General features: G+C 37.4%; 1 protein-coding gene across 1 annotated transcript; it reads left to right on the top strand.

Annotated features, from left to right (window-relative positions):
- Positions 1-57,277: 57,277 nt before the first annotated feature.
- Hcrtr2 (hypocretin receptor 2) lies at positions 57,278-143,712 on the top strand. Its single transcript, XM_027411401.1, has 8 exons — positions 57,278-57,500; positions 116,857-117,035; positions 119,862-120,105; positions 126,151-126,266; positions 135,149-135,369; positions 138,559-138,680; positions 141,165-141,387; positions 143,658-143,712. The coding sequence occupies exons 1-8, from the start codon at positions 57,278-57,280 to the stop codon at positions 143,710-143,712; spliced, it is 1,383 nt and encodes a 460-aa protein (XP_027267202.1).
- The last annotated feature ends 467 nt before the right edge of the window (positions 143,713-144,179 follow it).

The following is a 144,179-nucleotide window of genomic DNA, read 5'->3' as shown; positions in this document are numbered from 1 at the left end:
TGTTTGTTTGCTTCTTTTTGCTATTTCTCTTGTCATTTGGTATGCAATCTATACCAGGATAAATTTGGTCAGTGCATTTAACACACAAAAATGGCCCAATGAACACTGACACACTTTTTAAAGCATGACTAATTTTGACTTTATAAGGTAGCCCTTTCTGATTCACATAGATTTGTCAGGTATGTTTAGAAGGTTCAGTTACTTATTTGTCTTGATTTTGAGAAATCAAAGCACCAACAGTTAAAATGCTACTTTCAGGTGGACACTGTACTTGTATGTGCATCTGGGATGAGGGGTAAGGGGAGATAAAAACTGTTTCTGCTTCATCAAGGATAATGTTAATAGCTTCCCTTTAAGCCATATACTGATTTGTAGTATTACCACAGATTGGAAGTCCACCCTATGCTCTTTTGGGGACTTGATAGGATTGCACTGCTGTCTGTGTACTACAACTTTTTCATCTCCTGAGCATTTATTTATCACACTCTTTTTGGCTGGATAGATTGAGTTACTGGTAGCTTTTTGACTCCTGGGACCTTTCAAAATTCTGAAAGCCTGTGGTGATTCCATCTTGTGCCTTGATTCCATCTTGACTTAAAGGTTAGAGAGTTCAAGCTTGTTTTCACTCTTTCAAGGTCAATCAACAGGACATTTGGCCTACAGTGTAGTTGTTGTATGCCTTCCCTAGATAACAGGATGTTTGACTAAAGGTGCAATTGCTAGATGGATGTTTTACTCCTCAATACAGCATGTTAGTCTTAAGACACAGCTATTAGATATTTTGAGTGTTCTTTGTATCATGAAAAAGAAGTCTTTTGCCTTCCCCTTTGGTTTGGAGTATAAAAGGACTTTGAAAAATAAACTTAGGGTTGATTCAGTATTCACTGGAAAGCCCTCCTGACTCTATCCTGTATCTCTGTAATTTCTTTAGTATCTTTAATTTTCTACTTGCCGTTTCTCAATCCACACTCCTCCTTTCAAGCACGGACTGAACTAGTCAGGCAGGAACCGACAGAAAACAATATCACATGAGCCACGCCACACTTATTTATTAGACTCTCAGCACTATCTACTATCAAACAAATATCCCCATGTCTTCATTGTGAGGTGTCCTGCTGTAGGCATTATTCACTTACAAGTTCTTTAGGGCTTTGTCTTTATTATTTCAAAATGACTATAGCCAGCCACTTTTGTAACCCTATGCCAGACATTTCAAATAATAAATTATCCAGACCTTACAGATGAAGAAGCATCTATTCATCTATTTCATCCAGATCTTCATTGTCAGGGAATCTAATTGTCTTCAACACATATCTTTTCGGATGAAGGCTTTATAATGAAGTTCATTGGCAAACAAAGAAAAGAAGCCATAGATTCACACCATACTAATGACAATGAACAGCAATTTAGGTGAGGGAAGGAAGTTGAAAAGGGGCTTGGGGTTTTAGCTAATGTTTTCAATTTCAATATAGTCTTATTTATTTTCAATCTAGGATTAGTGTTATGTTTTTAAATGGATAATCTGTTTTTAGTTTTTCTCTATTTTAGTGAACCGGGGTATGAAAATGTGTGATATATGTTTGTGTGTAGACTGGAACATAGTTTTATGCAGTCTTGATGGTCTAAAGTAGAGTGTATCAGATTTGGTTAAAGAAGAAAAAGGAAAGAAAGGAAAATGAATGGATAATATTTTCATATGTTAGAAGAGGATTGAAAAATATAGATGGATATTAATGAAACAAATGTAAAAGAACACAGTACAATTTAAATTGCAAAATAAGAGAACAAGGACACTACACATACACACACATGAGAGGAAGAAAGAGAGAGCACAAGAACAAAAATTAGATTACTAACAAGAAATTTTCAGGTTTTCACAATGGAGAGACAATGAAAATAGTTTGAATATGATGACTCAAGGCATACAATTGTCTCAATTGTTGAAGAAGCTAAATTAAAGAGAGTGCATAATATCGCTGGGCCGTGGTGGTGCACGCCTTTAATCCCAGCACTCGGGAGGCAGAGGCAGACAGATCTCTGTGAGTTCGAGACCAGCCTGGTCTACAAGAGCTGGTTCCAGGACAGCCTCCAAAGCCACAGAGAAACCCTGTCTTAAAAAAAAAACTAAAAAATAAAAATAAATAAAGGGAATACATAGTTCTCTCTGGATACAGCTTCCATTAAAAAAAATGTGTGTGTTTTTGCTTGTTAAAAAACTGACTATTTTACAATGTTCAGGATTAAAAACAGGGACTGAAAGGTGTTAAACATTCAGTGTATTCATGAACTACATCTCTAGCTCACATAGAATCTTTAAATTAGAGCTGTATGCTCTTCCATTCCTCAAGGTTAATGTAAGCTGTTAATAAAGGCATCCTAGTTCCTACATGATGATAAGACGAGACATAATTCTTGTTTTTTGGCTGATGTTCAAATAAATTTCTAAAATACTTGCATCATGATATTTACCATCAAAGGTGTCAGAGCTAAAATGGCACATAGGCAATTTTTACAATATTTCTTGCTAAATGAAGGATATCCATAGTTTGAAACCTTGGAAGTAAATAAAAATATGTAACCTTTGTCAATCTGTCAGATTATTAGATAAGATTTATGCTTCAGAGATACATTTAATTAATTGCTTCCTAAGAAGCCAAGTGCTCACTTTGTTTGGGTACATGTAAAGATTTCAGTGTAGTTTCATGAATGTGCCCATTTAGCATAGTTTGGTATGTTGTAATCTGAAAGCCTCTAATATAATAAAGTTACAAATTACAATAGGGCTGCAGAATACCATTCCATCACTTCAACAAACCACTGAAACTTGAAGCTTCTTTCTGAAGTAGGTGCTGAGACCCTCACTGGGCAATGGGTGCAAAATGAGAGACTATGGAGTGCTCAGAGATGATTGCAGAAGAGAGAGTGGAAAGAATATGTAAGTCAGAGGCAGTGGACAGCTACAAGCAAAAACTGTTTTCTAAACACAACAAGGCAGCTGTATATATAAGGACTCATGGTGTGACAGCATGCACAAAACCTTTGCCAGCCCAGTACATACAAAATCGCAACATGGAGAGGGGAGGTGGACACAAAGTTTCACACCTGTCCGAGAAGCTGTCAGCTATCGGCAGCTAACAGCTGCCGGGGAAAGGGAGAGTCAGTTTTCATTAAGGGTGTGACTCATCATTGGCTGATCATGATCCAACGGAAGGCAACATAGCCTAGAGTAAATGGGTAGAACAAACAATACTTGATTTCTCCTCCTCCTCTTCCTTCTGCTTCTTCTTCCTCTTCCTTGTCCTCCTCCTCCTTCTTTTTCTCCTTCTCTTCTTTTCTTCTCCCCTTTCTCCTTCTTCCTTTAAAGGAAGAGGGAATGAAATTCCATGGGTAGAAAATAGAGGTGAAATTGAAAGGAGCTAGCGAAGGGGATTAGATGTTCAAAATAGACTGTGTGAAATTCTCGAAGCACTAACAAAACCTTGAAACAATAACAAAAGACCCTGCAAATCATACAGTACATTGTCTGCCATACATCTTTTGTGGTAGAGCACCCCCCTTGATGTAGGGGTGACAAGGCAGGTTCAGGGCTTAACTGACCTGGGATTACATAATATCTGCAACATCATATCATAGAATGAAAATATGTTATATACATGTATGAGAATGTCAAAATGAAATCCAAGAATACACACTAATAAAAACATATATTAAAGCATCCAGAAAACAAAGATTTGACTCTTTTAAAATGAGTGATTTAGCATTAATTACAAGTTATTAAATAATATTATTTCTGGGTCAGTGATATGACTTAATGGATATGAATGCTTGTTGCTAAGCTTAACAACCCTAGTTTGATCACTAACACCCAAACATGGAAGGAGAAAAGAGATTCCTACAAGTTGTCCTCTGACCCCCTCATGAATATCATGGTGTATATGAGTAAAGAGATACACAAAAGTAAATGAACCAATGTAAAGTATTAAATTATTATTTTGATGAAGTCAAAAGGAAGCAGAATATTAGTATGCAGAGGTACTCGCTGAGTGCCCCTTCTTGTGTAAATGATGCTAGATGGAAATTGCATAATATATTTGAGATGAGCTTTAGGGAAATGGTGAGTGCTTTAATATTAAATATTTTTGACATCACATAAAAGCAATTATGACAAATGCTAATTACTAGCCAACAAAAATAGTGTGGAAGGAAAATAGCAGGTGCATGATTTTTCCTTTTTTTAATTTTATTTTCTGTGAACTTAGCACATGAGCGCTGTATCTGTATTACTTCCTCCTCTCCCCTCTTCAACTACCTTATGGGTCCATTCCAACCAAGTTCATAGTCATTTTTTAGTTTTAATAGTAATTATTATATATACATATATTAACTCGCATATGTACAACTTACTGAGTCCATTTAGCATTGTTCATATGAACTTGTGCCCAGGCTGAGCCCTTGGCATTGGACATCCTTGAAGGAAGCTCTGCCCTGGAGAAAACTAATTCTTACCTTCTTAGCAGGTGGCCCTTGGGGTTACTTTTGAGTATTATTTTTATTATTTTGTGTGAATGAGTGTTTTCCTCACATGCATGCTTTGCACCACATGTATGCAGCTCCCTTGGAGGCCAGAGGAGTGTTGGATGCCCTGGGGATCAAGCCCAGGATGCTGGGGATCAAACCCAGGTCCTCTGTAAGAACAATAAGTGCTCTTAGCCACTGAGCCATCTTTTTGACCCCTGCTGGAGCTATGTTTAAGGACACTGATCTCATTCACAAGTGATCTGAATAGTTCCTGGTGATCTGGCCCTTGTACTATTATACTGGAGATTATGCTTCAGCATATGCTCTCTCTCTCTCTCTCTCTCTCTCTCTCTCTCTCTCTCTCTTTATTTAGAAACAATCATTTTACAAATCAATCTCCTTATTCCCTCTCCCTCCCATCCTCCCATGCCCCCTACCAACCCCCCAACTCCCCAATGACAGTGGGGCCTTCCATGGAGTATCATCAAAGTCTGTCACATCATTTGAGGGGAGGGTCTAAGCCCTCCTGTGTGTATCTGGGCTGAAATAGTATCCCTCCATAGGGAATGGGCTCCCAAAATCCATTTGTGCACTGGGAATAAATACTGGTTCCATTGTTAGAGGTCCTATAGCCTGGCCAGGCCTCCTAATTGGCATCCACATTCAGAGGTTTTGGTTCATTCCAATGCTGGTTCTCCAGGTTTACAACTGGGGTCCCTGTGCTCTCACTCGGTCAGGTCAGCTGGTTCTTTAGGTTTCTCCAGCATGGTGTTGGCTGCTTTGCTCCTCCACCTCTACAACTGGATTCCAGGAGTATGGCTCAGTGCTTAGCTATGGGTGCCTTCTTCTGCTTCCATCAGCTACTAGATAAAGGCTGTTAAGGGGGCCTGGTTTGGTCCTTTGTTGGTTCCTCAGTTGTTGGATTTGTGTCTATGAGTCCCTACTTGCTCAGGTCAGCTGTTTCTACAGGTTTTCCCAGTGTGGTCTTGACCCCTTTGTTGGTCAATCCTCCCTCTCTGAAACTGGATTCCAGGAGTTGGGTTCAGTGCTTAGCTGTGGATCTCTGCTTCTGCTTCCATCAGCTACTGGATGAAGGCTCTAGGATGGCATTTAAGGTAGTCATCATTCTCATTATAGGGGAAGGGCATTTAAGGTAGCCTCTCCACTATTGCTTAGGATCCTAGTTGGGGTCATCCTTGTACAATTCCCTAGCGCCAGATTTCTCGTGAAACCTGTACTGGCTCCCTCTATTGATGTGTCTCTTTCCTTGTTCTCCTCTATTCTTCTCCCCACTCAATCTTCCTGATCCCTTATATTCTCCTCCACCCTCCTCTTCTCCCCTCCTCTTTTTCCTATCTCCCTCCCATCTCCCCTCATGCTTCCAATTTCTTCAAGGGCTCTTGTCTTTTCCACTTACTGGGGGACCATGTATGTCTCTCTTACGGTCCTCCTTGATTCCTCGCTTCTCTGGAGGTATGGATTGTTAATTGGTAATCTTTTTCTCTATGTCTAATACCCATATATGAGTGAGTACATAACATGTTTGTTTTTCTGTGCCTGGGTTACCTCACTCAGGATGGTTTCTTCTAGTTCCATCCATTTGCCTGCGAATTTCAAGATTCCATTGTTTTTTTGTTTTTTTCCACTGAGTGGTACTCCATTGTGTAAATGTACCACATTTTCTCTATCCATTCTTTGGTTAAGGGGTATCTAGGTTGCTTCCAAGTTCTGGCTATCACAAATAATGTTGCTATGAACACAGGTGAACAGATGTCCTTGTATGAATGTGTATCCTTTGGGTATATGCCTAAGAGTTGAATTGCTGGCTCTTGAGGTAAAATGGTTCCCATTTTATGGAGAAATGACCATACTGATTTCCAAAGTGGCTGTGCAAATGTGCACTCCCACCAGCAATGGAGAAGCGTTCTCCTTTCTCCACATCCTCTCCAGCATAAACTGTCATTGGTGTTTTTAATTTTAGGCATTTTAAATGGGTGCTAGATGGCATCTCAGAGTTGTTTTGATTTGCATTTCCCTGATGGTCAAGGATGGTCAGTTTCTTAAGTGTCTTTCAGCCATTTTAGATTCCTCTAATGAGAATTCTCTGTTTAGTTCTGTATCCCACTTTTTAAATGATTTATTTGGTGTTTTGGTGACTAGCTTCTTGAGTTTATTGTATGCGTTGGGGATCAGCCTCTGTCTGAAGTGGGGTTGGTGAAGATCTTTTCCCATTCTGTGGGCTGCCATTTTGTCTTGTTGACTGTGTCTTTTGCCTTACAGGAGCTTCTCAGTTTCAGGAGGTCCCATTTATTAATTGTCAATCTCAGTGTCTGTGCTACTGGAGTTATGTTCAGGAAGTGTTCTCCTATTCCAATTCATTCAATGGTCCTTCCTACTTTCTCTTCTAAGAGGTTCGGTGTGCCTTAAATTATGTTGAAGTCTTTGATCCATTTGGATTAAGTTTTGTGCATGGCAATAGACATGGATCTATCTGCAATCTTCTACATGTCCACATCCAGTTATGCTGGCACCATTCAACATACACATTTTTAAAGAAACAAATTCTTAAAGTAGTGTTACGGTAGAAAATAGAGATTGGAAGGAAAAGAAGATGATTGAAAATTCATTTACTACTACTAAATCCGCGAGTGTGGGGGATCTTTCCAACTTCTGGTAACTTCTCCAATTTCTTTTTTCAAAATCTTGAAGTACTTGTCATACAGGTCTTTCACTTGCTTGGTTAGTTACCCTATTGTTTGTGGCTATTGTGAAGGGTATTCCTTTCCCTGATTTCTTTCTTCACCCTGTTATCTTGTGTATTTAAGAGGGCTACTGAGTTTTTAACCTATTTTTTATTCCAGCACTTCAATAAAAGGTGTTTATCAAAAAAAAGAAAGAGAATTTATTTGCATTGAAACTATATGGAGATAGATGTGCTGTACACAAAATTTTGAATATTAGATGATGCAACTTAGGGAAGACCAAATAACATAAAATGAAATGCTTTTAGGAACTAGTCAAGTCCAGGGAAGTATGGCAAGGTGGGGAAAGGAAGGGCTTAGTGCTCACTAGCTCCACCCACTGGGGACTGGAGTTACCAGGTGACCTTATTTGCCAACATAAAGAGAAAAGTCAGAAATCCTTTTGATTTGAATGTGGTAAGTAAGTCAATCTTGAAATAAGGTTAATTCTGCTTGTTTGGAAAAAGTCACTTCTATACATTCTGCATAATTTGTAGGGAAAGAGCTAATGATGCCAGGAACAGGGAACAGGACTTTTTTCTTACAATTTGAGGCATTGCTGTTCCTTAGCAGTTCTTGGTCTTGATGGGACTCAGTGAGCTCCTATTTTACAGACTAAGAATGCAAGAACAAAGGAAGACAACCCCATTTGCATGCTTTTTCTCCTGTCTTTTGATGTTCTAAATGTGTCTCGCTTTTGAGTGGTTTTTCAGGGCTTTTGTGTACAATCTCAGATGGACTATATTACATAACTAAGATACTGATCTTTTTCATGTCTGGCACAAAAATCAGGAAAATCTGTGATATGCATGCCTTGCCTTGATCTGTTGTATACAGCTAGATGCTCCATAATTGTCTGGAAATGCAAATCCACTGGGGGTGAGGGGTGGCACTTTGTAGAAGTGGAAACAAAAGAAGCATATCCTGTGGGGTAGATTTTTATTGATTAAGCAAATATTTGATTTTATAAGAAGGAGAATCAAAAGGCTATGTGGGGTCTGTATTGAAAGGCATGCTTTCTTACTGTGTTGAGAGTTAATATGGAAACTGCTCCCCTAAGGGAATAGATAAACCTTTGTGATCACAGAATACTCTCCCTGAGAGATAAGTGTGTCAATTAATGTTTCCATTAGACTTTCTTTAAACCATGTTTCACTTTTGTATTAAGCTCTGACTGTACCCTTATCTCCATGTTGTTCCCCAATTTTATCATGGGCCAAAGTGGAGGCAAGCCACAGTAACATCATGTCTGCAAGAGTGTTCTTAGTCCCTCTAGCAAGAAGTGCTATACTGTCCAGAAGAACATATATCCCCCAAAATGTCCTTGAAGGATCATTTCATCATAGAACTTGTGATAATTTGTAAAAAACAAAAAACAAAAAAAACTCTAAAATGGAGCAACTACTGCCTAAACTATTTAACATGAAAACAGAAAGGCTTTCTTCCCATATTGTTAGCTACAATGTAAGGTTTTTCAGGAATTTTTAGTAGTTAGAGCCCAAACTTCAGGGTTCAAATTTACCTTCAACATTTTCCATTTGGGAAAATCCATCTATACCTTTTGGAAAGAAAGAGTGTCATATATATGATATACATATGCATGACGATCCTATCAATGCCTCAGGTGAAAATAATACCACATAATAGGTTTTGCTTTGAAGTTTCTGTACAGTGCCTGTGCAGAACAGTCAGCTCACCTTGTATGCAGTATTAAGTGCCTCCCCAATATTGGGCAATAGTTCATGCACTTGAGAGAATTTACTGAATCACATAGCACATGCAGCTGCTTGTGATTGCCTAGTATTTGTCTTGGTGTTATAGGACATGAAGAATTCTAATGCATATAAAGTCATGGAAACAAACTATGTGTTTCATGGTTTCAAAAATGTGACATACTTGTCACAGAGGCTGCAGCGCTGCATTTTGAAAAGGTGGGGGCAATCAACAGCCTCAATCTGTATTGAGAGTTGAGCCACGCATGCTTGACAAAAGACAATATGCCTGTTGGAGCTGCCTCTGGGAAATCCCAACCCAAGTATATCTTTCATGTTATATGATGATTTATTTTGGGCTTATACATGGATTAACACACAAGCTACTTATAAGAAAGATGGTTCTAAAGTTTCTGTTTCATTCCTTCTTTTCCACCTTCAATCTTTCTGTTCTTCCCTATTAGACATTGAACCCAGGACTCAAGTCTACCACCACTGTGCTTTATCCCTTGACCACTATTTACTTTTTATTTTGAAGAGGCTTTACACTATAGCTCAGATTGGCCTTGAATTTGTTATTCTCCTGTCCCAGACCCATAATGTGCCCCCACCAAGCCCAGTTCTAATGTGCCTTCATCCTCATTGGGGGTTATTTTGTCAAATGAAGCTTATGTAAAACACAAAGATTATTATAATGTCTATGTGTTAATGGAAATAGTTTTGAAAAACACCCCCATTGAATCGGCCAGCTGTGGACTATTTTGCATACTTAAAATGCATGCTGTTACCCACTTCATATGGCTCTTGTCTCTTTATAACAAACATTTTTCCCCCATGGCAACATAATAACTCAACCTTGAGTTTCACAGCTCTTAACAGTACCTCCCTCAGCCAATGCATCAGAGGAGAGGAAGCACAAGGTCAGTGTGGATAGGATTAGAAAGATCAAGTACCTGTAGAAACCTCTCCTTTTCGATAAATGAAAGCACAGAAAAGTGAATAGAATAATGGGGGGGCATTTCTCTTGAAATGGCAGCTTTTCAACATTCAAGGTATATATTTAATCCATTCATTGTGTATTTTTCCTGCTTATTTAAAGATGAATTCAGCAAATATTTGTTGAGTAACCACCACACTTGAAAAATCATCCCAAGGGCTGAGTCAGAAGATGTATGGGGGATGTTAGTCATTAAGCAGCTAACATTTTGTAAGTTCTGTTTTCTTATGCACCATCATGAACACATCAAGTCAGCTCCAACAAAACTCAGCTTTAAACCCAGCCCAGCCACTGCCAATGCATAGACAGTTCTTGATCTCCTTCCCACTGTCCTCACTCAAGTCAGTGGTGTGCATGGGTACATTTTTTTTTTTTTACAAAGTAATGCTTTTGTTTTCATCTCAAATGTATATGACCTTATCTGTAAATCAAAGAATCATCAAAGAACATTCTGTTCAGCAAGCTTTCTCCTTCCAAGGATCACAAAGTGCCCACAAATGGTTTGTTTATTCATACTTGTTTTGAGATTAGATGTTTGGTTGTGTATACAAATTTTTGCATTTATTTTTCAAAATCTATACCCCTAATTACTGGATAATAAATAAAATTATATTCTTAATTTAAAATGAAAATTAGCTTTCATACAAAGATGCTCACATTACAAAGGGTCTGCAATACAAAGGGAACATCCTTCTACTCTTATCTCCTGTTCTTTGATCTCCAAAACAATTAGCTTTCTTGTTTCCAAAATAATTTATACCCACAAGAACTTAAGACATCTTTCTCTCCACTGCTCTCCATGCAAACATAAATAGACATATACCTAAACTCCATGAGTATATCCTTCTCCTTTTACCTACTTACCTCTTCCTTATTCTTATTACTTTCATCACAACACATTTACAGAGACACAATTTAAAGGGATTCTTAGATATGAGTACATAGCAGGAAAGAGAGTTTGGCAGAGTATTTGCTTTGCTGTAGGTTTCTCACTCAAGACACGTAGTTCTCTATACACATAGATTTTAGAGTGAATGGAACCAATGTCTTAAATGCATGTCAGGATCTGTGTATGGAGAAATATAATAGCCATTGAAGTATTTCAGAATTCTTCTAGATGACTTTCAGGCTTAAAGCCTTCCTGTTTTAAGTTATTCATTATAATTTCAGTAGGAAATACTTAAAGTAATTTTGTTTAAGCTGTAAATGCTCAGAAACTTTGATATAACACTTGAAAATAAGGACCCATGTTAGCAGTATGTTCATGGGGATGAGAGGTAAAACCAAATGTAATTGCACTTAAACATATTTCAGGATGGGAGTGGATTTATTCAGAAGGCAAGATTTATATTGATTCCCTGATAAACTTATTTTATACTTTGACAAACAAAACAGCAATCTAGTTCTGAGCATTCTCGGTACTCTTTCAGGAAGCTGTACACCCTCCTTTTCCCACTCACTGACAGCATTAGTCAGCTCGCCATTGCTAACAGTACTCCCTCCTCCACAGTTCCCTGCCTGCCTGCAGCTACCAGACACAGCCCAGGTGACAACATGAATTATCCAAACATTTAAATGCAGCTCAGATTTCCCCCTCTCTATACTGACAACACTCAACTACTTAGAACAAAAAGAGGAGATTAACATTGAAGAGGTATATTCTTTCTGTTGTCCATAACAGAGTATTTTTAAAGTATTAATGTATTTTCTCATTCCTTTCAGAAGTTAAAGTGATAATTCCACAAGGAAAACATCTCAGTCCACTGACAGCACACTTCTGTCTTCAGTCTTTGGCCTGGACTGATGCAGCTGGTTGTCTAATACAGAAACATGAGTATTTTCTGGAGGGACTGAGAGATGCCCACTCTGTCGGAACACAGAGTGCAACAGTCAAAGTTGATGGTTAATAGCAAGAAGTTGAGGGCAAGTGAGTCTTTGCTTCCAAAGCCCTAATTTACCAGTGACAGCTCTTTGCTTTTGGAAGATGCCCAGGCATAATTACAAATGAGCAAGTCAAAGTCTTAGGAGGTTAGGCAAGAGTCAGATAGGAACATGGGTGACAGTACTCTAACAGTGTTAGTGAAACTCTGTTAGTGAAACATATACTATGTATATGTACATACATAGTACCAGACATAGTCTTCAAAATGTAAGAAACATTTTTGGTGCTGCAGTCTTTACCCAGTGACTTTTGTTAAATGTAAAGAAACTGGCACATCAACATAGTTGCTATGAAAAACACTGAGACACTGGCCATTCCTTAAATTTTAAATGATAGTAGATGAATAACAAATAGATGAAACATAAGCAATACATAAATATCATGCTAAAATATTGCTACAGATTTGTATTTAAATATATCAATTGTGTTTTATATTACTCTCTTTCTTTTAGGTTTTTATTGATTTCTTCTGTAAGACATATATAAATCATGTATGTATAAGTTGCTTCAAATTCCTCAGTATGTTTCCACAGAGCTTCACAATGCCTCAAAATTCAAGAATTTTAATCAGAATTCAGTATTTAAACTGGGCAGTGATTATATTGTGTTAAGATTTGTTTCAGTTTTGGAAAATAGCAACACATTTGTTTTAATGTGGTTAAAAAAAAATAAAAGTTTGCTTATACCAAAGAGAAATGGAATTCTTTGTAATGTAAGAAACATTAGATCTTTCCTGCAGGATCTCAGTTCAGTTTAGATGTATTTCCCATTGTCAGACAATGAAACAGAGTTTTTCAGAGTTCATCATGTTTAAATTATTAATTTGGGGCATAGATGATGATAAGACTTTAGATTTCATTAAGTCAGCTGACTATCATATATACATATATGCACATGTATATACATATGTATACATATATATATATATGTGCAGTAGTTGAAGCTCAATCATAGAGTATCTGATTAGTTTTAACAAAACCAAGGATTCAATCTCTAGTATACATAGGCAATGGACATTAAAACTGAAAGATTAAAATATTCCTAGGAAGAAAGAGTGAAGGAGGGGGCAATTTGAGGGAGGGGATGAAAAATGAAAATTGCTTTGGGGCTCTTTTCTCTGCTCACTCAGCACTTCCCTTTTCTTTGTAAACAAGCTAGTTCTACCCCAAGCCCTCCTTGGAAGGTGTAGCTTTCCCTTCATCTCTTCTCCTGGCAGCAGACAGGGTTTTGGCTAATCTGTACTATGATTTTTTTCTCTTATTGTCTACTAAAATTCTCCCTGAGAACAGGGGGGAAAGTAGGAGAAGAAAAGGAGAAAACCTAGGTGTATGCAGAAGAGGAAAGGAAAGAAATAAGGAAGAGGAGAAAACAACCACGGACACTCAATTACAATTGAAAACATGTCTCCCTGAAATAACAGGGATATAACTGATTTAAAAGCAACTCACCAGGCTGGGGAAACCCACAGAAACAGCTGACCTGGACAAGGGGAAGCTCATGGACCCCAGACTGACAGCTGGGACAGAACCAGCATAAGAATGAACCAGGCACCCTGAACGTGGGTGTCAGTTAGGAGACCTGGGCAGTCTATGGGGCCTCTGGTAATGGATCAATATTTATCCCTAGTGTAGGAATGGACATTGGGAGCCTATTCCCCATAGAGGGATACGCTCTCAGCCTAGACATATGAGGGAGGGCCTAGGCCCTGCCCCAAATGATATGACAGACATTAAAGATCCCCGATGCAAGGCCTCACCCTCCCTAGGGAGCAGAAAGACGATGGGATGGGGGTCTGTGGGAGGCAGGGGAGAAGGGGTGGGAGAGGGGAACTGGGATTGATATATAAAATAAGGTTGTTTCTAATTTAAATAAAAAATAAAAAAGTAAAAAAAAATCATCTAATGATGCATTCAGGTAGACCTGGACACATGCTTCTGATGGATTATATTAAAAAGTTAATTATTATGAATAGGATTGTAAAGAGTGAAAAAAATCAAACTCATATTCTAGTGGCTGCTTCCTATTCAGGAGCTGCCACTCGGTGGCATTCTCTGAGAGGGTCTAAGAGTCTCAGTGATATGAGGTCCTAGTGCTTAGGTTGTTTCACAAACTATTGAGAACGATAATTGCATAAAAAGGGAGACTGAGATTGTAGGCCACAGAGAGCAGATTCCCATCAGAGCTGAATTATTTCCTTTCTCAACAGATATTGTGCTTTAAATAAAGCATCACACAGACAGACTGGAACATCTGTCTACAGTTAAATATAAATGATAGACTCAAGCAGAATACATTTACAATATGAGGTCAACTCATCAAATAACTTCATTAAACATATAGAGAATGGCTGCTCATGATTATTTTCTTAACTTGGGCATTGCTTAGACAATGTTTAGAATTTAGATCTAAGAAGTAAAAATTTCAAAGATAATCAAGTAGCAGAAACATGTTTATTACTTACGTACAAAATGATACTCTTATGAAGCACTCTGAGAATATTTTGCTGCATTTGCTATTTAGCACAGTTCTCAGTGACAAATAGGTGGTAACAGTATCGTAGCTGTCAGTCATCTTTCCCCACAAGAAAAAAAATGTTCAAAGAGACTGTGGTGCTGAATCTGGAATTGTGAACAAGGGATCACTGTCAGAGGTCGTGACCCTCACTCGGATCAGTCATAATTGTTCTAACCTCTCTCTTTTTCACATGGATTATCTGCTGTATTCTTTGTACAGAAATGGAGTCCTGCAGAACCTTAACCCATGCTCATGGCTTTCTGGGTGCTGATTTAATAGAGTACAATTGTCTTCAAGAGCTACAGAAAATCCCACAAAACAATAGAGATTCATATGTCACACAATCTGTGAGTCCAAACCACCCACCTCTTTTCTGAGTTTGATGCTAAAACCCTCATTTCTAAAAACATCTAAGGTTTTCATAAGATTTTCTTCAACAACTCTGGTCTTTCTGTTTTTCTTTTGACATGACAATTTGTTTCTCAGCTCCAACCTTAAAACAAACAAACAAACGAAAAACAGAAAGAAATGTGTTCCTCGGTAAGCTATTGACTACTGCTTTGTTCATATTACTCATGCAATTTAATCATATACCCTACTTTTGACCATATTCTTTCATTTGTCAAATATTCTCCCAAGTCCAAACATAGCCCCTAAATTATTTCATTTACATCACAAAAATCTAGCTGATCCTCTTACCACAGTAATCTCAAAATCACAATGTTCTAAATTAAAATTTCTCACCAAATTATTCCATCATCTATAAACTTACCCCCATGAGTAAGATAACTATAAAACCTTGTTTATTCAACTATACCTAAAATAAACAAATTTGAAACATTAAGAGTAGTTAAATAATCAAGGCACATTAGTTGTTTATTGCTGAAAAATCAGACAAAAGCAACTTAATGAAAGAAGGGATACATACCTTTGGCTCACAATTCCAAGGTGCAGCCCATGGCAGGAAAGCCGTTAGGCCTGAGGCAGCTGTCCACACCACATGCACAGTTGGGAAGCAGGGAGAAGTGAGCACTGCTGCTCAGCTCCCTTTCCCTTTTCATTCAGTACCAGACTCCAGCCCATGGAAATGTGCTAGAGTGAATCTTCCCACTTCAACTTACCTAATCCAGAAAACTCCTCATGGACATTCCCAAGGATTAGTTTCCATGGTGATTCTGAATGCCATGAAGTAGTCAATCAAGATTAAACATTATACTAGGTTTGGTGGCATTACAGCTAAAGATACCAAGACAGAAGAATCATGAGTTAGATGTCAACCTGGGCTTCATAGTTAAGTTCCAGAGACATAGGAGAAAGCTAATGGGATGGGGTAATGATAGTGATTGCCTCTATAATTTGTTTTTCCATTAAAGCTGCTGACCTACAAATCACTCATTTTTTTCACTATCCATATACTGTCTCCTAAATGATTTTTGGCCCATCCTTTCCTATTATGATGATCTTTCCCCAGCTGCAGTCTAGACAACAGGAATGTCTTCTATTTGGATTCCCTATTTCTAGTCGTGTTTGCTCTGAAATCCAGTACTGGGCTTTGGTTGATGTGTCTAATCTAAAATACAAATTGACCATGCATCTCTTCATCTGATGTTATTTAATTGTTTTACTCCTTTTGCAAGATGTTGTTCGAAATCCTGTGCCATTTGACTATGAGAGTTAACTCACTAATTTCTATTCATATTTACTCATGCGTTCTCCATGGAATTGCACTCCAACATATCTTTCTTTCATTTCTCCCTACTAAATTTTCAGAACTCATTTTCTATATCACATGGATTGGACTTCCTCAAGCAAATTACTCCCTCTCTTTTGTTGGGAGCTCAAAGGTCCTTGTACCCACAGATCACTATAGAGACCAGAAATGTGAAGCACACAGGATTGTCTCTTCAAAGGGGAGAGCAAATAAGCTGTTTTTCCACCCAAAAGCTGGAAATTAAAGGTGATTGTAGCCTGATGATCTGGGTTTATCTGTTGGTACAGTCCATATCAAGCTTCCACAACCAGGACAGGATGTGGCTAGTAGTCTAAATTACCCTTACGCTGTCTATATAGCCAAGACCTCCCTTGAGTTCCCACATCCAGGACCAGAGGTGACTAATATCCCAAATGTCTGCTACATGATCTGTATGATGAGACCATGCCAGTTTCTTCCCTTGCCCCTGGAACTAATATAGGGAGCCTATCTCTAGTACCCATCTTCTTAGAAGAAAAGACCTGAACTTTGTGTTAAGTTTCAATGTAATTATATCTCCTTGTATACCTGGGTTTGTGTTATACCAGGAAACTTTATTCCCAAATTGTACTATGTTTAAATATGCTGGCAATAAACCACCTGGCATCAGACTCCCAAAGTTTGATCCAGCCTGTTGAAGTCAAGATGAACCGAGTTTCCATTCTCCCCTCTTCTCGGAGATTTCCTGTCTGCCATGATACCCACAGCAACCCCCACAATTAGCACTTTTATCACTGTTCCTAATGAAAGACCCCTGCCCCTTAGCCCTTTCTTTCTCAAGTTTGTCTCCTCCTCCTCCTGTCGGCGGCTCCCCCGGCGGCCTCCACTTCCCCTGCCACCCGCCACACGCCCGGCCCGAGAACGAGCACCAGGTGGGCCGGCACGAGAACGAACACCAAGTGAGCCGGCCTGGAGCCCTGCCCCTGAGCCCCCGCCCGATGAGAAACACTCCGTCCCAAGGTCTCCGCCCCCAAGGTCAGCCATCTGGACGCGGAGGGGGGGGGAATTGAGTCTGTTGTACCAGACACCAGACCTTGAGAATATGCTGGTCTGGAATGGCTCTGTGTCTCATTTGAACCATCCAATAGAAATGATTCTGTATTTCGCCTCATTTGAAAGACTCTGTGTTTCACCTCATTTGAATAACTCTGTACTGCGCCTCATTTGAATAACCCTGTATAGCGCCTCATTTACATTGACCAATGGGAATAGCTCTGTACAATGCCTCATTAGAATTATCCAATAGAATCCCTGCTTCTAGCTTGCGCCTTTTTCCCTATATAAGGACCCCTTTCCCTTGGCTCGGGGCGCTTGGCCTCACAGAAGCTAAGTCGTCCGGGTACCCGTATCTCCAATAAAGCCTCTTGCAGTTTGCATCCAAGTTCGTGGTCTCGCTGATTCCTGGGTGCGGGTCTCCTTCTACGAAAGTACCTCTTCGGGGGTCTTTCACTATTAGAAGTATTGATCAATTCTACTAACTTGTACACTTTCATCTCCAGCACAACATTACTCTAAATTATGAATATTTATATATTTTGTACATAATCTCTTCATTTGTGAATCTCAGAGGCACAAGTTCTGACTAACAGGCAGTATATGGACTTTGTTTTTAATACTTTTCAGTGTTCTTAATATGGGTAATGTCACTCCTCTGTATCCATTTGTACTATTGGAAAATAATAGACAGTTTTGCTTCTACTTGCATATAAATAGACATTTATGTGATATTGTAGTTCTTCAATTGCCTAATATTGTTATTTCCCAATACATCCATGCTACTGCAAATGAAATAACTTCAGCCTTTTTTATGGCTGGAAACATCCATTTGTGTATACATTCCACATATTCTTTATTCATCCTTCTGTTGCTGGGCACAAAGGATGGTTCCATAACTTTGCTTTTGAATAGTGTTACAATAACAATTCATGTGCAACTATCTCTTTCAGTTTTTCAAGTAAATATATAGATTCAGTATTGCTAGCTCATAGATGAATATTTTTGTTGTTTTTGAGAAATACCCATATCAAGTGTGCTATTTGATTTCTTGTTTATTTTTTAGTTGTTTGTATATTAGAGACACTACAGAAAACTAACAAGTTTTGATAAATAAAATCTTCACCACATAGATTTTTTTCTAAAAATGTGCAAAAGTGAATGAGGATGTCTATAATATAATTTGTTATAATAAAAGTCACAATAAAAACAGAGGTCAATTGTGCCTCCTGCACTTCTAAGTTCAAATAAAAATATATTCTGAAACAATAAGAAAATTAAGGCTAACAAGAAGAGTTTAGGCCTGGAAGACTGTTAAAGACTATCAGACACATGGTGCAGGTTCTAAAGATGCTCAAAATACAAAATGGTGTGGTCATTGGTCATTTATCTGTACTTCTGTTATAAGAAGTGTTTGCCATACCTGGAGAAGTTTAACAGCATAGATAATGCAAGATTAACCACAAGAACAGGGAAATAGATGGCGATGTTACAATAAAGTCAAATGAGTGAACAATCATCAATAGTGAGGAAGTTCAATATTACACCCATGCTATTATTGTCAGCACTTTCGCCTAAATTAAGGAAGGATACTGAGGTGCAATAAAAAAGTCAGAATGTCTCTGGTGCAGAACAATCCACTATTATCATTAAATTCATTGAGTAAATAGTAAAAATAAACAAAAGAATTTTGAAAGAGTGTTGTTTTATGTGTAATTAACATTGACTTTCATTAATATGTTTTAGGGTGGAAATAAATCAAAACAATAATTCTTTAAATAAAAATGAAGATCCATGATAGAATTTTTTAAGTTATATAAAAATTAGCATCTGCTTGTCATTGTGTGGAGCCTATAGCTTCAATCTTATGGAAGTTCTCTCTGAACTACAAAATACTAAAAGTAAGAAAGTAAAATTTGTAAACGTATTGGATGTTTGTGCTACCTAGTTTTATGTCAATCCTTTCAAAGCTAGCATAGATAATAACTACAGATGAAAGCCTCAAGTTCTGAGACCCACTGAGCTATAGTCCTCTTAGCTTGGTGGGATGATAATACATGGCTAATTGCCAATAGATGAAACACATTTATGTTAAATATAAAATCAAATTCCTACCAGTATATATAATGGTAGATTTTATTTTAAGCTGACTTTTTAAAAATGTTGGTGGAACATGTTTGCTATTTCCTGTCTCTTTGCTCCTGTGTTTTCACTCCCTTTGCTCATGCATTTTTATGCATACAAAATTGAAGTTAAGAAGCATGTTCTCACCACTTGCTAGCTTTCCATGTTTGCATACATTTATATTTGTTGTAAAAAGAGCATAGGTACACACACACACACACACACACACACACACACACACACACACTAGTAGTGCTTATAACACAAAGAAGGCATACAGATTGAATCAGAAATAACACATGCCCAAGTTTAAAATCTCATATCCCTCAGAAAGCATCCCTCAGTTGGTGCATAGTCATCTGCAATTCAGGAATAATTTATTGGCTATGAACCCAAGGCTAGCATCTATTTTCATCCTAGCATCTGTTGGTGATGATCAATCACTGTAGCCCTAAGAACAATAGGAGCAATATTATTTATTTTTCTGTCTGCCTTGCTATTTTCTGAATTCAAACACAGCTTACACTTTCTGAATAAAATTAACTCTTAGAGACTTAAAATGTTTCTTACTCAAACAATTCAATAATTTAAGTGAGAGAAATCGATTCAGATAGTTATAGTCTATTTAAATGTTATCTGATTTTGTGCCATTGCTTCAAACATCATAGAAAATTGGGAATTTAAAATAATTTCCTTATTCTGGAATTGTGAAATAATTTCTATTTACTCAGTTGATCTAAAGTTATTAAGTAAAAGTGTTTTTCCTCATAAAAATCCAAAACTTCTGAGAATACAAAATATTCTTATTTTCTTTTTCTTTGACTTCATACTCCTTATACAACAATCTTTGCAATGATTAAAAATATTTTAAATTATTTTTATTTTATGTGTTTCTATAAGTTATAATTAATAATTAAAATTAATATATTTGAGGGAAAACAATACACATGGACATTTAAAAGGACTACCACAATCAAGTTAATTAGCATACCTATTATCTCACAGAGTCACTACTTTAGAGTGTAGTGGAGGATAAAACAGATTTACTTTCTCCCAAATCTCAACTTATGGCAAAGCAGCTTCTTTCTCACTCATCCTGAATGGCCCCCATTTGTAGGCATGTGCCCTATTGTTCATGAGAACCCTTACTGACTGATTGACCTTCTCCATCTGGAATCTGAGGCCTCTTCAGCTGCTGAGGCAAGAAAAGTGCTCAGACGGGTCTGGTAGCAGTAAGTAAAATCCTCATCATGTCTTCTCACAACCCATTATCGAAAAACAGTCACATGAGCCAGAAGAAGGGAAATCAGATGTGAGGGAATGCTAGAACACTTCTGTCATGATGACCTTGCATCATAAGCTGAGCAGTAGAAAAACATGATGAAATAATTCCCTATAGTTAGATTTCCTAAAATTAATTTCTACCTTTTGACAGAGATGACAGAATCAAGGAATAAAAACCCTTTAGAGTATGCTAGCAGTATTTAAAGTGCTGACAGCCTGAATAGCAGCCAGCAGAATCCTTCCTTCCATGGTAAAAATTTTGGTGCATCAGAAAGAGAAAAAGGTAATGTCCTTCATGTCAAAACAGAGAGGAAGAATAAACACGGAAGCAAGCTTACTTATTAATTGTTTCCTCTAGCAGCAAAATGTTAAAGACTCCTGAGATCTAGTTTGATTCTTCAGATATGCAGAGCCATGTTTTATTCTTGTTTTTCCTAATCACAAGAACTGGGCAAAGAGAAAGCTCAATGTCATCCTGAAGTCTGGAAGTATGTGGGAGTGGGTACATAAATGATTTGAATAATGTTGCACCTTATTATCGAAGAAGCCAGCTGTAAAAACAGTGTAAAAATTAACATCTGCTTGTCATTGGAAAGGGCCTATAGTTTTCATCTTATAGAAGCCTTCTCTGAGCTACAAACTACTAAAGATAAATAAGTAAATAAAAATTGTAGCTGTTAACACAACTGTATTGTGTGGTTATGCTACCTAGTTTTATGTCAACTTGATACAAATGACAGTCATTCAAGCAGAGGGAACCTCAACTTAGAAAATGCCTACACTAGATTGGCCTGTGAGCAAACTGTAGTGAAAAAGGGCCAGCCAAAGAAACTCACTTTGGCCATTAACCAGAGCCAAAGAAATGCACCCCAACTCTGAAACCAGTGCCAAAGAAACACCTGTTAGCCCTAGAATCAGAGCCGGTGAAAGAAATATGCCCTGGCCCTGAAATCAGAGCCCAAAGGCTAAAAGGTGCCAGGAGAAAAAAAAACACACTTTGGCCCTGAAACAAGAGCCAAATCTGCCCCTGACCAACTAAGCAGAAAACCAACCAATCCCTAAGCAGGGAAAACAAACCAATCCCTGGGCAGAAAACCAGCCAGTCTCTGAGCACAAGATATAGCCAATCTAAGCTCAAGAGACTGAAATCTGACCAATCCCCACCCTGGAAATCTCCTTGGAAAAATTCTGTCCATAATAAGATTCATACAAACCCTGTACCAGTTGAGCTTGTGGCTGTCTAGCTGTCTTCTTCCACCCTGGCAGAGGCAGCCCCTCTCCTGGATTCTTCCTTCCCAATAAATCTCTTGAATGAGGTTTAGATAAAGACCTTCTTTTGCAGGAGCAGAGACAGATCTCCTAGCAGAGCAAGGGTAACACCTTCATTGGGGAAACCTTCCCCTACCAGAGTGGAGTTGTTACACGCAGGGACTGCAGCAGAACTGTAGCAACTTCTCTGGGGAAGCCCTCCTCTGCCAGAGCAGTGCTGTTATATGTGGGAATCCTTTCCCTGGAGCTGTGTTATAAGCTGCTATTCTTACTGTACCTGTGGCATACCTTGGCTCAGGCTTACCAGAATACTTTTCCATCTGAGCTGTAACACTTACACAAACCTGGAGGGCATTTTCTTGATTGATGATGATGGGAAAGAACCTAGTTCACTGTAGGCAGTGCCACTCAGGGGCAGGTGGTCCTTGGTGTTATGAGAAAGAAAGTTGAGCAAACCACAAGGAGTAAGTCAATAAACAGCATTCTTCCATGGCCTCTACATAAATTTCTGTGGCCTGTCTTCATTCCCTGATTGCCTTTTATGGTGGACAGCTCAAACAAACCTTTTTTTTTTCTCTTTAACACAATAGAAATAAAAACCCGAGGACAGCAATGTAAAGAAAATGAAAGACAAAATCATATTCTGTGAACAGTGATGTTTGGTACATGGCTTAGATGGAGGGCACTACCTTAGCTAAACTGTTGATTCACAATCAACAGTCATTCTCCAGGAACTAGCTTATTTTCTTACCATGGGGCACATCCCTGGGGCATGTCCTTGGGCACCTCCCACCTACAGTGGGATAAGTAGAGCTGTCTTGAGCTGCTTGGCCTGACTCAGGGCCCAGGGCGAGCAGAACCTTGGCTCCTTTTGCCACTTCCATTGACTCCTTGGATCTGACAGGCTCTGGATTGCAGCCACTGTCACTGATACTCCCTCAGTCACACCTCTTTGTTGTGAGAGGCCCAGGTCTAGAAGGTTCTGGACACACACACACACCCTATTACATCTCCCTCAGCCTCTTCTGGATTCTGTGGAAATCCCAGGCTAAGTGAACAATATCCATCTCTAGCATATTTTCCTGTTGAGAAAACAGCCTGCTCTAGGGAGATGACTGCCTACTCCAGGACAAACTTAGTCTTTTTATTTGGCTATTCTATCACTAATACCTTTTTGTGAACTGTTGCTCATTTTTTGGAACTATTCAAAATATCACTAGACTAGCACTTAGCTGTTTGCCATTTTTTTCCTTAGAAAGTCCAGCTGGACATGGTTCTTCCCATATGTGGTTTCAAGTGAGCCAAACAGAATTTTTTCTCCTTTATCCTTTTAAAAAAATATCCTTAAGAGTGTTTTGTAAACTGGGCATTCGTGGCACATGCCTTTAGTCCCAGCACTTGGGAGGCAGAGGCAGGTGAATTGCTGTGAGTTCGAGGCAAGCCTGGTCTACAGAGTGACTTCCAGGACATGATCCAAAGCAATACAGAAAAACCCTGTCTGGAACTCTGCCCCCCCAAATAAAAACCTTTGTATTCATTTGCTGATCTAAATCAGTTAGATCAAAACCACTAAAGCCCTTGTCTTAGTTAGGGTTCCTATTGCTATGAAGAGAAATGGTAACCACAGCAACTCTTGTAAAGGAAAACATTTAAATGGAGTGGCTTACAGTTCAGAGATTTAGTCCATTATCATCATAGTAGGGTGTGGTAGGATGCTGGCAGACATGGTGCTGGAAAAGGAACTGAGAGTTGTACATTTTGATCTACAAGCAACAGGAAGTGAACTGAAACACTGGGCATAGCTTGAGTTCAGATTTCAAAGTCCACCCCTGTAATGACACACTTCCTCCAACAAGGCAACACCTCCTAATAATGACACTCCCTTTCGGGGCCATTTTCTTTCAAACCACCACAGGCCCCAAGTTCCTAATGAATCAACTTTATAAAAATTTCTCCTGTAAATATAGTTCTTTTTGGCCTATTGATCAAGTGCGAATTCTTCTATTGTCAGTTATTTAGTAACACCCGCTTTTCCTCTGTTGTCTCCTCCCTGATATTTAAAAGAACCTTAGATGGAGATAACCAAATATTCCTAAATCTCTGATAAGCCATCCATGGGGATTGATTTCTCTCATATTGTCTCAGATTATGTTACCTTTGCCTTAAGGAGGGATGGGTAGCTATTTTGCTCAGTTTTTTCTATCCCTTCCAGCAGATCCCAAGATTTGTTTCGGTCCTAAAGGATTTGCATGTAAAGATTTCCTACATGATTGACAGGATGAAATGTAGTGCACTCAAATGAATGGAGTTTTCCTACTTGCCTTCAGCATCTAACATGAGTCTTTGGTAAACAGTGTGCTGTGTTTATGAGACTCATATGATTTTCCCTCCAGGGCTAAACTTCATCAAATAAATGCATAATTTAATGAAATAAAAGAAACTATTAATTTTTAATTGAAAATAGATTTTTGCATACAATATATTCTGATTACAGTTTCTCTTCCAACTTCTCCCAGATCCTCTCGACTCCACATACATCCAAATGCACATCCTTTCTTTTTCTCTCTCTCATTAGAATACAAACAGGCATTTAAAAAATATTAAGAAAGTAATATAAAGTAAAATATGATAAATTTAAAACAAAGAATAGGATCAAATAGGAAAAAAATAAATATAAAATGCCCAGACAAAGCAATACAAGCAAGGAACCTCCAAAAGTGCTTTGAGTTCAATTTGTGATAGCCATTTAGTTCTGGGCATGGGGTCTCTCCTTAAGGCTGGTTTGTGAGCAGTACCAACTGGGATAGCTTCTGGGTTAAAGATGGGGGCTTACGTCCACTCTCCTCATTGATGGGATTCCTTCTGGCTTAGACCTGTGGAGGTCTCTGTAAATTCAGAGTAAACTATTAATGTATTAAGTTTATATTTGTACTGCAGAAAGTATCTGATTACTAATACAAAGCAATATATCCACATTGAGAAACAGATGTTTACAGACTCTTGGTGGTTTATCATAACTTACTACATGAACTGATTGCTTCTGGAATATAACTCACACCTTTACATCTTAGTTTTAGCCCAAAATTTGCCTGTGCCATTTTAATTTCCTCAGCAGCCAAAGAGTTAGAGATTTCTGGAAAGGATGTGTATCCCAATAATCCCTCAAAGAGCTAGCCCAGTGATGAGTAGCCCCATATGAACAGACTAATATGGGCGAAAAGACCGCCTGGATCTGGCTCTTTCCTCTCAACTGGATCCACTCATTTATTTACTCATGTTTTATTCAGGCTGTATTTGTTTGCAAGATGTGCTCTTAGGAGCTAGAAATAGAGAAGAGCGGGAGACAGGGAGTGAGTATGGGTGAGACAGGGTGGGGGACTCTGAAATGTGCAAGTGTCTGTAAGGGGCTGATAGTCACAGGACCCAAACAGCTGCACAGAATGGAAATGCATCATAAGCAGATGGCAGCTGCATCCAGGAGTGTTTCAGGAAGAAGCCCAGAAGACCAAGGAAACTTTACCAGCAGAGTCCACACCTACATTCTAAAGCCCTGTCCTTATACCCACAAGGGGAACTTCTCTTTACAATGGATTAACAGACAATTACAACCAGTCAAAATGCAGCATTGTGGATCCCTGTCCCAATGGATACAGCTACAAAACAACTTGGGTCCCTAAGGCTCACGGAACATAGTTGAAGAGGAAGCAGAAAGATTGTAAGAGCCAGAGGATCCATTTTGCTGTGACACTGTGTATCCTAATAAAGTCTCACCAACATAACTGCTGAGACACAAGCTGAACAAGATCAACAATAGATATGCCAAATTGGACTGGGAAAAGACCATGAGGCCTCAACCCTACATGACAGGCAACTAAGGAATGCTGGGAATAGCAGAAAAAAATCTTCCCTAGGAACGCACACACAAGTTAGTTACCCAATAGTCAGCCCTGAAAACATACCTACAAATAACATTATAAAAATCAAGCAGGTTATATTCAAGAATATATATGTATATACATTTATGCATGTAATAACAATTAATAAAAAGAAGCTATGAATGTGGAAGAGAGCAAGGAGTCATATGGCAGCGTTTGTAGGAATGACATGGAGGGGGAAATGGTCTAATTATAATCTCAATCATGACAATAATAATAATAATAATAACAGCATAGCGGGGAGAAAAGACCTGAAGTTGAGATTCTGGTTGGTTCTGGTTAGAATAGGTAAAAATCTGGTTAATGAGGAAAGGGCCTGAAAGCTATATTCTGGCAGGCCTCACAGGTCAGAGTGGCAAAAATGGATCCTCTTTCTATTGAACTAGCTGGCCATTGGAGGTTTGGAAGCAAGAGGATGGACAGTAGGTAAATGTGTGCTTGAAAAACAACACTGTCTACAGAGTGAAGAACAGACTAGGGGACTTAGTATGCAAGCAGAACCATTAGAGATAGCTGTAACAAGCCAGAGGCCCATCTTCTTATACAGAAGACATTCAATGACTGTTACTTGTATGGAAGACTGGCATTATAAAATAATCAAAGGCTGGAAAGTCCCATTTTTATAGGACTAAACTTTGTGTCTGTTTGGTTATGTTTACTGTTCCTTAATGAAGTTGACAAGTTCCCCAAACAAAGTCTTTGTTCTACTTTTCAGTAAAACACAGTAGTGGCTGGCGTCCCCTCCACATGTAATCCTGCAGGATCAAAGGAAACAATGTGCAATAACAGCACTGTGTAAACCAGAAATTTCAAAGCACCGTGTTGTAAGGTGCCAGGCATTATTACCAACAATATTGGACCTGATTTCATTTTCAGCTAAATCTTCTTATTTTCTCTATATTGGTCAAAGAAAAACAAGCCACAAGCTGAACCACAGGAAATCTTATTACTTAGTCCCCCAACTAAAGTAGGTAGAATCTAATGATCATTTCATATTTTTTTCCATTTGAAAAACATCTTTCTTTGAAACTCAGAAGGTACAAAATTGACCAATTTTGAAATACAAACAGCTGTTGAGATAACTTTTTTAAATGTTTTCTCTGAAAAGTCAACCTTTATTTTGAAAGCTGGGGAAGTTTATTTGACCATATGGAGCATTACAGTGGTATCTCCAAACTTTCACATCCCTACCTAAATAATACAGACAGTGCCTGAGGACTCATACTGAGGTTAACCTCTGACCTTCATACACAAGGAGCACACACTACACACTGCACAGTCTATGAAAAGCTTAACATTACTTTGTGGTCAGAGACAAGGCTACAAAAGTATTAACCTATGTCTTTCAACTTTAAGTCCAAACTTCTCTTATTGAGTCATAGTTACCTACAAAAGTAATAGAGCCTCATAAATGTTATTTATTTTCTTGGATACAGATCTGTGTGGTCAGCATTTTAAAGCTTTAATATATAAGCTCACATAAATAGTTGACAGAAAAACATTTTTCCTTGTTTTTGCTGCACAGTACTTCAAGATTTTAAGTTAGCATTTTTGGAATTTTCTTAAGATTTCTTTAATTTGTGTGTGTGATTGCTTTGCCTGATTGCATGTTTATGCACCATGTGCATGTTTGGTGCCTGCAAAGGTCAGCAGAAGGCATCAGATGCCCTAGAACTAGAGTTGCATGTAGGTGCTGGGAACTAACACTGATCCTCAGCGAGAACAAGTACTCCTAACTGCTGAGCACTGAATTTACCCTCTTTTAATTAAAGATACTGCACTGGTTCCAATACCTACACAAAGCTGGAATAATAGTGTTACCACAACTCAAAGGCATTCATATTATTTTTATTCCAAGAGACAGCCAATAACCAAGTTTATTAAAATGATCAGTCTGAAGAATGAATATGTCAGGGTGTGGAAATAATAATTTTGAGATGTGCTATGTATACTGTAAATATTTATTATTCTCATTGGTTAATTAAAAAGCTGACTGATTGGTAGCCAGACAGGAAGTTAGGCAGGAAAGCCAAACTGAGAATGATAGGGAAAAGGAGGGCAGTTAGAGGACTTGCCAGCCAGACACAGAGGAAGCAAGAAATAAATGTGCCTTTCTAATAAAGGTAACATCATATGACAGAGCATAAATAAGGAAAATGGGTGTAGTTAAAATGTAAGAGCTAGTTAGTAATAAGCCTGAGTTGTCAGCTAAGCATTTATAAGTAATAGTAAGTCTCCATGTAGGTTATTTGGGACTGGTCGTTGGGTTAGGAAAGAAACATGCACCTACAGATATGTGCATTTTCTATAACACATTATAACCAAGATATTCAAACAAATAAATGAATAAAGGCAGACTATAATTGATAGATAAGGAGTTCATAGATGATTCATAAGTATATAAAGTAGATAGACAGATGATAGATATATAGATACATAGATGATGACATATATATATATATATATATATATATATAATAGATAGATGATACATAGATGATAGATAGATAGACAATGATGATGATAAAGACAGATTAAAATATCTTTAAATTATATGTAGAATGTTATGTAGAAAACTACCTTATTTCCAGAAAGGTTTACAACTGTGAAACAAAATAATGTCCTGTAATTTATAAAGTTCTGTTATTGAAATCACAGTTTGCAATATTTATCAAACCTTCCAAAGTAATATGCTAAATAACTTGGGAGATCAGCCCCCAAGCTCTTATACTCTAAACACTTGCCTTTCTCATTTAAAAACTGTCCTCCTTATTTATAATGTCTTTTATGTTAGTTCCTGAAATCAGAATAAGATGCTGCCCTCCAGTTTCTGTAATTATTTCAATAAAATAGATTCCACAGTGTCACTATTTGGATCCTATATAACACTTTTATTCCATTATTCCAGGGCCTGGTGCTGGGGTTCAATCTCTGGGCCTTTGGCATTGAGCATGCTAGCAAAGTCCTCCATCCCCCGCTCTCTTGTCTCTTTTAATGCACCACTTCCAAATGTTTCATGATAAAGTGGAATTTGCACAATAACAGAGGAACTGGCTTATTTGTAAGTGTTCTTTCCTTTACATTTGTGTTATTTGGAATTGTGGGTGTGGCCTTTGAAACCCTGCAGAATTCTAATCAAACTGAAAAACAAAATTTATTAGAGTAAGTACTATTTATTTTGGGTTGTGTGCTCTCTCATTTCTTTCCAAATGTTTGAACTTTTGCATATAATGCTATAGGGTAGGGAACAGTAAGTTCCATTTAGTACAAAAACTGAGACAGGGGAAGAGTTACACTAAGCATTACACATACACATATATCACACATGTATCTATGTGTGTCCGGTATATGTATATAACATGTATACATACATGTATATATGTCAGTTATACATCACATTTGGAAAAACTGAACTATAAAAGATATTTACTGATACTTGTCTTATCTTAGTTGTCCTGTGAAAATTGGTATGCGATGCTATATGTTCCATGACACTATTCCTGGAGAGAGTGGACAAAAAAAGGAGGAACCAATAATAAACCAATATAACCTGCCTTTGCTGGTTTTCCATGTAACAAACACCATGGCCCAAAACAACTCAGGGGACCAAGGACTTATTTGGATTGCACATATCACAAACCACCATTGTGAGAAGTCAGAATAGGAACTTGAAGCAGGAACCTGGAGGCAGAAACTGAAGCAGAGACCATGGAGGAATGATGCTTACTGGCTTGTTCTGCATTGTTCATTTCTTACACAACTTGGAACCACCTCTGTTGTAGATACTCCTTTACACAGCGTGATGATATGTCACTGTGATTGCTTTAATGAACAGCTAAATAGCCAATAGCTAGGCAGGATTTTCAGGGCAGAGAAGACACTAGGAAGAAGAAAGAGAGTCATCAGCCAGAGACAGCAGAGGCAGGAAAGCAGCATTGACAGGTCAGAATAAAGGTAATACAATCACAAGGTAAGAAGTAAATGAATAGAAATGGGTTAATTTAAGTTATAAGGGCTAGTTAGAAATAAGCCTAAGCTATCAGCCGATCTTTCATAATTAATAATAGATCTCCATGTGGTGATTTGGGAACTGGCTGGAACGACAGAAAAATCTGCCTACACACCTCCTCAGATTTGGCACCACTTATTGTGAGAGATCCGGTCCCAAATAGCAAACACAGGGGCTTAATATTACTTTAAATACTTCGCCAATAGCTCAGGCTTATTACTAACTACCTCTTACATTTTAAGTTAACCCATATTCCGTATTTACACTCTGCCATGAGGGTACCTTTATTAGCAGGTCATGTTCATATCCTGCTCCCTCTATATCTTGCTGGAAACTGCTGACTCCACCCTTCTCCCATCATCCTTAGTTTGGTTGCCCATATATACTTCATGCCTGGCTACTGGCCAATCAGCACTTTATTAAACCAATTCCAATGTCAAATCTTTACAGTGTACAAGAGGAGTATTCTACAGCAGTCCCTCTCACATTACATATTACTCAATAAAATGCAGACTACCACCACCACCCACCACCACCACCACCACCACCACCACCCACCCACCCACCCACCACCCACAGTCTTGCCTACAGGTCAATCTGATGGAGACATTTTCCCAATTGAAGTTTCCTCCTCCCAGGAGACCCTGGAATAGTTGACAAAAATAAGCACACCACCAAAGTCCAATTTGGTGAGCCAATGTATTTTATTTGAGTTATTTATAGAAACATGGGTAAGGGGTTATTGAACCAAAACAGAAATGACTCAAAGACAGCTGCATTCCCCAAACTGGCTTGAGCATGGGTGACAGCCCTTTAAAGATGGAAACCTGCAGTGCATTGCACAACCTGAAGGTGGAGCCACAGGTTGGATTTTATCCTTGGCGGGTGGTTCATTTGCTCTGAACCTGCTCCAGGCAGCTCAGACAGTCTCTGCTTTTTCTAGGCATTTCAGCTTGTCTAAAGAGTGTCATTTAGAAGTCTTTATTTCTTACATAAGCTTGGGGAGGGAGGAGTCTACTATACCTGGTCAGTTTCAGGGAATTCTTGAAGGAATTGAGATGTTTATTTCCTGAGCTTTCAGGATAGAAAGATTTACTTCTTCAAAAGCCTGTTCCCTTTGAGCATTCTGTGTCTTATCGAGCTTCCCCCTTAAAACAGCCTGTTGTTTTAACTCCTTTAATAACAATAGTGATAATAATAGCACTGTAAGTCTTAAAAAAGGTGTGTCTGTAAGATGGAAAGTTTTATTGCCCGAGGGAACTGTTACAAAACATGCTACTCAATCCCATGATGCTTCATCTCCACTGCAGCACTTTCTCAATGTCATTTGCAAAAACATTTTATCCCCTGTGCTCTGTAAATGTTTATAGCCCATGAGCTCTTAGGTTCAGGACTTCTCTCCAACAATTTCCTAAGGTTATGAGCCACTCAGCATCTATGTGCACCACTAATGTTGAGCTTTTTGATTCTGAGAGCAAAAGGATTGGTGTGTATCGCTGTCTTCTTGAGCCACAAGGGAACCATGGAAGATTTAAACTCATCAAGTTTCCTCCCTATCCAAATTTTCTGTTCTGCTGTCTTTTGAGCCTCACCTCATCATATCACCCCAAAGTCCCCAGAACATACTTGGTCTATCCCGTGCTTCATATCCTTTAAACCACTCAGCCTCTAACCTGACTTGATTTTATTGCTAATACACTTTATGTCTTTATATTCATATATGTATATTGTAAGGCTGGCCCAAGTCTCTGGCCAACAGGAAGCCAGCTCTCTCAGGGAAATAAAAGCTGACCCAAGACCACAGCATGTTATATTAACTCCCGAAACATCCAATTATCTTAATGGCTTGAGGTCCCCCTTAAAAATTTCTCTTTACGACAATTTCTTTGTTGTAACAGTTTCCTTTCTCCTTAATACTCTCCCACAACTGCTACTCTCTCAACCAAACTTGAATCATCCTGTAAAAACCCCAATTTCCTTTTGGAGCTGCGTCTCTCCCTTCTTTCAGAAACAGCTGGGCAGTTCGTACCTCAATAAAGCTTTGTTCTTTGGTCTCAGTGCAGCTCTGGTGGTCTTGCTTTCCAATAAACTTTAGACATATATAGACTATTATGATAAACACCTAATTAGCCCTCTTTGATCATTCATCCAGACCCGTTTCATTCTTCACATTGATGCTATCTTTCCAAAGCAAGTTTGGTGTTGTATGTTCTGCAGGAATAGACAATTTTATAGTGACAGCAATCTACCATTACAAAATCTTTTATCATTTGAATATTTCATACATGTATGCAAGTGTCTGATTAAATTCTCGCCTCCTTTAATCCCTTTATATTTTTGTTGATTTCTTTTTATCTACCAATTGGTACTGCCCTAATATATATTATCATGGTGTCATCACCTGACACCATGATATAGGCCACATCTCTAAAGTAAAGTGATTTCTTCCTCCTTTATGCCCTTCTGCTAGAACTGGGCTTTGGGTGACCCTTCCTGTTACATGCCAGAATGTTTACCTTGCTTATTGTGTGACAGTCTCATGTTGATGACCACAGCTGCTGAGTCCTGTGTGGAATAACTATGGGGCTCCAAGGACAACATTTTACCTGGTTCTTCCTAGCATTTTGTCTCTCATATTTTTCTGTCCCCTTGTCCATGATGCTCCATAAGTTTTGTGGGAAAAGGTTTATATAAATGTTCCAATATGGCTGAGCTCACAAAGTCACATTTTCCCCAACACTTGAACATTGCTGTGTCTCTGCATCAACCACCACCTATTGTGCTCAGAAGCTTCTCTGACCAAAGTTGAAAACATCACAAATGTGTGGATATAAACATAAATATGAATAAAACAGTTTGACTTGAACATTTAGAAAAACTGTATCAATAGGTTTGTCAAAGGTTCTGTGAGTAAAATTTCCAATTTAGTGATATATGGCAATAGAAGTGAGCCTTTGCAAAAACCTTTCTTGTAAAAGTTTTGGTGCATAATAGGTATTTCACAAATACTACAGAACTAATAATGGTTCAAATGTGGAGGATGGTGATTAGATTTGCATGGCATTGACATATTTTAATGTGTGTGTGTGTGTGTGTGTGTGTGTGTGTGTGTGTGTGTGTGTATCTAAAGGAACAATATCAACTAAGATATCTAATATAAATACAAAAGAACTTGAAAACAATACACTGGCATTAGTGTAAAATAATAATTTATTCATTTGATGACACAAATGCCCTCTTGCTATAAAATCTATATTACTGTACTGTATAAAACAGTTTGCAGACATTAATTTTCACAACATGATTTACTAAAAAAAACCTGGCAATTCAAGGTCAAAATGCTATATGGAATTTGGGGAAATGGAAGACACTTTATTGGAAAGAGGACTGAATAATTAACATCACAAATAAAGTAACTGATGTTTGATTAATAGTGTCTTTCCTTCTTAAGATTGGATTGTAACCAATTTTTTATGCCAGTGTGTTTGCCAGAATTAGTTTCTATATGTTGTTCTGCTTGGGGACTTTTTATCTTTCAGATGTCATACAATGTGATTCAAGCTTCAACATGAATATGAATTGCCTGGGGATCCCACTAATAACATAGACTCAGATTTGGTAGTCAGAGTGAGCCTCATTTTTCTGCATTTCTAGCAAGATCCCTAGTGGCTCCGATGCTTTGGAGGCCTGTACCACATATGAGATAAGGAGAGTTTAGGGCAGAGGCTCAAGTTTTGCTGTGCTCTGGAATAATCAAGGGATCTTTACAAACTACTGATGTTTTCTCAGAGTTAATTGGGTTGGGAATTTTCCTTGGCTTTGGGATTTAAAAATTGCCCAGATTTTCAAAGGAACAGATAAATTGAGGAACAATAACTTAGAGAATATTTAAAATGATTGCATAGTTATTTTCTCAAAACTGTTAATTATTTACTTTTATTGTTTGATTATAAGGATATGAATAAAATAATGTGTTTATGATTATATTTATTTTATCTGTGTATTAAGATTTTGGCAAAAATTTAAGGTATTAGTTAATTTATTATTTTTCACAAACAATGTACATACTTGATTAAAATAAATGGTATAATACAATGGCTCCATTTTACTAATGTGCAGAATGACTCTATATCAACAACATTTGGAAGGAATATCATCAATTTGCACATGCAAACACACATATGACACCCTCCACACTCTGCTTGACATGAGTGTGGGATCCTCTTGGGCCAAACATCCCACAACCCCTCCTTGGAAATTACTGGGTCTACTCAGTGAATAAAATAATGTGTTTATTATTATATTTATAGTTTATCTGTGCCCACTAAGAGATGAAAGGAGAGGAAGAGATCCCCACCTGCACCCATTCAAAGAAGGGATGGGAAGACAACAGTATACGAACACACTCAACAACAATATGACAAAACCAGTATCTAGGGACTCTATACCAGCAAGACATGAACATCCCAACACAGATGTAGCAGAAGAGAAGGACTTTACAAACAGATTTATGAAGAAGATAAATCCCTCAAAGAGGAAATAAGAAAATCCCTTAAAGAAATGGAGGGAAAAGAAAACCAAAAAATTCAAGAAATAAACAAATCTCTTAAAGAATGCAAAGAAAGCAAAGATAAAACAACAAAACAAGTGAAGGAAAGAATTCAAAAAGCTCAAGGATTGAAAACAGAAATAGAAACAAGAAAGAAAAAAAATAAAGAAAACACAGACCAAGGGAATTCTGGAAATAGAAAAGCTGGGTAAATGATCAGGAACTACAGCTGTAAGTATAACCAATAGAATACAAGAGATGGAAGAGACTATCTCAGGTGTTGAAGAATCACTAGAGAAAATACAGTCATCAACCAAAAAAAAATCTGAAGTCCAACAAATCCCTAACACAAAATATCCAGGAAATATGGGATACCTGGAAAAGACAAAACCTAAGCATAATAGGTATAGCAGAAGGTGAAGAAATACAGCTCAAGGGTACAGAAAACATATTCAACAAATCATAGAAGAAAACTTCCCCAAACTAAAGAAGGAAATGCCTATGAAAGAACAAGAAGCTTACTGAACACCAAATAGACTGGAACACAAAAATTAGTAGATTTGCCACAAAACAAATAAACACCAAATTTATAGAAAAAAGAAAAATATTAAGAACAACAAAGGAAAACTGCCAAGTAACATATGAAGTCAGACCTATCAGAATTACACCCAACTTCTCAATGAAAACTTTGAAAGCCAGACGGTCCTGGCTAGATGTTCTGCAAATGTTAAGGGAACATCAATGCCAGCCAAGACTACTATACCCAGCAAAGCTTTCAATCACTGTAGATGGAGAAAACAAAATATTCCATGAGAAAACCACATGTAAACAATACATATCCACTAATCTGGCCCCACAGAAATTACAGGAAGAAAAACTCCAACCCAAAGAAGATAACTATACTCATAAAAACATAGGCAATAGATAATCCCACTTCAACAAACACCAGAAGATAAAGCAGGGAGAATCTACAGGCAATATTATCACAACCAACAAATCCAAAACAAACAAGAATTAATATCCCTCAATGTCAATGGTCTTAACTTGCCTATAAAAAGATACAGGCTAACAGAATGGATACAAAGACAGAATGCATCCTTCTGCATGCAAAAAAACACATCTCAATGTCAAAGACAGATGTTACCTGAGAATAAAGTGTTGGGAAAAGATTTTACAATCAAAAGGACCCAAGAAACAAGCTGGTATAGCAATCCTAATATCTAACAAATAAGACTTCAAACTAAAACCAATCAAAAGAGATGAAGGTCATTTCATATTCATCACAGGAAAAGTCCATCAAGATGAAGTCTCAATTCTGAACATCTCTTCCCCTAATAGGAAGGCACCCACATTCATAAAAAGAAACAATCCTAAAGCTCAAATCAGACACAAAACATCACACACTTACAGTGGGAGACTTCAACACCCCACACTCACCACTAGACAGGACCACCAGACGGAAACTTAACAAAAAACAAAGGCACTAACAGATTAAGAGAAATCAATAGAACATTTCATTCAAATGCAAAAGAATATACCTTCTTCTCAGAGCCACCTGGAACCTTCTCTAAATGGATCACATACTGTGAAACATAGAAAACCTCAACAAATACAAAAAAAATTGGAATAACCCCCTATATCCTATCAGTTCACCATGGTTTAAAGTTAAAATTCAACAACACAAATTGCAGAAACGCTACAAACTCATGGAAATTGAACAATGTGCAATTGCACCAATCATGGATCAATGAAGAAATAAAAACTGAAATTAAAGTCTTTCTAGATTTCAATGAGAATGAAGACACAACATACCCAAATATAAGGGACATTTTCAAAGCAGTGCTAAGAGGAAAGTTCATAACACTATGTGCCCACATGAAGAAATTAGAGAATAGTCACAATAGAGAATTAACAGCACAAATGAAAGCTCTAGAACAAAAAGAATCAAACTCACCCCAGAGGAGTAGACACCAGGAAATAATCAAATTGAGGGCTGAAATCAATAAAGTAGAAACAAAGGAAACACTACAAAGAATCAATGAAACAAAGAGTTGGTTCTTCAACAAAACCAATAAGATAGACAAACTTTTAACCAAACTAACCAAATGGCAGAGAGCATGCTAATTAACGAAATCAGAATGAAAAGGGGGACCTAACAATGGACACTGAGAAAATCCAAAGAATCAAGTCATACTTTGAAAACCTTTATTCCACAAAATTTAAAGGAAATGGACAATTTTCTGGATAAATATCACTTACCAAAATTAAATCAAGAACAGATAAGCAATTTAAACAGACCTATAAACCCTAACAAAATAGAAAGCCATCCAAAATCTCTCAACCAATAAAAGCCCAGGGCCAGATGATTTCAGTGCAGAATTCTACCAGAAATTCAAAGAAATAATACCTGTACTCCTCAAACTGATCCATACAATACAAGCAGAAGGTTCACTGACAAACTCCTTTTACAGAAATACAATTACCTTGGTATACAAGCCACACAAAAATACAACTAAGAAAGAGAACTACAGACCAATATCTCTCATGAACATTGATGCAAAAATACTCAATGAAATACTCACAAATTGATTCAAAGAACGAATCAGACAAATCACACAACCATGATAAAGTAAGCATCATCTCAGGGATGCAGGGATGGTTCAGCATAAGAAAATCCATCAATGTAATCCACCACATAAACAAAATGTAAAAGGAAAATCACATGATCATCTCACAAGATGCTGAAGAAGACCTTTGACAAAATCCAACACCCCTTCATGACAAAGGTCTTGGAGATATCAGGAATAACTGGAACATACCTGAATAAAAACAATATGTAGCAAACAAACAGCCAACATCTAACTAAATGGAGAGAAACTCAATGCAATTCCTCTAAAATCAGGAACAAGACAAGGCTGTTCACTCTCTCCATATCTGTTCAAAGTTGTAGTTGAACTTTTAGCTAGAGCAATAAGACAACAAAGGGAGATCAAGGAGATACAAATTTGAAAGGAAGAAGTCAAAATTTCAATATTTGTAGATGATATGATTGTTTATATAAGAGAACCAAAAAAACTCTACCAGGGAACTCATGCAGCTGAAAACACCTTCAGCAAAGTTTCAGGATACAAGATTAACTCAAAAAAATCATTAGCTCTATTTTATAAAGACAATAAATTGATTGAGAAAGAAATCAGAGAAACATCACCTTTTACAATAGCCACAAACAACACAAAATATCTTGGAATAACACTAACCAAAGAAGTGAAAGACCTGTATAGCAAGAAATTTGAGTCTTTAAAGAAAGAAATTAAAGAATATACCAGAAAATGGAAAGGTCTCCCATGTTCTTGGATAGGTAAGATCAACATAGTAAAAATGGCAATCTTGCCAAAAGCAATCTATAGAATCAATGCAATTCCCATCAAAATCCAAGCACAATTCTTCAAAGACATTGAAAGAACAATGCTCAACATTATATGGAAAAACAAATAATCCAGGACAGCCAAAACAATCTATACAATAAAGGAACATCTGTAGGCATTACCATCCCTGACTTCAAGCACTATTTTATAGAGCAATAGTCCTGAAAACAGCTTGGTATTGGCACAATAATAGACAGGTAGACCAATGGAATAAAATTGAAAACCTTGATATTAACACACACACTTAAGAATACATGATATTTTACAAAGAAACTAAAGTTATGCAATAGAGAAAAGAAAGCATGTTCAACAAATGGTGTTGGCATACCTGGATCCTGACATGTAGAAGATTGCAGATAGATCTGAATCTATCGCCAAGCACAAAACTTAAGTCCAAATGGATCAAAGACCTCAATATAACTCCAGCCACACTGAACCTCTTAGAAGAGAAATTGGGAGGTACCCTGAAATAATTGGTACAGGAGATCACTTCCTGAATGTAACAGCAGTAGCACAGATGCTGAGATCAACAATTAATAAATGGGACCTCCTGAAACTGAGAAGCTTCTCTAAGCCAAAAGAAACAGTCACTAAGACAAAATGGCAGCCCACAGAATGGGAAAAGATCCTCACCAACCCCACAATCTGACAGAGGGCTGATTTGCAAAATATACAATGAACTCAAGAAGCCATCCACCAAAACACCAAACAATCCAATTTAAAGTGGGGCACAGAACTAAACAAAGAATTCTCAATAGAGGAATCTAAAATGGTTGAAAGACACTTAAGAAAGTGCTCAACCTTACCCATCATGGAAATGCAACTGAAAACAACTCTGAGATACCATCTTATACAGGCCAGAATGGCTAAATCAACACCACCAATGACATTCTTTGCTGGACAGAATGTGGAGAAAGAGCAACACTCCTCTATTGCTGGTGGGAGTGCAAACTAGTGAGGTCACTTTGGAAATCAATATAATGGTTTCTCAGGGAAATGGGAATCAGTCTACCTCAAGATCCAGCAGTTTCACTCTTGGGCATACCCAAAGAATGTACATTCATACAACATGGACATATGTTTAACTATGTTCATAGCAGCATTATTTGTAATAGTCATAGATACCCCTCAACCAAAGAATGGATGGAGAAAATGTGGTACATTTACACAATGGAGTATTACTCAGTGGAAAAAAAAGCAATGAAATCTTGAAATTTACAGGAAAATGCATGGAACTGGAAGACACCACCCTAAGTGAGGTAACACAATCACAGAAAGGCAAAGAGTCTACAATCCCCACCACCAGAGAAACTTGGAAACAAGGAGGACCTTAAGAGAGAAACACATGGTCCCCCAAAGAAGAGGAAAGGGACAAATACCCCTGAGAAAACTGGGAGCATGGGGTAAGAAGGAAGGGAGGTAGGAAAAAGAGAAGGGGAGAAGAAGAGGGAAGAACAAGAGGAATCAGGAAGACTGAGATAGGGGAGGAATAGGGGAGAGCAACAAAAGAAATACCTTAATAAAGGGAGTCAGTATAGGTTTAAAAAGAAATCTCGCACTAGGGAAATGTTCAGAAATCCACAAGGATGACCCCAACTACTAATCTAGGCAGTAGTGGAGAGGCTGCCTTTGATGTCCTTCCCTTATAATGAGATTGATGACTACTTTAATTGCCAGCCTAGATCCTTCTTTCAGTAGATGATGGAAGCAGAATCAGGCACCCACAGCTGAGCACTGAGTCACACTCCTGGAATACAGTTGTAAAGGGGGGAGGAGGGTTGAGCAAAGAAACCAAGACCTTGCTGGAGAAACCCACAGAAACAGTTTACCTGAACTAGTGAGAGCACAGAGGCCCCAGTCATAAAGCTGGGAAACTAGCACTGGACTGATCCAAGCCCTCTGAATGTGGGTGCCAACTAGGAGTCCTGGGAAGTCTATGGGACCTCTAACAGTGGAGACAGTATTTATCCCTAGTGCACAAATGGACTTTGGGAGCCCATTGTCTATGAAGGTATACTATTGCAGCCCAGATACAAGGAAGAGGGCCTAGGCCCTCCCCCCAAATGATGTGACAGCCTTTGATGATATCCCTGTGGAAGGCCTCACTATCCTTGGGGAATGGGTGAGGAGTGAGTTGGGGGTTCCGTGGGGAGCACAAGAGGATGTGAAGGCAAGAGAATAGGGGATTGATATGTAAAATAAAATTATTTCTAAGATAAAATTAAAAAATACAAATACATAGTTGCTATTTGATGTATTTATCATCATGGGTCAGGAATTTTAAGTGATTCACAAGTAACTCACAACTCATACCAACTTATAAAATAGGTATTGATATTTTGAAACTACCACACAAATGTATATTTGCTTCAGGTAGGTGACACAACTAGCAAGAAGACAAACTGAGACTAATGTAGGAATTGACCAGCCAATAACACTCTCCCAATGATTCATTTTGATGCTTTGTCTAACTTACTTGATGCCACCCCCTCCTAAGAGACCATCTCTTCAAATTTAGTACTTGAAGATAGTAATACATGGTTATGTGTCATAAGGAAAATGCTTGCTTTGTGCCTGCTCCAGGAGTAAGTAGCTTAGCTCTGGTGAAGATGTTTTACTGAAATCACCATGGAAATTTCAATGGAAACAAAGAATATATATTTCCAACACTGAAAGTAAACCAAGGTTTGCAATAATTGTATTAAAATAGCAAAATCCTCCAACATTATGGAACTGATCTTAGTGGTAAGTTAGTGCAGCTCTTAGACCTCATGAAAGAAGTTTCCTGTGTAACAGGTAGTGGTTATCACAGAGATTCAGACCTTGTCAAAATATTGAGAGAATTAGTGACTGGAGTTCTCAGTCACAGAAGGGATGTAGTGATAAATCTTTCCACCAGCTGCCACCACATTAAGATCCCAAGTAACACACAGAGACTTATATTAGGTACAATGCTGCTGGCCAATGACTAGGATTTCTTACTTGCTAGCTCAGTCTTAATTATCAACCATAATTACTAAACTACATATTTTATAAGACTTATCTGATCAAGGACTCTGGTAGTATGCATCCTCTCTTGTCGGGCTCACATGGCAGCTCCAGAGAAGACAGGGGGAGGAAGAGAGTGATTTCCTGCTTGTCCCTGCTTATATTCTGAGTCTGCCTGCTATGTCACTTCCTGCCTGGATTACAATACTTCTCTTTACTACATTTCCCAGAATACTCCTTGACTCCTATTCCCACCTAACTTGCTTCCCTATTGGCCAACAGTACTTTATTTATCAACCAACAAGACAAACATATACACAGAAGGACTTTCCCCATCATCTCCTCTTTTCTGTCTAAATAAAAAGAAGGGTTTTACCATTAACATAGTAAAATATATAACAAAACAGCTATCAAGTAAGAACTATAGTTACAATATTTAGTTCATTAACATTTAGCAAGATTTTAAGAAATCATCTATCCTGTCTTTGTGAGTCTAAGGTCTTATATGTAGCTTATCTTTTATAATAACTAAAGAAAACTATAACCATAGCTATCTGTCTTCTGGTCTCCAAATGGAGGCGTGGGTTCGCATCCCACTTCTTACACCAGCTAAAGTGGAATGCAATTAATGCAGATCTCAATGGAGTCAGAACTAGTTTGACAAACCGATGGTTTATTAGGAAGTACTCACACGATGGAGGCAGTCCTGTACAGCCAGGCGAGAGAGTTAACAGAGAGAGCCGCATACGTGTGACCCTTATATTTAAAGCCTTGCTACATCACTCTGACCATGCCCAAGTGTGCATGGTCAGCATCACCTGTGCCAGCCCCTATAAGCAGGCATGGTCAGAAATTCCCTCTACAAAGGGACATCTATGTCACATTTCCTCAGGGCTCAGGGATCATTGCAGGAGAGGGAAAAGAAAGATTATAAGACCCAGGAGTTGGGGAAAACTAGAGCCAAATAGTATCTTCAAAACATGGTAGGACCAGTGTACTCATACCCTCACACAGCAGCTACAGTCACCCACATAATCTCTGCTCAAAATTAAACCAGTCACCATTCTAGCATGGAGTGAGAGGAGCTCCCCCATCTGAGGAGCTACAAAGAGCTGATATCTTCTGGGGAAGGCAGAGTCAGCTTTCTTTAGATGGTAGCTCCTAATGGGTAGAACACATTCCAATGAATGACCCCACACCCAGAATATATTGATGGAACAAACTGGAGTTGATCGGTTTTTAAGTTTAAAAGAGAAAAAAACATAATTGGAATGGTAAAGCTGATAATGGATCTGGGAAGAGTTAAGGGGAGGATTTAGGGTGAACATGATAAAAATATATAGTGTATAAAATTCTCAAATAATTAATGAAATATTTATTAAAATATTACAAAATGGACAGGGTACACAGCTCAGTCCTCAAAAGCTTGCCTAGCTCAAGAGTCACCTTAATTCAATTTCCAGAAACACAGTGATGGCAAAGGTAAAACAAAAATATTTAAGAAATATTATGCTCATTCAGTTTTCTGATCTCTCTCTCTCTCTCTCTCTCTCTCTCTCTCTCTCTCTCTCAGACACATATGTTTACAGAGATGTATTTCTATATAGGAGAATTATGTATCTAAATTAGATTATATATGAATTCAATTTGGGGGGGAATACAACAACCTTCTTAAAGTAAGTTCTGGCTGAAAAAAACATAGGTCATACATTCTGGTGCACCAGAAGACAGGTCAGTGTTGAAACTGTGAAATGAAAGGTGCCACAAAAGATGATGAAGATGGTAATGATACTTGTCATCTCTGTAGCATATCTCTTCAGAAGCACTCACCTAGATATGGAGTATCAATTGCTAACTGGAAATCACAGGATGGGTGGATATCTTTGCCCTTCCATCTACTGGCTGTCAGGCAGTGACCTCCAAATCTCTCCCCTCCTCTTGTCCTCTAGGTACTTACTACAATCTTGCTTATGACAATTTTGCAGAGGTCAATGACTCAGATAGCCATTATGATGGCTGATAGGAAAGCCCACCTCTGGGGAAAAATGGAAAGCTAAACTCCTGCTCCAGTGAAATTTTTGCTGACCTTTTTTCTTCATCTTTTTTTAGTTCTCCTTACAGAAAAATCCCATCACTCTATGATGCTTCAAATCCTGTACCTAACTAGGTTGAGACTATGAACTTGAAAGTGTACGAATAGGCATCAGAGAGTGTGACACACATTTATATGAACATTTTAATGGGGGATAGATTCCATGGCATGTCATTAAATGCTATTTCTGGTAGATATATTATTTTTGTCCTTATTTTATGCTTTACCTGTGAATCTAGATAAAATTATGACATTAAAAAACTTCATCTTTGGTTAAAAACATTTACAATGATACTTACAACTTTGGAGCAAGGTTATTCCTCATCTGGTTGATCACTCTATTGCAATTATAACCAAAGAACCTCAAAGGGGAAGTTCCCATGCCACAGAGATGAGTTCAATTGATTATTAAGTTGGTTATTCCGCATAACGTCTTATGTCTGCAATTCTTTTAAATTTTGTTCTCTTTTAAACTTGGCATTTTTTATTCCTGAGAAAAGCCATGCCAATTGAAGGAGTGCTCACAAGCATCACTGTGTTTCAAAAGGCATCCTCAGAGCATCTAATGTCTAGACCAGTGTGGACACTCAATAGGCCTGAATAATGCACAGCAGGAATTTGCTCTGACATCGTGCAGCTGTGGCAATGCAATTTCAACATCTTATAACAGCAGTTGCTCAAAACTATGGGTAAGAAGTGAGATGGACAAATTGTCATTACAATTAGTATCAGCTGTACTTTCTGTTCTCTTCTTTTGATAGATCAAGAAGGACCAACTGAGGATAAGACAGAGTATCTCAACAATACCCAACAGGTTCTCTAAAGATAAACCAGGAATTAAAATTTAAAGGTGAACCTTCATTTTAGTTATTTTGTTTTTCGAGATAGGGTTTCTCTGTGTAGCTTTGGAGCTTATCCTGGTACTCACTCTGGAGATCAGGCTAGTCTCGAACTCATAGCGACCTGCCTGCCTCTGCCTCCCAAGTGCTGGGATTAAAGGCGTGCACCACCAATGTCCGGATTAAAGGTGAACCTTCTATTGCAGGTATTTTGAATGAAGTATGCCAAGCAGCATTTCTATCATTTATGGATGTCCTAATATGAACACCAATTCTATTAGCAGTTTAAAAAATAAATTCAAATATACTTTAAAATGTGGGTTTGCCTATCTTTGTTTCCTATTTAGAAATGGTCCTATCATTGAAAAAGTTAGTGTACTATTTTCAAGAAATATTGTATGCCACCTTAATAAATGAATCTGGCTTTCAGAACTCCTAGTTGAAAAAATGTTTAGAGGATTTGGTAAGTTTGCATTATTTTGGTGTTGTACTTCACTAATACTTAAATTTGTTAATTTTGAGAACGTTTTGTCAAAGATTAAAAAGAAGGGCCCGTTAATGGAGAAACCAATTGTTTCTTTTTATTTTATTTGAGTCTACTTTACAAGAATGGATATACATCTGGTATGTAAACCTGATCAAAGGCTCATAGCTGCGGAGGTCATGGGCCCTAAGAGGGGAACTTTCTTTTTCTAAGTTGACATGATATCAACCTGCCTTCTAAATGTTTGTGAGTATAGCTATAGACTAATGTTTCTCTTGGCCCCTGTCAGAGAAGCTCTGCTTTGAAGTGTGTAAGGAATAATGCAGAGACAAGTCCCTATACCTTTCCATGATTAAGCAAAGTGAAAATAATAACTTATAATCAAGTGGTATATTCAGTAAAGTTGCAACATACAAAAATCAGTGTCATCACAGAAACTACATCCAGTAAGTGATGGGAGCAAATGCAGTGACCCATAGCCAAGCATTGGGCTGAGCTCCTGCAGTTTAGCTGAGGAGAAGGAGACAGAATCATATGAGCAAGGGAGACAAGACCATGATGGGGAAACCACAGAGACACCTGACCCAACCTAGTGGGAGCTCATAGACTCTGTGATGTCAGCTGGGTCATCTACATGGGACCAAACTAGACCCTCTGAATGTGGCTTGATCTGTTTGGAGGGCCCCTGACAGTGTGATAAGGACTTATCCCAGGTGCATGGACGGCTTTTTGGAGCACATTCCCTGTGGTAAGATACCTTGCTCAGCCTTAATGCAGGGGGAAGGGGCTTGGTCCTTCCTTAACTTGGTATGCCAGAGGGGGAACCTTAACCCCTCTGAGGAATGATGGGGGTGTGTAAGGGGGTGGGAGAAAGGGGGAACTGGGGTTGGTATGTAAAATGAAAAATATTTAAATAAAAAATGTATAAGAATCTGTTGCATTTCATTGTGATAATTATAAAATTATTAGGGACCGAAATAGGAAAATTCAATTTGTAATGACATAAAACACACAAAAAATTACTTCTAGGAAATGAAAGGTTTATATAGTGAAAACTAAAATACCAATGACAGAAATGAAAGACATGCTGATGAAATTAACTAGTGTTAGCATGTTCATACTACTTTAATTTGCAGAAACTGATATGAATTACAGATACATAATTCCTATCAAAATACTAATGATTTTTTAAAAGAAATGGAAAAAAGCAAACAACACAATATGTATGTTTAAACCAATAAAATGAATCATGGCTTAGTTACTAATTTATAATGAGTTTCTCTTCATTTTATTTTTCTGAAATTGTGTTCATTGCATTTTAAGACATTTTCCCCATTTTTTTTTTTTACATTCAACACCAAACACTAAAATCAACTAATATATTTTGGTTGTTTATAATAGTTGAACTTGTATTTAAATAGTATTCTGTGTTAGCACAGAAAATAGTCAAGGATGTTTAAATTTATCCCAATTCACATCCTTATTAATAAATTAAAACTCCAGACAATTGTTTTGTTTTAATCTTCCAGGAAAAAGTTCAGCATTAAGGATAAATGTTTTATGTAAGTGTATGGTGTTTTATTTCAGAAAATACTTGTATGAATTGCCAAGGCCTAAGTGCTATTCACTGTTGAATTATGCGTGGTTGGTGGTCAGGTATTTTCAACAAGTGCCATGCCAGTGACAATTCATTCAAGCAGTAAATAAAAGGTTCTTAAGGAAGTTAATTTTTAAAACAACAGAAATGTTAATGTTATGCTATTAGAAGAGGATAGATTTACTTATTCTTATCCTTAATTTAACCAATTGGGTATTTGAGAAATGCTTATAATTTTTGAAGTGTGTGAAAATATGATATGAGTGAAAAATGATTCACTTCTGTTATTTAATACTATGTCTTAGGGTAAAATGTTATTTGTAACTTTTTAGCTGTATAACCTTGCATTACTTAGCCAAACCTTGCATCCAATTTATCCAAATTTTAGTTACTATATTCTCTTGAAAATTATGGAAATAAGCAGTAGTTTGATTATAGTGTTATAAGATAAAATAATCTAATACCTATCAAGAGCTTTGGCCTTCTTTTGTGTCTCATTTCATACACATTCTTGAAAATACAAATCTTTTATCATATTTATTATTACTAACAATAGATATTTGTAGCACAACTGGGAAGGTTGTGACTGATTTCAAAGATGCTGTGACAATGAATAAAACCAATTAATTATAATAATCCTAGTTAATGTACAGCTCTTTCCGAAACTGCTATTTGTTATTCTTCTTATGCTAATATTCCCCATAATATTACATAATTATTGTGATTTAAAGTTTACAACCATATGGAGTGATTAACCCAGAAATGAGCAATCGGCATTTCTGGATTATCAATTAACTGTTCTATATTCAAACATCCAATGAAAAGTAACATTGAAATAAAAATCATAAAACCTTTCCATGCGGCCAATGCTCTGCTGCTTCCGAAGCCAGTTAAACATGTGGCCAGAGAATGACTGAGTAGAATTTCTTATGAAGACATATACAACTACATCAGAAATTAAGAACAAATTGAATACAGCGGGACATTAAAAGATATCTATGACATGAAACAATGGGACTCATCCAAGGAAAGCAATATTGCTTAAACTCATAAAATGAACCCAAGTAACATGCCATAGTAAAAAATGAAAAGAACTCATAAGCATCTCAATGGACACATAACAGTATGACAAAATAAATACCTTTTCATGATTAAGCAACAGAAGCAACCAAAACCATTCATCAAAACTACATAATGAAAAGGGACATGGCCAAAACAACCTCAGCAATTATCACATTATGCTGTGAAACATGGAAAACAGCCCCCAACAAGATCAGGACTAAAAATCGAGGTTCACGAATTATTAGCAACATTGTTCTCGAAATTAGGCATAAAAAAGAAAATAATGTATGCATGTAGGTTTTAGAAGGGAAGGATTAAAATTAAAATTGTCACTGGGAGATGCCATAATCACACACACACAGAGTCACAGTCACACATACAGATATTATAATTAGTGAGTCCTGCAACAATGTAGGACATAAGAGCCATACAAGAACACACATATTTCTATAAACCAAAGGCTGGCCACACCTCAATCTTGCCCCACCCATGCCCTCTGCCTCTGCTTCAGGTGAGTGTGGGCTCTGCTTGGACCCAACTCACAAGATACCCCCCTTGGAACTTACTGGGTCTGCTCTGCTTGTACTGGTTCCACACTGGCAGAACGGACCACACAGAGTCTGGCCATGCCTCAGTACTGGCCCCCCATCCATCATCCACCATTCCTGGGTCAAGGAAGAAAGAAAAAAAAAAAGGATTTATTAAAGACTTCCTGGAATTCAATGAGAATGAAGACACAGCATACCCAAACATAAGGGACACTTTCAAAGCAGTGCTAAGAGGAAAGTTCATAGCACTAAGTGCCCACATGAAGAAACTGGAGAATAGTCACACTAGAGAATTAACAGCACAACTGAAAGCTCTAGAACAAAAACAATCAAATTCACCCCGGAGGAGTAGACACCAGGAAATAATCAAATTGAGGGCTGAACTCAATAAAGTATAAACTAGGAAAACAATACAAAGAATCAACGAAACAAAGACTTGGTTCTTTAAGAAAAATCAACAAGATAGACAAACCTTTATTCAAACTAACCAAAAGCCAGAGACAGCATGCTAATTAACAAAATCAGAAATGAAAGGGGGGACGTAAAAATGGACACTGAGAAAATCTAGGAAGTCATCAGCTCATACTTTGAAAACCTGTACTCAACAAAATTCAAAAATTTAAAGGAAATGGACAAATTTCTAGATATATATCACTTACCAAAATTAAGTCAAGAACAGATAAGCAATTTAAATAAACATATAACCCCTAATGAAATAGAAGCTGTCATCAAAAGTTTCCCAACCAAAAAAAAAAAAAAAAAAAAAAAAAAAAAAAAAAAAGCCCAGGGACAGATGGTTTCACTGCAGAATTCTACCAAAAACTCAAAGAAAAGTTAATACCAGTACTCATGAAACTGTTCCACACAATAGAAGAAGAAGTGGCATTGCTAAACTTCTTTTTCAGGGCTATAATTACCTTGGTACCTAAGCCACACACAAGACACATCTAGGAAATAAAAGTACAGAACAATATCTCTCATGATCATTGATGCACAAATACTCAACAAAATACTGGCATGTCAAATCCAAGAACACATCCACCATGATCAAGTAGACTTCATCTCAGGAACGTGGGGATGGTTCAACATAAGAAAATCCATGAATGTAATCCACCACATAAACAAAATGAAAAAGGGAAATCACATGGTCATCTCACTAGATCCTGAAAAAAACCTTTGACAAAATCCAACAAGCCTTCATAATAAAGGTCTTGGAGATATCAGGGATAACAGGAACATACCTAAACATAATAAAAGAAATATAACAAACCAACAGTCAACACCAAACTAAACGGAGAGAAACTCAACTCAATTCCTCTAAAATCAGGAACAAGACAAGGCTGTTCACTCTCTCCATCTCTGTTCAATGTTGTATTTGAAGTTCTAGCTAGAGCAATAAGGCAACAAAAAGGAGATCAAAAGGATACGAATTTTAAAGGAAGAAGTCAAACAACATTATTTGAAGATGATATGGTTGTTTACATAAGTGAACAAGAAAACTCCTACAGCTGATAAACACCTTCAACAAAGTGGTAGGATACAAGATTAACTCAAAAAATCAGTATCCCTACTATATATAGACAATAAGTGGGCTGAGAAAGAAATCAGAGAAACATCACCCTTTACAATAGCCACAGACAACATAAAATACCTTGGGATAATGCTAACCAAACAAGAGAAAGACTTGTATAGCAAGAACTTTAAATCTTTAAAGAAAGAAATTAAAGAAGACACCAGAAAATGAAAAGATCTCCCATGCTCTTAGATAGGTAGGATCAACATAGTAAAAATGACAATTTTGCCAAAGGCAATCTACAGGTTCAATGCACTCCCCACCATAATTTCAACACAATTCTTCACATACCTTGAAAGAACAATACTCAACCTTATATGGAAAAACAACCCAGGATAGCCAAAACAACCTGTACAATAAAGGAACATCCAGAAGCATCATCATCCCAAACTTCAAGCCCTATTATAGAGCTACAGTCCTGAAAACAGCTTGGTATTGGCACAAAAATAAACAGGTAGACAATTGGAATTGAATTGAAAACCCTGATATTAACCCACAAACCTACAAAAACCTGTTTTTGACAAAGAAGCTAGAGTTATACAATGGAAAAAAGAAAGCATCTTCAACAAATGTTGCTGGCATACCTGGATCCTGACATGTAGAAGATTGCAGATAGAACCATATCTATAGCACAAAACTTAAGTCTAAATGGATCAAAGCCCTCAACATAAATCCAGCCACATTGAACCTCTTAGAAGAGAAAGTGGGATATATCCTTAAATTAATTGGTACAGGAGACTGCTTCCTGAACACAACACCAGTAGCACTGACATTGAGATCGACAATTAATAAATGGGACCTGCTGAAACTGAGAAGTTTCTGTAAGGCAAAAGACACAGTCAACAAGACAAAACTGCAGCCCACAGATTGGGAAATATCTTCACTAACCCCACCTCAGACAGAGGGCTCATTTCCAAAATATACAATGAACTCAAAAAGCCAACCACCAAAACACCAAGCAATCCAATTAAAAAGTGGGGTACAGATCTAAATAGAAAATTCTCAACAGAGGAATATAAAATGGTTGAAAGACACTTAAGAAAGTGCTCAACATCCTTACACATCAGGGAAATGCAACTCAAAACAACTCTGAGATACCATCTTAAACCTGCCAGAATGGCTAAATCAAAAACACCTATGACAGTCTATGCTGGAGAGGATGTGGAGAAAGAGGAACACTCCTCCATTGCTGGTGGGAATGCAAACTTGTAGGACCACTTTGCAAATCAGTATGGCAGTTCTCAAGAAAATGGGAATCAGTCTACCACAAGATTCAGCATTTCCACCCTTAGGCATATTCCCAAAGAATGCACATTCATACAAAAAGGGTATATGTTCATAGCAGCGTCGTTTGTAATAGCCAGAACCTGGAAGCAATCTAGATGCCCATCAACCAAAGGATGGATGGAGAAATTGTGGTACACAATGAAATTTTTCTCAGCAGTAAAAATTTAATGAAATCTTGAAATTCACAGGCAAGTAAATGGAACTGGAAGGAAACATCACAGAAAGACCAGCATGGTATATACTCACTCATATATGGATATTAGACATAGAGCAACAAAATACCAGCCTTTAATCCACACCACCAGAGAAACTAGGAAACAATGAGGACCCCAAGAGAAAAACACATGGTACCCTCAAAAAGGGGTAGGGGACAAGAACCCTTGAGCAAATTGGGAACATGTGAGGAGAAGGGAGGGAAAAAGTGAATAGGAGAAGTGGAGAGGGAGAAGAAAAGGAGCTCCCAGAGCAACTGAGACACAGGAGGAATAAAGGTGAGCAAGAAAGGAGATACCTTGATAGAAGGAGCCAGTATAGGTTTAGAGAGAGGTCTGGTACTAAGGAAATGTTCAGGGATCCACAGGGATTACTCCAACTAAGAATCTAAGCAGTAGTGGAGAGGCTACCTTTGATGCCCTTCCTCTGTAATGAGATTGATGACTACCTTAATTGCCATCCTAGAGCCTTCATCTAGTAGCTGATTGAAGCAGAAGCAGGCACCCACAGCTAAGCACTGAACTATACTCCTGGAATCCAGTTGTAGAAAGGGAGGCATGACAAGCAAAGGAGCCAAGACAGTGCTGGAGAAACCCACAGAAACAGTTGACCTGAACTAGTGAGACCACAGGGACCTGAGTTGTAAAGATGGGGAACCAGCATTGGACCAAACCAAGCCCTCAGAATGTGGGTGCCAGCTAGGAGGCCTGGGCAGTCTATGGGACCTCTAACAGTGGAGCCAGTGTTTATCCCTAGTGCACAAATGTAATTTGGGGGTCCATTCCCTATGGATGGATACTATTGTAGCCCAGATACATGCAAAATGGTCTAGGCTCTTCCCCAAATGATGTGGCAGAGTTTGATGATGCCTTGTGGAAGGGCTCACTATCCTTGGGTAGTGGGTAGAGCCATGGTTGAGGGGAACATGGGGGAATGAGTAAATAGGGGATTGATATCTAAAATAAGATTGTTTCTAAATAAAAAAAAACAAAAAGAAAAGAAAATGAATTTCAATGTGAATAATATAAAGTATTCTAGAAGGTAATAAATTGAAAGTCCTAAATAAATTGAAAGATCCTATGTTCATACATAAGAAGAGATAGGATGGCAAAATATTGGAAATTAATCTACAAAGGTACTATCAAAACTCCCAATATTTTTTTGTTTGACATGAACTAGTATAGTCTAAATTCCATATGGAATTTTAGGGATTCATTATTAGCCAAACAGCCTTAGAAAAAAAAGCTGGCAGACTTATACTTACTTATCATAAAAATGTGTGACGACGACACAATATTTTAAAGATTGCAGTAACTGACATAAAGGTAGACATGGAATAGAATGGAGATGACAGAAATTAAAGCATATGTCTATGGTTAATTGATTTTTAACCAGGGGTGCCCACTTTCTTAAGTGGGGTATGAAAAGTCTTTTTGATAATTTGATACTGGAATAAATTGCCATGTAAACAGGGTAGTTTTGATTCTTTCCCACACCATATACAAAAATGGACCCCAAATAGATCAAATATCCAAAGAACTAGAAGTATAAAACTGTTAGAAGGATACATCTATAATTTTTCATGACCATATATTAGGCAATGATTTCTAAAACATGACACAGAAAGCAACATATTTTTTTAAAAACTGAGTTAATATCTTCATGTCTGTAGCCAAGATTTCCAGGAAGTCTCCTGATGAAATCTGATCCTTATTCATTTTGAAGAGCACTGTAATTTTTTGTTTCCTGTGGAAACAAAGGCATACCCTCTCCACCAATGCAACATATTTTTTGACTTCCATTTTGAAGCTAAAACATTTTTAAAATATATAGGTTGCTTTAATTTAGATGTTTCCATAATCCAATGTCTCTCAGTAGTTATTGTATTTTGCACACTAGCATTTTAAAAATTCAAAGTTAACCAAACACCACACATGATCCAGACACCCTGCATATTTCCCATCTTTACATGGATTATTCTTTTTATGTTATTTTATTTTTAAAGACTTTACTTATTATTTTAAACTATTTGTGACTGCCTGTATCCATTTTTTCTTTATTTAGCATCTAAGCACATTTTGAAACATACTGTGCCTTTTTAGAGGTTTTCTGTGTCTGGACTTGCTTTATGAAACACTTGCAGTGTTCTCTGACCATGTGAGACAAATCTTAAACTGCTATGTCAGCCATTGTGTGGCTTAGTTTAGTGCATGGCACTGGTGATTGGTTCTAGCCTGCAGGTAGACACAGCTGGTAGTTATGTCTCTGCACCGCCAAACAATGGCCTGCCTGTGAGACTGCAGGACTTGGAAGCCACCACTGGCTCCTCGTCAGAACTTTCCTTAGCTTTTTAAGGCCCTGTGTTTGGATATTTGAGCCCCACATTGGGCAACATATATAACTGGATTTTTCTTTGGGCTGCCAGCTCACAAAACAATAACAACAAAAAGGGGGAGATTTCTTATTTATTATAGAAGTTTGACCTTTAGCTTAGGCTTGTCCTCAGCTAGCTCTTATAACTTGAATTAACCCATTTACATTAATCTACATTCCATCACATGGTGTTAGAATCTTCCATCTTGCACCTTCTGTTTCTTCTCCATGTCTCCAGGCTTCTCCTCTGTGCCTAGATTCATCCTCCTCTTCCTTTCTCTCTCTGGACATCCTGCCTGTACCTCTTGACAAGCTATTGGCCATTCAGCATTTTATTATACCAATCACAGTAATATATCTTCACACATTGTACAAATAACCCACAACAGTCATTTCTATGAAAAAGGCATGAGGTAACAGCAGTCAATAGTGCAGGACAAGAGGCAAAAAGGAACACAAAACCTTCTTAGAGATGAGACACAATCAAAAGGGAGTGGGGCACCTTGGTTGCAAAATTTAAAGAGACCATGTGGGAAATGAGAGGCATGCTTCCTTCAAGCTACATGGCCTTCATAATGCCCAAAATCACTAGGTAGGCTTCTGTGGAAGAAAAGTCAGAAGTCTTTCCCACTTTTGGACTTTGAAATCTGCAGTAGCCTCTTGTCAGGCAAGAGGTACTTACTGGTACAGTTGTGGCAAAAATGTTAAGGGAATCACCACTTATTTCTGGTTATTCTGAGTCTCACTCCCTAAGAGTGAGTTAATATCTAATGCTGTGAACCTGGTCAAAGGCTTATGGCTGGGAAGGCCATAGGCACTGTGAGTAAATTGACTACTCTTGGTTTCCTAAACAAACACGTTATAAAACTGTCTCCATAATATTGGCATTAATAACTACAGACTGGTACAGTCTTCAAAGATGTTTCCATTTGCAGTTAACTCAATTAATATAGAGATCAATAGTCAAAATGTGGAGAACATGTGACTGTTGAATGCTCAGCCATACATGTGACACCCATATTTCCCCTCTAAGACATAGAGAACATTGGAAAGATGTAAGAGCTATATAATAGGGAGAAAACTGTGAGATGCTGTCTTTTGAACATGACATGGCCATGACACTTATGAACCCACAACAGCCTGCATAGGATTTGAACAAGACACCAGTTATTTTCCACAGCCATGCACAGCCTCTTTTCCTATAGCAGAGCTTTGCTGGCCCACCTTTTCTGTCTTTCCAAAGTAAATTGCTACACTCTTACCAATAATGGTTGCAAAGCCAAGCTTGATTCATTTTACCTTTTTGCTACTGGTTTTCCAATTTGTTTTGCTTGAAAGCCTCCATCCTTAGTCATTGGGCAACCTCCTCTTTGTCTTTAAGGAGTCAGCTAGAGGGATGTTCTGATAACAAAACCATCCACTCTGGGTTTCTGCATGCTGACTAACGTATCCCTCCATGACCTAATGGCATTGTGTGCTTATTTTCTATTCCAACAACTCAGGGACTTGAAAACCTAAACATTGACCAACCTTTACTGACTGGTCATTGCAGGTGATCTTACTCATATTTGTGACCTTTGTTTCTAGACAAATTACTGGAAACAGATTAAATACTCAGAAAAATCAACTGAAATGAATCCATAAGTTTATGTAAGCTTAGAAAACAAAGACAACAAAAATGGTTTCATTCTAGAAATAAGAAAATAGTATATGAGAAAGAAAGTGTATTCTGAGATTGTTGAGCAAGCTAAGTTAAACCATTAAGAAATAATAAAAAACCTGGTTTTGTCAGTTATTTTCCCTACCCTGACCAATTTTTAATATATTCATGTCACTAGGAGGGTCAATGGTGTCTAATAGAAATTATTCAGAATATTACAAGAGAGATTTCACTTTTGTGGAAAGTGTTAATGCAGGAATTTATATGAACAGGAAATAATATTTGTGCTGAGAAATCATATAATTTACACTGGGTTTTAGACCAAAAGCAATGAAATAATACATTTTAAAATATTATTTAAAAACAGATTCAGAGTACTTCTAGATGCAAGACAGTGTTTTGAAAATATTAATCAATTTAGAGAATTTTATGTGGCAACTTTAAAATCAGAAATAATATTGTGCCTTGACATTGCATTGATACCATTTCCTTACACACAGCAGAAAGATTTCAGAGTGGATGGTAACCTGAGAAAATGTAAAAGATGTCAGCAGGCCTAAGGAAGGAGGTCCAGTCGGCAACAGTAAGAAGGACTGAGATATTAATCATCTCACTTGTGCTTGGAAAAATGGAAAGAGCATTATAACCAGGACATTTTGGTGGAATTTTTATGGCATTGGAGTACCACAGACTTTAGCAAAAGTATCAGATAAAGCACAGACAAGAGGAAATGGAATGCTCGTCTATTGGAGATAAATCTAGGCTTGTTACAGCATAAGGCACACATTGGAATAAAGTCTTGAAGATGTTCTCACCTCTACCCCCCTGACAACTATAACACACAGACATGATTAACCACAGTAGAAGACTTTTAAATGGAAGACGAAGTATAGACAGGTTGAATGTCATACAATGACAGCTAGTGACAATGACTCAGAAATAGCAGATGGAGCCCATGTTTATAGATCATCAATAGCAAGGAACCTGCAGACGCTAACAAGCATAAATCTAATCAAAGGTCCAACACACCTTCACATTTGAAATGAATAGTGTAGGAAAGCAAGATTAAATATTAATAAATCATAGGAAGATACCAGCCCTCAACAGGTACCAGATTTTTATCAGTAGATTTGAATGAAGCCCATAGAAGGCCTGCTCCCCACTTTCACAGGTGCCAACAGTTAGGGAGGAATGGATGATTCTTTGGAAGATAATATTAGCATTTAAATGAACTTCTTAGAACTCTAACAAAATTAAATTTATACATGAATACATCATCATTTTATTAGTTCTTTTTGAGAAGTTTGTACTTATTTGATCATATTTACTCCCCTCTTCCAACTTTTCTAAGATCTACCCTACATTCCCTACATACCCATTTTTATGTTCTTATGTTTTTTAACCCATCAAGACTAATTTGAACCCAGATATTTTTGGATGCAGGGTCTTTCATTGAGGGTGGCAGACCTACCAGAGGATACACTCTTAGGAAAAAAAAAAATGACCCTCCCAGCAGCTAACAACTGCCAATAGGTCTTCAACTAGGATTGATACTTTGTATCTAGCTCTCCTCTCCATGCTGGGATTTGTTCTGGCTTAGACTTGCACAGGTCTTGTGCATGCTGTCACAGCCACTGTGAGTTCCTATGTGCAGCTGCCCTGCTGTGTCCTCAAGACACCGATTCCTTGCAGTCACCTATTGCATCTGACTCTGACTCTTGCACTCTTTCAGGCCCCTTTTCCTCAGATGATCTCGGGCTGTGGGAGGAGGGGTTGTAGTATAATATGTTCCTTTTAGGGCTTACCATCTTGCAGTCTCTTACTCTCTGCACCTTGGCCAGTTCTGGGTCTCTGCGTTAATTATCGTCTACTGCAACCAGAAGCTTCTCAGATGCGGGTTGAGCGATGCATTAATCTATTACTATAATAACTCGTTAGGAGTCAGTTTAATACTACTTTCATTTAGCAGAGTAATAGGTTCTGCTGCTTTGTTACAATTGTCCTTGAAAGTGCAAATCCATATTAAATACAACCTTCAATTAAAAATGATCCTCTCCTCACTTTTGATAAGGAATGGCAGACAGTGCCTTAGCAATCCAGCCACTGCCAACTTGGCACATGATAAACACTGCGATGATGTATTAAATATTAAAATATTTGGATGAAATGACTTTTGCACGGGCTGTTTGAGACTAGAGAGGCTCTTGATTACTTTTACATTTGCATTAAAAAGACAACTGGGACAATGGATCCTGTGTTAACCGTGTGTTGACCTCACAGACATGTCCACAGGCTTATGCATGCCAGTGTATATATTATAGAAATTGCATGTACAACGGGTGGGGGGGAGTAATAGAAAAAACGCATTGGATTCACAAAGAAGCAGCTAAGGTAATCTCTTTACCCCCCTCCACTTTTTCCTTCTTCGGCTTCATCAGTCTGTCCCTCAGCCCTGAGGAAGGCTATGGGCTGCAGACTCACTGCTGGAAGGAAGAGTGATTGAGTTGGAGCTGAGGTCAAGGTAAATCTCTGCTCCCAGTCATTGCTGCAGCCTCCCCTTCCCTTTCTCTAGCTCCTCAGCAGCTTCTCCTGGTGCAAATCCCCTGCAAAGACACCGAAGCAGCCGCTTAAGTTGCCGGGCGCAGGGCTCCGGAGGCATTGGCTCAGGAACTTTTCACGTCATTCCCGGCTCCGGAGCCCCTAGTCGCGGCGGCGCAGCCTTTCCCACCGCGGATCCCGGTGCTCATGGGGCAGGCGGAGACAAGCTTGCAGCACTGAGCAGAAGAGGACCAGTCCGTGATGTCCAGCACCAAATTGGAGGATTCCCTCCCTCGCCGCAACTGGTCATCTGCTTCAGAGCTGAATGAAACTCAAGAGCCGTTTTTAAACCCCACGGACTATGACGACGAGGAATTCCTGCGGTACCTGTGGAGGGAATACCTACACCCGAAAGAATATGAGTGGGTCCTGATCGCAGGGTACATCATCGTGTTCGTTGTGGCTCTCATCGGGAACGTCCTGGGTGAGTCTGGTTTCGGGCAACCCTCCAGAAGGGCTGTCACCTCCCCTCCGCCCAGGCTGCAAGGCTGGGAGACCCCTCCCTTCTCCTGGGGTGCAAACAAAGAGGTCGCTGCTCTTGGGTGAGGTTTCTAATTTTTTTTTTTTTTTTTTTTGGTTAAGTTTTCTGATTTTACAAACTAGGAACGCTCTGTAGCATGGTTTTTGTGTTTGTCTGCAGAGAAAAGAGGGAAACTGTTTCTGTTTGAGAACCTAGATTACCAGTGCAAGGAGAGGGACAAGGACCTCCAGGTGGATTCACTGAGTGTAGGGGAATCTAAGGCTTCTGTGCGGGTTGGGTGGGTTTACTGGGGAAAGCTTGCATCCGGAAAAGAAAAAAAAAAAAATTGATGAAGTCATAAGGCCTTCTTGAGCTCGGTACTATGCCATTTAGCAAGGAGGCTTAGGCACGGGTCAAGAAAGTGGTGACGAAGGGGCAGAGTAGAGTGGAGGCTGAGGCAGGCAGAGGAGTGCGCTCAATCACAGAAGCGGGATTAAACAGAAGCTGTGTCTAGAACAGCAGGAGGAAGGTGGAGCGTCCAAGAAAAGTGCTCCGGAGATAGTCCTCATCACTCATTCATTCATTCATTCATTCATTCGTCCGTCCGTCCGTCCAACAAACCAATACATATTCACCCCCAAAGAGTGGTTGTTACCAGTTTCAGAAACATATTTGTACCAACTGATTCCTTTTTCTTACAATGAGACTAAGCTTAATGTCAGAGTCTGCCTTGCTCTGTGTAAACACAGGTTTTCTTGCTCGCTCATTACTGTTCTCCCCACAATTTCTGAGGTATTAAGTGAAGGGGAAGGAAACTATGGGGGCTTTGGTGGTGTATTCAGTAGGTCAGGAGGGGGATCTCTTTGAAGAAACGGAGCTTCCTTCGGGAGGCAGCTACGACTTAAATTGTGAATGGAAGGGGTATGCACCTTGATGAATGGAGAACAGGAGGCTTTTCAAATGCAGAGGGCAGTGTGGAGGAAGTCTGGTGAAAATGACAGGAGGAGGCAGGCAGCCTGGAGATGGTGCTGTCTCCCCAATAAAAAAGGGGGAGAGTTGAGTGACATGAAACGGGCTGGGAAGCTGGGCAGTAAAAAACAAAGATTGTGGCTGCAATAACAGACAGTAAGGAACTCACCGGGTTCTCAACACTACGACAGCTATACTTCTCCTCCAATTCACAGTGTTGATAAGCTGGCAGGATGTGACTGAGAGGGTCTCTTTAGAGAGAATGTGAGTCATGAGACAAGAAATCTCGGAAAACTTTAGCTTGCTCCTTATTATTTCAGGATATTTTGCTCTTTTGATTTTTTTAAATATTAAAAATAAAGACCATCTTCTTAGTCCACAATGAAAGTGAATGGACACCTGAGCAGGTGTGATTCAGCCTCCCGTTATAAGAATAAGTCTTTTAATGGTTGTGTCTCTCTGGGATCCCACCTTGTCAGCTTCAGATTCAGTGATAAACAGCACTATGAGCATAGCAGCAATTACTGCATTGGTCCATACTTATTGCTAAGTGAATGATCAAAATTGAACATGCATTGAGTATCTACTTTTGTGAGACCACTTGACATATACTCTATTGCTTAAATCTTAAAATAAACCACATTAGAAGATAAAACAATGATGGCTCATTAGAGGACATGATTCAGATTCAGTCCCATCTGTTCTGACCTCAGATCCAGAGTTCTCAATTGTAATTCTACTCTAGAGCTAGAAAGCATGTAGAGAATAGATTCTCTGTTCTGGGTTGTCTGCAAAAAGCCTATTGGATGGGTTCCCTTTTCTCCCCTAGACCCATGTTCACTGCCAGTAAAGTTCCACTACCACTCACTTCACAAAACAAAACAAAACACACACACACAAAAAAAAAACCTGCTTAGGAAGGGATGTTATTGCTCTTAAATTCAAGAAAAATATTTTTTTTAAGAAAAAGCAGGAATAGCTATAAACCATCACCATTTCCCTTCCCCAGTTTCATCTCAGGTTTAGTATTTGTGATGAATGTGCTCTTCTTTGATGTATTCCAGTGCTTTGCATAGACTCTGTGATGCAGTCTTCATGGCCTGATTGCAGAGTTCCCATATATATATATATATATATATATATACATATATATATATATATATATGGGAAGAGTAACATGTCTACACAAAGGCTACTTCATAATGTCAATGAAGACAGCACTGTCCACAGCCTCAAGTCTTTTAGTACCCAGTTCCATTCAGCTTAATAGAAAGATTTACCCAAAGAATTCTAGTCTCTAGACACTGACAGTTATTTCCCTGGGGACTGAAATACACCTGAATAACACTGAAATCTTCTCTGGGTGAACTGAAGCTCATGCTTTACTGACACATTCCCTGAAAGATGGTGAGGTTTGGGTTTGACATTTAAACAAATGAGCACCACCATTACTTACAGACTTCTTGATCTTTGATGTCACTGTCAAATCTGCAAAATGGATTAGAACATGAATTACCTTTATGCTTCATGGTACAAATAGCTCTATTTGGCATATCAGGAGAAGTGACACTACTCATGTAAAATAAAGGGATGCCACGTGTATGAAGGTGACATGGCACAGTACAGGCAGCAGATGTAATTATTGACCCTCAGGTTCATACAACATGTGCACTTTCATGTAGCTGATTGCTTGGAAAATATCAACCTTGTTGAACTTACAAATGCAAGCCATTAGCTAGAAGTCCTTTCTCTGACAATGTTCTTTTGTAAAGTGATGCAGCAGAATATTGTCTAAGCATAATAGCAAAAGTCTTGATCACTCAGCCCCTTCTTTTTCCTCCTGACAACCTCTCACCATCATTATGTCCCCACTTCATTATAAGGATGCTCCTTGCAGAGATAGAAAGCAGTTTCCTGGAAACAAAAAATACAAAGTCATTCACAAAAGGTACAATTACTGTAAATGGGAGTTGATGAGTGTTTGTGTTCCAGCAGAAAGTCATATGCATGTCTAATTATGGAACTTTAAGTCCTAGGAAGCAGTAGGTGGTAAGGTTCTATATCTTATAACTAAGTCTACTCATCTACTTATTTAACTGATATATTTTGAGTAATATTTTATTATGAAATTGTTATAAGAAGGAAAATGCTTTGGAACACTAAATTAAATAAATTAGATGTAATCTTTAGTCCTTATTCCTTGATAAGAAACTGGAGGAAAGATGTTTCTACTCAAATGTTAAATGCCCATGAAAATATTCAGTTCTCTGGCTCTCTTCCTCCATGTTCAATGATCTTGTTTCACCTGGGAAATTTCAAACTTCCCTATCATTACCTCAGTATGGAAAGAAAAAACAATCCAAACAAGGGACATTCACCTAGTTGTGCTTCCTGTCGTCTGTGTGTCTGCTATCCAGTTCTGAACTATCCAACTCTTTCCTCTTCTAATTACAAAGAAGTTGATAATAGTTGCTTTTAAAAAGTCATATCACAACTAATATATAGATAATTTCCCCTGATATAAAGAGGAATGTGCAAACATTATTCTGAAATAGTAAATATGGATTAATGTCATTTTTTTGTTCTCATTGTTCCTTTACTTCCACTAGTGAAGTGCTACCTCTTGAAGTTTGTAAGCATCTTCTGCTGCCATAGCCTTTCTTGATCTGTGTATCACTTTCAGACTTCTCCTCTCACCCCATTCCTCAACAGTGTTTCTCTAAAAGAAATGAGTAAAATGGCATTGGCCACAATACTCTCCCTTCCCATATCAGATCCATACACCCATCCCCTTGGTATTGTCTGCTTACTATTGCCTTTTTGTCTTTCCATGAACATTCTTCCTATTTTTTTCTCACAGATTACACTTGTTTGCAGTATTCTTACTTGTTTGTTTGTTTATTGTAGTTTCTGTCAGTAATTGGTCTATCATGAATAATGTTCTAAATAATTATTTATAATATGTTGATTCAATAAGGTTAACTACATTGCCACTTAAGGATTTAACCAATAAGAGTTAACTCAAATTCTATTCATCAGGTGGTAGGTAATGTAGTTGCTTTCTAGAGTTAATTTTTATATCCTAGAAGTGGTACTAGCAAAGCTACAGGTCTATTCCCAGCTTGCTTTGCAGTTAGGTTGATACAGTGTGATGTTATTAGATGAGACCCAATAATCATGGGCATGCTTGTCACATTATAGTTTGGTCAAAGAATCAGGATATTGTTTTCCTTAGTTCACTTTTGTCCTACCATGGAAACTTTAGGATATACACATCAACTTACCTGACAATCAAAGATAAAGGAAGATAAAGCCAAATAAATAAATAAGAAATCTAAAAGGGTGCTTAATTTAAAAATCAAACACAATGTCTCAGGTTTCTCGGATTTTTTTCCTGATTTTATTAGGAGATCATAACTAATGTAATTAAAGAATTTTCATCATCCAGGATCTTAGTTATGCTTGAAATTTTCCCATGCTATCATTCTAGTTCACTTAGTTCTCACTGGGCTCTTCACATTCAAGACCACCCTCTGCTGATGCTGCTTCTCTAATGAAAGAGAATCCCTCTGTTGTTTGATTCAGCATTCCAGAGTTCCTTGCTCTGCTAGGGTACTATATTTGATCAGTAAAGGCTCACGGGGATGGATCAGTCAGTAACATGTGACAAGTATGATTAGTGAATATCTCCCCTTCCTTTTCTCACTGTAAAGGAAAATGCAGACCATTTATTGAATACGTGAGCCAAGCCCATGTGCTAGGCTCCCTTCACATATGTTTCAATGCCACCATACAATCCAATTAAAATGCAGAAATCAATAACCATTTTAACAAATGAGGGGGGGAAACTGCAATTTTAACTAATCTGAAATTTCAGGTATGCAGTAAGTGGCAGCTTTAAGTCTCAGATATCGATTTGTGAGTATCCATGCTCCATCTTCTAGTACTTCACATGTCCTCTTTATCATCCAAGCTTGACTGGGGAAGCATGGTGGGAGGAAGGGAGCAGACAATGGCCCAGTGCCCTCCAGAGAGCTTTCAGTACTGTCCTGGCATGTTGTCACACTGTTTCTCTGACAGACTACACTTCTTCAGCTCTGAGGATGAGCTCACTTGATAAGCCAATCAAGGTCAGGGTAAGATTACATTACAAGAGAAAGTTTCAAGGTAAAATAGGTACTGCCAAAAATGCTTTTGCCTGCTCTGGGGAGCTGACTCACTGGGGAAAAATGTTAGATAATTATGGCTAGGGATTTTTCTGTTATTGAAAGTATTGTTAGACATAATGTAAGATTAAAAAAAAAAAACCACTTAAAGCCTGATGTAATCCAGAGACCCTTTTTTCCTTTTTCTTTGTTTTTAAACAGTCATGAATTTAAAATATTAATTTTATTAAACAGATCTTAGTTGTTATTAATTTGACCATGCACATTTGATAGATACTCTAATTTGCATTAGATTCCTATTGTTAAATCTGTTGCCTCATAAAAATCTAGCTTCTCAAATTAAGTGTCTGCTTTGTTCATTATTCTCGTTTAGATATCACTATGATTGAGTCTTTGCTAATTATTTGCTTTTAATAGTAAATGCCCAGAAATCATGTTTAATATTTATAAATTATTTGTTCTTAGAAAAATCTTGCTATACTTTTGTCTTCATTACTCATCAGAATACCTTTCTGAGGTAGGTTATATTTCATTTAAAAGATTAAAGTTCTTGTAAGTCACTCTGAAAGAAAAGCATGGCACTTAGAAATACCCTGTAGGTGTTTGCTCAGAGTGAGAACAACTGCCCATTTGCTGTCATTCCAGAGGTCAAGATCAGGAGCACAGTGACAAGTTCCTAGTCTTCTGCCAAACTATCTTTGATTCCTGAATTTGTCAGTACGGTGAGAACACATTCACATTTAATCAAACTCAATAACTTGTCAGAGTAAGACAAGGATTTCAATGTCTTGCTGTGAAGTAAGAAATAACTATAAGTCTTTGAAAGACCAAAGTCTCTCCAGTCATCAGTCTTTTTCTGAAGGCAGATTAACATGAAGATTTTTGTCTTAGTTATTTTTTATTGCTAAGGCAAAATGTCGTAACCAAGGCAGCTTAAGGAAGAAAGAGTTTATCTGGGGCTTACAGTTTTAGAAAGTGAGTCCATGACCATCATGGTGAGAAACATGGCAGCAGACAGGTAAGAATAGCATGGAAGCAGGAGCTCAGAGCTTATCTCCTGATCCACAAGCCTGAGGCAGGGAATGAGAGAGATAATAGGGGTCCTGAGGAAAAGAAACCTGAAACTTCACCCCCAGTAACACACCAACAAAGCAGCACCCCCTAATCCTTCCTAAATAGTTCCACCAACTGGGCCAAGCATTCAAATATATGAGCCTGTGGAATCAGTTTTCATTTAAACCACTTACAGCTGTTATTGGAATGAATAACCAAGTCCTGCCATAATAGCAAATAAACCCCAAATTTTTGTCCACGTGGTCCCACGTAAGTTTATTATTTCTTTTTTAGATTTTTAAAACTGTTTATGTGTGTGTGCCTTTGTGGGTTTATGTGCATCACAGTGTCTGGACAGGTAGCCTGAGAGGCCAGAAGGTGACGTTAAATCCTCTGGGGCTGAAGTAACAGGCTTATGAGAAGCTTCATTCATGTGATGTCAGGAACTAAACCCCAGTCCTCTGAAAGAGCAGTATGTAATCATAATCATGGAGCCATTTCTTCAGCCCTGTGTAGATAATGTAGCAAATAATGCAGGTTAGAAAGTCTGTTACATCCAATGACTCAGTCCAAGCATCCACTGTTTGTGTGTCCTATCAACTCCTGGCATTTGTGATAACCATCTACCAAGGTAGCATCTAATACCCCTGCCTCCTGGTGTTCATACCACGTCTCCTGAATATTCACATCACCTTTGCTTGGGTCTGGGTGAAAACAGCATCCAGAAGATGAGGAAGTATGCTGTTTCAAAGATTACATTTTCAAAGATTAGAAACTTTAGCTAGAATGCATGTTTTCTTTCTTCCTCTGAAGCAAGCCTACCTGGGATGGGATTAAACTCTCCATCTACAAGATAGAGAAAATGAAGTTTGTTAACAACTTTAGCCACCACATGGTTTCTGGGAATTGAACTCGACCTCTAAAAGAGCAGCCAGTGCTCTTAGCAGTTGAACCATCTCTCCAGCCCTACTTGACTGAATTTTAATAACTCAGACTCAGAAGCAGAGTTTTTCCATCCAAAGCCCCATGTCAATATTTGGTCCCTCTGAAATACAGAATACACTTTGGTTATTTTAAGCAATTAGGTTTCAGGTAAGTAGATGTATATCCTAGTCTCCATGGTATGACAAGAGTAAATTAAGAATAAATAAATACAAAAAAAAAAACGAGATTCTTTAGCCAAAATATGATTTGACAAACGATTATTGAGCCTCATCTAATAACATCACATTGTATCAACATAATTGCCAAGGAGGCTAGGAAATGTGCATGTCTGTCACAGGAAAGGTATGATACTCAATGACATTTTAATTTGCATAAAGTCAGACTAAGGGAAATGAAAGAAATTCAGTACTCAGTGGCATAACCATAGAGTTCGCCAAAAATATTGAGAGGTTTGATGTCAATTACTGTATTAGGACTGAGGGTACAAATAAGAAATCTGAGGGGCGTGCACCCCAGTTTAAGAGACAGACATATAAACCATTTCAATATGATACAGCAAGAGCTCTGGTGGGAGAGTGTATATAAAGAAAAAGAAACCTATGAGAAATCTGGTAGGCACCCTTGCATGGTTAGGTAGAGATCCAGGGAAAGAAGACACCTAAACTGAGTTTTAATGAGTGAATTCAAGTTACCCAGGTAAAGAAAATTGGGTAAGGATGTTCTAACCAGAGAAAAAAATGTAAAATCAAAGAGACATGAAGTAACATGGACTGCAAAGAGAATGATAACAACTGGTAACTCCTGAGTAAGCCCAGGTAAGGAAAGACTGGAGAGAAGTCTAAGTTGTGCTGATGCATGAACCAAGAACAACCTGTGCGTCATACCTAAGATCCAGGAGTCTTAGTGAACGTTTCTCTCTAGGTTGGCAATGTTGTATACTTTAAAATTTCTTAAAGCAACAATAGCTTAAAAACTTTTGTTGTTCTTGTCTCATAATGAAAAACCAGCAATGATTAAAATTGTACTATCCCAGGTATGTGTGATGACTCAGTGGGTAAAAGGACCTGTCCCTGCCTCCTGCCCCAAGCCTGATGACCTCAGTTCAGTCTCTGCACCCCATGTGAGAAGAAAGAACTGACTCCCACAAGAGCTGACCTCTATGTGCACAGGGTGTCAAGTTCAACATCCATACACAAATACACATCAGCATGCACACAAGAATAAATAAACATGATGCTGTTATACAATTGTAATATTCTTCTCTAGATTTTCAAGGTGTTGAGTTTCCCAAACTCAAGGGGATATTTTTAATTATTACCAGGGTGAATGAACTAACCTTTAAGAAAGCAGAAATCCAGCACTTGACAGTAAGACCCAGTTGCTGAAAACAGCAGACACTTGTGTCATGGAGCCTGGAGAAATCAAGCTGCTGCTGACCTGGAGATTCACCCCCACTGGATAGCTTTCATAGTGACTTCATAGCAGGTAGAATTCCTGCTACTCGGGATAGAAAAAAACAAAGAGCAATCTTATCCAGCTGAGTGTTCTAGTGATGAAGTCCCACCCCTGGTAAAGGAGCTATTGCTAATTTATAGCTATAGGGAAAGAGATCTTTACAAGTGTAGGCCCTGAAAAGTTGGCCACATTCCAATACATGCTCTGACAGCCAGGAGTATATAAGCAGCACAAAATGGACTTTATGAGTTTATTAAAAAGAAATCTGAGGACACAAAATTGGGCCATTATAGAATGGGCAGTGGATCTGGAAGGAGTTGGGGGGGAGGAGTGAATAAAATCAAAATACAGTGTGTGAAATTCTCAAAGAATTTAAAAACTTTTAAGAACACAGAAAAGAGAAATACACGGGTTGTTTTTATTTATTTGGTTTTGGTGTTATGACTGGAACTTGAATCCCCACAAATGACAGAATATAAACTCTATCACTAAAAAGCTTCTCAGGCCTATTTCTGTTCTGTGTTTTAAGGAAACATACATATCAAAAGAATTGTGTTATAATTACTAAAGCAATGATTTACAGGTACCATTTAACCATTTCTCCCCAGCAGTACAAGCCCTTCTGCATTGCTTAGGGACTTATACCAGGAAACTATCTTGCTCCTCTAGGAAACTTTCAACTGAAATAGTTGAGGCTTTTTTTTTTCAAGTAAAGTACACCAAGATCTTCCTAAATAATATTCTATATTTCTGCAATATCTGAGGTTGCATAATGTGCCAAACCTTCACTTTAACTATCTTTGTTTCAAAATAATCCCTACTTGCCTTTATGAATCTACAGATACACTTGAGTTCTGTGTTCCAATTGCATGATGAGAGCTGAAACCGAATGTCACCATGACTCTAGCATCCTGTCAGGAAAGCACATCCTTACTAGAGAACAAGGTGTTTCAAGCATGCCTGTAGAGGCTTAACTTGGGAAAAACTTCACTATGTACCCGTGTCACAGTTAAATCAGACTAACTGTGAACTTTTGCTGAGCAGAAAATAGAGTAGGAGAGATAGAGGGAGGGAGGGATGGAAGGAGGGAGGGAGAGAAACTGAAGAAGTAATTAGAAACAACTCAAATGTTCAGGGCTGTAATTCCAAGCTCCTGTTAGGTGTAATTGTCACTCTACACCTAGAGAAAAAGGAAAACAAAAAAGAAAAATCATACTTCTGATGAAGAATAACCCCAATGTTGATAATTTCTGGATGACTCCAAAATTATTTTAATGAGAATAAGAGAAACAAAAATAACACTCTGACTGGCTCTGATTCTTAATTTCCTGATACAAACACACACACACACACACACACACACACACACACACACACACACACACACACACACACACACAAACCCAAGTTTCAGTTTTGTCCCAGGAAGGGTATTCTCACTAAGTCTAGCAGATATAAAACAATCAGGACAATGTTTATTGTTTATTGTTACCAGACAGTGAACTACAGTACAATCTGTAGAATTAGATTGGTGGGGTATTACACTGCCTTCATTACATAATTCTCCAACAGAGAGTTTGTAAGAGCCCAACTTAGTCCTGTAGTCATAAGTATGACAAAGCTTCCCTAGGTGTCAACATTCAGTGTTAGAGAGTTAGTGGTATGTTAGATTTCTGAGTAATTTCTCCTTCCTAAACAGTGACTAGCCTTTTCATTCTGTTCTCCATTTTTATTCTTGATACGCATATGTTAAGTCTACACAAATTGAAAGTATCCCTGGACTTTAAGGAACACTTATTATGTGTTATGTATATTTTCTTTTCGTAGTAACTGAAAGGGTCTTGAATTTTACAGTTACCATGGGCTCAGTGATCTTTAATTAAAGAGGGGAGGGAGTGGGAACTGGGATTGACATGTAAAACAATCTTGTTTCTAATTTTAAAAAAATCCGTTGGTGCCAAATAGGCATAAGATGCTCCCAATGAAGTCTCATTGTGGAAAAGCAAAGTAAAACAATGAGACAACATTGCAGTTACTAAGATGACCAGAACCCACAGTATCTACGGTACCAAATGCTGGGCAGGATCACTGAGTACCTATTCATTGGTTCTAGAGGGGATGAAGAGGGAAAGACAAAAGAAGGGGTAAGCCAGAGATGCTGTTTTCCCTCTTGGTAAAAGGACCTCTCACAATAACTTTACTTGCCAAATGTCATTAGCAACAATCGAACCCTCTAAAGATTATTGGTTTCAAGTTATAAGAGCACATATTTATCATCCAAGTAGAAACAAAAGCAGCAGAGCTTTATAGAAGACTTGGTCTTATGTAGAAGTGAGAGACAAACAGAAAACACAATGTCTTGTAGCAACATGGTGATGTTATAGGATTATTTAATTTAGAACTATTTCCTTTTCTTATTTCATTCAGCAAATATTTATTGAACACCCACAACATGCAATCTCTTTTATTACATTTTTGTAGAGGAAATAGAAAAGTTAATGAGACATGATCCTTACCTACAAGGAATTTCTAATTGTATGTTTGAGTCTAAGCTATAAATAATAGCCTGTAGAATGGCAGGTATTGAAGAGGGAAATGCTAAGTCAGAGTATATAGCATATCAGACTTAGCATACATTTCACTGAAGAGGAAATATGTAACATTTGATTTTTGACATGGGAGTATAGTTTTGAAAAGTTCTACGAGTGCAAAAACATTCCATTACAGCTGGTAAAGTAGTAAATGTACCATAGCTTGAAAATACATAATAATTTTATATAAACATTGCCAAAATATTGATTCAGAAATCCCAACAAGGCCTTGGTTTTCATATGCTTTCTGATAAATTTAGCATAACACTTCTTTTGATTCTTTGAATTGCTTCTTTTGTTGTTTTGTGGGATTTTTTTTTTCTGTTTCTTGTCTGTAGCTTTGGCTAATGGTAGATTGAAAAACAAAACTCCTGCCATTTTAATATCTCATTAAAAAAAGACTTCAAATCAAAACTAATCAGAAGAGATAGGGAAGGACACTACATACTCATCAAAGGAAAAATTCATCAAGAGAATATTGCAATTCTGAAAATTCCCTGGAGTTGTTTTTAAATGACTTTGTTCTCAAATGTGAGAGTGTTTGTGAGGAAGATAAATTTGTGGCATGGTAAGAATGAAGATATGAGAGACCTGAAACTGAGAAACCTACCCAGGATTCTTCAGGGCAATGATTATTATGGTAAAGTACACACAGCACAGCAGATGAATAGAAATAAAATGAAACACGAAAGTACTATGGAACTGGAAGTTGGCAGCTCATCAGATATGAGCTTAAAAAAAGAGAGAAAAGGAGCTAAAAAAGTACCTGATAGTTAATAGAAGGTTTTAGCCAAAGAAAGTATGGTGCTATCTTACTTTGTCTTTTCATTAAGGAGACAGGAAATCTACAGAGAAAATAAAGTGGTGGGTAGAAGAAGAAGAACCTTGGCAAAGAGTTTGAATCACCATTGCTAGAGGAATATCCACATGGTGTCATCTAGCTTCAAATGAGTTTCGCTCACCATATGCCATCAACAGTACATTCATACTCTATTTTCTTTTCCTGTGGTTGTACAGTGTATACATTTTATATCACAGACATACATTTGATTCTTACATAAGCTGAATTGTAAAAAATACATAAACTAGATAAATATGTTTATTTATTTTTAAATTATTCTTTCATTAGCAAAAAAAGTAATAGTATTCTTGTCATTTTCTTTCTTGTTTTTCAATAACATAAACTCACCAACAATTTCATGCATGTGTTCAATGCATTCTGATTACATTCACCACCTATATTCTCTTATGCTTTCCATCTCTCCTAGCCTACACGTCCACTTCCTTCTTCTATGTTATTTTGGTTTGATTTTGTGACCCACTTAGGTGAATCAAGACTGTCATATGTGCATGTGTGTGGATCTATCCACTAGAACATAGGGTTCATCAAAGACTACACCACTGAGGACAATGATACTCCTCCCAGTATCCATCAACAGTCGATAGATAGTTCTCAGAGAGTGATGTGGTCCCATAATCCCTTCCACTATCCATGACTGAATATTGAGAGGCCTAGAACAGAGAACCACAGCTGCTGTGAGTTGATAATCATAGCATCTGCCACACAAAGAAGATAGGCTTCAAATCCTTCCTTCTAATCATCTGGTTCTTATATTCTTTCTATTTCCTCCTTTGTGATGTTCACTGATTCCTGGAAAGGTGATACTGGTGTCTCATTTAGAGCTACCCACTCAACAGTGATGTATTCTCAGCTCATTGAACAGCCAAGATACTTTGCATTTGCAGACACTGTTCCAAAATGGAGCTTCTCTGATCAAGGTTGAGAGCAACCCTTATCTTAGGATGTAAATATAAATATTTAGAAGGCAGTATAAAACATGTCCATTTTACAAGATAACAATGGTAAGTTATCCCTAGTGTCTATGACCTCCCCAGTCATGAATATGTGAATTTCCAGTAACAGGCATGAAGTTTGTCTGAAGGAGCAGGGTATGGTTGGTTAAGCCCATAACGATCATATTACTGTTGTTCTAATGGGTACAACTTGCCTGGGAGGTTCATCCTGTAACACTCTAGATTAACTGATGAGTAGTATTGTTCATGACTTTTATCCCTTAGCTGTCACATAATGTTCCAAGCTTTACAAGAGCCATCGAGCAGATATGAAGCTTCCAGATCAGTTCCGGTTTGATTTCCCTATCACTTATTACAAAGGTGTGTGGTGTCTTCACCAGTAGGGTCTTATCATCTATTTTAGGTGAGCAACCAAGACCAGTGTCCATAGCCTATGCTGTTTGGAGGTTTATAGGGCATTTCTGATAACCAACTCATACAAAGGTAACTTATACCTCACATTGGGATTTTCATTTGTTCATCTGTGGCTACTGAAATTAGCATTAGCTACCCATGAAAAGTACCCACATTCAATTAAAAATAATGCTTAATTTAAAGAGATGAAGATTTCTTTTTTCTAACTGTTTCTTCTATCTTTAGGTTCAAGTTACCCCTCACACTCACCTCTTCCTTTATTCTATCCCCTGGTCTTTCCTGTTTAAAGCCTACAATCACCAACTTCCCTCAACTCTGTTTTCATTTGGAATGTGCTGTACTGTTCCCACTTTGTTTTGGGCAATTCTCCACCATACTCACTTCTCTTCTGCATTTTCTTCAGCTCCCCCTCTTGCTTATACACCTTTGCCCCCAGTATTTTCCTTTACATTTTCATTTCACATGTGTTCTATTAATCCTTTCCTGCTCCTTCCTTCACTACCCTTCTCCATATACCTGGTAGGTGTAATTGTCACTCAGCACCTAGAAGAAACACCTGTGAGGGATTATCTAGATGAAGATTAGCCTCCAAGAAAGTCCTATTGATACACTAATTATGTGGGAAGACCCACCATAATTGTAGGCAGGACCATTTCCTGGGTGGGGATCCTAGACTGCATAAAATGTAGAAGGCAAGCTGAGCACTGGCACGCATACATTAATCCACTTCGCTCTGCTCTTGAATGTGAATGGAATGTGATCAGCTCCCTGAAATTCTGTTGCTTGTTTTCCCTTCCACGATGAAGTGTGACCCAGAACTGAGAGCCAAGTAACCTTTTCTTTCATATGTTGCTTTTGTCAGGATATTTTAACAGCAACAGGAAAAATAAATAAGACATTTATTTCTGATTTCATGACCTATAACTGCACTCAACCCCCCCAATACATTTAGTACAATATTTTCCAGTTCCATTTTTTTTGGCCAAATATTTGTTCTTATAAGGCTGGATAAAGCTCCACCATGTATATATACCATTTTTTCCATTGCTCTTTCCTCTATTGGTTGCAGTTTTTTTTCTATTTGCAAATAGAGAACATAATATATATAGAAGTATAAGTATCTTTGATACAATAGAGGATCCACTGAGAATATGCCCAGGAGTGCCTGCATCAGTTTACACTACCATTAGCAGAAAATATGGGTTCCTCTTTCTTCACATTCTCACTAAGGGTTGTTTTCTTTGTGATGGGAATTCTGACTGGAGTAAAATAGACACTCATAGTAGTTATAAGGATAGTAGGCTAAGGATGTTGAATGCTTTTCAAAATATTGGCACATTGTGCAACTTCTATTAAGAGCTGTATGTTCAGGTCATTGACCCATTTGTTGATTGGCATGGTTTGGTAGGTTTAATTTTTTCAGTCCTTTATATATCTACCCTCTTTTTGGAATACATGTGACAAATATTTCCTCCCCATTCTGTCTGCTGTCTTTTTACTCTGATGGTATTTTCCTTTGCTGTGTTGGAAATTTTAAATTAAGTGGAATCCTATTTGTTAATTCTTAAGGAGTTTCCTGTATTATTTCTATTCAGGATTTTTTTTTTTACCTATCTCTATATCTTGAAGGGCTTCCCTAGCAAGTTTTCCTCTAGCAATTTCAAGTTTTAAATTAACACCTTTGATCTACTTTGAATTGATTATTGTGCAGAAAGAGAAAAAAATCTATTTAAATTCTTTTCCAAATGGTTCTCCCATTTTAACAGCACCATTTTTTTGAATAACTCATTTTTTCCAGTGTATACTTTTTACAAGTTTGTAAAATCGGGTGGTCATAGCTGTCTTGGATTACAGCTAGATCCTCTATTGTATTCCAATGGTCTACATATCTATTTATTGGCTGATCCCATGCTGTCTTTGTCACTATGATTCCATTGTATACTTTGAGGTCAGTTGCATTGCTAGCAGTGTTCTTTCCTGTTGAGAACTGCTTCTGCAATATGTGGTCTTTTGTGTTTATACATGAATTTTATGATTTTTTTCTAGTTCTGTAAAGCCATTTGAATTTTGAATGAGTTGTGCTTAATCTGTAGATTACTTTTGTAGTATAGCAATTTCCACAATACTAATCCTGTCCACCCAGGACACACAATGTCTTTCTACCATTTACCATCTACTTTGTTTTCTATTTTCAGTGTCTCAAAGTGTTTTATTGTATAGGTCTTTCACATCTTTGGATAAGGTTATTCCTGAGTATTTTTTAAAAATACTATTGTGAATGAAACTTTTTTTCCTAATTTTTTTCTCATCAAGATCATTGCTAATTTTTGTGTGGTGGTTACTGAAAGTGATTATCATATCAAAAAATTAGTAGAATCTGTGTAGTATAGAATCATGTCATCTACAAATACAGGTAGCTTGACTTCTTTCTTATTTTTTATTTCTGTTATATTTTTATTACCTTTTGCTATAGCTAACACTTTAAGCATTGGATTGAATAAAAGTGAGCAGAGCATAGTATTCTTGTCTGATTTCATATTTTAGAGAAAATTCAATTTTCTTTACATAGTATAATTTAGGCTATAGGTTTGTAGTATATATCCTATATTATGTTACCATATATTCTATCTCTTTCTGGATACACCAGGATGTTTTATCATGAGGACATACTAATTGCTGCCCAAATCTTTTTTCTATATCATTTGAGATGGTTATTTAATTTCTGCTCTTAAGTCTATTGATATATTATATTACATTTATTGACTTTCAGATGTTGAAATTACTTATGTTCCTAAGGTGAAAATAAATTGCTCATGATATATGATCTGCTTATTGTACTTGTCAATGCCATTTACAAGTATATAATTAAGAATCTTTTCTTTGTTCATCACATAAATTGATTGGTACTTCTGGCATATAACTTTTGGTTGCATTCACTTGTAAATTATCTGCCTCTTATAGGTTTTCCAGCTTCCTGAAATATAAGCTATCAGAGTATTCCTTAATGATTTTGATTTCATTGGAGTCTATTAGAGTGAATCTATTTTCATCCCCAGATGTAATATTTTGGCTCCTCATTTTGTTTTGCTTTACTTAACAAGGATTTTGTCAATCTTGTTAACCTTTGCAACATTCTGGAGTCTTTGATTAAATCAATATTTTGTTCTTTTAGTGTTTATTTCTTTATCTTTTGTCATAATACTATTTATTATTTCTATTTTCTACTGGGTTTTAATTTGGCTTCTTCTGTTTTTATTATATTTTATTCATTTAGTGTGTATATTTGTATCTGTGTATATGTGTGGGTGTATGGGTATCATAGTACCCATGTCAAGTCAGAGTACAACTTGTATAGTCAATTTTTTTCCTTCTACCATATAATGAGTTCTGGGAATCAAACTCAGGAAATCAGACTCATGCTTGGTGACATGCTGAGCCCTTCTTGGTTTTCCTATGTATATGCATTTCTTTAGACAATAGAGTTGAATTTTTCTGGTCTGTTTTTGTTTTAAAATTTTCAAACAGTATATTTTTGGTGATCTTTTTTCCCTTCCACTAACTCATCCCAGATCTCTCCTTCATATTCACCCAATTCCATATTCTTTCCCTCTCAAAATAAAAAGCAAGGACAAAAACACATCCCACAAAGAAAAAGCATGCAAGAAAAGCATAAAATAAGAACAGAAACCATACAGTCAATTTTGTGTTAGACAACAGTTCCTGAGCATGCTGCCTTACCTGAGTGTAATTGTTGTACTGTGTGTCACATCAGAATACTGGCTTTTTCTTGCCAAGCAATTGTCAATTACAAGAAGCATCTTTGTTATAGGGATGGGCAGTCCATTAGCTTCACTTCTCAAGGCTAGGATTTCGCCTGATTTATACTTCTGCAGGTCTTGTGCATGCTATCAGAGTCTCTCATTAGCCCATTTGGGGGGAAGGTGTCTGGAAAGCACTGTTTCCTTGGAGTTACCTTTCCACCTCTGGCTTTTTCAATCTATCTGCCTCCTCTTCTGCATAAATTTCTGAGTTTTGAATGAAGGAGGATAATACAGATATCTCATTTATGAGTGAGATATCTCATTTATCTCACTCTCTACATTGCCCAATTTTGGGTTTCTGTTTTAATTACCAGCTACTGCAAGAAGAAACTTCTCTAATAAGGAATCAGAGATGCACTGATCTATGGGTATAGCAGTATTCCATTAGTAATTGTTTTATTATTATGTTCATTTAGCACAACAGTTCTCAACCTATGGTTTGTGACCCCTTTGGGGATCAGATATCCTGTATATCAGATCTTTACATTACAATTTGTAATAGTAACAAAGTTATAGTTATGAAGTAGCAACAAAATAATTTTATGGTTGGGGGGTCACCACAACATAAGGAACTGCACTAAAGGGTTGGAGCATTAGGATGGTTGAGAACCACTAATTTAGCTGAAAACTTGTAGATTATCCACTAGGGCTCATTACTATCTAGTCTCAGGTTCTTGGCCTAATCAGTAGTGTAGGAATTAGGTTCCATCTCATGAAGCAGGACTTAAACTACAGCCCAACAAAAGTGGTTGGTTACTCCTGTAACGTTTGTGTCACTATTGCAGCAGTGGGTATATCTTGTAGGCACAGTGCTATTGTATCTCCTGGGTTTCATAACTGGGTGAGATCTATGTTTACTTTTCTTCCCTGGTTGTGTGTACAGCTAGCGCCAATAGGGATGAAGTTTCTAGTTGAATACAAGCTCAGTTTCTCCATTCATGATGACAGAAGTAACAGAGTCTTTTCAGAGTCAGGCTCTGGAGGGTATAACCAATATCATTAGCAATAATTTGCAATTTTTAGTAGAATCTTTGGGACTGCTTTGGTCAATAACTCAAAGTGATGTAACTCATTCCTGATACTGGTGGTTTTATTTAGTAGCATATAATGTCCAGCTAATATACGTACTCTCTCACTCATTATATGGTAACTATATTTAAATTCTATTTATCAGTGTATTTATTTTGGTAAGCTTCTATAATAATAGTTTTCCATATGGTTTTCTCAAAGACCTTAGTATTAGTTGTCCCTCTCCATATCCTTTCCTCTATCCTGCACTATAACCCACTCCAAAATTACAATCTTCCTATTCTAATTCATAGTGTGTGTGTGGGTGTGGGTGTGGGTATGTGGATGTGTGCTTCCATATGAAGTTTTTTCAATTTTTGTGGAGAACTATGTTGTAATTTTGACAAGGAATACATTGAATTGAATTTGTATATTGCTTTTGGTAAGATGATTATTTTCACAATGTTAATCCCACCAATGCATGAACATGGGCAGTCTTTCTATGTCTCTTCAATGTCTTTCCTCACATGTAGTAAAGTCTTCACTTGCTTGATTAGAGTTATCTCGAGATATTTTTGAGATATCTTTCTTGGTATGTTTGTCTTTTGTATAAAAAAAGACTACTGATTTTTGTGTGGTTAGGGTGGAGATGTGGAGAATCTCTCCATTTCAGACTCTTTTATTTTACCATACTCCTGCAGAGGTCTTCAGACATTCAGCTTGGGGACTGTTGCTCATATCAGGAAACTTTCCCTCATTCTGCATTCTGGCATGCTTTTGCTAGAGTTCCAGTCTCCTTCTTGATTGGGCAATGGCAGTGGGTTTGTTTTTGTTTTTGTTTTTGTTTTGTTTTCCTAAAACTCCACGATGTCTGTCCTGATGCTTGTGCTCCACTTTTCTCTCCTGGCATGCTTCCTCAATGCAGCCTCTGATTGGCTTTTCAGCGATGCAAACTCCCTCTCCTGGACTCACAGTGACTAGTGTCTGGAATACTTTACCACAGATACTTGACAGAGTCTAGCTCATCAATAGCAGCTTGGTGTGGGTGGTGGTACAGGCTGGTTTCAGTATGGAGAAATTCTTTTTGTTCTTGTTGTTGTTGTTGTTGTTGTTTTTATATTTACTTTTTCTTTTTATTTAAATTAGAAACAATCTTATTTTACATATCAATCCCAGTTCCCTCTTCCTCCCATCTTCCTCTGCCCTCCACTGACCTCCCTATCCCATCCCTCTTCTGCTCCCCAGGAAGCACGAGTCCTTCAATGGGGAATCTTCAAAGTCTGTCACATCTTTTAGCGCAGGGTCTAGGCCCTCCCCTTTGTGTCTAGGCCCTCCCCTTTGTGTCTAGGCTGAGTGAGCATCCCTCAATGGGGAATGGGCTCCCAAAATTCATTCATACACTAGGGACAAATACTGTTTCACAACCAGAGGCCCCATAGACTGCCCAGGTCTCCTAACTGACACCCACATTCAGGGGGCCCGGTTCTGTCCTATGCTGGTTTCCCAGCTGTCGGTCTGGGGTCCATGAAAGGTCAGCTGTTTCTGTGAATTTTCCCAGCCTAGTCTTGACCCCTTTGCTCATCACTCCTCCCTCTCCGTAATTGGATTCCAGGAGTTCAGTTCAGTGTTTAGCTGTGGGTATATGCCTCTGCTTCCATCAGCTTACGGGATGAAGGCTCTAGAATGGCATATAAGGTAGTCATCAATCTCATTATAGTGGAAGGACATTTTAGTTAGTCTCTCCACTATTGCTTAGATTCTTAGTTGGGGTCATCTTTCTAGATCCCTGGACATTTCCCTAGTGTCAGATTTCTTTTTAAACCTATAATGGCTCCCTCTAATAAGGTAGCTCTTTTCTTGCTTTCCTCTATTGTAGAAATTCTGGATTAGTCTCATTCTGGTTTCTGTAGACCATTCTTTTATTTCTCAATGATAGATTTTTTTATTTTCACTTTCTTCCATCACAACTCCCTGTGCACAGAAGATTCTTCTAAACAGCCTTCTTCTTCTCCTTTTATATTTACTTCAGACTTGAAAGAATCATCTTGAACCATGTACTTTAAAAACATCCAAAAAACCAGTGCTAAATCCATGTCAGAAATCTAATTTCAAGCCCATACTTCAACTCTTGAATTCCAGGGGCTGGAGACTTAGGAATTTGCACTGTCTACACCCTTACAAGATAAAAATTCTTGCCATAGGAAAGAGGTACAGATGTACGTCCGAGTGTTAGATGGCAGATGACTAGAAATAAAAATGTTTCCACATAGAATGAAATTTGATTATGCCAATAGTTAGCAAGGAAAGAATTTGAGACATATTTGAAATGAAATTGGGCTAGAAAACAAGGAAATGTAACAAAAGGACCAATAGGAAAAGATGGAGGAGATAAAAAATGTTAAAGGTTATCAGGGCTCTAGAAACTTCTTTGGTATGAAGTTTGAAGTAATATTCTTGTATCACAGTTGTAGCTGCAACTGTGGATATTAACATGCTCTCTAATGTCATAGTCAATCAACATATGTTTTATTATACAACAACACAAGAAAAGAATCATTTCATTGCAAAATGAATTAGTAATACAAAATTTCTTTCAGTATTTTCCACATAACAAGTCTGTTTTGCAAAATTAAAATAAAGTCATTCCATTTTGTTGTGTCCTTTGAACTATTAAACAAATTACACACACACACACACACACACACACACACACACACACACACACACACACAATGCTTTTGCAAATTAAATGCAGTTAATCAGTTAAGTCATAGAAAGAACTGAAATTATGATATGAAAATTAAAGGGGTGTTGCCATCAAAGCCCCATGGAACCCGAGCTCTGAATCATTCTTAATGGCTCTCATTTATTAAGTCATGACTTTCAGCAGTCGTTTGTCATATATTGGGATTACAAGAAATTTGGAAAGCATTAAAAATTTTCAACAATAATTTTAAAATGTGAAAACATTGAAAGAATAACTGAAGGTGACAAATAAAAACTTGTCTAAGGATCTGGCCACACCAAGATTTTAGAAATGAAAATATCACCCAAAGAGTCTTAATTTATTTATGTTCTAAAGGAAGGAACAAGATCTTGACAAGCTCTACCTAATTCAACCTTTTTCTTCAATATTTTCAGAGTTTGTTAACAATATTCCTTCAAAGGTAGGCCTTTGAGAAATATATACTATCCTAGATTTATAACAGTTATACTTAAGTTAGAGAATTACTTTGTTTTAAGCTAAATAAACTCATTCAGATTTCAACACATCAAATACTCCTATATATTGCATATATGCCATACATATGTATGTATATATAAATGTTTCTGTGTTTCTCTACACTTTAAATGTAGTATAGAGAAATGCCAGTACAATTAATAGTATTTTTAAACTTTCTTTTTATTTATTCTTTGTGTCAGTCATATCATGCATCTTGATCCCATTTATCTCCCTGTCCTTTCCTATCTACCTTCTGCCTTTGTAACTCCTCTCCCAAAGTAAAATAAAATTTAAGAGAAAAGGAGAGAGAGAGATAAATAGAGAGAGAAAGAGAGAGAGAAGAAAAATCTTATCATGGAGGCTGTAGTATGACACAGTCCCATGGTATACACTTTAGTCCATATATCTTTATTTGCAATCGTTCATTGTAAAGAATCACTGGTTTGGTTTAAGGCCTCTAGTTTATGCTACACTATTGATATTGGGCCCTCACTAGGACTCCTCTTGGATATCCTATTGTTGCCCTGTGCTGTCCAAGCAAGGCCCAGGGCCCATTCTCTGGAGTACGGCAGCTAGTGAGGTGTTGGGTCAGCTGCCCCCCCCCCCCCGCCCACTTGCCACAGGAGCGAGGGGAAAAGAGGGGAGGACATCTCTTCCTCATCCATACCACCACATGGCAAACCATTCTTTCACACAAAATGCCAGCTGGCCATGCTCTCTCAAATAGGGTCAGCTCTTTTGTGTAAGGTATAGGAGCTGCTCTACTGAATGCTGCAGTTAGTGAGGGACAGGGCCAGTCCCCCCTAGTGTTGTAGCCAGTGAGTGGCAGGGACAATTCTGCGTAGTCCTATCCTTTCGAACTTCAAGAGACATGGACATCAATACAGACCACAGTTACTGCACGGCCACTGGCCCACTTATGCACCCTGGTGGTAGCCCAGACCCAGATTTCACCATGATCCCTGGTGGCAAGCAAGCTGCCCACCGCAGCAGGCTCCTCATAACTTTCACCTCTTCAGATCTGCCTCTGTCCACAGGGCATGGACCATTCTGTCAGAGCTACTAGCCACTAGCTGACCAAAATTAACCACAGAGGTTTTGAAGGACTGAGGATAGACAAGACAGGAAGTAACTAGAGAGTCATTTTCTTCCAGAATAAAGAATGGACAGAGAAAAGAAAAAATGTAGACTCAAGGACAATATAGAGCAAAAAAGTAAATGAAAGTACAATAAATCAATAAAAATGGACTTAAACAAAACATTAAAATATGAAATACCTCAGGAAGAAAAAATCAATGCAAGACAATAAAATGAAAAGAAAAATATAAGAAAATGACTTGACTTTTTAAGTGAATTTAGATAAAAGTATCATGAGTAATATAATGTGTTAAGTTTCCTTGAAGATAAAACTAGATGGCATAGTTTAAATTAAAGACATCGAGAAAAACAACATAGAGGATAAAAAGGAACAGATCCACATGTTCCCAAAATGCCTAAAACATCTAGGAATTTCCATGTCCACTCTAGCATAAGAATCTAGTGGCTTTGTCTTCCTAGCAATCATGTCACCTCTGCTCACTTTTTCTTGCTGGTGCTACCACTCCTTTAGAAAACAGTTCCTTCACTGTACTCTGTGGAAGGGTGATGAAGGTGCAGACACCCAGGGCAGACTTGACTCACTCTCCTCCTTTCCTCACCCCAAGAGATCAGAGATCATCCAAGAGGAAATCACAGTGTGCTACATTCTCATAAATCTGTGAAAAACCAGTGCACATTTTTTCTTGTAGAGTTTTGCTACTATGAATTATTAGACCTAAAGATGACCAAGACATTTTTCTTTTCTATTTAAAAGAAATCACCTATAGTAGTATAGTAGTGCTCTCTAATGAATGTCTGAAGCTCCAGAAAGAGAAAGTATTTCTTGTGTGTACATATTTATATAGTAAAAAAAAGATTTATAAGTCAGGTACAATAGAAGAAAATGAAAAAGCAGATGGAGGAGGAAGGGGGAGAAGAGGAGGAGGAGGAGGAAGAGGAAAACTTATCAAAGATCTCAGCATTAATTACTAAGTCAAGAATTTTCATCCTTTAACTTAAAAAGAGATACTTTTGGATTCTCTTTGGCTTATCTTAATTTCTACCACTTACACAGTTTTATTTAGAGATAATTATAAAGTAAAATTAAAATGTTCTATACATAAGTACTGAGATTTCCATGACAATAACCCAATAATATTGACTTCTAATTGGCTAACAAGCCAGTAGAATATACAACATTTATATGTTGGGCAAAGGAGAGATTTTTCCATCAGGGTGGAGTAGATTAGGATGCTTTGGAGTTTTGCTATGTTACAGAATGAAAGAATTTAAACATTAACTAAAATTTTCTGCTCATTATTGGCAGAAATTGGCTTCAGATAAGCAAAAAGTGAAAATTGAAACCATGACACCATGGAAATATGGTCATCACAGTGGAGGCCCATGGGAACAATTTCTGGAGATTAGAGGGAAAGCTCATTCATAGATTTAGTCAGACTAAGGCTTTTCTACCTTAGGTTTGGATGAATATACTTCAAGGTGATAAGTCAAATGGGAAAAACAGTGTGTTACTTTGATAGGAACAAAGAAAAAAAGGTGAGGGTGAAGAGACAAGGAAGGTAACTAAGAAAACTTGAATTTTCCCTCTACTAATTTGTATTTCTGAGGGACTTAAATAAATATGTCTAGTGTATGTGATGGGTACACTGGAAGAATGGTTTTTCCAGCCTCTGACTGATAAATGGAAGAGATTAATGAGAGACTATTTCATAGCAGACTTCTTGGTATTCTGACTCTTTTGATATTTTTTTCTCCCACTTCTCCCATGTTCCCTGAGGCAGAGATGCAAGACCTATGATGGAGATGCATCCACCGGGGCTGGGCTTCCCACTATTCATTGATATCGTCATTGTACTTAGTTGTGGTTTGCTGTGAAGGTCTCTATGTGCTGTAAAGAGGAGCTTAAATAATGAAGGTTGATAGCTACACTTATCTGTGAATATAAGGATAAAATTTAGAAAGTAGTAAGGAATTGTGCTGGTCTAGCAAAGTGACAGTAGTACATTCTTTTCTAAGGTCCATGACCTCACTAGACAGGAAGCTGGATAAGTTTCTAGTACCCAGTACAGTTTCCTTCCTGTTGAGTGAGCCTCAAGTCCATGCAGACAGCTGTTGGTTACCACCAATATATAAATGTTACTTGTACTTTTGAGGAGATGGTGCCATGCTGGTCATTGTTGTGGTTCACTGGTATTGCATCTGGGTAAGACTATTAGTTGCCTGACTTGACAACTTGCATAAACTTTCCGGTATCATAGTCACTAGACAGCAGGAAGCAGGCTTTAAGGTTAGATCCAACTCAAAATGTTTAGTGTTCCTTATGTTTGCTCCAAATAATTACATTTGTTTTATTTTGAGAAAAATTGACTAGTAGATATAGTTTGGGGATAATTTCAAGATGAGAGGAATAGAGCTTCACTGTAATTGAGGATTTGACAAAGATACCAAGATATTGTATTAAAATTCTAGGTTTTCCCTATTAGAGTGAGTGAATGAAATGAAAAATTCATAAGAAGTTTTAATGAGTCAGTGAAAAAATCTAAACCCATCAGAATGCGATTCACAGAACACTACCAACTGCTCAGTACCTGAATGAATACATCAAAGAACTATGTATCTTGAGTTCCAAATGTAAGGGAAGATAGGCACAGGGATTGAATCCAGGACTTTGCTGCTGGACAGGCCTAGTCACTGCTGGACGTTGCCCAAGGGAACATCACTGCCTGCTGCACTTGTCATTTCCACTACAACAATCAAGGTAAATGCACATGGTATGACCTATAAAAACATTTTCAGTAAATTTATTTGTTCTTTAATATACAACTTCTCATTTTCATTTGTTTAGATATTTTATTGTACCTTTTTTATGCTATTTTTTAAAGTACAATTTAGTGATTTGGAAGCCAGCACATCAACTACTATGTAAAGCCAGTCACTGGTCTTTCTTCTTTTAACCTGCTTTAATAGCATTGTGTGATTCCTTATATTTCTTTAAAATTTTCTTGATCTTATTATTCAAATTTTTAAATGTAATTTCAGATTATTGTCACTCATAAAATATTTAGTGTAAATTTGTCTTTGTAACTATAATTATAGTGTCAATACATTTTATATAATATTTTATATTTTATAAATAGTCTGTATCCATATTTTAAAATACATGTTCCTATTCAGTAATTGAATTATTTTCAGTATTCAACTGCTGTTTATACGGTTTTTCTTCCATTGTCATCCTTTGTTTTGATATGTGAATTGATTTTGTGTTGAAAAACTCCCTTATTCTATCAAAGAATGCAATTCACAAGCAAGTTAGCTTAAGGTTGATTGAACATAAGATCTTTTATTCATAAAATTTTATATCTTATTCTATATCTATTTGCCCTAAAGTCTTTGCAGTTTGGTGATGGAAGGATATTATTTTATAAAAATCTGTTACCTTTGCTCAATGACAGTAACTACTTTTTCTTCCATTTTTATTATTAAATTATTTTTTATTAGTTCAAATTAGAAACAAGCCTGCTTCATGTGTCAATCCCTGCTCCCTCTCTCTTCCCTCCTCCCCCACTCCACACCCCATCACCCCCCTGCTCCCCATAGAGGGTAAGGCCCTCAATGGGGGATCTCCAAAGTCTGTCATATCATCCTGGGCAGGGCCTAGGCCCTCCCCCATGTGTCCAGGCTGAGAGAACATCAACGTGAGATGGGCTCCCAAAGTCCTTTCTTACTCTAGGGATAAATACTGAACTACTACCAGAAGCCCCATAGAGTGCTGAGGCATCCTCACTTACATCCACTTTCAGGGGTCTGCACCAGTCCCATGCTGGCCTCCCAGACATCAGTTCAGGTCATCTGTTTCTGTGGGTTTCACCAGCCTGGTCTTGATCTCTTTGCTCATCACTCTTCCCTCTCTGCAACTAGGTTCCAGAGTTCAGTTCAGTGTTTAGCTGTAGTTGTCTGCCTCTGCTTCCATCAGCCATTGGATGAAGGCTCTAGGATGGCATATAAGGTAGTCATCAATCTCATTATAAGGGAAGGACATTTAGGGTAGTCTCTCCATTATTGCTTAGATTGCCAGTTGCTGTCATTCTTGTAGATCTCTGGGAATCTCCCTAGTGCCAGATCTCTCCTTGAACCTATAATGGTTAATACGCTCCTTTCTGATAATTTCTTTGTTTCTTGACTGCATGTATACTAACATAACACTTAATATTTTAAAAGTAGTAAATTAGCTAACCGTATAATTCACAGAAAATGACTTCAATCCTATTTTAGAATGCATGTCTCATGGATTCATAATTTGAAAAGGCCTGTATTAATAAATGGCATTATTCTGAATTGAATCTGAGGAGAAAGGTTGCCAGCACTTAAGTGGAGTAACACTCCACTGGAACGCATTGTTAAATGCGAGGTCTGGATATTAGTCTTCCAGTTAAAAACAAATGAAAGAGGGGAAGATGCAGTAGCAAAGTAAAAATAACTTGGGAAGAATAAAGAAGAACCATACTTAGAAAATATTCTAAGAAACAGACAAAAACATTGGGAACCATATTGGTGAAGTTTCTTTTTTTTCTTACTCTCCTTTTTTAAATTTGAATTAGAAACAAGATTATTTTACATGTCAATCCCAGTTCCCTCTCCCTCCCTTCCTCCCCTGCCCCCCAACTAACACCCTACCTATCCCATACCCTTTCTGCTCCCCAGGGAAGGTGAGGCCTTCCATAGGGGGTCTTCAGAGTCTGTCATACCTTTGGGATAGGGCCTAGGCCCATCCCCATGTGTCTAGGCTCAGGAAGTATACCTCCATGTGGGATGGGCTCCCAAAGTCCATTCCTATGCTAGGGATAAGTACTGATCCAGTACAAGAGGCCCCATAGATTTCCGAGGTCTCCTCACTGACACCCACATTCATGGAGTCTGGATCAGTCCCATGCTGGATTCCCAGCTATTAGTCTGGGGACCAAGAGCTCTCCCTTGTTCAGGTCAGCTGTTACTGTGGGTTTCAGGAGCCTTGTATGGACCCCTTTGCTCATCAGTCCTCCCTCTCTGTACCTGGATTCAAGTTCAGTTCAGTGTTTAGCTGTGGGTGTCTGCTTCTACTTCCACCAGCTGCTGGGTGAAGGCTATAGGATGGCATATAAGTCAGTCATCAATCCCATTTTCAGGGGAGGCCATTTAAGGTAGCCTCTCCTCTGTTGCTTAGTTAGTTGGTGTCATCTTTGTAGATCTCCAGACATTTCCCTAGTGCCTTATTTCTCTTTAAACCTATAATGTATCACTCTATTATAGTATCTCTTATCTTGCTCTCTTCTGTTCTTCCCCCAACTCAACCTCCCTGCCCCCTCATGTCCTCCTCACCTCACCTCTTCTCCCCTTCTCATTCTCATAGTTCCCTCTCCCCTCCCCCCATGCTCCCAATTTGCTTAGGAGATCTTGTTCCTTTCCCTTTCTCCGGGGAACCATGTATGTCTCTCTTAGGGTCCTCCTTGTTTCCTAGCTTCTTTGGAAGTGTGGATTGTAGATTGGTAATCCTTTATGTCTAAAATCCACATATAAGTGAATGCATACCATGTTTGTCTTTTTGTAATTGGGTTACCTCGCTCAGAATGGTTTCTTCTAGTTCCATCTATTTGCCTTCAAATTTCAAGATTCCATTGTTTTTTTGTTTGTTTATTTTTCTGATGAGTAAATTGTGTAAATGTACCACATTTTCTCTATCCATTCTTCAGTTGAGGGGCATCTATGTTTCTTCCAAGTTCTACCTTTTACAAATAATGCTGCTATGAACAACCTTGTTGTAAGAAAGTGCTTCTTTTGGGTATACGCCTAAGATGGAATTGCTGGATCTTTTGGTAGACTGATTCCCATTTTCCTGAGGAGTCGCCATACTGATTTCCAAAGTGGCTGTATAAGTTGGCATTCCCACCAGCAGTGGAGGAGTGTTCCCCTTTCTCCACATCCTCTCCAGCATAAACTATCATTGGTGTTTTTGAGGTGAAGTTTCTAAAAGATGGGACTGTTATGGGATCCACCCCAAAAGATGAAGAATCTAGCAACAATCTAAAATTTGTTCACAGCATCAAAGGGAGATGAAACAGTCTAAAGAGTTGTATTAGCTAGTTGACATAAGCCAGAGTCATTTGGGAAGAGGAATTCTCAATTGAGAAAATACCTTCTTAAAATGTGTCAGTAGGCAAATCTGTAGTGCATGTATGTAAGTGTACTGTGTGAATGAAATGCCCTTGGAGGCCAGAAAAGAGTGTTGGATTCCCTGGAACTTGACTTATAGACAGTTGTAAGCTGCTATGAAAGTGCTGAAAACAGAATGGGGTCTTCCAGAGGAGTAACAAGGGCTCTTAACTGATAGGCTACCTTCCAGCCTCACCTTGTACTTTTCACATGACAGGTTTTTGCATATACCAGAAAAATGTCTCTGAGAATACAAATCATCTTACAGGTTCATATTGACCATGCTGGAAGTGACATGGAGCATGACCCTTGAACCCATGGTTTCATTCATGGATGTTGATTGATGATACTCCCATGTAACTTGCAAATATAGTTGCAAACTGTGTGTGTGTGTGTGTGCGTGTACTTTCCTCTTACCTAGAGGGTCTTCTTTCAATCTGTGTTAATTTTTCACTCTTTTACTGGAATAATCTATTTTCTAATAGTATTTCTCAAAAGCACTTCTCAAACTACATGAACTTTGATATTTTTATTAAAGTCTTATTCTAAAGTAAACTAAGCCAAACAAGGGCAAAGAGTGGTAAAATGGAAGTATTTTGTAGATTTCTATAGTGGGTGCAGCAGACAGCATGACAGTTTGGACAGAGTGGCAACAATAACAATTAAAATGTTTAAAATTCAGGTTGAAGAATATACTTGGGAAATACCAGCTCAGCATGCTCAACATAAAGTGGTGATACCACCATATATGGGAATTTAAACAAATAAAAGAAAAATCCAATACCAAGATACTCCAATAAATGTTGGAAAGCAGCAAAGCAGAAGAGAAGACAGAGCAAGAGTCACTGTAAAGAAGTCTAAGCAAGTCAATTGGCTAAAATATTCCCAGGAGTAGAGTGAAAAACACTACAAAAAATTCAACTGAGTTGAAGACTGCTGTTTTAGCACCTACTGTGGTATTGTGCAAATCATCAACTACCTTAGGAAAAGCATTTTCATGAAGCAATGATGTGCCATCTGGTTTTACATCAAGTTAACAAGTTAGACTCATCTGGAAGAGGGAACATCAATTGCCAAAGTGCCCCCCAAGATTAGCCGGTGGGCAAGTCTTTTGCTTGTTTTGTTTTGATGTTTGATATAGGAGTGCCCAGATCATTGTGGGTGGTTGTATCCCTGGGCTGGTGGTCCTGAGTGCTATAAGAAAGCAGGCTGAGCAGACTCTGAAGAGCTAGCCAGTAAGCATCAATCCTCCATGGTCTCTGCTTAAATTCCTGCCTCCAGACTCCTATTCTATTTGAGTTTCTGCCTTGACTTCCCTCGGGAAAGACTATGTTGTGGAATAACCTAAAATAGACCCTTTCCTCTGTAAGGTGCTTTTGATACAGTGTTTTAGCACAGGAGTAGAAACCTAAATAAGATAGAGGAGAGTAGCAACTCATGTGATATTCCTGTGACAGACACGGCCTTGGGTTTTGGGAAGGATTGTGGAAGGCCTTTGAAACTTTGGGCTGCAAAAGCCATTGAGTGCTCAGAGCTTAATGAGCTGTAGTGGGAAGTTAGAAAATAGTGCTGAGAGTGGTGCAGATGATGGAGGCTGGCAAAGTGTCAGAGGGAAGTTTGGAGAGTCTAAAGACTCTTTTGGGACCATTCATGTGGTACTGTTAATTAAGAACCATTACAGTGAAACCTTTGCTTTTCTGGAACAGTGATACTAGTCAGCTGGGGCTGAAGAATAAGCTGTGATTAAGAAGAGACCAGCATCACTAAGGCCAAATCTTCTAAGGGTTTCCTCAGGATCAGCACACACACAGAAGCTGTGGTGAGAGCGGTCAAGGCTGTACCTTACGCTGGTAGCTGAACTTGGTAATACGTTTCAGGTGGTACTAGATTTGTGGGTATGAAAGGGTCAAGGGAATCAGCTGAGGCTTTGCACCATGAGAGACCATGAGGGGCTACTGATGAATGTGTGCCCTCCTTTGAAATAGAAGCCCAAGGATTGAAAGGATAAAGGAGAGGAGTTGAAATTTTGCCCCATGTGACAGGATCAGACTCACAGAAGAGAGAACCGAAGAGGCTATTATTGAAGGCACAACCCAGTTACAATAAAAACCTCAGCATTTTGGAAATGCCATCAAGGACAGCAGCAGATGAGGAGTGGAGGTGACCTGAGGCTATTAGGGAAGCTTCCTGTGCTGGTAAATATACAGCTGGAAAAACAAAGCCCGGTGAAATATAAGTGATGACCCAGACTTCATGCACCTACTTTTTTAGTACTATTCAACTTTTTTTTTTTCTGGTTTTTCGAGACAGGGTTTCTTTGTATAGCTTTGGAGCCTATCCTGGCATTCGCTCTGGAGACCAGGGTGGCCTCGAACTCACAGAGATCCTCCCGCCTCTGCCTCCTGAGTGCTGGATTAAAGGCATGCACCACCAAGGCCCGGCTAGTACTATTCAACTTTGATTTGCTTTGATTGCTCCCTGGTTATTCTGTCTGTGAGTAAGAAAGTATTCAACTTATCTCAGATTTAAAACAGCCCACACTAGATAGGTCTATACAGACAACTTAGAGAAAAGACTGGAAAGACTTGTAGAATTAGATTTGGGATGTTTCAAGACACTGAACTTTTAAAGTTTTTCCAGTTTTAAAAGACCGTGGGACTTTAAAAGGCTGAGCTGTTTTACATTGTGATAGTAATACTAATATGAGATACTGGAGATGAATGAGAAAGAAAGGCTACAATTTAGAAGTGATGTGTTTGTGTGGTATTGAAAACAGATCAACTGTGTTGTCTAGTTTTGTGTCAACATGACACATTCTAGAGTGATTTTGGAAGAGGGAACCAATCCAGAAAATGCTCCTTCCAGAATGTCCTATGGGCAAGCCTGTGGTGTGTTTTCTTGATTGATGATTGGTGATTGATTTGGGAGACCCTGCTCATTGTGGGCAGTGCCAATCATGGGCTGATTGTCCTGGGCAATCTAAGAAAGCACACTGAAAGATCCATGAGGACCAAGCCAGTAAGCAGCACTCCCCCATGGCCTCTGCATTTTCCTCTACCTCCAGGTTCCTCCCCTGTTTGAGTTCCTGACCTGACTTCTCCCAGGGTAGACACTGATTTGGAACAGTAAGCCAAAGTAAACATCTCCTCAGCAAGTTGCCTTTGTTTATGGTGTTTTAGCACAGCCACAGAGGCTTAAGATAAATGGGGTATGACCACTAGAGTAGATTTAACAGTGATAGAATGGAAAATGAAACAGTAATGTAGATATCCAATTATTTCAGTGGTGGTACAGTTTGAAGAGCAGAAGAGACCAGAAGTTTTGATTTTTTTAAAGGTGGTCTATTTCATGTCTTTAAAGTGAAATTGGATAAATATTATTATTTTTAGTTTTACCCACAATTTCATCATGACTAGTATATCACAAATCTATAGTTTGCTTACCTAATTGGTAATGGATGGAAGTAAGTTACACCTGAAAGGGGGTTTTTAAAAATACATGTACAGTAACTATCCAAATTACCACTTAAATGCTTTTTAAATTTTTAATTGACACATGAAATTGTATATATTTATGGGCTATTTATGTAAATTCATCAGATAGAAAACATTTACAAAGCAAATGAGAGAAACACTGATGGTAATTATAAAAATGTAAAATTATAAGATAATTATAACTAGAAGCAACGTCATGCTTGAGATAATACCTCATGATTTTCTATATCTTCTTTGAAAGCAAAGTATGTAATCTATATTTAACTACACACTAGCCAAAGTAAATGCAAGGGAATGATAAAGAGTTTGATGTAGAAACTAGGGTTAATGGCAACTGTGAGACTGGGAGTATAATAGAGTTAGGGATACAATTCAGTGGTACTATTTCTTTAGTGTACCCAAGACAGGTTCAAGTCTCAGTACCACAGAAACAAAACAAACAAAAACCACATGTTTTGGTAAGTATCTGGCTTCTTCTGGGGAAAAAATGGAGTCCAAGGAGTATGATAAAATTATTATCAGCTAATCAAAGCTCATGAAACCACTGATTCTTTTTAAAAATACCCCATAAGAAGAATGATAGTCATGTCCCTGGCTTTTTCTAACCAGGTAATAATTAATGAAGGAAAAATGACATACATAACATTTATTGGAAATTCAAGTGGTTTGTATATATTATTATAGATCATTATTTTTATTCTTGCCTACTATACAAAAAGCCTTGGGTATGAGACAATAAATAAAAGACCCAGAAACAGATATTGGGGTTCAAGCTTCAAGCTGAAGATCAGAAAAGCAAAGCAGCTTGTCACTAGCTCTCACTCTACCTCAGACTGAAATGGCTGATCCTTGAGCTCTCCCAAACCACAGAATGAAGACTCTCCTCTGTATGGCTGGAGAATCCTGAGACTTCAATGTCTTCCCATCCTCAATGTGGCTGAAGAATGAATGTCTGATACTGACTACTGAAGACCCTGCTCCCATCTTTTATACCCCTCTAGTGCTGGGATTAAAGGAATGTGATCACAGGTGCTGAGATTATCTTAGTGTGAGCTGTTTCTCTTTAGGACTGGATCAATCATGTGTATATTTGGGTAGCCTTAGACTCACAGAAATCCATCTACCTCTTAATCCTGAGTCCTACGATTAAAGGTATATACCACCACCTCCTAGCTTCTGGCTGATAGAACTAAAGGTGTGTATCACCATTGCCTGACCTCTATAGCTTGTGGCTGACTTTGCTTTCTGAATCCTCAGGCAAACATTAATAAATCATAAATAATATATCACCACATCTGGCTTTAAAATACGGTACCATAAGGAAAAAAAAGAGAATTATGATTACTTTAATTTTAGAAAATTACTAATATGATGTCATATTAAAATATTATGTTAAACAGAAAAGATAGTAATAGTTGAACAATTAGTGGAATATATTTTGCAGATATATGTCATTGAGTTGGGTTAATTTTCTCAGTTTATGGCTTATCATACAGTAAAATATTCACCTATTTAGAAGACACATTCAATTATATTTTTGTCTTTACAAGTAATTGATTTGTGACGTGCAAAATAAGTTTATCCTTCTCAACCTTTGTTTAATTTTCTATGAAGTGGGAAGACTGAAGATAATTTTCAATTATTTTATGTCTAAGAACTCTTGTTTTTTTTATTTTTTTATGTGTACAGTATTCTGCCTAGAACCCTTGTTTTTAGATATGGAAATTCATAGATTACTGAAGTCAAGCCCACTCAATCCAGTTACCAGTAGAACTGTAAATACATTCAGATGTCTATTCAACTTGTATTGGTCAACTAATTAATAAGCTTAAATTCTATTTTACATGAGCTGTTCTTAATTTGTAAAATAAAGACAGTCACTTTCATTATGTACAAGCGTGGGAGGCATGGGTGCACATGAATGCAAGTGTCTACAGAGGTCAGAGATGTGAGGAGTTGTAAGGAATTGTAACAACAGGCAGTTATGAGCCACCTGATGTTGGTACTGGGAATCCAACTCAGGTCTTCAGGAAGAGCAGTATGTGTTCTTAACCACTGAGCCCCACCTCTGCAGCCCCATAAAGACAGTCATTAATGAAAGCATTTGTTCACGTTTTAAGTAAAATATAACATTCAGATCTGAACGTCTTCTTTACCAGGAGCTTGGTTAATTGTGGACATTGATAGGTTAGAGTTTGGTATTTTCCACAAATGCAGTAATTCTCTCTTTTCAATAGCTTTCCTATGGAGTCTCTATATATAGACTTGATTTGTTTCAAAATAGACTTGCCATTTGAAATGAACTTAAACAAATAATCAGATTGTGAGCATATGGTTTATAAGGGTAACACTGCTTCCATTGGGTTATACAAGCTAGATAATAGGAAGAAAAATGTTACAATGGGAAAGAGCATCTAAGAACTGTTGTAAGAGGTGCAACAAGGGAAGCATCATTAAAGCTTCTAAACACATTGAATGGTTCAGTAATTTACTGTAAGTTTCTGATAGTCCTGCAGATTTTCTGTCTTGAGTGAAAGATTTGAAAAGTAACCTATACAATTTATAGCTATAGTGAAAATAGTACAACCCCCTTTATTCTGTCTCCTGTGTGTATGTATTAATAAAGAATCTATGTATTGAAGAATGTCAAAATAAAATATTAGCCCATTTTAAAAAAATTCTCCAATTGCAGATAGTAGAAGAGCTTACAGTTTTTGTGATCCTAGAACAAAACTAGCATTTATAACAAAGCCACCCTTACTTCTTTTAATAGATCTTCACTGGAAGTCACAGCACTTTGGTGTCATCATTGTATGATATGGCTTAAGATTTATATCTGGATAAGTTTGGAACAAATATGGACTGACAACTAGTGGGAGTACATTTGATCTGTTAACAAGAGCTACTTATTTAACCACAACAACCAAAAAAAAAGAGCATAACTCTGAATTTTATCTGTAAACCTCTATTGGAGACTGTATTACTCATAAATTTGTTCCCTTGATATTTAGACTTAACCCTGTACTGCATGAGTTTTTGTATGAACAGGAAGGTGTTATCAATGATATCTATTGATTTCTGCTCTCATTATGTGGTCAAAGTTCAGTGCTACATTTTGAGCTGCTATAAATCTTCCCATTTTCAGATTTTATCTGTAATGGGATGAATACATGAGTATTTGGTATTGTTAGATGACCTCAATGAGTTATGTTTTAATTAGCCCAGACTTAGGCAAACCACATAAATAAAAGCACCATGTATCTAAATGTTGTTTGTGTAACAGTATTATTTATTAGAGTTCACACTGAGCTAACAGAGTACTTGAAATTACTGTTTTGAATTGCATTCCTGTCTAATCATGGGCTTTATATTAAGGCACAGATACATTGGTGAGCTTGGTCTCAAAAAGAAGATAAATCCTAAAAATATAAAATTTAAAAATACATGATTTTCTTACTGTTATTACAAAGATTTTTTTCTAAGTAGGCTAATAAATATATTATGTGATAATAGCATAGTGATAAAGGAAACTATATTTTTTGATCAGCACAGATAGGAACACATGAGGAAGGAGTTAGGGATACTTTACAGAAATATTTAATAGAGTTTTACAAGGGATTAAGTAACGGACTCCAACAGACTCTAACTGAAAACAATGGAATCAGACAGCAAATAGTACAAGAAATACCATTTTTTCCAAGAAATGTCTGCATGTTGTATTCAATATTTTTATGGTGGATATTCATTTATAAGATCACTTTCCACAGATACTGTCTGTTTCCACAAAATGACTATTATAACACACTTATACACATATATGGATTACTTTTCAGTGAGGGCTATGGAAGAGTAGATAATTTGAGATTACAGCTATGCATTAGCTTAATTTGTAAAAGGTGATTACATGGGAAATTCACGGCAAGTAAAGTGGCTTGTTAAATTGTACATAGTAGGCTAGCAGTCTGAAGTATCATTAAGTTAATAATTCACCTCAAGTTGTATTAACTTTGGCTGTGAGTCATGCGAAAAAAATGTAAGATATTTTTATCATTATGCATCAATACAGGATAGAGAAATGAGTCCAGAATGATGATTGAGAGCAAGAGCTGAAAAAAAAAAAGAAAATCAAATCTTCGAGGTTGAAAATATTTTATGTGATACTTAGAAACAACTAAGGTTTTAATAAGGAAAGAATAAAACATTAAACATTACTTATATATCATAAGGTTTTATCATGTGGAATCTGAACATCAGAGTCTAATTCTTTGCTGTATCATTGGCTTGGAATGTAGAACAAGTTGTAAGGCTGTCTGCATCTCAAAGCACTTGATATATTGCAAAGTCAGTGCCACAATGTTCTTCATGAGCATGCCTTCTCATAGGAAACACAATTTCCTCAGTGATAATGTCTGCAGACACAAACCAAGAAAATTCCAATAACATGTACTAGTGATTTATAGGAACTGAACTTGTAGGTCCTGAGACCTTATCACACTCTGTCTTTCCATGGAGGTCTCCTTTAACCATATGTATTATGTAAAAACGAATTTCTTAGAAAATCTATGCATTTGATTGCATTCTTAAACCTTTTGGAGATTAACAATCTAGTATTCTTATTGTTTTCATAAAATGACTTTTTCTTTAATGGAGTCCTTTTCAATACCTATTCATTTTTTTTAGAAATAAATAACTGATACATTAGTGACAGAAAATAGAGAGTGAGGAAAGGATTTACAAAATTCTCTACATAAATTACCAGCACTTTTATAGATAAGTTCAGAAACCAACTCTATATTGCTATCAATCATATATCTTGTAGTTTTGCTTGTGTTACATGGTCAATACAAATGTAGGTGAAGGTAATTTATGTGGTAGACTGACAATGGAAAAAATTTTTACAAAGCAACACTATAGTAAGGCACTATTCTATGATTTTACTAGTCCTGACCTGTTTTTCAACATTTAGCTTACCATAACACCATACATTGTATATTTTAAACCATTTTAAATATTTTAATTTAGTTTATGTTTATTGGTGTACATCTATTTATAACAATTTTCATGTAATTCACTTTTATCCCAATAATTGGGATGGGTAAATATTATTTAGTCAATAGATGTAATAGTTATACATTAATTCATTGGAATTCATCCCACAATTCAAAATTCTTTTGCAACTGTAACAGAACCTATGGGGCATGAGCTTGGAAGTGGCAGCAATTATGTCATTACTCTTGCTTCTCATGTCACCAGTTACTTGACAACCTCACCTCTTGAATAGAGTTGAATTCTATTTTTTTTTAGCATTTATAAAATATTTTTATTAGTTCAAATTAGGAACAAGCTTGTTTCACATGTCAGTCCCTTCTCCCTCTCCCTCCCCTCACCCACAACCCTCTCGCCCCACCCCAGCCTACCCCCCACCCCATCCATCCTCCACTCCCCAGGCAGGGTAGGGCCCTCCACAGGGGCTCCAAAAAGTCCACCACATCATCCTGGGCTGGGCCTAGGCCCTTCCCCATGTGTCCAGGGCAAGAATGCATCCCTTCACGTGGGATGGGCTCTCAAAGTCCCTTCTTACACCAGAGAAAAATACTAATCCATCATCAGGGGCCCCCTAGAGTGCAGAGGCCTCCTCATTGACATCCATGTTCAGGGGTCTGAATCAGTCCTGTACTGGCCTCCCAGGCAGCATCTGGGGTCGATGTGTTTCCCTTGTTCCGGCCAGCTGTTTCTGTGGGTTTCACCAGCCTGGTAGTGACCCCTTTGCTCTTCATTCCTCCCTCTTTGCAAATAAGTTCCAGAGTTCAGGTAAGTGTATATCTGTGGATGTCTGCCTCTGCTTCCATCAGCCGCTGGGAGTTGAATTCTTTTAAATCAATCTATCTCCAACATGATGTTTGAAAGGATGACGTCTTACCTCAGTCAATGAGAGCTCAAAAACTAGGGAGAGCCTCAAATCTCAAGTTTTAAAAATGAATAGAGAATATTTCTTCAATTAAATTTCTGAAATAATCGCATGCCAGAGATTGCTTATAAAGAATCTCGTTACATTTTACTGTGTTGGAAATATACATTTTTAGTGAGAATCTCTCACACATTTATATAGCAGGCTATGATAAATCCTTTCTTCATTGAAACAGCTCTATAATATAGGTACACATACCTCACCCCTGCACATGTTAAAGCTGAAGCTTAAGGAAGCAAATAGATTTTGTTACCAAACCATGTCATATATTTGCAAAAGTTTAAGCAAGCCATCTTTGGGGAAGATGCAAATAACTACTGATCTAATTATTTATTCAGCTATTGCAAGCACATTCAAGGGCAACAAAACAACTGTTATTTATAATTAGTAAAGTTAATAAAGCTAGACATGCAGTACTAAGGTCAATAAATGTATTTGTGTTCTTTGAATACAAATCGGTATAAAGCACAAACTAATGTGGTTTATGATAGAGATAGCAACTTTACCCTGTGACAGAAAGCTTCCCCCTGCCTTCTGATCAGGTGAGGACATGTCCCATACTCTCATTTAAATGTTAGTCTATTGTTTTCAGCCTTCAACTAAGATATTCTTTGACCTTGTTTAATGGGTTTATGTTGTGAAATGATATGAGTTGCAAAATTAGAAATGGTGGGTGTTATCACTTACTTATATTAAGTTTTGTTTCTCTTCTGAGTTGAATTTGTGATAACCACTCTAATATAAAAAGGAGGAGGCCACATGGATACCACACGATGTCAACCACTCAGCAATCACTTACAGGGCATCAACCTAGATTCTTAAAAGAGTGTCTGACAATAAAACAATGAAAGATCATTTATTTAAAATGGCTTATAAAAATCAACGGAAAGCCAGACAATATTAGGGATATAATAAACAATACTAGCAATATAAACGTTCACAAGGTACTATTTAAAGGATATTTAGTTTTAAAATGGGTCTAAATAGAAATAAACCAAGTGACCATCATGCTAATTTTAAAAGGAATCAAGTTGTCATGAAGTACCCAAAAACTTTTCAGAAGATATCTCTTAAATGAGACCTACAGCATCTAACCCATTCTCAAATTGCCAACAAATAAATAAAAATTAAAATCAATAGTAAGTAAAATGAACTTAATTTACTAAACAAATCTATAACCTGGAGAAACACACCCCATGTTACTAAACGTGAGTCAAATGCATAGAATAACTGCATTTTGAGGTTTGCTCCCACATGCTAAAGAGAATAGACTCAACTGCAGCAATTACTGCCTTGACAGTTACGTAGCAATGATAGTCATGTTCGGCAAAAGCACTATTATTAATAGAGTTAGTAGAAATCTACCTGCGTGTAGGTAGAAAGGTATAACAAGAATGTAGACACAGCCTGTCTATATATCCTGAATTGGAATAATTAAAAATGTTTGTCATAGTGGAATGGAAAAGTGATAAGGAAATAACATTATCTTGGTACATTATTCAACAATCCAAATAACGGTCCCTAAGTTATTCATAAAACATAAATGGCCTTGCAAACACTGTAGAGTGAAAATCACAAAGTATACAATGACACATAGATTTAGATAAAGGATAAAAACAGGAAAATTAATCTGTTGTTTTAAAACTGAGTACTCGAGTTTCTTTTTAGCTACAGAGTAGATGTTGTCACATCTGGGTGGTGATCATAGGTAATTTCTTAGTCTGAACAGTGATTACAAAGAAGCATTCCTTTCTTTGCATTTCCTCCAGTAATATATGTATGCCTCTGTGATCCCCCTACAATTAAAAGGCTTTACGGGGATGGGATAGGGAGTCAGTGGGGGACAGGGGAGGAGGGGAGGGAGACTGGATTGACATGTAAAACAAGATTGTTTCTAATTTAAATAAAAAGGAGAGGAGAAAAATATATAAACAAAAATACAATATTTAAAAACCAGTTTTGAACACAACAGAAAGAAAAATGCAGGCTGTTTATTTTGCTTAATATATTTACATATAAAGGAAAAAAATTAAAAGGCTTTAAAATATCAACAACAGCAATGGCAGCAATGAAAGCCACCTGTAAGTAGTAAGTAAGTACACAAGTTGACATTTCCCAACAGATGCATTGAGTAAACTTTCATATTCTTTTGAGATACTCCAGGTACTATATACTATCAACTTCTTCAGTTTATTTTTCTGGTTATTATTTAATATAAACAGAATTGAATTTTTACATATATTTTGTGACCTTTATATTGATTTTTCATGGATTAAAACTAAAGTGTTTGTGTTAATGAACTTTACATTTCTGAAGTTATAAGCGTGTGATGAAAAGTTTACTAAAAACTATTCGTTTGCTTAAGGACAGAAAGTGACAAAGAGAAAATGGGAAATGATCAGGGTACTGTGGTCTGTTTTGAGGGCATACTCCTAATCCTTAATGCCTCTAGGGGGAGATGTATACATATATATATATATATTATATATATATATATATATATATATATATATATTCCTCTAGGCTCTATTAAAGGCTCCATAACATCCCTAATGAGAAAGTCTTTATCACATGGACTTTGGGTAATGCTTAAAATCTAAGGCAAAGCAGTGTTACTTTATATTGAGTAAGTGCAGTGACTTTATATTTTAACATCAATAGTCAAGGCACTCGAAAGCGCCTGAGTTCAATCACTAGAACCATGAAAAAATGTATTAGTGTGGTAAAGTACAGCTAGAATTTATGTTTTAATAATTTAACTATTTCATTGTGATGATTCAAAGATGATAATTTTTTCTTTGTGCTTTAAGATTATCCTTGATGCTGCTTTTCAGCGATTTTATGATATAGCAAGATTTTTCTCTTATATCTATTTTGGTTGAGATTTGTAGCACTTCTTAAATATGTGAATGGATACTACAGTTCATTTTGGAGCAAGTGTTGCTTAATATTTCTTCCTTACTAGTACTTTTAAAAGATTTATTTCACTTCACTTTCTCTACATATGTATCAAGAATTTAATTATTTGAATACTAAAACTTTGACCACATTTACTTGTATGCTTTTCTGCATTTTCTGTTTTTCTCTTCATTCTTTGGGATTGTTCCATCTAATCAATGAACTCTATTTCTTGTTTTCCCACATTTTTAAGTTCTGCATTCTCTTTAAATTTTTTCTAATTATTGCCTAATATTCCCAATCACAACATACAATGTATTACAATTGTTAATACAGTAATGCTCAATTTTCTCATTCTTTTTCCTGTATAGATTTTTGGTTCTGTGATGTTGTCTTCTTGTACAGCTGCATCTTCTTAGAAAAGTGGAATGACATTTTGCATGAAAAATTTTGTAATTATTTGATGCTTCAGATTATGCTGGGTTTTTTTTCATGGAGAATTTATTTTCTTTGGGCAGTTAGTATTGGGACAGAATATTTCTATCTAATTAATGGATGAAAGCCTTTCATGTGAACGTCATTTAAAACCAATGTCTGCTACAGTCATTCCTCTTAGAGTTTGTGGCTGGAGCTTCAGCTAAAAAGCCAAAGATGTTAACTGATTTGATCTGCCTGGTCTCCAGTAGTTTTCCTCTTTTCAATTGAATTTCTCAGTTTTCTGCACACATTCTCCCAAGACCTCAGTTCTCTGTTTTCTTCTAAATTCTTAGCTTGTAATAACAGAGGAATTAGGTGCTAGATAGAGCCTTTCTTCTCCTACACTTCACCAAAAGACACAGTTCCTTCTAGTTACTGCCTTGATGATGGTCTTCTAGTAGCAAAGAAAAGAATTTGAGACTCTGATCATTTAGAGGAGACCGGGCATGGGCAAAGTAGCATGGGCCTAGGTTCCGTTGTCATGGCTTTCAGATGTCTCATGCAGGGTGAGTGTTCTGCAGCAAACTTATCTCCTGCTACAAGGAATATATCTTTTGCACGAGATAACACAACAAATGTGATTTCAAAGAACAATTGGCATTTCCTGGATATTCCCCAACTTCTAGATGATTTAGGTACTTGCTATCTTATTTGTATTCTATGGTTGGTTGGTCTTAGCCATTCAACAGCTTAATCACTGCCTCTGTGCCAGTGAATCATAAATATTTACCTCTAAATGAAAAATGTTTCCTGAAAAACAGAACTACAAGGTCAGATGTCAACCGGATGCTGACAGCAGGATAATTTACATGTGTTTTCAAACCGTATGTACATGGCTGCATTCCTCCTCTTATATCCCTGCTCCTCCTAAACACAGCCTCTTAATTCTTTCTTTGCAGCTCAATGAGTAGCATGAACACCTCCCCAGCTGTTGCACACCACATATAGTAATTATCATCACATCACATTCAACTATCCTTTACCCACTGAAGCATTCTATTTCAGCTCCACTGTTAACTTAGTATCATTAATATTTTCCAGCATTTTGTCATTAACTTACTTAATTGACACATAAAAATATGTCAACAGAAACAGCTGACCTGAGCAAATGGGAGCTCAAGGAGCCCAGTCCAATAGCTGGGGAGCCAGCACAGGACTGAAACCAGGCCCCCTGAACATGGGTGTCAGTTGGGGGGCCTGAGAAGTCTATGGAGCCTCTGACAGTGGAATGGACTTTGAGAATCCATTCCCTATGGAGGGATACTCTTTCACCCTAGATACACAGGGTGGGAGTGGGGTAGGTCTTTGATGATCCCCCATGGGAGACCTCACCCTCCATGGGGAGTGGATGAGGTGGGGGAAGCATGGGAGGGGGAGGGAGAGGGAACTGGAATTGATATGTAAAATATCAATTGTTTTTAACTTAAATAAATTTTATTTTTAAAAAGTGTCAAAATTAATCCTTCTGATACTGCATTAAGGTCACATGCAATTTTCAAATACTCCTCCAACTTACTTTTTTGAAAACTACAAGCAGGATATTATCATTCTTTTGTTTCAAATCCTTCAGTCATTTTCAGAGTCTGAAAGAGGATGTCTGAATTATAATATCTAAATTGTAGAAAAAAAGACTTGAGGTACAGAAAGTGAGAGCAGCCCAAGAACTAGAGTTAGAAATTTTGATTGTAACTGTTAGTATACTAGAGATGAATGCTAGAGTTATGGGGACTAGTAACAATAACTAAGGAGAGAGCAGGGCAGAAGAAAATAAAGGAATTCAAGATTACATATATTTTATTCTGAAATTCTTTTTTCTGTAAAGTGATCAAAATATGAGTTCTTTCTGGCATCAAGTTGATCAGAAGCCAAACCTCACTAGAAGGATCTGTTGCTTGTGTGTGCCAACTACTGAGTACCAAAAGGTCAGAAATGAAAACTGACCATTTGCCACTGAATAGCCCTGAAACAGGACAGAAGTGCAAGTGCAATTCTGTTAGGTGGCATTAGACTAGGAACTCGTGATGATCTGCCTGTAAAGAATGAAAAAGATAGATATGAGCAACACAAACTCCACCGAAGTGACATTATTTACTATCCCCCACACACAGGCCCTGCCACAGCTTCGGGTACTGACCCCCCAACCTCTAAGCCGTGTCCTCAGTGGAGCCTTAGATACCTGCTCATATACATCAATAACTGCACTTCTTTTATTCTTATTCCAGTGCATCATTTCATTAGTTTACTTTATTATTAAAGTGTGTTTACTGAGGGGGCACTCTTTGTTTTTGTTTTACATTTTCCTTAAAAATAAAACTACACTGCTTATCTCTCTGGCAGATTTTACGAAAAAGATGCAGAGCTTGTTCTGATTCAGTCTACCTGCCTTGGTTAAGAATCAGGGTGGCACTCAGAGGCAGTTGCTATCTGTTTAATACCCTTTTAATTTGTTTGTTTGGGGGCAGGAGAGATGGCTCAGTCGTTAAAGGCTAGGCTCACAACCAAAAATAGTTTGTCTGGTTGTTTGGTTTTCTCTTTATAAGAATTTGTCATCAGACCATGATGGCGAACACCTTTGATCTCAGCACTTGGGAGGCAGAGGCAAGTGGATCTCTGTGAGTTCAAGGCCAGCCTGTTCTACAGAGTGAGTTCCCGGACAGCCAAGGCTACACAGAGAAACCCTGTCACAAAAAGGAAAAAATTGTCATTAAACTCTCCCCCACTCTCTTCTCTTTTCTCCTCTCCCTCCTCCTCTTTCATTGTGTGTGTGTGTGTGTGTGTGTGTGTGTGTGTGTGTGTGTGTGTGTGTGTGTGTGTGTGTACACTGTCTTTCTAAATCTCTTCCTAGGAAAATTCTCCCTATGATATGGTAATTATTCCCACACTGCCTCACAGTATTGGTACCATGGTGACAGACAACATCTGACCACTTTCACATAAGGATCAGGTGAACCTGAGATACTTGTTAAATTACAGACCTGTATTTTCTTAAGTAAATAGAAACTGAAAGTGATTTTAAACATCTGTCCATTTATAGTACCTTGTTTTTTTTTAATTTCCTCCCTATTAGTATTAGTTAACCTATTGAGTGACAAATTCATAATTCAGAAGCATTTATGGCAGGATCCCAGCCTTGAAGCATGCAAATAGGGAAACACCATGTTTGTGTAATGTTTCTGAGCCAGAGAGATGTATAAACTTTGCCAAGGTGTGGAGGGGGAGACAGATCTTTGTGGCAAGCCTGTTGATATATATGGGGCAGGCAATAAAATCAAGAGCAGAAATAAGGAGGACCAATGCCACACTGGTGAATAGAGTGGAGATGGGCAACGGAAAGTGCCTTAGTGGTGTTTGGATTTAGGGACATATTCATGGCTTACTTCCTGGATACTTAGATATACTCATAATGATTCTGTGAATGATTCCGTATAAGACACTAAAAAAAAGTTAACTGTAGTTTCCCCACCTATGTTTCGTTGATGACTTTCTTCATTTTATTTTTCTTTAACATAGAAATACATTATTTCACTTGAACTAACTCATTAAATTGAGAGTGTATCGGATGGTTTATTCTTTCTTCAGCATTATTGTTGGCATATGAAATTTGACTTCAAATGAACACATTAACCTCTACATCACAATAAAATTCCAATTGATTAAATGTTGAAAACATCCCTAAAATCTCAAGGTAGATGGCTTCAAAGGCTTTCGCTGACACTCTGTGGTCCTGGGTGGAACTACAATTTTTTTTTTTTTTTTTTTTTTTTTTTTTTTCACAAGTGTCCTGAAATGGTTCGTGTTTTATATGAGTGTAGAGAGGAGATTGACTTTTTAAATATCTGAACGCATTTTCTATATAGTGCTTTAAATTAGAAAACAATAAAGTCCGTACAATTATTTCCTTAGTATATCTGAATTATAAATGCTAAATACCTAAGCGGCCAATCTATGCTGCAATTTTAACTGTTTCAAATAATTCTTTGTTTCACAGGATACAATGACACTTTCTACTGTATGCCATATGCTTTCGAAATTTCATTGGCATAATGGAACTGTAATTTCTAATTTTAAAATATGTTTTAATTAAAATAGAATTACATAATTTCCCCCTCTCCCTTTCCTCCCTTCATCCCCTCCCAGCTTCTCTCCCTAAAGCCCCTCCCAAACCCCCACCTTTCAAGTTAATAGCCAATTTTATTTATTATTGTTGCATTCATATATATGTATTTGTATACACATATATGTACGTATGTGTATACATATGTATGTATGTGTGTAGTCCTACTGATTCCATTTTTGTTGTTTGTATATGGTTCCCAGGCTTTATGAATCACAAATAAGGGGTTCATCATTTCGAGATCCAAAGGGGCTTCATAAATGAAAGAGGTTCCCATGTATAGGTCTGACTAGGCTTGTGGGTTAGTAGACAGCAGTGGGTCTGTGAAAGGGAAAGCCAATCAGCCAGGAAGGTGGAAAGGAGGCTGTCACACAAAGAGGGTTCTCCCACCCTGTGTTTGAAACTGGGCTAGTGGGTTTGCAGGTGGCAGAGGGTTGGGGGAAAGAGATGAAGGGAAGATGCAACTTGCTCAGGAAAAGGTGGCTCTTGAACAGTGACTATAATTTTTGCTTACACAGTTTCAGCTCCTAAGAGGTTTGATGTTTTCTACAACTCCCACTGACAATAAATATATGAAGAAAATGAAACCATGCATTCAAGAGACATGCACTGCGGTATTCGTTATGTCACCATTTGCATTTGTCAAGAAATAGAAACAGTCAGCGTGTCCAACACCTGAGGAATGAATGGAGAAAATGTTATGTGGGCAAAAGTAATACTACAAATGCTCAAAAAATGAAATCCCTTCTTTTACAATGCTAACTTATAATGCTAAGTGAAATAAGCCATGAACATAAAGACAAGTTATATGATCTCACTCATATGAGTAATCTTTTTTTATTTTTACAATTTTTTATTATTTTTTAATCTAAAGAAAAGCTGATGAGAGAGCTAGGAGAATGAGAAGGGGAGAGGAAGAGGGATGCCGAGGACACGAGGGAGCAGAAAATATGAGTCAGGGGAAGAATACATGATAACAAGAATGGAGATATCATAATAGAGGGAGACATTTTTGGTTTACAGAGAAATCAGGCACTAGGGAAATGTCTGGAGATCTACAAAGATGACACCAGCTAACTATCTCAGCAATGGAGGAGAGGCTACCTTAAATGCCCTCCCCTGATTATGAGACTGATGACTGACTTATATGCCTTCATCCAGCAGCTGGTGGAAGTAGAAGCAGACACCTATAACTAATCACCGATCTGAACTGGTACCAGACCCTGAGAAGGACTAGTGAAGAGCACAGAGGTCCAGACCACGCTGGTGAAACACACAGAAACAGCTGACCTGAACATCCGGGAACTCATGCTCCCCAATCTGATAGCTGGAATACCAGCATGGGACTGATCCAGACCCAAGGAACATGGGTTTCTGTGAGGAAACCTCAGAAATTTATGTGACCTCCTGTAGAAGCCCAGTATTTATCCCTAGCATAGGTGTAGACTTTGGGAGCCCAGTCCATATAGAGGAATACTCCCTGAGGCCCTACCCCAAAGGAAACGAAAGACTCTGATGACACCCTATGGAAGGCCTCACCATCCAGGGGGAGCAGAAAAGATATGTGACAGATAAGGTTTTAGTTGGGTGGGGTGGGTAGGGGAGGACGGGTGGGAGAAGGGAAATGGGATTGTCATGTAAAACAACCCTGTTTCTAATTCAAATAAAAAAAAGTTGGAAAAAAAAGAAAAGCTGATGTCATAATCAAGGAGAATAGGATGTTGGTTCCAGGTGTTAGAAAGAATAGGGTAGGAGTGGATGAGGAAATATTGATCCATGGTTACTAGTTATAGTTGCAAGAGAAGGAAGTTCAGGTGTGTTAGAGCACAGTGAGGCAGAAACAGGAAGCAATGATTTCTATAATTCTAAAATGAACTCCAAGACAGTATTTAGAAAGTTTTATGATAAATAAAAATTCTATAAGTGGACAGATACATTCATATTGTTTTAAAATTATACAACAATTCACATATTTAAAACACTTTATTGTCCATATATATATATATATATATATATATATACAATATGTGTGTGTGTGTGTTAATTTATACTTAGTTTAAAATAAGATGTATTCTAGGAAAAATTGTTACATAAAATTTGCAAAAAATATTATTAAGTTATAACCATTTTATGGCTTTTCTTATAGTGGGAAGCAATTATAAATTGTGATAAAGTATCTATAACATAAAATGTACCTTCTTAAATTTACAATGTTCCTGCTATTTTTGTTTTCAGACAAGGTCTAGATACGTAGCCCAGGCTGGCCTGAAACTTGCAATCTCCCTGCCCTGTCCTCTTGTGTATTGGAAACCTGCTGAGTAATGGCCTGTGCACAGAAGATGTTTAACTGGCAAGTGAGATGCCAAGCATTCTGGGTGTTTCACTTGGGGTACTGTTAAATGCAGGCAGTTCCCAGTAGAACCTAGTGATAGGAAGACTGGCCGAGAACTCCGCTCTCCCTCTGTCTGTCTGTAGTCCCACCTACCACTCCACTAATCATCTGCATTCTACTGTTTCCATCTGGAAAATCTTGTAAGTCTCCAGACATACTTGCCCTTCTGTCTGCCTCCCAGTCACACTTACTACCTTGTTGGGCACCCCACATCATGTGGAGTCTAAGGAGAACTGCCACCCAGCTGAGACTACTCAGACACTCGAACTGACAAACCAAAACAGAGTGTCCCCGAGAGTGAACACCAAACATCATTCACCTGTCCACAACCTGGCAGGTTGGGATTAGACTAAACAAAGATTCAAATAATCACTCAACACAGGAGAGAACAAATGTCTACACCAAGAAACACTCCTAAATATTCAAGTCTAGACGCTTAACACCAGCCCAGCCTAGCCGTGCTAGAATCACCTGACTTCATCCTTCCTGCCATCTACCTAACCTCCAGCCCCTGTTCAACTGTACATCTTGCACTGGGGCTCAACCTGGTGAGTTCACCTAATCCTACCACCACCACAAATCCTCCATAATGCTAGGATCTAACGCAGGTCCCACATCCAGTGTCCAGGCCTATTGTGGTGAGGCATACTCATGTGACCCCCAAGCTCCTGACTTGGACACACACCCTGCATGCCACTCCAGGCCTTTTATGACCACCTGACCTCACCACTCCTATGCTGCGTCAACCCCTTAAGACCAATCTGTCACCAAATAACTTGTACCAGGACGCGCAACCTAGTGAGTCCACCTGATCCTACCATGCTTGTACCATTAAAATTCTCAGATCCAGCCCAAGTTCCATATCCAGATCCCAGAATAATCTAGTAAGCCTGTGCACACAGTCTCCATACTCCTTGGTTAGGCTAGAATTCATATAATGAATGTCTTCCCAGCCCATTGTGTCTTCTAATTTAATGCCCCTCCCCAGGCCTTATCCAATTTCCAGGTAGACTGTGATTTGCACATCCCATGTTAAGAACCAGTCTGCTATATTCACATCAGACACAAAAACAATAAAAGAAGTCCACAGGACTAGGTTTCATCACAAAATACAAATAACATGATCAAGACAGTAAGCCTCCCCCAAAATCAATCAGTCCTGTAACAATGTTCTCCAGTGAAAATTATCTAGATAAACCCAGGGACACAGAACATACAGGAACAATCATAAAGCTCATCAAAGATAAAAAGGAGTTTTAAAAAAATCAAAAACAACACAATAAGCTTATAGAGAACGAACTAAAGAGATGAACCTCTGAATGATACCCAAGGAAAATAAAATAAAATAAACATAAGACTGGTTTTAAAAACCAAATTCAATAAAGAAGTACAAATATAAAGAGAACTCAAATTGAAATGAAGATAGAAGTGAAAACTACATGGTACTAGAAAACTCAGGGGAAAACCTTACAATTAGAATGGATTGAGTAAAAGATCAAATATCAGGACTTGAAGAAAAAGTAAAGGAATTAGACTGTATGATAAAATAATATAATTTTCTAATCACAGGAAAGGAGCATACAGAAACAGAGAGATATCAGAAAAAGATAAAGTCTTTGGATGATAGGCATAGATTAGAGAGAAAAATCCAAGGTCAATAGCATAGGCCACATCTTGAGTAAAATCATAGAGGAAAACATCCCCAGTTTAAAGAAATGTATGCCCATATAGATAAAAGAAATATTCAAAATACTGAATAAAGAAGATCTGAAAAGTAACACAGTAAAACATAGTTAAAACACTAAATATACGCAATAAAGAAACAGCTTTGGAAGCTGAAAAATACCCGTAAGTTACACATAAAGAAAAACCCATCAGTATAACAGCTGAAACTTTAAAAGTAAGCACATCCTAGAAAGGTAAAGGAACTCATAGAACAATGCATTCCAAGTTGTAAGAAACAAAGTATACCAAGCCAAACTGTTAGGCTGCTATACCCAGAAAAACTAACTTCCATATTTGGAGAAAGAAAACCTTTCCTGATATAAACAAGCTAGAGGAATTCAAGTCCAGCAAACTAACCCTAAAAAGAATATTGAAAGCAATACTATGAAATCCAGACGGGAATATAGAACTATAGAAAGAAACCAAACTATACTGTAATTATTGAAACACAATTTGCAACTAAAAAAAAATAACAAAAATATAAATGACTTAAACCTACACATACCTTTCAATAATAACTTAAAACATTAATAATCTCAACACTTCAAGCTGGCTGAATAGGTTAGGAAAATAAATCCAACTTTCTGTTGTCTTAAAAATACATTTTAGCTTAAAAATAGATACCACCCTATAGTGAAAGGATGAACAAAATATACTAATGTGACCAGGAATCAAGCAGAAGTAGTTGTTCTAATATCTGACAAGATAGACTTTAAATTAAAATGAATCAAGCAACAGTGGAAAGGCTACCTTAAATGTCCTCCCCTGAAAATGAGATTGAAGACTAACTTATAATGTCATCCTATAGCCTTCATCCAGCAGCTGGTGGAAGTAGAAGCAGACACCCACAGCTAAACCTTGAACTGAACTGGAATCCAGTTGCAGAGAAGGAGGACTGATGAGCAAAGGGGTCCAGACCAGGCTGGTGAAACCCACAGAAACAGCTGACCTGAACAAGGGGGATCTCTTGGTTCCCAGACTGATATCTGGGAAACCAGCATGGAACTGATCCAGACCCTGTGAAAGTAGGTGTTGGTGAGGAGACCTTGAAATCTATGGGGCCTTTTGTAGTAGATCAGTACTTATCCCTAGCATAGAAATGGACTTTGGGAGCCCATTCCACATAGAGGGATACTCCCTGAGCCTACACACAAGGGGGTGGGTCTAGGCCTTATCCCAAAGGATATGACAGACTCTGAAGAACCCCCTATGGATGACCTCACCCTCCCTGGGGAGCAGAAAGGGTATGGGTTAGGTAGAGTATTAGTTGGGGGGTGGGGGGACGGGAAGAGGGGAGGCAGAGGGAACTGGGATTATTGATAAAATAATCTTGTTTCTAATTTTAGTAGAAATGGAGAGAAAGAAATATAATAAAATAAAAAATTAAAGAAGCCAAAAAAATAAATAAAATGAATCAGAAGAAATAAAAGACATTGTTCTAATACAGGTCACATTTAACAAAGAAAACATTGCAATCTTAAACATACATGCACACAACTCTGTGGCATTCAATTTCACAAGAAGGGTACTAAAATTAAAGACACAGAATAGTGTCACCAAATTAACAATAGGTGATTTAAATACCCAACTTTATGGTCAGGTCACCAGAAGAAAAATATCTAAACTGAGAAACTTCAGAAATAAATGGCATCACATATCAAATGGACTTAACAGATATCTCCAGATTATTCCAACAAATATCCCATATTTGATGTATGACACAAAGAATATACATTCTACTCAGCAGACCATGGAAGCTTCCCTAAAATGGGCCATATCCTGGAAACAATACAAATCTCTACACATTCAGAATAGACAAAACAAGTTCATGTATCCTATCTGGTCATAATGCAATGGAACTTAAAACAGAGAGCAACAAATCTCTGGTAAATGCACATAATCACAGAAATTAAACAACTTATTTATGAATGCTGAATTGGTCAAAAATGAAATCAAGAAAGAAGTAAAAATAAATTCAGTTGAAAGCACAGCACAATAAATCCTCTGGAGCACACCAAATATAGTCCTATAAGGGAAATGTATAGTTATAAGTGTCTATATTAAAAAGTAAATCAGAAAGTAACTAGAGAGATGGAGGTTAGTAGCACTGGGTGCTCTTCCAGAGGACCTAGATTTGATGGCCATCACTCGCATGGTGGTTCACAACTATCAGTAACTGCAGATCTAGGGTATCCAAAGCCCTCTTCCAGCCTCCATGGGCACCAGGCATATATACAAGACACACAGAGTTATATGCAAGCAAAACACACATACACACACACCGAGAAAGCAAAAAAATTCAAAACTCAAAAAGAGTGCCAATAAACTACTTAATGACGAAACTCAAAATTTAGGAAAACAAACACTAAACAACCCCAATTCGGTAAATGGCAAGGAATTATGAAAGTTAGAGCAGAAGTTAATTAAATAGAAACTAAGAAAACAATGCAAAGAATCAAGGAATCCAAGAGCTGTTTCTCTGAGGAGATAAATTACATAGACAGAACTTTGGCCCAATTAACCAAAAGAAAGAAAGATAGGACCCAAACAAACAGAATCCAAACTGAACAGGGAAACATTACAAGAGACACCAAACAAATTTATATTATAACAGAATACTTTAAAAATGTACTGCATTAAGTTGGAAAATCTAAAAGAATGGACAAATTTCTAGATTCATCCAAACCATGAATGTTAAACCAAAGCAGGGGTGGGGGTGGGGGGTGTCTTAAACAGACATGTAACAAATGAGGAGGCAGAAACAGTAGTAAAAAGCCTAAGAACTTAAAAAGTTCAGAGCCAGATAGATTTACAGAAGAATTCTATTAGACTTTCAAAGAAGATATATAGCCATCACTTCTTCAAAAAGAACACTTCTAAATTTTTCCTACAAAGCCTATATGACTCTAATACCAAACCAGGTAAAACCACCACCACCACTACCACCATCATCACCATCACCACTACAACAACAACACCATTGCAGATCAATGAACATAGATTTTAAAATCCTCAATAAAAATACTTGTAAAGATTACCATCATACAGTAGGATTTATAACAGAGATGCAGGTATTAAGTAATTTTATAAACTAACTTAAAGATTTAAAAAACATTGCTTGATCATCTCATTCAATGCAAGAAAAGCATTTGGCAAAGTCCAACACTCTATCATGATAAAAAATATCATGAAGTATAGGACTGAAGGAAACATACTTCAACATAGTAAAGTTTATGTATGACAAAACCAACATAGTATGACAGTAAATGTTATTTTAAATGGAGGAAATCCTCAAAAAATCATTAAAATAAGCAACACAATAGGGCTTTCCACCGTCCCCACTCATTTTCAATATGGTACTTAAAGCATTTTAAGTGGATGAGATCCTCAAAACAGTAACATTAAAATCAGTAGCACAACAGGGTTGTCCATTGTGCTCACTCATTTTCAATATAGTACTTAAAGCACTAGCAGGAGAAAAATAGCAAGAAAAGCTAATTAAAGAGATACAAATAGGAAAAGAAAAGTCAAATCATCCCTATTTGCAGATGGTGTCATATTATACATAAAAGCCCCCCCCCCCCCGCCAATTTCCACCAGGCCTCTAGAAATGTTCAACACTCTCAGCAAAGTTGCAGAATAAAAGATCAACTTATAAAAATGATTAACCTTTCTATATACTACTAACTATCACTCTGAAAATGAGACCACAGGCACACTTGCATTCATAATAACTTCAAAAAATAAAATACCTAGTAATAAACCTAACTGCCAAGATGATAGACCTCTACAATAAAAATGTTAAATCTCTGGAAAAAAAGAAGTTGATCAAGACAATAGAAAATGGAATATCCTCACATGGCCATGGATTGGTAGAATTAATATTGTAAAAATGGCCATTCTCCAAAAAGCATCTTATAGAATAATGGAATCCAAATTAAAATCCCCATAATATTCTTCACAGAAATAGAAGAAAACCCTAAAATTCATAGGAAACAGAAAAGACTCTAGAGAGCCAAAGCAATCCTAAACAAAACAAAACAAAAACAAACAAGCAAAGTAAAATAATTGTAGATGGGTTACCATTCCAGATTTCCAGATATTCTACAGATTTATATGTAACACAAATAATAAAAACCCAAAGACAGATTTGGGGTTAAAGATGAAAATCAGAGAAGCAAAGCAGCCAAGCCATCAGAGAGCTCTTTACTCTACCAAGGCTGGGGTGATCCTATCCTCAATTGCCTAAGACTGAATGCCAGCTCTGAGACCCTCCTCCAGGCTTATACACCTCTCTAGTGCTGGGCTAAAGGTGTGAGCCCTGTTTCTCTTTTAGACTGATTCACTCTCATGTATCCCTGGGTTGCCTTGAACTCACATCTACCTCTGTCTCTTGAGTCCTGGGATTAAAGGTATATGTCACCACTGCCTGACCTCTATGGCTGTGGCTACCTTTCGATTCTGATCTCCAGGCAAGCTTTATTAGATCATAAGCAATATATCACCATAGTTATACTATTAAAAACAGTTTGATGTAGGCATAAAAACAGACATGTAGGCAAATGGAACAGAACAGAAGACTCAAATACAAGAACACATAACTACAGTGATCTAATATTTGACAGAGGACAAGAACATAAATTGAAGAAAAGATATCATATTTCTGCAGATGCAAGGAATACTAGATGTCCATATATAAAAGAATGAAATTAAAGTCATATCTATCACCCTGTACAAAATTTAACACTAGATGAATCAAAGACATCAATGTAAAGCTTGAATCACTTAAGGTGCTAGAACAAAACAGGCATTACCCCACAAGATTTATGTGTGAAAAATGACTTTCTTCGTAGGACCCTGATGCCCAAGAATTAAGGCCAACAGTGACAAATGAGAACTAATAAAACTAATAGCTTCTGTACAACTAAGGAAACCCTTAATTGAGTGAAGAGGAATTTCAGAGAGTGAGAGAGAATCCTTTCCAGCTATATGACTGACAGATGATTAAAACCCAGAATATATAAAGAACTCAAAAAACCCCAAAGATTCAGGGTAGGGGGCGTTTAAATAATGGGCTATAGATCTTAACAGACAGTTTTAAAAGGGAGAAATAAAAACAACTATGAAATATCTCAAAAGATGTTCATTTTTAGCAATTAGGGAAATGAAAATCAAAACAACTTTAAGATTTCATCTTACCCCTGCAAGAATATCTAAGATCAACAAAATAAACAACAACCAATGCTAGAGAAAATGTGAGGAAATGGGAACTCTCATTCACTGTGGCTTGGATTGTCAAGTGGTGCTGCCACTCTTGAAATCAATGTGGAGAATTTTTGAAAGGCTAAAAATAAATCTACCATATGATCCAGCTGTATCACTCCTTGGCATATACCCAATGGAGTCAATGTCCTACTTTATAACACTTGCTTAGCCATGTTTATTGTCACTCATTTATAATAGACAGGAAATGGAAGCAACCATTTTAGTGTACTTAAACTGATAATGATCAGGGAAATGTGGTACATATACACTATGGGATTCTCTTCATATGCAAAGAAAAATGAAATCTGCAGGTAAAATGATGGAGCTAGAAAATATTATATTGAGTGGAGTTACCTAGATTCAGAAAGACAAATGCCACATGTTTTCCTCCATCTTTTATCCTTAGTAACAAATCTGCAGATGTGAGTATGCAAATGGGGAACCACTGAAACTAGAAGGTAAAAAGAGACATTGCAGAAAGGAGAGTGCGAAAGAGAGGAACAGAAGGATTCAGATGCACACACACACACACACACACACACACACACACACACACACTCTCTCTCTCTCTCTCTCTCTCTCTCTCTCTCTCTCTCTCTCTCTCTCTCTCTCTCTTTCAATGAAGTAATTGGAGTGATAATGTCCCTTCAAGATTCATGGTTTAACAAAACTCTATTACCAGACACAGGAAAATGCTTTTTGAGTTGTTGGCCAGAGATGTCCAAGAGACTTCCTAAACAAACTGGCTATATCTCCTGCCTATGGTTGCCCCCCAGAAGTTGAGGATAAGTTCCTATTTCTGAAGATACTGTGCATTCCAAACACTGGTCTCAAAGGAGTCAAGCTGGCTAATACACCATCTCCTCCCTAGGGTCTGGCTTTCATAATACAAGCTGCCAAGGAAAGAAAGAAATCGATAGTCCTACACAGCTGTGATGCCTATAAATATGAACTACAACAATGACCATTATGACAAGATATCCCTAAAGGCACAAGGGTGATATTCATATATCTAATTGTATTTCAAGTCTACTTAGCAAGAGAGAAATCATACCTAGTTCTAAAAACCTAGTCAACTCCCTGGGGCTACTAAGGTCATGAATACCAGAGAAAAGGACCTACCATTGCTACCTTCATAAACTAATATAATTTCTACATGCATTATAAACACTAACTCTCATATTCACAGATATGTGTAGCTCTCACCCCTATCAAAGAATCATTTCTTTGTAGCTGAGATCATTAAAGAATGCTACAAGTGGTCAAAATACAGAGAACAAGTGATAATGTAATTCTTGTAGTTCTTAGGACAAATTGACACCTCAGTAACACAATCCCCCTTCCTAAGGCCGAGGGAGCATTTCAAGAACATATGTATACATATATGCAATGATAATAATTAAAGAAAAAAGAAGGAGTGAATTTGAAAAGGGGTAAGGGGGATATGGCAGGAGTTGGAAGGAAGAATGAGTAAGAAATTACATAATAAAATATCAATTTAACCAAAAAGAAAGAAAGCCTGAGTAAAGATTTCCTATGGAGATGGCTCCTGTGAAAGTCAAAGAGTTGGTATAACTAGAGTATGTGATCAAAGAACACTGTCCATAAAGGTCAAAGCAGATGTCATGCCAGAGTTGTCAGGAGGGTATGACATTGCTGGTGCTAACGGTTACAGTGAAACTGGATATTTACAGTAGGAATAGAAAAAATGTGACAGATGGGAGATATTTTGGGGATTTCAAGCATTTATCACTGGGGAAAAAGGAAGCATATTACATTTCAGAGAAATATAAAATCTAGGAAAAGACTATAAATCTGGGTTTTGATGAATTTGGCATGCTGTGGAAGAAGAAAGTGGTGACTGTTGTAGCTTTGGTCTTGAATGGGTAAATAAACAAATAATATGTGCACAGGGATGTCGTGTAGTTTACATGCCATTTAGAAACAGATCCTGATAATGTGAAATGTTTTCACAAGAGAAGCCAGGGCAATGAGGGTGGAACCACCTTGCTGTGTATAAGAAGAATGGTGAAAGCTCATGGAGAAGTACTGTGGGCAAGCAGAGTCATAATCTATAAATATTTGAACAGACATAATGCAAACTCTCTACTTGTGTTTAAGTGACAGAATAGCACAAGCTCACATAAAGCTTTAATTTAACTGCTCCATTACTCTACCAATAATGTTCTTTATTGATTTTTTTCCTTTTGTTACTTTTACTGGATAATAATGTGTGATGGTTAATGCTGATTTTCAGTTTTGCAGCATTTAGAATCACCAGAGACAAGCATCTGAGAATGTCTTGAGAGATTTTCTTGATTATGCTAACTGAAATGAGAATGCCATTTTCAATGTGATTGGCAAGGTCCTATTTTTTTATTAATTTTTTTCATACATTTTGACCATTCTTTCCCTTTCCTCAGCTCCTCCCCATATCCCTACCCACTCAACTTCATGTTCTTTCTCTCCCCCTGTCTCTCTGGCTCTGTGTCTCTAACTCGCTGTCTCTCTCTGTCTCTGTCTCTCAAGCACTATGTTCTTTCCTGGGCCTAAGTTACACGGTTTAGCATACAATAAAAAGTACCACAAATATTAAATGATTTCCCATTTTCTTATTACAATGTGTTCTTTCATTGCTAGGATGTGTGTGTTTCAAGTATTTATGTGAAATAACTTTTTTTAGCAGTATCACAAGTGAAAACATTTCAGTTTATCCTAATTAAGGCCACCTGATGTTTTGGCTATTACATGTCTGAAACTAGAATGCCATTCCAAGTACTCAAAATTAAATCTTCCAAAATATAAATAATTTATCAATTTATCAATTTAGAGCTTATAGGTGGTTTCAGTCTTAGGAAGTAGTGAAAGTATTTTTTTTCCAAGCTGTGAAACTCCTAATGATAGATGATTGTCAAAGTAAGTTCTTCGGATATTTAAATTTAACAAAGGATATTTTTATTTCTATCCTACTTCTTAAGGTTACCCATCACAGCATCATGTACATTGCAGTTCTGACAGGCTAATGGTACCCTGGAAACCATCATAGTTTCATTTACTGAAATTCATTAGTAAGTGAGGCTAGAACTGTGTGCATGCATAGGTCCTAGAGCTAGTGGTTTTGAAATCTGTATGTGCCAGACGGGTGGAGAGCATAAAATGTAGGAATTTGATGTTCTTTCAGTAAAAAGCAGCTGAGATAGCACAGCTTTCAACAGGGAATTTTCCACAATGCAGTGAAAAGGCTAGCCATTTTTGATTTGGAGGTGATGTTCAGAGGCCATCAAGAGTAATGAAAAAGAGATAATTGCAGCCTAGAATTTAAATATACTCTGTTATAACCTCTTCATTTTTAATAACAAAGGAAGCCTAGATGGAGAAAGTACACATATATCACTTGGAATTTAATATCCATCATTAACTGTTTTTATATTTTATGAGTTCTTAAACGGATCCAACAAATGCCCTTGTCTCAATTATCTCACATATGAAGCATGGCTGCTGATGCCTTCCTGTAAGATTTGTCCAAATAAAGTACTATAAATATGTCAACTGTTTGGATGTTTGGCACAAGTAGGGGTTGAATAATAGCTCAATGGTAGAAAGTTGCTTTATTTGTTTGTTTGTTTTTCTCTCCCATAGTTAAAAATTTTCCTCTGTTGGGTGTCCACCAAGAAGACTTGTAGGAAGAAATGGGTCAAGGTCTTGTATGAGACAATCACAACTCTAATTCTCCTCACTTAATTCAGCCTCAGCAACTATTTCATCTCTCTTTTTTCTTTCATTCATTCTTTCTTTAAATTTTGGTAGGATTTCATTTTGTAGGGTTTCCTTCAGTGCCTTGATGACCCCAGAATTCACTATTTAAAACTAGGCTAATCTCAAACTCACAGAACTCTGCCTACCTCTGCCTCCTCCTTATCCCAGCAACTATTTCTTGATGTTTTTCTACATACTAAGTATTGAAACAATAGAAAGATCAATCAGAGACTGTCCTTCGACTTGACATGCAACCCAAAAACAGCACAGCCCTTATGAATAGGAAATACAGTGTCAGGTCAATGAGCTCATCTTAACCTTAGATGAAAATTCCCAGAGATTAATGGACTGAATGACGACAGTACAGCCTTAAACTCTCTCCTTTTCAGCCCTGTATATGGACTTTTTAAGTGTTAATTATCTTGAATTTTCTCATTGATACCTAGTGTCTTTATTCATTCCCCATCTCTTTTTCTTTCTCTATCAGTCTGCGTGGCAGTGTGGAAGAACCACCACATGAGGACAGTCACCAACTACTTCATAGTCAACCTTTCCCTGGCAGACGTGCTTGTGACCATCACCTGCCTTCCAGCCACCTTAGTTGTTGACATTACTGAGACCTGGTTCTTTGGACAGTCCCTCTGCAAGGTCATTCCTTATTTGCAGGTAATTCTTTTTTGGGCCCTTTGAGAAATTATTTTAAATGTTTTCTATTATAGTCATGACCATCTGGTAAACTAGTTAATTAGTTAAGAAATAAGTATAAATATTCAGAAAGTAAAACACTTAAAGAAGATAATACTTGAGATTTGCTGAATATACAAGTTCAGTTCTAGATAAAATCGAGGCAACAATGCTGTTAATATTTCACAGTCTTCATTACTAGATGAATCATTGAACAAAGTAATGATTTAGCCTCCCCTAGATCAAGTAGCCATGAGCATTTGTTTTTCAATAATCAAGAATATCAGGGTTTTTTGTCTAAATGGTTTCTTTTCATCCTAAGGAATTAAGAGTTATGTGGATCAAAGAGGGGCAACTTGGGACATCAGTTCCGGGTTTGGAATGTCTGTTCTTCCATCTGTAGATGGTACCCTATCAAGTGATGGTACCCTATGTATTCAAAGACTCTTGGCAACTCACTAAAAATGGTAATTTTAATAAGATCTACCTCATATATAGCTGTTATGACAGATTATTTAGATCATTTACAAGAGATTCTTGCTCTGTGATTACCTCATCATGAACTTAAAACAATGCATTAAGAGAGTCAATGACCAGTATCATCACTAGATGTCTCTTGTCAACAGTACCACTGAGACATCTAGTGAGTAAACAGCGAGTGCAGTCTTTCTGTATCTGTTGACAAATTAAAAAAAAGAACAAGTACTTTCAAAAGAATTATTTTCTGACTGTATTTATGAATGTAAAGTCTTTATTAAAATATTCCTGTTAGTGACCATGGCAACACAATCCTAAGAGCTGTGTTCACCTTAGGAAGTGGACAGTGAAGTAAAACACAGGCTGTGTTCCTCCTAGGAAGCATATAGTGAAAGAAAAGATCAATGGTCCCTCTGTATCATCCCACAGTCCCCATCTACCCTTGTCCTTAGTCCCTGCACCATTCTAGGTGGTGATCACAATGTTTCCCAGAAGAAATAATGGGCCTCACGTAAGAGAAATTTGGAAGAGGTCACAAAAATCCATTGCTAGAAACAGTTTTATTTATTCTTTAGAAAGAAAATGTTAGAGACTTCAATTCAGCAGCTCCTTAATGATCTCTTAGACATAATATGTTTTAAACAGCTGACATCATTTATAGTATATGTGGTGATGCCATAGAAATTATAAGCTACATACAGACATAATGTTTAATTATAAGGTTTGTGGGCTAGCATGCTGAGAGCCATCAGTGGATTACAAAATAAACTGTAATAAAATTTGGGGAAATATTAAAATGAATAAAAGGAAGAACATCCTCATCATAAACAATTAAGTAAGAATCTATGGTAGGGTTTATATACAGGTATGGTTGAATTTGCACACAGTAACTGAAAAAAATCCAAAAGCAGAAGAAAATTCTAACATCTGAATATTCTTCCTGTTATTTCCAGTAAATTGTATTTCTCTAAGCTCAGTTCCGCTAATTATCCAAGGGGATATGTCTACTCCCTTTGGTTTCAGGGTAGTTTCAACTGTTCAAATCCTTGGTTGCCTGACAACCTTCATGGTATCTATCTTATGAACCAGATGTTTTGATTGAGAGGATGACGGAGTGAGAAAGTATCACATGTGCCAGGAGTGTGCATTCTGGCTCTGATACAATCATAGCTTGCTGTGCCATGCACCTCCAAGTCTCCAGGGAGGCCAGAACAAAAGACAGGAAGCAGCATTAACAGCAAGGGATGCAGGCAGGGGTGGCTCCTAAAGTCACTGGCATTGGTCCTTCCCCCACTCCCACCCCAAAACAGTTTATAAGCATGTTCTAGAAGTCAAAGGACAAACAGAGATTCTGGATCCTGCATAAACAGTGTCCAGTTCATCCATCTCCACAAGAGAAAACCAATGTGTATTCACAGACTCCAAACAAACTGTACTTGTCCTGTAACTCCTTCAACACCTCTTGTTAGAAGCTTAGAAGCATGCCAGGGCTCTTCCTTTTGTGTAGAAGCCTTGAGTTAAGCAGTTTTGTATCTCAATTAACTCTAATTCTATAACCCCTAGCCCTGACCCTATTAAGGATAGCTCCATACATCGATTATGTAGGAATCAGCAGGGTTGAAACATTTATTTCTTTACATTTCCAAGCTAAAGAATCACTTACATGGTTATTCTCATAAAAGTCTATACTGAGAGGACATACATGTTTTTAAGACCAAGTTACTAATTGTCAGTGAGCAAACTATAGCACACATACTCATGTTCAGAAATTCTCTTTTAATATAGTCTAGACCTTTATTTGTGTGCAATGCATTGAAAATAAATTGGACCAAATTACCTATTGTTATTAGAATTTGAAAAAAGATACCCATGACTTATTTATGCTGATGAAATGCAACCAGTGAAAACCTACACGATAACTTAAAATACTCAGGTCATGCCATTCTTTTTTATTGAAAGAAAATACACCCATGTATAATTTCTTTCCCTCTGAGAATACTATTTACACTATCAGTAGAAAAGCTATAAAACAGAGTAAAGATAATAACTATTCACAAATTATAAGCTGAGCTTTTAATGTGAGAAAACTGAACAGTTTCAAAGTACCTATTTCACATCTGAGAGGAAATAAAAAAGTTTTCTGATGCATTTCTAGTTTTCATCATCCATTTTCCTAGCATGAAAGTCATTTGCATGAACACATAGAGTAGGCTACCCTGAATTCACTTTGCTCTGCTGTAACTACTTGGCTGATAAGGCAAATAAATGCTCTCACTTTATATTTCTGACACCCAGCAATTCTCTTGAACCATGTTCCTTTCTCCCCTCTAGACTGTGTCAGTGTCTGTGTCTGTTCTTACATTGAGCTGCATTGCCTTGGACCGATGGTATGCAATTTGTCACCCTTTGATGTTCAAGAGCACAGCCAAACGGGCTCGAAACAGTATCGTCATCATCTGGATTGTCTCCTGCATTATAATGATTCCTCAAGCCATTGTCATGGAGTGTAGCAGCATGCTCCCTGGCTTAGCCAATAAAACCACCCTCTTTACAGTATGTGATGAGCATTGGGGCGGTAAGTAGTTTTCGTTCATACACTCACATAGGCAGGGTATCTGCAAATATTGGACTAGCATCACTATTGGGTTTATATATTTTATTAGTATTTGTTAAAAGAGTTCAGCAAAAGAATGAAAATAAACTTGAAGTGCAACATAACTTCATAATTAGCTCACATCTTTTGGAAGGGCTTCTTGTACAATTCTTAATTTTCATAATTTTTACAGTGAAAATGAGTAGAGGACTTTATTCAGATAATGCCTCATTTTTACTTATTGCTTAATGTTTTTAAAAACAAATGAACTAGTGGATGAAACAAACCAAATTCTACATTAACAGTTTATGAAAATCAATATAAAGATTTTCTCAAAAAATAAAATATTGAGATTATATATGATCCAGTTATCCCATTCCTGGGCATAGTCCTAAAGGACTCTGGATCTTATTCAGAGATACCTGTGCGTTGATGGTCAATGCTACTCTATTCATAATATTTAAGAAAGGCATCAGCATAGATGCCTATGAAAATATGGTACACATAGAGTGGGCTACCCTGCATTCACTTTACTCCACTGTAACTACTTGGCTGATAAGGCAAATAAATGCTCTCATGTTGTATTTCTGATACCCAGCAATTCTCTTGAACCTAGGTCAGGGCTAGGGTTTATGGAATTATTAGAGTAAAATGAGATGCAAAACTGCTCAACTCAAGGCTTCCACACAAAAGGAAGAGCCCTGGCACGCCTCTGAATATGGAACATTCACGATTGAATTTTATCCAGTCTTAAAGAAAAATAAAATATTCAGGAAAAATGGATGGAGCTGGAAAATATTACACAAAGTAAACCAAGGCCTAAAAAGACAAATGTTACAAGTGTTCTCTCATGTGTGTGTGGTGATATATTGTTTATGATTTAATAAAACTTGCCTGTGGAACAGAATGAAAAGCCAGCCTCTCTAGTTATCCTAGAAACTAGGCAGTGATGGCACACACCTTTAATCCCAGGACTCAAGAGACACAGGCAGATGGATCGCTGTGAGTACAAGGCCACCCAGGGCTACATGAGACTGAATCAGTCTAAAATAGAAACAGAGCTCAGGCCTTTAATCCAGCACTAGAGAGGTATATAAGGAAGAAGCAAAGAGTCTCCTGTGAAATTTAGTTTCCAATCACAGGGAAGACAGGATCTCCATTTCAGCCTTGGAAGAGGTAAGAGCTACTGGCTGGCTGCTTTGCTTTTCTGATCTTCAGCTTGAACTCCAGTATCTGGGTTTTTATTATTCATGCTACATGTGTGTGCTTTAGCATCTAATTTTTTTAAATGTGAATTTGTATGCAAATGAAGGAAGGTTGATAACAGGAAACTAGAAAGGAGCCTATGAGAGGGGAAGAAAAAGATATTTTAAGAGAGAGGGGCAGATAAAAAAAGAGGGGGCCAGGAAGAGCAATAGAACACATGTAACTTTAAAAGTGGAATGGTTCCTACTGGAAATGGGAAAAGAATAGCCTAGAAAACAAGGGTAGGGAGTGGGGGAGTGGAAAGTGGGGAGATTGTCAACCCTAAAACCCAAACTAGGCATGCATAAAAATACCATAAGGAAATCTGCTAATTTGCATGCTAAGACTTTGAAGAAAAATATTTCAATGTAGCTTTAGAAATTAAGTAAGTTTGCTTAAAATGTTAAGAAAACACCAATAAATTCTTATTTTCTTGTTTAAAATAAAAGAATATTTATGAGCTGGTTCAATGTCACATTGATTGTCAGAAGTTCCCAGTTTCCTAATTGCCTCCAATGCAACTAGGTTTGTATTTGTCTGTTGTTTCCAGTTTAAAACTATGTTCTGAAAATATCACCTTACCTCAGAGATGCTCAGTCACTGAGTGAGGCATTATGTCAGATAGAAATAACATCTGGATGTTATACATCTGTACACAACTGCACCCATGATAGTAATATATAAACAAGCAGAATTTTGGAGGCCTTCTGATTCTTTGCCTCAAAACTTTTAACAGAGGGACAAAGCTATCCACACATAGCAGATGTGGATAAGAACAGAGAAAAGGATAATAAAAATTCACTATACTGCCCAGGATGATGCCGCCTTTGGGGATCCCCCATGGAGCGCCTTCCCCTCTCTAGGGAGCAGGGGGTAGACTGGGTAGGGGCTGGTGGGGTGTGGAGGGGGAGGGGAGGGAGAGGGAGAGGGGATTGACATGTAAAGCAGGCTTGTTCCTAATTTGAACTAATAAAAATTGTTATAGAAAAAAATCAGTATGGCACATACTAGTTATACATGAAACTTGAAAGGATCAAACTGGCCTCTTCTAGATAGTTTCACTACAGTTGTGCATACTTGTAGAATTTACACATCAGGAAAGAACGATTGCTAAATAGACACGCAGTCATACTTATTAGAAAGATGAATCAAGCCAGGTGACCCGGAAAGCTCAGGTAGATAGATCCTGAATCCTAAACCAGACAGGGCTACACAGTGATGCTCAGTCTTAGAAAGAAAAAATCAAAGTAACCAAAGCAAGTCAAAATACAACTGTAGTAAGCAAAATTTTACAATTTGAAATTCCTGCTACTCTAAGATATTAAATATCTTTTCAATGAGTTTTACTCTTCTTCTCTGACATTGTTATGTTTTCTGCATTTGTTATCTCTCATATTTTTAAATAAATATTCATTTAATAATACAGTCAAAACCAAACTAAATGGAAAGTTCCTACATACTTTCTTTAAGTATCCTATGTTCCATTTATTTAATGTTCAAACAACATCTAGAGTGTGCTAGGCATTGTGTGCCTAAGAGAGCGCATTCCCCAGTGAGGATGAGAGAAACCACAGTGTGATTAATGGACTTATGTACCGAGTCCTAGGAACACAAATGAGAGAACAGCTTCAGTCCTGGCCATGTGGGCAAATGTTTACAAAGAAGAAGCTAATATTTCAGCAAAGCATTAAAGATGAATATGAGTTCTGCCAACTAGGAGCAGGGAAGGGATATCCCAGTGAAGGAAAAGATGTGTTATAGAAAGTAAGAAGATCCACTCACTGGGCCCATATCTAAAGGAAGAAAAGGAGAAGGCATAGCCTCTGGGATATAGGAAGACTGAAGAAATGATTTTAGAAAGCTGAAGTCTCTTACATGATTTATTTATAGTAAATTATAGCTGGAAAGCATCCTGTATCCTGTAACCTGGTCATTCTTCTGAATCCATGACTAAATTGAGCCCTACAGAGATTACACTATCTACTCAAGATTATAAACCAGTGTGTAGATATCAAATGCAAGAGTCCTACTGAAATGTGGAGTCATTTGTGATTATGGAAAGGGTCATTATAGAACATACTTAGTACTCAGTAAATGCCAGGGAAGATTTCCTAAGGTATTTTGTAAAGGAGTTTCATTGATATGTTCATGGAGTATAATATAAATGATTGTTCCACACACACAATCAAGCATCACTAACTCCATTAATGAAAAGTTTATCAAACCATGGAATCTTATCAATATATCAATAAATGTAATTAAGTACCATGTTGTGTTTTATAACATCTTTAATCAATAAATGTAAATACACAAAATTTATATCTATTTCTACCATTTTATTATCTAGCTTTTATACAGATATTCAAAAGTCATGATAAAACTATTTGAAAGTAGTTTGATAATAGCCCACAATTACTCAAAAATGCTTCTAAGGGCTAAAGTTAATTGATACTGAATTTAAATGATCATCTATAAAATAATCAAGCAATAAGAACTAATAATTTGTCTTCAGCTATTCAGTTATAAATTACCAGTAATTTACTGCTTTTAAGGAAAATGTAAAATAATTTAAAATAATTTGTGATCCTTTAACTCATTAATGAGTTCATTGAGACTTCTTCATGGAGACTTTAAAATTCCATGCCCAAATTGAAGGGTTAAAGGTCAGAAGAGGCATTATATAACTCTCTTGGTTTCCCTTCTATTGCTGTGATAAGCACAATGACAAAACCAACTTGAAGGAAAAGTTTATTGCGTCTTATAGGTTATAGTTGACCTTGGAGGGAGGATGGAGCAAGAGCTTAAGGCAGGAACCTGAAATCAGGAACTGAAGCATAGGCCATGAATGAATGCTGCCTACTGGCATGCTCCCCATGGCTTGTTCAGCCTGCTGGAGGATTCAAGAATATTTTAACACATGTAACTTAAATTTTCAGTAGGTTGAGTTTTCACTTATTTGTAAATCTAAGAATGAAAATCATATTTTAAGATTATTACATTATAACCTCTCCAGTAACATGCCCTTGCTAGCCTGTTGTATAATTTTGCATGATCAGCTTTTCTGCATAAGTGTTCATTATAATATTAACTTCCTAGCCAGTTATTAGTATTTTCACTTATTCAAAATTGCCAGAACTTACCTTCCTTCCATCTGTTCAAAACTCCAAATTGCTATGGCAGTAATGGTATCTGCTATGCTAGTGGGAAAAACATTGACAATTAAATTTACTTTCCTCTATCTGTTCAATTTAGTCTGATATAGCTATTACAGCTTCAGTGTACATGAGCTTCAAAGGAGTGTGTGTGTGTGTGTGTGTGTGTGTGTGTGTGTGTGTGTGTGTGTGTGTAATATATGTGGAATAGAATACTTTCTTTAAAACAAATGGAAGTTCAAAGCCACTCAGGTATCTGAGAATTGCTGAGGTCACCTTCAAGTTGTTTTAAAATTGGCTCAGCAAATGCTGTTCAGGCTGCTGTACTTCAAATGGAATGCTATCTGCTATTCCTACAGTACTTGAATTCTATTGCTCTTTATTTAATGGTCTGTTTTACAAGATAAACTTGAAAGGAAATTAGAAATGAATGGAGCAGATGAGTGCCTCCTGACCCAGGAAGAGTCTAAAAATGACACCTCAAATTGGTCTCTTATACCTCTAAGCAGCCTATGTACCATGCTGTTCCTTCTAAAATACCAAAAACACAGTAACAAAAAATAGAGAGAAACAAGATAATTTTAGAATAAAGAATACAAAAAATATTGGACTCAAACTCAATTAGTTCCAGATAAGAAGTTACGAGTTTAAGATAACAGAGGCCATTAAAATTATGAATATGTTTAAAATATAACCAGTAATATAACTAAATGCAAGATTGCTAAGTAAATGACAATTATCATGGCCATTAATGTACTTATTATTATACATCCTAAATACAAATTGCTCTTATGATCAATTTAATTAAATATCCAAGGCTCCATCCTTTATATCCTTCCTTAATCAAATGCAGAGGTGATAATTCCACAGCTAGCTTAGTCAGTCACTGTTCTATTGCTGTGAAGAGACACCATGACCAAGGCAACTTTTATAAAAGGAAAATTTCACTGGGGGCTTTCCTACAGTTTCAGAGATTTAGTTAATTATCATCATATTGGGAAGCATGGTCACATGCAGGCAGACATGGTGCTGGACAAGTAACTGAGAGATATGTCCTGATTTTCAACACAGAAAGAGCCTGAGTCCTGGCATGGGCTTTTGAAACTTCAAAGCCCACTCTCCCAGTGATACATTTTCTCCAACAAGGCCATACTTCCTTATCCTTCAAATCTGTTCAAATATTGCCATTTACATTCTAATAAGAATAACTAATTGAATTTAAATTTAGCACTTTATTTTAAACAAGAATTTAGTCATTATTTTTTAATAAAAACAACACAATTTTACCAGGTCTCTTTTAGTAAATTAATATATAAGACAATCTATAATAGTATTTTTAATGAGCAAAATGCAGGCATGCCAAATAAAGAGCCATTTGAGACATAAATTTCCTGATCATGGTTAAACTGTAATCCCACCCAATTTAGAAATGACTAGTTGTTATTCTCTGAGTATATTCAGTGAAACATTGGAAATTATCTTCCTATGTATGCATAAAATATACAAGTGAAGTCATAAGGAAGTCAACTCATAAGGAGTCAACTCATACTTTGAAAGAAAAAGCTGAAGTAACCCCTCTTATAAATCCTTCATTTTAATGTCAGATTTTATGGTTTGACTCTCATCTCAGGTGACGTTTACCCAAAGATGTACCACATCTGCTTCTTTCTGGTGACATACATGGCCCCTCTGTGTCTTATGATATTGGCTTACCTGCAAATATTCCGTAAACTCTGGTGCCGACAGGTATGTAATATCAAATAAATTGTTTGTATCTTCTTTAGGATGTACATAAAAAATTTAAAATTTCATTGAACTAATGTAACACATTCAACATAAGATTGTTTGTTCTAAAGTACTGAGACTCTAGATATGAAAATATCCCTTGATTGTTTCACTGGTATTTAGCAAATGTCTGAAATTCTGCCTTAATAAGTCTACACTTCTGATAAAAATCTCAACCTCAATAATTAACTGAGTTTTTTTTTAATCTGGGAGCAATATTTTAAATTTTTTGTTAAAGATTTACTTACTGTTATTTTATTTATGCAGTGTTTTGCCTGCATGTATGTCAACACACTACATGTACACAGTGCTCTCAGAGAACAGAAGAGGGCACCAAATGCCCTGGAATGAGTTATAGATGATTAAGAGCTTCCATGTGGATGCTGGAAACCTAACTCGGGTCCTCTAGAAGAGCAACAAGTGTTTTTAACTGCTTAGCCAGTTATTTTCATCATAAATAACAATTTAATTCCAATCCCTAAAGAGTATAAATATAAATGGTGGTACTTTAAGTGAAATGTTTGTAACACACTTAACGTATGTGTTATATCTTTACCTTCAATGATCTCATTTACAGTAGATTTAAAGAGTGATATAACTCAGGGTTGTTTTCCTCTGCTCCCCCAACACTCATCCTACTTTCCCCTCTGTGCCCAGTATAAGTAAGAATTGTTTGAAGAAGTTATAATTCTGAATTAGAGTTACTGTGACTTACTAGAAAATGATACCATCCATGAGATTTCGTCCATTCTCTCAGTGAATAATTTGTCCTGTGTTAATATCGTCTGCCTTCTAGCCTTAAACTAAACAACCAGTTTATGTGACCAGTAAATTCAGTCTTTAGAGGGGATATGGTGCATAGTGGAAATGACCTTTTTAATACAAGCCCAAATTACCAGGGCTTGGCGAAGTAGGGGGCTCTCTAAGACTAGGCTGGTAACATTTAAGCTAAATCTCTGACTTGAAAGAATTCAGCAAATGTGTGGATAATTGTAAATATGCAGAGTGGCTATCACTCAACTTCTTATGTTTAGTAAGTTATATGACATGATAAAGACATATTCTAACCTGGCAGTAGTGGTGAATGCCTTTCATCCCAGCAGGAGAATCTCTGTGAGTTCCAGGCCAGCCTGGTCTACAGTGTGAGATCCAGTACAGCCAGGGCTGTTACACAGAGAAACCCTGTCTTGAAAAGAAAAGAAAAAAAAATGATAAAGCCTTATTCTTTCTTTTTTATTTAAATTAGAAACAAGCTTCTTTTACATGTCAATCTCAGTTCCCATCCCTCCTCCCCTGGCTCCACTGACCCCCTATTCCAACCCTTTTCTGCTCCCCAGGGAGGGTGAGGTCTTCCTTGGGAGATCTTCAAAGTCTGTTGTATCATTTGGAGCAGCTCCTCTACCCTCCCCAGTGTGTCTAGGCTGAGAGAGTATCCCTCTATGAAGACAGGGCTCCCAACTGTCTCATGTGTGCTCTGGAGAGCAACTAGTGTGTTTTCAGCCACGGAGTCACATCTCCAGCGTCATTTCTGTCACGTTTAAAACAGGGTTGCACAGCTCATAAATTCATACACATTAGGTGGAATAAATACTTAAATCATTGGGAAAAGTACCCAAATCATCACAAAAAGTAACTCAGTACCTCAACAGTCTATGATGTTAGCTGGACTTTCAACTATGTCTGATTACATTTCTAAAATTGCATGTGTTGAATTGTTGTTGTCTGTGACCTTTGTCATTTGTCTTCATTTTGTTGTGTGTTTGTTTTTTTCATGCTAGAGGATCAAACTCCCATGTTTTGAGTGACATCTTTGCCACTGAGTGACATATCTTCTGATTGCTTAACATAGCTAAAACTGAACTTAGTTCACGGGACTTTAGAACAGCCTTGTAATGATTCTTCTGTTTCCTAGGCTGTTAACTGATGATAGTTCATAGTAGCCTCAATCCTTTTATTCTTCTAATCAGCACATGTGCAGATGAATGCAATAGAAAAAAATAGTGAGAATTTTAAAAAGTAAGGACCTATAGTAATCAGAGGAATGTTTTTAGAAAAAGTTAGAATATGACAGTTTCTCAAGGAAGAAAAAATATTAATGTACAATACAGCTATGCAGATGTTATATAGACTGAGATTCTGAGGAGCATATCAGATATCAAGATCATCTCCCATTATGTAGTTCTACATATGCTTGCCTATACACTTGCATAAAAATTAGTGTACCTTTAAAACTCGTTAAGAGTAATACACAATTTGTCTTGTTACCATTGTGTCTACAACTGTTACTTGTTGCCTTGCACAAAGAAGGGACTTGAAAAATGTCTTCTAATGTGTAAATGACTCTTGAAACATAAACAATATGCTTATTTATTATTTAAGCTTATATTTCTCAATTTCCAAAACTTTAAAATAAATTCAAATTGTATTACAGGCTTAGAACTAACCTACATTTTTCGATGAAATGTCCCACTTAGTGCAATCCACATGATTTAAAAGATTTGCAGTAAAATGCCTGAGCTGTGAAACTAAAACATTTAAAAAGCAGATTGGAATGGAAATTGGCAAGTTGAGCTGAGCCCACTTTACAGCTGCAATAAAGTAAATTGACCCCAGATGGATAATTAAATAGAACTCAGCTTGAGCAACTCTTGGCTTCTAACTGTTACTGCATCTAAACAGAGTTATCAGGCATGGCATTTGCTATAGGCCACACCAAGAGAGCCATCAAGTGAAGGGTCTATCCTATTTGCTTAAAATTACAAAGATGCATGGATACTGATTTGTACTTTTGAATTAGCAAGTGTAAAATTATTAGTGAGCAAATTCTGTGCCCTTTTCCGACTTTGGTAAGTGCTTCAGTTTTCATTAAAATAAGTAGCTATTGTCTTGCTCAAATCGGTAACTTCTACTTTCCTCTCCTGTAACAATATGATTCAAAGAATTCACTGGCAATGAAACCACAGATTGGTCTCTCAAGATCCTCACATTCAGAAACTTCGTAAGCTTGACTTGCTTGGCTTCTTATGCATACTTCAGTGCTTAGTACAGTTCTTAGCCTTCTCAGAATTAGTAACAGATCATAGTTCTTATATAAACTTCTGTTAATGCATTCCACAGATATTACTAAGTACTTGCATGTCTATGCTAAGTAAGGTAGTAGAGACGAATAATAGTATACTCTTAAGTCAGATGGGATTTTAACTTTCCAAAGACTGAAAGACCTTCCATTTCATGATTGTGTCCATGATCCGATCTACCTTTTATTCACCCACATTTTTAGAGAAGTTAGAATTCATACAGTGATACTGAGTAAGACTAATCAGTCTAGTGTGAGAAAATGGACAGAAAGTCATAGAAGATGAGGAGATGCAGGAAGACAACGCTCAAACTCAACAATGAAATAAAAAAGCAAAAGTAAATGTAACTTCTTAGGTATATTTAAAAATTGCTATAAAGGTATTTTATTTGGAATTTGTTTGTTTATATCCAGACTGAAATACAATTGTGAAAACAACAAAACTGTAAATTCATCTTATAAAATGCATAAGCACATAACTTATAGGAAAGATGAAGGGAGTGCACAGTGATATTGAAAAATATACATTTATGTGTATTAAAATTTGATTAGTATTAATCAGTGTCTAAATTAAGCTGTTTATTGTAACCACTAGAAAAATTCTTTTTTCAAAAAACACCTAGTGAAAGACAATAAAATTTAAATGTTACAGTAGAAAGTAATAAAAAAAATCACTAATGGAGAAATAAAGGAACACAATAGATAAAACATACCTACACAAAAAAATACCAAAATTACAAATGTTGATCAATGTAAATTAGAAAATCTGAACAGACCTACATTAGGAGATGATTAATCAAGATTCTACAAGCACTAAACGTGAAAAGCCACATATGAAAAAGAAGATGAGATTTTTGTCTTTCTGAAACTGAGTTACCTCACTTAATACTTGCCATACCATCTGTGTTCCCATAAATTTCATAGTTACTTTTTTCTTAACAGCCGAGTAAGTTTCAATTCTCTATGTGTGTCACATTTTCATTTGGTTGTTGATGATGATGATGGACAGCTAGGTTGGTTCCATGTCCCTTATTATTGTGAATAATGCAACAACAAATGCAGACATGCAGTTATCTATTTCTACTTTAGAAGATGGAATTCTTTGCTATCTTTGGGTCATATGGCAGTTAGAATTGGGCAACTTAAGAAACCTTGATACTGATTTCCACATTGGTTACACTAGTTTACACTCTCACCAGCAGTGGATAAGGGCACTTCTTTCCCTACAGCCTCACCAACATTTATTGTCATTTGTTTTCCTGATGGTAGTTGTTCTAGCTTGGCTTTTTGTCAACACAGATAGAGTCATTTTGGAAGAAGGAACCTCAACTGAGAAAATTTCCCCACCAGATTGGCATGTCAGTGTTAGCAAAGCTGTGGTGCGTTTTCTTGATTGATAACTAGTGTGAGAGGGCCCTGTTTGCCATGGATGGTGCCACTTCACTGGTGGTCCTAGGTGCTGTAAGAAAGCAAGCTGAGCATTCTACGTGGACCAAGCCAATCAGCCCTACCCCAGAACCTCTAATTCAGTTATTGCTCATGCACCTGCCTTGAGTTCTTGACCTAACTTCTCTTCATGATGGACTGTGATCCCATGGGGACTTACCTCACCAAGTTGTTTTGGATCATAGTGTTTCATCACAGCAATAGAAGACTAAGACAGTAATAATTCTAATGGGGTGAGATGTAGTTTCAAAATGGCTTTAATTTATATTTCTCTGATAGCTGAGAATGTTAAACAGTTTTGAAAACATTTATGGGCCATTTGTGTTTCTTCCTTTGAGAACTAGCTGCTTGATTCATTAGCCTATTTATCAACTGGCACTTCTATGGTTTGGGAATTTAAATTTTATAGTGCATTATTTATTCTATATATCAAGCTCCCTATGTGAGGTTTAGCTGGCAAAGACTTTCATCGTAATCTGTGGGATACCCATTTGTTCTGCTAGTGATTTTCCTTGCTGTGTAGAAACTTTTAAATTTCATAAAGTCTACTTCTTGATTCTTGGACTCTGCCCTGTGGTATTAGAATTCTATTCGGAAAGCTCTTATCTATACCATTGGCAATACCCCAAACAAGTGTATTCCCTACGTTTTACTCTAGAAGTTTCAGATGTAAATTAAAGTCTTCATGTGGGGAAGATAACTCAGCTGGCAAAAAGCATGACATAGTCTTGCAGAAGACCTGCGTTCAGGTCCCAGCACCTATGTTAGGCAGCTCACAACTATCTGTAGTTCCAATTCCAGAGACTTCCAACACTTTCGGCCTCTGTGGGCATGTGCACTCACACACATATATCCACACAGACACACTCATATAGTTAAAACAAAATTTATATCTGAAATTAATGTTCTTGAACATTTTTCATTGATTTTTTAGAAGGCTAATGATGTGGATCTAAGTTCATTCTTCTGCATGTTATATATTCAATTGTATCAATGCCATTTCTTGAATGGGCTGTCCTTTCCCAATGAATGTTCTTGATACCCTTTTCAAATTTACATACCCATTACTGTGTATTTACTTCTTGGTTCTTTATCCTATTTATTTCCCATTTATGTGCCAGTACCATGGTGTCTTTTTTCAGTATGGTTTTATAGTATAATCTGAGGTCAGGCCCTAATGATACCTCCAGCAGTGTTCTTTCTATTTAGGGTTGTTTTGTCTATCCATGATCAGTTGTGTTTACACGTGATTATGACTTTTTGGATTATCTTCTAGTTTTCTGAGGAGTATCATTGGAATTTTGATGGGGATTGTAGTGAATATGCAGATTACTTTTATTCCTATGGTCATTTTCATAAAATTAACTCTGCCAATCCAAAAAAATGAAAGACCCCTCTCCTATCTGACAGCTTGTTTAATTTTTTTAGTATCCATCATTTACATGGTGTTTTGAACTAATAATTATTGTTCACATTTCTTTTACAGTTCATTTTCCTATATCAAAGATGGTTTATACAGTTCATTTACAGTGATGAACATGTCATGCTTGTGGTCTACTTTCCACAGTTAGAAACTACGGAGCCCTCAGTGACATATTGGTGAAAGACCTTCCATAGGGACAAACCCTTGGAATTTATCCTTTCTGATCCTTTTGTATCACAATTGATACTTTCATGTAATAAAGCATGCATTCAAAATTCAAGATTCAATAGTTTAGTCCGCAAATTGCTTGTCTTGCAAGCAGGAGGACAATACTTTAATCCCCAAAAGTCATGCAAACAATCTGGATATCATAGCACATACTAGTAATCCCAGTGTTTGAGAGGAAGAGCCAGGAAGATCCCTAAGGTTAACTAACCAGACAATCTGGCCTGCTTGGCAAGTTCTAGGCCAATGAGAGACCCTGACTAAAGAATAAAATGGATATCAACTAAGGAATTCCAGCCTACATTGTCTTCTGACCTGTAGTACATATATGTAACATGCACATATATGTAAACAAAGCTGGGCACACACATGCATGTGAACACACATGAACACATGCATGCATATAAACATACACACAAAACTGCTTACTCTCTTGTATGTAAATTTTCCAAAGGATTTTTTTACAAATAAAAAATGATGTGTTTTGAAGTTCTGTACAAATTAAATATATGATCTGAAATAGTCTACTTAGTATCTTCTTGGTCAAAATCTATAAAATGAAAATTATAATTTACCTTTAAGGACACATTGAGCATAACTTAAGGTTATGTGCAATTCTTGAGTGTCAGCTGATGTAGTGACTCCCAATGACTTTTTTCCTGCTGTCTTCTGGGGCTTCTCAGGTTCTCTGTACAGTTTGTAAGTGGAGAATGATTTGAAGGATTAAGCATTTTCTGCCTTCAGGCCCCTATCTGAAAGTGGCATTGCCACATTTCTCTTTCTTTTCCCTGCATGGGCCACAACTCTGCCGCCTGTGGCAGTTATTCTTCAAGGGAATGTTTTTGATACTTGAAAATGTCGCCAGGCAGAAGGGCAGAATATCTGCTCTCTCCTTCATTGGAGCATTCAAAAATAGAATAATCTATATGGTTTGATTTAGAAACCACTTCAGGACCACTTCACAGGTACTTAGCAGCTTCTGTGATAGAATTCTTCTAGAACTTTTTAAGTCCATTGCTACTTCTATGAAAGTTGTTTCTAAAACTACTTTTGAAAGAGAGATCCACAGGACTGGAGAGATGCTCAGCAGTTAAGAGCACTAGCTACTCTTGCAGAAGACCTGGGCTCAATTCCCAGCACCCATGTGACAGCTCACAACTATCCACTTAATTCCAGGGATTCCAATACCTTTTTCTGGCCTATGCAAGCACCAGGCATACATGTGATGCACAGATATGCAAGAGAGAAAGACACTCGTATACATAAAATAAAACTTAAATAACCTTTTTAAAGTTTTAAAAAAGAGAATCACAGAAGAGGGAGAATATTTAGCCCTTTATCTCCCAGAGGTTTGGTGAAGGGGCCCTGCCCAATTGTGAGGCGTTTCTGTTGCATGGAAGGTTTTCCTTTGCATCGTTGATCTCTTTAACTAAGTATATGGTCAAGTTTGGTCTCATGTAATGAGATTCATCTGTTTGGACATCAAAGCAAAACTGCATTGTCAAATGAAAAGATTCTCTAACTGACTTTGATCTTGTAGTGTAAACAGCCACGGGTTCCATGCAACCTTCATTCTGAGGGGCCACGGGAACACACTGCTCTGTACAGTATGTAGGGCAGAGATAAAAGTAACAGCTGACTAATTGTAGCAGAATCAAGCTGTCCCGGTGGGGTACTTATTGGCACATCTTATCAAAAAAGGAAAAGGCGCATGCTGGATTTCAGTGTTTTGCTAAGGTCTATCAATTTTCATGAGATTATAATTAAGAAAGTATTGTACTTGGCAGAACTTTATGCTATTATCAACTAACTGAAAATCGAAGAAGAAGCCTATTGTATAACGTAATTACTGCAAATTGTGGCTTTTTGGAATATTAGTGTAAGACCTGGAGGAATTCTCAGTGTATGTGTGTGCTTTCTGAAAGGACAAATTGCAAATTCAGTTTCAGACAATTTTGTAAATGTGAACAGTAAATCACGGAGAATAGTTTGTTTTTGTTCCCTCTATACACAGATTTATTTTGTCAGAATCGGAGGCATAAAACCTCGTTTTCAAAGATGTAATAGATGGTTAGGTGCTATATCTCCCTATGACAGCAGATGGCAGTATCGATGCATCAAAAATTCAGTCAAGTTTTTTGGGGTTGGAATTGTGTGTGTGTGTGTGTGTGTGTGTGTGTGTGTGTGTGTGTGTGTGTGTGTGTGTGTGTGTGTGTGTGTGTGTCTGTGTGTGTCTGTGTGTGTCTGTGTGTGTCTGTGTGTGTGTGTCTCTGTGTGTGTGGCTGTATCTGTATCTGTGTGTGTCTGTGTGTCTGTGTGTTACCGTCCTGTAAATTGATGCGTGTTTAAATTTAGGTGACTCCCGAATCTAGAATATGTAATGAAAATTTATAGTCGGGATTTTCTCAGCATTTGTCTCTCCATATTTTACTTCTGTTTTTGATAAGGGCATGCATTCTCTGTTGTTCTCTTTAGACCTTGACAAAGTTGGTATGCTTTAACACAACAACAAAAGCTTGTTTTTAACTTTTTCCCACGCAAACATCTATTTGTCATTTGACTAGGCCAGTGTTCTGAGCGATGGGAATTCTACACTCCAAACTTCTGTTTCTTAGTCTTTACTTCTATGTGGAATTTTGCTAAGTACCAATGAGGGATGCCCTCCTTTTTCAGATTCCAGGAACTTCTTCTGTGGTTCAGAGAAAATGGAAGCAACCGCAGATGGTTTCTCAGCCCAGAGGGTCTGGACAGCAGAGCAAGGCTCGGATTAGCGCTGTGGCTGCTGAGATAAAGCAGATCCGAGCCAGAAGGAAAACAGCGCGGATGCTCATGGTTGTACTTCTGGTCTTTGCAATTTGCTATCTACCAATCAGCATCCTCAATGTCCTAAAGAGGTAAAGCCCGTGTATTTATTCAAAAATGAAGCAGCTTGACATTTAATTAAGAACTCTCTTCTTTCTAAACAGACAAAACCCTCTCCTAGATACTTTATCTGGCTGGCCAACTCAAGTGATGTAGTTGTCAAAGCACTTAAGGCAACATTAGCCTTCTAGCATGCTCAGAAAGTACTCTTGCTCGGTCAGTGAAGAGTCTCACTTGAATGGCAGATGAAAACAGTTGCTTTCCTAACCTCTTAGGGTTGACTGCTAAGCCGTAGATGGAGAAAACATCCCAATAAAAATTTTGTTTCAGTAACTAATTCCATAAATAAAGTCAGCTACAGTTCTGAGTTCTTTTTCATTCGAATAAATGGGTTTTCCAACTTTGTTTTCAAATATATAAACAACCACATTGCAATCCTTTCTGTAAAAAAATTTTTTCAGGATAAAAAAAGAGATAAGAATACTTTGTTTGGGGCACTAATCAAGAAGAAGTGAAGCATATATTTTCTGTTGAACATTAAACGGAGAGAAGAATGTCCATTTCTTGAATTCATTGGAATTATTCCAGTATCGATGTTAATATCACATATGTATGTTATGTCAATATAATATGGTATAACATATTATGTTATATATGCTACATATTATTATATAACTATAACATATAACATATTTTTACAGTTGGCATTAATGCATAATTTGTTACACTTTAGACAAAACTATGAAATTAAAAAAAATTTGACGAGTGACATGAATAGCTAGCTTCATTGGGAAATATCAAACCTGTTGCACACAAACTGGTCCCCAGGCAACCTTAATTCTGTTTATAACAAACTTCAAACTTAATCTGGAATCTCTCCTGTCCCTTTTCCCAAAGTCTGAGTCAGTATCATACTCCTCACAGCAGAGAACTTTGGGAACAGGTAGAATCAGACAAAGGGTGGTGTAACTAGCTGCAAAGATTTCTTCTCTTAAGGCCATTGTTTTCTATTGTTTAAAGGTGTTTTCAATCAAGAAGTGGAAAATTAACTTTTGTTCAGAAACATTACAGCCTTTCGTGCCTGTATAAGGTTTTGAAAGCTCCTGTTCTTGAGATATGTGTCCTCTCACAAGACATAATTTACCCTCTGCTTCCTGTAATTCCTTACAGAAATCAAATACAAAAGCATTAAGCACTTTGGTGGTTTCTGTTTTCTGATATTAAAAACATCATGAACATGAATGATACTGAAGAGATTCCTCCTTCCTCTCTCCCTCTCCTCCTTCTCCGCCTTTTTCCTTCTCTCCCTCCTCTATTTACTAGTCTAAATCAAATATTTAAAAATGCATTTTAGCACTCTGTGGGGTGCACATTTAAATTTCTTCTATCTCTGCTCTTGTACCCCGCCTAATCATTTCCAGATGCCCTCTTGTCAATAATATTCATCTTCTTATTCTGAATTAAATACCATCCTTTCCTGGGGGGGGGGACCTTAAGTTTAATTTAAAACTTGTTGCAAGTTTTGAGCAATCTACCTGTCTGTATACTCACAAACATTTAACATAATTTTGAAAATTGTTTTTACTGCATACAGTCTTTAAAATATATGTAACATTTAAATTTAGCCTTACCTTGCATAATCTTGTTTTTATTTATTTTTCACACACTTTATAGTTTCACCTTCATTTTCTTGAAATACAATCATTAACCTGGTTGGTTAAAGTTAACTTCCTCAAAGTGGTCTCTAGTTCAGAGATTTTTTTGAACTAGCACTTATGTCTTATTGTATGTTTAATTTGTCCACATTCTTTGACTCTGTGTGTGTGTGTGTGTGTTTTGCAAACTTCTACTACTCTATTGAGTATCACAGAAATTTATATCTATCATGCACCTTTCTCTTTAGAAAGCTACAAATCACATAATCATTGATAGAGCCTCCAGCATGGAACATGTTGTTAGTGGGCATCCTTATTGGATTTATCAAAAGAGAGAGAGAGAGAGAGAGAGAGAGAGAGAGAGAGAGAGAGAGAGAGGGAGATTTCTAAGAATAGAGTGCAGTAGGCTTGTTTTGTTTTCTTTTTAGTGGTGTGTGTGTGTGTGTGTGTGTGTGTGTGTGTGTGTGTGTGTGTGTGTGTGTGTTGCTGCACACATGCCATAGAACAGGTTGGCGGTTAGAGGACAAGAAGAAAATTTATGTGCGCCAGTTCTTGCTTTCCATGTTTTAAAGCAGGCTTGCTCCTTGTTTCTGCAACTGTTCTGTATACTCCAGACAAGTTGGCCTGTGCGCTTCTAGGAGATTTTCCTGTCTCCACTTCCCATCTCACAACATGATTGCTGGGATTACAGACGTGCACCAGTATATCAGCATTTTTATGAGTATTCTGGGAATCTGAACTCAGGTCCTTAAGTCTTTACAGGAAATACTTTTACCCCCTACCTAATCTCCCCACACCAAAGAAAGCAACCTTAACATTGCTCAAAATTGGACTTTGATGCTACTATAATACATTTTTAGTTTAACATAATATATGAGAGCTTGAAACTCACATACCTAAGGACTATCAGAATTTTACCCAAGGAAAACCAGTTATTGCCTGTATACAGAGATATTCATGACGAATTTCAACAAGGCTAGGAGAATTAGAGTTGAGGAAAGATATTCATCAATGCATAAGTGAAAGTGGGAAGAATTTAGCAGTCCAAAATTGGACTGTTAATTGAAATATGTACAATGGTTTAGTAAGTAAGAGCAGACCAGGTTTCAATTCCCAACACCCACATGGCTGCTCATCACCATCTGTAGCTCCAGTTAAAGATGACCTAGCACCCTCTTTTTACCTCTTTTTACCTCTGTAAGTATCAGACATGCACACATGCAGGAACCACCCATACACATAAAATAAATTTTTAAAAATGGACGTGGCAGAATAGCAACAAGGTTAGTTGATCACATCTAGAAACAAGATGACAGAAGGAGAATTCAGCTTCTGTTTTCTTCACAAGAGTTCCCATTCCTGATTCCAGGCTTTTCCTCTGAGCTGATTCACTGAGTTTTTGATTCACTGAGGGGTACCCAAAACCATTCTTAAGAGGAGACTGGACTGTCAGTGCCTGTCAAAGAGTTCAGGGCTGGTTATCGTTGTGAAGTTTGTTCAGTTTTGACTTCAATTAATCATTTAATGATTACTCTCAATTTTCTGTTTCTGTTTCTCTTCCTACAGAGTATTTGGGATGTTCGCACACACCGAAGACAGAGAGACTGTCTATGCTTGGTTCACATTTTCTCATTGGCTTGTATATGCTAATAGTGCTGCAAACCCAATCATTTATAATTTTCTTAGTGGTAAGTTTTCAGGGTTTCTTTATTAAGCCTCTCCTCAAGGGTGGTGCAGTTCTGAAGTAGATGCAGAAGTTAGTTTCTCTTTGAGCTACGATAGCCCCAACTAGAGGGATAGAACTAGGGAAAAAAAATCCTTACTAAGGTAACCCAGAGCCAGAAAGACAAACATAATATGTATTCACTCATAAGTGGATACCCCAGAGAAGCTAGGTAAAAAGGGGAACCGTAAGAGGGAAACACATGGAGGGCCCCAGGAAGGGAAAATAGTTAAGATCTCCTGGGTAAACTGGGAAGGGAATTAAAAAGGAGGGGTTTGGGGATGGGAACAGGAGGGCTCGAGATAACCCAGTCGGGGGAGGAATGGAAAGGAGGAGCAAAGAAAGAGATATCTTGATAGAGAGAGACATTGAGAGGTTAGGGAGAAACCTGGTGCTATGGAAATTCCCAGGAATCCCCAAGGATGACCTTAGCTAAGACTCCTAGCAATAGGGGAGAGGTTGCCTGAACTGGCCTTTCCCCTATAATCAAATTAGTGACTACCCTAATTGTCATCTTAGAACTTACATCCAGTAATTGATAGAAGCAGATGCAGAGATCCACAGCCAAGCACTGGAGCTTAGCTGAAGAGAGGGAGGAGGGATCGTATGAGCAAGGGGGGCAGGTCAAGATCATGATTGGGAAAACCACAGAGACAGCTGACCTGAGCTAGTGGGAGCTTGTGGACTCTAGACTGACAGCTGGGGATCCTGCATGAAACCAAACTAAGCCCTCTGAATGTGGGTGACAGTTTTGTGGCTTGATCTGTTGAGGGGGCCCCTGGCAGTGGGACCAAGACTGGTCCTGGGTACATGAATGGGCTCTTTTGAGCCCATTCCAGTAGTGTGATACTTTGCTCAGCCTTGACACTGGGGAGGGACTTGGTATACCAGCCTTGTTGACTCCCCAAGGGAGGTCTTACCCCCTCAGAAGAGTGGGTGGGGGTGGAATGGGGGATGGAGAGGTAGGAGAAGGGGACTGAGCAATGGGAGATCGGCTAATATGTAAAATGAAAAACAATTTGTTTTACCAATAAATAAATAAAAAGAAAAGGAAGAAAGGAAGGAGGAGGAGGAAAAGGGAAGGAAGGAAGGAAGGAAAAAGGTGAATACATGTTATCTAGCCCTTCAGAGGACATGATCTGATCTGTTTTCTTGTGAGTGTGGGGCCATCCACTGCAGCTTGAGAACCTTCACATAACCATACCATAACTGTGTTGCTATTATCTACATTTTTTTACTATTTTGTTCCCAATTACTTGGCTATTTGTTTATTTCCATTTCTAGCCATGTAGTCATTTTTATATTCGAGAAAACTGTTGATTGTACATTTAATAAATAGTGTGTCTTCCATTTTCATATTGGCTTTTTGGCTTACATGATTTGTCTCAGTTAGATGGAAAGATAATAACAATTAGAAGGATCTATTATAGATCTCAAAAAGTTAAAAAAAATAAAGGATTTTAAGTGTTTGTGCCATGAATATGTAACAAATGCTTGCATCTATTTAATTCCATTTAAGCTTTGACAACTGCGTACATTTACTGAAATATCACCTGGCAATCCAGAAACATAGTTTTTATGATTTTGTGTATTAAAAAAGTTTAATTGGTAAAAGAAAAGAACAACCAATTTTATGTCTTAAAAGTTAAGTTGGTCACTTTTAAAATAAGCACTGCACAGGACTTAGGGCTCTTACCTAGTACTGAGCAGGTGAAACCTGTAAGGAAGTGTGTGGGGGGGAGGCAGGTGTTTGAAGCAGAATGCACAGACCAAGGCAGAGTCCTGGTGTGAGGTGAAACGAGAGGAGGCCATTGTCCTAGGTTCGTAAACAGCCACCACACTTGGTCCTACAGTAGCCTAGTGGGATAACTTAGACACAGAGAGAATAGTTTCCAGCATTGCCCACCAGTCTAACAAAGATGATCATTCTATCTTCTTAAAAGCCTAAGATCTCACTAATAAAGAGGACTTCCTAGGATTTCTCCAGTGGCTCTTTTTTCCTATTTTGTGACACATAGATTGTAAATGGGGGATTTTATTAACTACTTCAATGTCTTTTTCCTGTTTTGCAAAACTCCTTACATTACCAGCATCTTCATCATACAACACATCTCTACTTATTCACTTAAACACAATGTACATTTCATTGCTTTTGAAGCAATTAGGTGTCTGTGCAAACTTTTCCTAAGAGCCATTTAGTATGATAACAGGGTTAAAACCTACCGAGAAACACAGGGGTTTTGATTTTAAAGAAAGAAAACAAACGCCAAGTATTACATAGGAAAATACTTCAGCGTTTAATTTCCTTTCTCTATTTCCCTTATTGATGCAAAATGCTCCACCTCACTGTTCGTTTGGCTCAAGGAAATGACTGATTTGTACCCTGCACACTAGGTGTTGAGCTGTTTATGCATAATTCACTTTCCTTTCATTCTCTCTGGTCTGCCAGGAAAATTTCGAGAGGAATTTAAAGCTGCGTTTTCATGTTGTCTTGGGGTTCATCATCGCCAAGGAGATCGGCTCGCCAGGGGACGCACAAGCACAGAGAGCAGGAAGTCCCTGACCACTCAGATCAGCAACTTTGATAATGTATCAAAACTCTCAGAGCACGTGGTGCTCACCAGCCTAAGCACACTCCCAACAGCCAACGGGACAGGACCGCTACAAAACTGGTAGAACATTTATTGCTATGACGAGGATAACCGACTCAAACTATTCTTTTATACAAACTGTGAACGGAAGTTTTAGTATCCAGTTGATCTAAACCTAAAATTACTTGTCAATCCATTTTTTTTTGATCTATCACTCTTTGGAAATAAGTAAATTTGAAATACTTCTTGAACAGTTTCCTCGAACATGTTATATGTTTAAACTGTAGCTAAATTTATTTTAGGCTATTTCTTCTTAGTTCTGTGAATTGAAGTTTGTGGCAATTAAGGGTTTGAACATTTCTAATTCTTTTTATAACCCTTGGCATCTTAATCTCACAACTCAAAATGGTTGCTAAAATCACTAAAAATTAATCATTTTCTTTCCACTGATAAAGGAAATAACAATGACAACTCAGTTAACAACAGACATATGCTAATTAACAATATTTTTTTGAATTCACAAAAACTATCATTACAATGTGCTTACCTGGGAGACTATTTATGAATCAAATCACATATAATTGGTATATATTCTAAATCTATCTTTCCAAATCACATGAAATATATACTATTAAGCTTAATTTGCCACTAATTTTATTTTTCTTTTACTAAATGATCTCAGGTTTATAACCTTATAATATCTAAGTTTTTGTGCAATACAGAATCAAACTGACTGTATTAAAGTAAAATTTTGCAGCAACTACTAATACATAATCATTTTCATCTCTGGGGAGGATTTAACATTTAAATTAAGAGCTAAAAATCAGATTATTCTATTCTTCAAATTAGGGACAATGAGTTAGTAAGCCTTGCTGGAGCCAGAATGTGACAGTGTGGTAGGCCAGAGGAAGCGAGGGAAGGCCAGGGTTTGAGAAGGGCTGTAGTCCAGTTCTGGGATAAGGTTTAATAGCTTAGCCCTTCCCTAGTAGGTTCCGCTAGGCTACAGTTTAGTTGCCATCACTGAAAACAAACAACTACAAATAAATGAAACAAGGCTTATTGTCATCTAGTGAGGGAGAGAAGCTGAGGGGCATAGCAGACTAGTCACACAACTACCAAAGACAGTGGTCCCCACCACAACACTGGCAGTACTGTTACAACCCCCACCTCAGCCCCATTTAGATATAGTTTGCTCTCTGTGTTAGTAATTCTAACATGCCTGAGGCTTAGAGATGGGAAGTTAGGAAAATAGAAGGCTTGCTACTAACTCATGCACAAGTGGAAAGGATAGAATGTATTTTGTATTAACTGTAATTTGTGGGGTTGGAATAATTGATTATTCAAATTTGTTCTCTGAAAAATTCTTCTGATGCAAGTATCCACTTCTAAATTAAAAGTTTAAAATTATACTTACAAACTTGTTCTTCATCTCATAGTGAGCAGTAGGCACTCTGATTATATCAAAATGGATGTATTGAATATTTAAAAGGGATTTTGTTTGAAAACAATTATATTGTCATTTTGCCTTTTGCCCAACTCTTCATTCTCAGAGAAAATTAATACCACCAAATTATCCATACTTTCTTTTCCAAAGTTTAGGGTTTTGTTACCATGTGCCTTTTAGTACTCTAAGCCAGGACTACCCTCCTATATGAGGTGTATCACAATGAAATGGCTGAATATCGTGATGTTCTATATCTATGAACATGATCCTTACAATGTCTCCTTTTTCCCCTTTTAGAGCTTTGTCTGTCACATGAAAGGAGAGCTGTAATTTTCTGATTGTGATGGCAGTTAGCACTTTAAGATTTGAAGATAACTTCAAATCCTCTTGGTAATAAGCCTTAATAGCCTTGCAGCTCAATAAAGTTGATATAGTGGTCATATCCAATATAATTGAGCTTCATTAATTCTAAGTTGTTAGATAGTATTAGGTCCTTATGTGCCAGGTCTTGTTATATAAACAAGAGGAGAGGCCTTAAGAAGGGGGAGGGTGGAAAAGTGTGAGAAGAGACACGGGTTGGGGAGAGAGAGAAAGAGAGAGGGAGAGTGGAGAAAATGAGTTGTATTGGTATGGTCAATCCAAAGTCAGAATTTGTTTGTGCTACATTAATAATCCTAATGTGGTGTGGTCCCTGGACCATCAACATCTGCATTTTCAAGGAACTAAGAATAAACATGTGCTCCAAACTTACTGAACCGAATGCCTTGGGTTCGGTATCCAGGAATGTGTGTGATTACAATTCTACAGGTGATGATGCAGCTCTTTAACTGTGAGGGCCTCTTCTCTAAATGGTGTCTCCTGGCATCAACTTATTAGCCCATGTGAAATAAAGTCTTTTACTGCACAGGTATCTACAACAGGGAGTACCATCTTCACTGCTGTCGACCTGGCTGGAGGTCTGAGAGAAGAGGCTGAGTGTCCATGTGGAGTCTCGCCCATGTCATCTCAAAGAAATAATGGTTTACAAAACAGTTGCCAAATGTTAAAGAAGATGGATTTTAAGGCACTTATGTGCTTCATAAGTGACCTAGATGACTTGAGATTTTATTAAAACTTCCCAATTACCGATTTTATTTACTAACATTTTTGCTTTATGGAAGTAGTCCATTTTCAAGAATAACTATTGCCTGGAAGATAACTGATGAATTAAATTGGTACATAAATGAAACTCTGGGAGAGAAATCATGAAACATGTATATATTTCTCAACAATAGGGCCCATGAATCCTGAGCGATTAGGATTGATATGGTGACCTTCATAGGACAAATGATTTAAAAAAAACAGGAGGCCCCAAAACAGCAATGCTATTGGGGTGCTTAACTACTTAGCTTATTGTGTGCTAATGACACAAATGAGAAACTATGGGAAA

This window comes from Cricetulus griseus, chromosome 4 (assembly GCF_003668045.3).
Source record: "Cricetulus griseus strain 17A/GY chromosome 4, alternate assembly CriGri-PICRH-1.0, whole genome shotgun sequence".
Lineage (NCBI taxonomy): Eukaryota > Metazoa > Chordata > Mammalia > Rodentia > Cricetidae > Cricetulus > Cricetulus griseus.
This window is presented reverse-complemented; position numbering and strand designations above follow the sequence as displayed.

Bases quoted from the DNA above. Each gene is read 5' to 3' on its own strand.
- Hcrtr2 (XM_027411401.1), top strand. From the start codon at position 57,278: ATGTCCAGCACCAAATTGGAGGATTCCCTCCCTCGCCGCAACTGGTCA. The intron at 120,106-126,150 runs GTAAGTAGTTTT...CTCTCATCTCAG, and splicing joins ATGTGATGAGCATTGGGGCG to GTGACGTTTACCCAAAGATG. The intron at 138,681-141,164 runs GTAAGTTTTCAG...CTGGTCTGCCAG, and splicing joins CATTTATAATTTTCTTAGTG to GAAAATTTCGAGAGGAATTT.